A 121,896-nucleotide genomic window follows, 5' to 3' on the forward strand; every position below is an offset into this window, starting at 1 on the left:
TACCCATTGTGTGTAGGTGTTTTTTGAAATTCCCTTGGCCGGTCATCAGTCCAATCATGAGTTTGATCTCTTTCCTGTTCAATCCCAGGATTACAGAGCTTCTTTTAAAACATGGCATGGGCATCATTACCTAACCATGTTTTTGTTTATGGACCTTGGTCCAATATTTTACGTACTGTTTCCTGAGCCAGTTCCGTAGTTCTAGTTTGGTCATAGCCTTGGTGATTGTCAGGACAGGTTCCGGTCCAATAAATGGAGTCGTTGCCCCCATCCTGGCCAATCTGTCGCCTTATTCATTGCCACAGATCCCTGAGTGACCAGGGACCCACACTAGGTTTACCCTGTTGCTTCCCCCTAGCTCCACTAGATCCCTCTGGCATTCTGCAACAATCTTAGATCTTGTTGCAGGAGCTGCCAGTGATTTCAGGACCGCCTGGCTGTCTGAATAGATGTGGATGCTACGATCATTGTAGCACCTACGCATATTCTCCTCCACACATGCCCCGGTTGCAGTAATTTCAGCTTGGATTACAGAGGCTGGTTTTCCTAGAGAGATGATGCTCTCCAGTCTTGGCTGAACCCTGTACACCCCTGCCCCAACGCCTTAGTCTGATTTCGACCCATCTATGAACCAGACAGTGTCGTAACGACAAAAACGCTGTAGTTGCAGAGACAGTACAACTACGAATAACGATGTGCAGAACTTAAGCACGAAAGTAACTTTCGCATAAAAAGTAAAAGAGTAAAGTCATACGGCATTAATGGCTGGGAGGCCCGGGTTCAGCTGCCTTAGGGAAGGTTTTTCCTATCTTCTGTGCCTGTAGGCATCTTTACGTAGCAAAGTATGAGAGCTGAGTATGTATATGTATACACTAAGTATAGGTATACACTAAGTATAGGTATACACTAAGTATAGGTCCCCCCCCCCCCCCCCCATGAACCATAGACCTTGCCGTTGGTGGGGAGGCTTGCGTGCCTCAGCGATACAGATGGCCGTACCGTAGGTACAACCACAACGGAGGGGTATCTGTTGAGAGGCCAGACAAACGTGTGGTTCCTGAGGAGGGGCAGCAGCCTTTTCAGTAGTTGCAAGGGCAACAGTCTGGATGATTGACTGATCTGGCCTTGTAACAATAACCAAAACGGCATTGCTGTGCTGGTACTGCGAACGGCTGAAAGCAAGGGGAAACTACGGCCGTAATTTTTCCCGAGGGCATACAGCTTTACTGTATGATTAAATGATGATGGCGTCCTCTTGGGTAAAATATTCCGGAGGTAAAATAGTCCCACATTCGGATCTCCGGGCGGGGACTACTCAAGAGGATGTCGTTATCAGGAGAAAGAAAACTGGCGTCCTACGGATCGGAGCGTGGAATGTCAGATCGGGCAGGTAGGTTAGAAAATTTAAAAAGGGAAATGGATAGGTTTAAGTTAGATATAGTGGGAATTAGTGAAGTTCGGTGGCAGGAGGAACAAGACTTCTGGTCAGGTGACTACAGGGTTATAAACACAAAATCAAATAGGGGTAATGCAGGAGTAGGTTTAATAATGAATCGGAAAATAGGAATGCGGGTAAGCTACTACAAACAGCATAGTGAACGCATTATTGTGGCCAAGATAGACACGAAGCCCACGCCTACTACAGTAGTACAAGTTTATATGCCAACTAGCTGCAGATGACGAAGAAATTGAAGAAATGTATGATGATATAAAACAAATTATACAGATAGTGAAGGGAGACGAAAATTTAATAGTCATGGGTGACTGGAATTCGAGTGTAGGAAAAGGGAGAGAAGGAGACGTAGTAGGTGAATATGGATTGGGGCTAAGAAATGAAAGAGGAAGCCGCCTGGTAGAATTTTGCACAGAGCACAACTTAATTATAGCTAACACTTGGTTTAAGAATCATGATAGAAGGTTGTATACATGGAAGAACCCTGGAGATACTAAAAGGTATCAGATAGATTATATAATGGTAAGACAGAGATTTAGGAACCAGGTTTTAAATTGTAAGACATTTCCAGGGGCAGATGTGGACTCTGACCACAATCTATTGGTTATGACCTGTAGATTAAAACTGAAGAAACTGCAAAAAGGTGGGAATTTCAGGAGATGGGACCTGGATAAACTGAAAGAACCAGAGGTTGTACAGAGTTTTAGGGAGAGCATAAGGGAACAATTGACAGGAATGGGGGAAAGAAATACTGTAGAAGAAGAATGGGTAGCTTTGAGGGATGAGGTAGTGAAGGCGGCAGAGGTACAAGTAGGTAAAAAGACCAGGGCTACTAGAAATCCTTGGGTAACAGAAGAAATATTGAATTTAATTGATGAAAGGAGAAAATATAAAAATGCAGTTAATGAAGCAGGCAAAAAGGAATACAAACGTCTCAAAAATGATATCGACAGGAAGTGCAAAATGGCTAAGCAGGGATGGTTAGAGGACAAATGTAAGGATGTAGAGGCTTATCTCACTAGGGGTAAGATAGATACTGCCTACAGGAAAATTAAAGAGGCCTTTGAGATAAGAGAACCACTTGTATGAACATCAAGAGCTCAGATGGAAACCCAGTTCTAAGCAAAGAAGGGAAAGCAGAAAGGTGGAAGGAGTATATAGAGGGTCTATACAAGGGCGATGTACTTGAGGACAATATTATGGAAATGGAAGAGGATGTAGATGTAGATGAAATGGGAGATACGATACTGCGTGAAGAGTTTGACAGAGCACTGAAAGACCTGAGTCGAAACAAGGCCCCCGGAGTAGACAACATTCCATTTGAACTACTGACGGCCTTGGGAGAGCCTGTCCTGACAAAACTCTACCATCTGGTGAGCAAGATGTATGAAACAGGCGAAATACCCTCAGACTTCAAGAAGAATATAATAATTCCAATCCCAAAGAAAGCAGGTGTTGACTGATGTGAAAATTACCGAACAATCAGTTTAATAAGCCACAGCTGCAAAACACTAACACGAATTCTTTACAGACGAATGGAAAAACTGGTAGAAGCCGACCTCGGGGAAGATCAGTTTGGATTCCGTAGAAATATTGGAACACGTGAGGCAATACTGACCTTACGACTTATCTTAGAAGAAAGATTAAGGAAAGGCAAACCTACGTTTCTAGCATTTGTAGACTTAGAGAAAGCTTTTGACAATGTTGACTGGAATACTCTCTTTCAAATTCTAAAGGTGGCAGGGGTAAAATACAGGGAGCGAAAGGCTATTTACAATTTGTACAGAAACCAGATGGCAGTTATAAGAGTCGAGGGACATGAAAGGGAAGCAGTGGTTGGGAAGGGAGTAAGACAGGGATGTAGCCTCTCCTCGATGTTATTCAATCTGTATATTGAGCAAGCAGTAAAGGAAACAAAAGAAAAATTCGGAGTAGGTATTAAAATCCATGGAGAAGAAATAAAAACCTTGAGGTTTGCCGATGACATTGTAATTCTGTCAGAGACAGCAAAGGACTTGGAAGAGCAGTTGAACGGAATGGAAAGTGTCTTGAAAGGAGGATATAAGATGAACATCAACAAAAGCAAAACGAGGATAGTGGAATGTAGTCGAATTAAGTCGGGTGACGCTGAGGGAATTAGATTAGGAAATGAGACACTTAAAGTAGTAAAGGAGTTTTGCAATTTGGGGAGCAAAATAACTGATGATGGTCGAAGTAGAGAGGATATAAAATGTAGACTGCCAATGGCAAGGAAAGCGTTTCTGAAGAAGAGAAATTTGTTAACATCGAGTATAGATTTAAGTGTCAGGAAGTCATTTCTGAAAGTATTTGTATAGAGTGTAGCCATGTATGGAAGTGAAACATGGACGGTAAATAGTTTGGACAAGAAGAGAATAGAAGCTTTTGAAATGTGGTGCTACAGAAGAATGCTGAAGATTAGATGGGTAGATCACATAACTAATGAGGAAGTATTGAATAGGATTGGGGAGAAGAGAAGTTTGTGGCAAAACTTGACCAGAAGAAGGGATTGGTTGGTAGGACATGTTCTGAGGCATCAAGGGATCACCAATTTAGTATTGGAGGGCAGCGTGGAGGGTAAAAATCGTAGGGGGAGACCAAGAGATGAATACACTAAGCAGATTCAGAAGGATGTAGGTTGCAATAGGTACTGGGAGATGAAGAAGCTTGCACAGGATAGAGTAGCATGGAGAGCTGCATCAAACCAGTCTCAGAACTGAAGACCACAACAACAACAACAAGTATAGGTGACTTTAATGGGCGCGTGTGTGTAGCGTTGTGTAATGTTCGTACTGGGTGATGCTGAGGGAAGAGAGAGGATAAAATCCACATGGACAACTCACTCGAAGAGCACCAAACGGGCCGCTGTGATGAACGTCCCCATTCTATGGACGGACCACCATCGACAATTTGTGAGATATAAAAGCGGTTTATTTTCTTTCGGACATTTCCTAAAGAACAGACATCGCACATATATAACTAGGTTGAGAGGGTCCAATGATACCTTCAGTGCAGATGCGCAAATAGAGTCGAACTTGTACGGGAATCAGCGAATCGTTGCGAGTAGTGAGGGTTATGGTCAGGGACGTTACGTCAGTAGTGCGTGGATAAGTCAGAAATTTGAGTCAGTTATGGACCGTGTCTGGATGGCCAAGGCGGACGCAGTTTGTCTTCGGCAGGGGAATGTCTCTAACATCTTGCTTACGTCCTTGCCGCGTTAGCGCCCTCACGATGTTGTGGTTTACAGTCGTCTCCGTGCAGCTTACTTCCTTTGAGGCACCATGGCATTTTTACAACAGAAGTCAACATTGAACTCCAGTTTTACGGCAGAATATGTGCGACTAAAAGCATCACAACGAAGGTCAACACTGAAGTTCAGTTTTACAACAGGGTATGCGTGACCAAAAGCATCGGAAACTGAACAATTTTTACGTTCGCATCGATTATCATGAACTAGTAGGGATTCACCTCTCCATCGTGAGTGTCATGGTCTATGTGAAATCGGTAGACAGAGTGGCTTGTGAAAGTATTCTCAGTAAGATGAGCGACCTTCAATTCAGACATTCGGATGTACCCATTGCCCTGTGAAGTGGAACATGCAGATGTCGGCCAGAGGACGGTGCGCATGTTCGAGTTGCCATTTGAGCTGCCAGAAAAGATGGTAATCACAGCATTTAGACTCTATGGCACTGTGATAGGCCATACAGTGGAAAAATGGGTTCACTTTACCATGTACCCAGTTCTGAATGCGGTGTACCAGGTGTGCATAGACATTATTAAGCATGTTCCATCCCACTTGAACATCAGCAGATGCCGTGCCATCGTAATTGGCCAGCCAAACACGCATTTGGGATGCAGTACGTTCCCTGATGCTATAATGCCCCGATGGCTTAGGATGTATTAAGAACTGATGAACCCTGCAGTGCAGTTGCCACCTGTCTTTGTTGACAGCATCCTTATATCAGTTCCTAAGCCATCTGCCAGAGGGGGAGTTGAGCATTACCGGCCTCATACGTGTTCAACGGTGATTTCAAGATCTTTACGAGAATTCAGGTTGCCTGCATTCAGAGTGTTCTGCGCCAAGTCGTCTCTGCACAGTTGACGTGTCTTAGCAGTAACAACAACATACAGACAGCACTCAGTGATTACCACGATGTCATCACACTGGCAGTGGCGTATCGCACATGTGGTGCCTCTGTGTTACTGGACTTTGACCACGCCTTCATAAGGTACCTCACGACTATCTTGACAAGATATTGCGGCAGCTGGCCTTCCTCCAGTCCTTCATAAGTACCATAATGCCACTTCTGCGTGGCGCGACTTCACAGGTTAAGGTCAATGGATGTACAGTGGGCAAGATCTCTGTCACCTACTCATGAGACAAGGTTGCCCCCTGTCGGTGGTTATGTATGCCATTGCCATGAAGTCACTGTCATATGGACTGTGATGCCAGCTGCAGCTACTTATGCTGACAGAGCATACTTTCATCTGTCTTGCATATGTGGAGAATCTGATATTTTTCGTGCGTGCCCTAGAAGAAGTCCAAAGATCAATGGTCTAGGTTGCCCAATACAGTGCCATAGACAGCAGTCTGGTGAAGTTGGAGAAGTCTGGGGCGATGGTCGTTGTCAGCGGCCCCTGGAAGGGAGCTTCAGCCCTTACCTACTCCAGGATATGATCAAATGTTTGAGGGTCATCTTTACGAGTGACAGTCGATGGACAGCGCATCTTACCTATACTCGTCTCCTACAAGGCCTACACACATCTCCATGACAGACCTACATTCCAGACGGTGTTTATCTGCATCAGGCACTCAGGACATAACAGAGAATATGCCTTATGTATGGAATGGAGTCTCTGGCAGTTCATGTATTTATCTTTACTGGGATGGTGACAAACACTATCCCGATTTTGGGCCTTCCTACTGGAACGATCCCCTCGTCTACGACGCCACTTGCGCTGCCACCAGTAGTTTGCTAATTATTTGGGTAGTGTCTTTTTGGAACCTCACCACAATTGAGGAGTGCCAGGTATGAGAATTTAACCTTATTTGCATGTCAATTTTACGAAATACACCGCAACAGGCGACAGAACCATATGGATCCTCTCTTTGTGAAGAAATGCCCAGCCCTAATGGCAGGTTAGAAGGATCCATGGACGTGTTGATCAATGGTAACAGCGGGTGTAGTGTCTAATGTTGGTTCCGCTGGAAGGGTGGTTTTTATGTTGTTAGTTACTTTGCTTACCCCTGAAGGGCATCATTGCACTAATAAAATTTTTTGCCTAACCTGTCTTCCTGCTCCACAAAAAAAAAAAATAAATAAATAAAATAAAATAAAGGAAGTGGTTTAGGGGCACGAAGGGGAAAGCATTGTGGCCAGGCCTAGGGTTTCGAATCCTGTCCAACCTGCTTCCACCAGCCTGAATCCGACTGCTCTACTTTCTCAAAAAAAAAAAAAACTAAAATGATATAACAAAAAAATAAAAATTAAAAAAGAAAAAGCGGGCAAGGCGACCACTCGCGAGAAACACTAAAGTCTGGGATCAAGTCCCGGTCTGGCACAAATTCTCAATTTTCCCACTTGATGTATTTCAGTGGCCAATAGCAGCTGATGTATTTACTTACTTTGCATCACTTCATGAGATACTGCAGAGAGGCTTGGAACTGAATCCATGACAGTGGGGCAAAGACTGGTGATCAGAGAATTTACGCCACCATGACTCCTAATTTTCGCATGATATGTCACTGTAAGGAAACACAGCTCAATGAAACATGGATCACATGTAGAAACAACTGCTACAGTATAGTACAAAACTAACTGAAACAAACACGCAATGAGACGATCGGAAATGAAACCGTTATTCAAAGACAACAATCAGACTGAAGCCATTGCGATGTAAAAGGTGGGACGTCATTCTTAGTAAGGTTTCTGGTCACCACAGACGACAGTAAATGCTCTCCCATGTTGCCCACAAGGTTGGCAAGGCGTTCTTGTGGTACGACGTTCCATTCCTCCACCAGCGCGGTTGGGAATTCCTGTATGGTCATTGGTGCATGTGGACGTTCTGCACAACGACTCCACAACGCATCCCACAGGTGCTATATGAGATTTAAGTCGGTGGAATGGGCAGGTCAGTCCTCTGGCCGAATATACTCTCGTTCCAAGAGCGCTGTTCGATGAGGTCCAGCAGCGTCATGCATAATAATGAAGTCTCTGGTACCGAGCGCCGCAGGTTTCGAATCCGCGCCAGACGGCATGGAACTAGAGGTCGCTGCAGCAGTCGCGCCGTAAGCCGTGGCTGCGCGCGCTGCTGGCCCCGAGTCTAACGTGAGGGCGCCACTGTGAAGCACGTGGTCCCAGAGGCCAATAGTAACATACCCTGTCGTGTATTTAGGCGGCTGCCTCTCACTCAGCGAGTCCTCGAAAAGACCTACGACCGTGTCTGGCATACCGGTCTCCTGTTTAAACTCCAAACCTACGCCCTTCCTGTCAACTACATCCGTCTGATGGCCTCCTTCCTCTCCGCCGCCCCTCCTATGTTACCATCCATAATGCCAATTCCCACACCTTCTACCCCTCTGCAGGTGTGCCCCAGGGCTCTGTCCTCTCCCCTCTCCTCTACCTCCTGTATATGGCAGATATGCCCCAACCCCCCCCCCTCCAGTACACCTCTTGCATATATGCCGATGACACCGCATTCCTCGCCCTCGCTCCTACCCTCCAACGGTTCCAACGCCTTCTCCAGAATCACCTTGACCTTTTTGCCGCATGGCTCCTGAAAATCAATCCTTCCAAGACCCAGGCAATCATCGTAGGTCGTACTACTCGCTCTTTCCGGCTCCTGGATTTCTCCCTTACCGTCTGCGCCCATCCTGTGCGCCTCACCCCCACCCTCACCTACCTTGGCCTCACCATTGACCATCACCTCACCTGGATCCCTCATCTCCGCTCCATCCAATCCAAAGCCCACAACCGCCTCTGACTCCTCAAACTCCTCACTGCCTGGACATGGGGGTTGCACCCCTCTCCCATCCTCAGCACCTACAAATCCTTAAATCGTCACATCCTCTGTTATGCCAGTCCCCCCTGGATATCTGCCCCACCCCCCAAATTCTATAAGTCCCTCCAGATCCTTGAGCATCATACACTTCGCCTCGCATTCTGTATACGCCTCCCGCCCCCCATGCGGATCCTCTATGACCTCATTCCTTTCCCCCATCTGCTCCTGTTCCTCGAACATTTCCACATACTCTACACCTCCCGCCGCCTTGATCCCCCTCACCCCCAGGTTGCTCGTCTCCTCTCCCGTCCCCTCCCCCTGCCACACCATCACTGTTGTGTCCCCTCTACCCTCCATCTCTACACCCTTCATCTCCTTTCCCAAGGTGGCCTCCATCAACTCCCCCTTCCGGATGATGCCCTCTCTCCCTCCATCTATCCCTCTTATCAACTGTGATCCTCACCCCCCTCCTTTCCTCTGTCCTTTCCCTGGGCTCCCTCTCCCCCCCCCCGTTCCAACCTGTTTTCTCCCCGCCGAACCTCTCCCTACCTCCCTTCTCCCCCCCCCCAAGTCCTTTTGTATTCCCCTCCTCTGCCTTCCCCACTCCCTGTCGTGTCTGCCCAGCACCCCCCACCCCTCTTATGGGTCCTCATCCTCCATCAGCTCCTTTCCCGCCTCCCCCCTTCGCTTTTCCTCTCCTTCCCCCCTCTTTTTATTTTCCCATCATCTGTTCAGTTTCCCCCCAACTGTTCTCGGCTGTGGTATGTCACATTTGCTAACTCTTTAGTGCAGTGTTCCAGTGAATGTTCAGTGTTGTTCGTCTTTCTCGTGTTGCGAACAGAAACTATGCTGTCGCTGGGTGTGAATTTTATGTCTGTTGCGAACAGAAACCAGTTAGAACACTGTTAGAAACTGATATGGGAACAATGGATACACGGTTAGACTCACTGGGATCACAGTTAGGATCTAAATTAAAAACAGTGGCAACACGGTTAGAAACTGATATGGGAACAATGGAAACACGGTTAGACTCACTGGGATCACAGTTAGGATCTGAATTAAAAACAGTGGCAACACGGTTAGAAACTGATATGGGAACAATGGAAACACGGTTAGACTCACTGGGATCACAGTTAGGATCTGAATTAAGAACAGTGGCAACACGGTTAGAAACTGATATGGGAACAATGGATACACGGTTGGACTCACTGGGATCACAGTTAGGATCTGAATTAAAAACAGTGGCAACACGGTTAGAAACTGATATGGGAACAATGGATACACGGTTAGACTCACTGGGATCACAGTTAGGATCTGAATTAAAAACAGTGGCAACACGGTTAGAAACTGATATGGGAACATTGGATACACGGTTAGACTCACTGGGATCACAGTTAGGATCTGAATTAAAAACAGTGGCAACACTGTTAGAAACTGATATGGGAACAATAGATACATGGTTAGACTCACGAATAGGGACATGTTTTAAAAACTTGAAAGATGAATTAAAGAAAGAAATTAGAGAAGAAGTACAACCGATTTTGAATGCTCACAATAATAGATTAATTTCAATAGAAATCAGACAAAAGGAACAGGATAGAGAACAGGAAGAAAGAGATCGCGTGATAGTACAAAAATTTTCAGAGTTAAATTTACAACATGCACACGATAAGGAAGAAATACTTGAAAGAATCGAGGAATCCGAACCAAATGACAGAATAAATAACCTAACACAACAGTATGAACAGTTAACTACTAAATGTGTCAATACTGAAACCCGAGTCGCGACACTTACGGAAGATGTAAATAAACAGAAAGAAGAAATAGGTGACTTATCGGAAAGAGTTGAGGAGATTTCAGATAAACTGACAAGTCTTAGTTTAAATGGGGACAGAGATTCGGATGATACAGCTCCATTGCCATTTGCAGAAACCGAAGAGTACCAGAACATAAATAAGCATGTTGAAAATCAGGGAAAATTTAATGAACGCGTTAAAAGGGAATTTGAGGCGTTACGAAAGCAAGTCAAACAAATTGAAGGCGAAATCGTAGGAAAAGACAGTAGAAGAAATTTAGAATCACAGATATCAGAGGGGTTTGAAGAAAATAATTTGTTTCATTTACGAGATGCAACAAGAGAGCGCCAGGCGCGCGAACTTGACAATAATCCACTTTCGGACTGGGATAGACGCGGTAGGTCTTTGTCGCCACGAGGCGAAAACTTTGACTATAAACACTTTTTAACTGTTCGGAAGTTTAAGATCTTTCGCAATTCTAAGAATGACATACATCCATGTACATGGTTAGATCAATTTAAGTACGCACTTCCACCAAATTGGCCACTAAGTCACAAACTGGAATTTATGTGTGGATATTTAGAAAACGAACCGGCGACGCGCATGCGCGGACTTATTAGAGATTGTAATAATCTGAATGATTTTTATCATGCATTTCTATCGGCATATTGGTCCGAAAACACGCAAGACAGAGTCAAACATAATCTTATTATCCAGCGTAATTTTAAACAGTCTGAGTTCCACACGCCGGCAGAATACTTTGAAGACATGATTCGAAAGAATCAATTCCTTTCCAACCCTTATAGCCCGACTGAATTAATTCGCATTTGTTTAACTAAGCTGCCACAATCCATAAGACAAATTGCTTTAGCCGGAAGATGTAAAGACGAGATTGAGTCTTTTAAGACGTTGCTACAAGAACTTGAGTATGACAACGACGACGGGACTTCTTGTAATTTTTTCAGTAACAGTTATCACAATAGATTTTCAGAGAGAAGGGATAATGATCGGAACGGACGTTATATGGGTAATTTTGAGAATGACAGACGAAACAGACAGGATAATAGATACCAGCCTTATGACAATAACAGACGTTCTAACAGAAATTACACAGAACAGTTACACTTGTGCTTTGTTGTTTCGTAGCTTTTATAGTTGCTGGGGACTTAATTAATTAATTGTGTTAACGGAAGTTTTCTTTCATGGTTTGCTGTTATTTTATGCAGTCAGATTGCGTACTAATACTAGTCAGGGCCAACCGGTTACGAGACTGCGTAACCGGACAGACAGCGAAAAAAATTAAAATTATTTGCATTTTTATATAATTAAGCCCCCATGCAACAGTCACTACGTTCGTGCCAAGTCCTTCCACAATATCGGAGAAGGAACATCTAGCTTCTCACGACCCTATTGGACGACCTCTTTCAAACTCAATTAGGGGCTGATCATTGTGTCATTCTTGACTAACATCAAGTCACCACATCCAGTCTCAAAAGTAACTAACGCTCACGACTGTTACAGCGTGTATTTAAAGCGAACGTGATCGCTGAGGTCCTACCTCGCGGGCCGCACCTTCCACGTCCGGGCCGCCGGCGGCACCTCCACCGACCGGCCGATTCGTGCGGGTGTGCCGCAGGGCTCTGTTCTTGGCCCCTGGCTGTACACCTTGTACACCGCTGACGCACCGCGGGTGGCGCGCGTGGAGTTGGCTCTTTATGCCGACGACACTGCGTTGTTCACCCGCAGCATGAACGTGGTCGCGATGTGCCGCCGGTTGCAACTAGCGTGCGACGTCCTGGGGGCGTGGTCCACCAAGTGGCGTCTCAAATTTAACCCCGCCAAGAGCCAGGCGGTTGTCTTCACTCGGAGACGGCTGCCTCCTGCCCTGCCGCCTGTCTCGATCTCGGGAGGCCCCATCCCGTGGTCACCGGCCGGCCGATACCTCGGTGTGACGCTGGACAGGCGTCTCACCTGGCTTCCGCACATCCGTGACATCAGGGGGCGGGCGATTGGGCGTCTCCAGGCGCTCTACCCGCTGCTGAACCCGACATCCACCCTCCCCCCTCGGCACGGCCTGACCGTGTACTTGGCCCTCGTCCGGCCGGTACTCGAGTACGCCGCCGTCGTGTGGGGCAATGCCGCTCCGTCGCACGTTGCGATGCTCCAGCGTGTCCAGAATCGGGCGCTGCGACTCGCTCTCCACAAGCCGCCTCGTTACTCCACGAGGCTGCTTCATGAGGAAGCTGGCATCCCGCTGCTGCGGGATCGCATCAGGCAGTCCGCCAGGGCGTTCTATGCCTCTGCCGAACGCTCTGGCAGTCGTCTTATACGCGGACTGGGCCACCCAGTCCACCGCAGGCCGACCACGCGTTGGCCTGATCTGCTGCGGGAGTAGCTTCTTCCGCGGCCCCTATGACGTTCTTTGACGCAGATAGGCCAATCACATAGGCCAATCCTAACCGTGAGGCCAAACAATAGTTCTTGAGGTCCACACAGGAACAGCAGCTTCGCTGCTTAGCCTGTCTCCCTCCTGGTAGATGCAACCAGAGATTTAGAGTGCAGTGCAGTGCATCGTCGTAGTGGCGCTACTAGCGCCACTTTTGTGCGACAGTCGTGAAATTTTAATAGACATGAGCTTTCAGATGTAAAAACTCACTTACCAACTATTGTTTATATCGCGCAACTCCTTATTGGTGTTGCGACTTTTTTTGCGTCAGTGTATTAATGGTAAGCAAAATTCACGACTCAAATACTAATCTGGCAAAGCAGTTCGATGTATCTCTCAAAAATTCTCGAGGAATGTACTCCGAAGTTTTTCGAGCGACTTTAATTTCCTAAATAAAAGTTACATTTTTCTAGGGACCTCGTGTCCTGTGGTAGAGTGCTCTACTGCTATGTGCGTTCAGAAAAACCAGGTTCGAGTCCTGGCTGTGGTAAAATTTAGTCAAAGATGCATTTTCCACGAACGTTTTCGTGAAGCGTAAATACATAAAGACAAAAAAATTATTTTTTTAAAAAACTGAAACACTCCCTATTAATAATATTTTATAAGGACTGTGTGTGCTGTGCGTAACTAGAAATAAGAGTACGTGCATTTTTCATAAAAATTACAGTTATATTCTTGTTAATTCGCCAACAGCCTTGCAGCAGTAGTAACACCGCTACCCGTCATACCACCGAAGTTAGCACTTCGGGCATGGCTACCACTTGGATGACTACCGACAGGGTCTGCCGAGCGCTATTGGTAAGCGGGAGGCTAAGGTTCGTTTCACACTGGGACACTTGTGACGGTCACCGGTGACGGTCACCGGTGACTGTGGCGAACACTCCTGGGTCACTGGTGTCCCACACTGCAGCTATTGCCAACTGATTAGTTGGTGAAATGGACTCGAGCGAGGAGGAACTGTTGTTAGTACTTGTAATGAGGAGGAAGAGGAGGAGAATGAAGACAAAACGTTCATTACACATACATCCACTGCTACGTGATCGGCTGGAGAAAGGATTGTATTACACCCTTTATGACGATCTGAAACAATCTGAGAAGAAGTTTTTTCAGTATTTTCGAATGTCAAAAACTTCATTTGATGAACTACTAGCATTCTCCTTGTAGGTTATTAACCTCCTAGCCTCGTACAGGGGTAGAAAATATATTTCGCTATTCTTGTGGTCCGAAAAATACGGTATTAAAGTGAAAAAAGAACATAGAACTTACCAATTTTGTTTCTTTCATCTATGCTCTTTTCATCTAAATCAGGCACAAACTTCGTAATAATTTCTTGCCACGCTTTCATTTTCATGACTTTGCTACTGTAGTCATCGCTTTTCATATCCCAAATAACGGGACGACTTTCCACTTCACTTATAAAATCTCCTGTGTTCATGAACTCTAAACTCATGGCTGCACTGTGTGGAGAGCCACTAGGCTCAGCAACGGCTGCCTGTCTGTTGGCAACTCTGTACTGCTGTGTCTGTGATCGGTGTCCCAGTGTGAACCCTCCAATACAAGCTAATGCATGTCCGGCGGTGACCGCAGCGAACACAGTGTCGGTGTCCGTCACATGTGGCGGGGGTGAGTCACTGCTGGGTCACCGTGACTCGGTGACTCAGTGCAGTGTCCCGGTGTGAATGCTCCAATTCAAACGAAGGTATCTCTATCAGTGACCGTCACCGGTGACCGTCACAAGTGTCCCAGTGTGAAACGAGCCTAATTGAGGAGCTACTTAAATGAGAAGAACCGGCTCCGGTCACGAAAACTGAAAATGGGCGGGAGAGCGATGTTCTCACCACATGCCCCTCCATATACGAGGGGCGTTTGAAAAGTACGTGCAAAAATAAAAACTACTTACGTGTTAGTGGTAAACCTTTTTTATTTTTCGAGATAGTCTGCTTTTAGACTTATGCACTTCGTCCAACGCTGTTCTGATTTATTGATCCCTTCCGGATAATAGGAATTGTCCTAGTCTGCAAAATAGCTATTAGTTGCTGCAATCACCTCCTCGTTTAAATAAAAACCTTGTCCCGCCAGCCATTTCTTCAAATTGGGGGGGAATAAATGGTAGTCCGAGTGAGCCAAGTCTGGAGAATCTGGGGGATGTGAAACGAGTTGGAATACTGTTTCCAATAATTTTGCGACCACAACTGCTGAGGTGTGTGCTGCTGGACTGTCATGATCGAAAAGGACTATTTTGCGGTCCAATTATGAAACGTCCCCTTAGAAAAATTATACGTGACTGTGCTTAAACTAACACACAATATTTTTTTAGCGCAACGCAATCTGACTTTCAGAAATCCCTACAAAGGAATGGCCCTGACTAACATTAACCTGTACCTTTCACAAATCACTTACCTCACAAAAATCTTCGTTACTCAAGCTACTGCAATACAGCGAGCGCCACTACTGCCAGCTAAATAAAAGATTCAAACTACAGAAGGCACTAACTACTGATAGGCATAGTTAGCAATTGAAAGATGTTAATAGAGAATAAACAATGTAGTCATAATATATATAGCAGTTCATGACATCCATTCTGTACTCAAAAATCCGCCATCTCATTTCCCACATCCACCACTGCTGGCGGCTCACTTCCAACTGCGCAACGCTACGCGCTGTCCACATCCAGCTGCCCAACACTACAATGGCACACAACAATGCTAACTAGCCACAGACTGCACACAGCACAGCCAATGATTTTCATACAGAGCGCTACGTAACGTTAACAATAAGAAAATATAAACAGCCTACTTATACAATCACCGGCGTTTTTCTTGCAGCTAGGTTTTCAAACGGTCCAATAACAATGAATAACATACACCTGTAATAGTTTTTCCCTTTTCCAGATAGTCGATGAGTATTATTCCTTGCGAATCCCAAAAGATAGTCGCCATAACCTTGCCGGCTGAAGGAATGGTCTTTTCCTTTTTTGGTGCAGATTCTCCCTTGGTAACCCATTGTTTAGATTGTTGTTTGGTCTCAGGAGTTGTAATGTCTCTTGCACCGGTCTCTCCGCGATATTTTCAGAAATTTTATAAATTATATAACTCAGTATATATCTCGAAATATCTCTTCTTATCTTACCGATTCCTAAACTTAAATATACGATGGTTATCAATGCAAAGTAGTTTCAAGCCCTATTATTCCTTGGAGCGTCCATTTACTACATGGAATAGCTTCTCTGCTATATATGTTTTCTCTTATGAAAAGAATGAAGGATCTTGCCGATTAACCGTGAAAGAAGGAGGATGTATATGTATGTATTGTTGAGCTAGTCGCCATCTTGATGAGTTTCTGTATGAGAAGGAATTCAATACATGAACTAAACTAAAGTAAGTGTGTTCGCGTATTATTTAACTGATTATTATTGACAGTGTCTGCTTACTACGCTGTGTTGCACGGAATCAGTGGGGAAAGTCTGATTTACACTGGACGAACCTGCCGTTTTGTATGCTCAAGATATCGAGTTACTTCAAATAAATAGGCTAACACGGTCTTACCAGCAGATCTCCGGTCTTCCCCATGTGATCACCGAAAGTTAATAATTATTACAAATGTTTTCAGGAGATCGAGACTTCGAAATTGCTTCACTGCCTTATGGAATTTAAGTTAAGCTCAATTTAATCAGGATAGAACAGTATTGAACTGTGTGAATGTGATAAGCCTGCTTTGTGAATGAAAATTCCCTTAACATACGCATGTTTTTACTATCCTGATCAGTGAAGCTAAATCAGGCCGGTGTGAGAGAGGTTTTTAAATTTTTTGAATACCACAAAAAAATATTAAATTTTAAAGAGTATATTAATGTATCCATGTTTCATCCACAGTGACGAAACTACGCTTGAAGTCCTGCTGATTCTTCCTAAACAACTGCAAGCCATCCTTGCAACACTTCACACGATTCCGTTTTGGGTGAAGCATGAGCAATCGCGGAACCCATCTTGCGGGTAGCTTTCTCATGTCCAAATGTTTATGCAAAATATTATACACCCGTTCATTCGAGATGCCCACAGCGCTAGCAATCTCACGCACCATAACTCTTCTGCCATCCATCACCATATCATGGATTTTATCAATGATTTCTGAAGTCGTAATCTCCACAGGGCGTCCAGAACGTTCAGTATCACTTGTACCCATATGGCCACTCCGAAAATTTTGAAACCACTTATAAATTGTTCTAATCGAAGGTGCAGGGTCACCGTAATGTTTTCAAGCTTCTCTTTAGTCACCTGAGGCGTATCGCCTTTCATAAAGTAATGTTTAATCACCACACGGAATTCATTTTCGTCCACTTTTTGAGAATCACTCGACTTCCTTGATTCACACGAATGCCAAACACAAGGAAATAGACCAATGTGCTTTCTTTCCAAAGACTAACTAAAGATGACCTGGATACGAGCCGGTGGTACCATCTCTCGGACTTTGCACTGACTTTTCAAACGCCCCTCGTACGTATACAGCAAGACGCCCATCAGCTGAGGACGACACGGCGGCGGTCGGTCGATAGTGATGGGTCTACCGAGGTCTGTTCGGACAGAGTTTATTCAGTGCATTAATAAGCATGTATTAGTTGAGTTTTATATTTAAATAATGTGTGTATTCGAACTGAACCGAAAATAAAACTAAAAAAGTAATGACTGCACGAGACACGAACCAACCATCTAGCGATAACCAGTCCTGGGCAATAGTGATTTTTTTGCATCTTTGGTTATTTTACGCTTCACTGAAAGACTCACAGAACGTTGCACCTTTATTTAAAAAGTGGCGTCAGCCAGGGATCGAAAGCAGGTCCTCTAAACTGACACACAATATTTTTAGCGCAACGCAATCTGACTTTCAATAATCCCTACAAAAGAATGGCCCTGACTAACAATAACCAATACCCCTCATGAATCACTTACCTCACAAAACTCTTCGTTACTCGAACTACTGCAATACAGCGAGCGCCAGTACTGCCAGCTAAATAAAAGATTCTAACTACTGAAGGCACTAACTACTGATAGGCATAGTTAGCAAATGAAAGATTTTGATAGAGAACAAACAATGTATTTACCTTAATAGTGTTCAAAAGTGATAATATATATATCAGTCCATGATATCCATTCTTACAAATGTACTGTTTCTGATGGACACACGTCCAGATCATCCGCTCTCAAAAATCCGCCATCTCTCTCCTCACATCCACCACTGCTGGCGGCTCACCTCCAACTGCGCAACGCTACGCGCTGTTCATATCCAACTTCCCAACACTACAATAGCAAAAATTCCAACAATGCAAACCAGCCACAGACTGAACACAGCACAGTCAGTGATTTTCATACAGAGCGCTACGTGACGTTACCAGCATAAAAACATAAACAGCCTACTTACATAGCCCCCATGCTCCCCACGAAAATTTTACAAATTGTTTTTGGCAGTGCCCCAAACAGATTTGAAAAAAAAATTCATAATTGTAATAACAAAGATATCAAATGCACACACTTATTCAAACACTGTTGGTCAAAAGCAAATATTGTTCTCATAAAGACAGTCCTGACCATTCATCAAAGTAGTAATTGCAAGGCACAAAGTCTGATCAGAAAAAGTAAATGCACATGGAAGTAGTGGATTTCCATGTAGTCTTGAAGATGTAGTGTTGCCCTTCCAACGGAAAGACAGTGCTGACTCTTGACGTGCAGACAGGTAATGGGTCACAACAGAGCAAACCCACAGGAGAGTCAGTCGAAGTTTTGAAAAATATTGGTAGGTAGGTAGGTCATCATGGAGCAGACCCACTGTAGTCTTGGTAGGGATTATGATATTGGTGGGCCCCCAGAGGTGCAGACCCACTGCAGTCCTTGTAGAAATAATGGTATTGGTGGGTCATCAAAGGTGTAGACCCACTGTAGTCCTTGTAGAGATGGCCAGCAACCATCTGTTGCGACTGTGCGGGTGCACAATCACCATTAAAGAGTCTTGCAGACAATATAGCAAGTCCATAAACCACCACTTGTGCACTCACAGACTTTTTGGTATGTCCTTAGAACCAGCAATGCTGTAAGCCAACCCCTTACTGAATTATCAACACACGTGCGAGCACTAACAGTCCCTTTTTTCACATATTGTGCATATACTATGACCAACAGAAACGTGTACAGTGTAATGAAACTTTAATTTGAAGAACTGGTGTCTATACAATTACAAATTTACGACATGAGAATACAATTAGGTTGTGCGTGTGACTTCGGTGTATTTTACGTGCTCTACGATTCGCCAACTGTGTTTTTTAACTTTATGTCGACTTTTTTAACTGTCCCACAATGAACGTCTCCGTGTAAGTGTACATTTTAACCCCCACCGTCTCTCCTTATTATGTTCTTATGTCCCCCTTTTTATCGTCTTTTATATCATTTTCATCTTTTTAATAAATGTTTCACTCGGTTGAAGAGCAGCGGATTGCGCTGGTGCCAGCCCTCCCTTTCCCATATGGGGCAGGGGAATGAAATCACAATAAAGGGGAAAAAAACTGTCTCCAGTGGCGGGCACTCGCCTGAAGATGGCTGGACGGTTGCAAGCTGAAATGTTGTGGCAAGAAGTCAACATGATCCGGCTGCAATCCCGAAACCCCATAGAATACTTTGGACGAATCCCCGCTGACGGTGCGGTTGGTCGACAATGAACATATATGTGCCACTTCTGCTGTGCTTGCTCCCTCAATCAGGCGTCTCCAGAGCATTTGTAAATTGTGCCAAAAAAGCACAGCAGACTGCTCTATGTCGTTGTCAAACAATTTATTAACAAAAATCTGCCTGAATTCAACGTTTTCAAATCATTTTTAAAGCATTCATGGATTGTTAAAATCGATACTTGAAGGTCAGTTGCTCTTTTGCAAACAGATTGCACTGGATGCCGCTCAGTCGATTGGGCTATGGCCGCACACGTTTCCTCTCGTCTTTTCTTACGTCGCTACACGGCCTGTCCCTGATACTGCTGGAAACAAAAGCAAGTTTCTCCGAATCAAGCAGGGTTGCTTTACGAGGTGGAGCGCTCCCGAAACAAATTCTGTCATTTCTTATCCTGCCTCTGGACTTTCATGCATCCACATACACAATACTAATTGCTCTTCAAACGTCCAACTGTGTACACTTACATCACGTATGGCTTCTCATCTGAAACAATACTGAGAACAAAATTCAATATTGAGAACAAAATTTTTAGTCAGCTTCAAAGCAGGAAAGCCAATAAGACGTCTATTCATTTTCCCAGTTGTGCAAAGCCAAGAGTGAGACGGCAACTTCTCGCACGTAGTGTAGAAGCTGCCTCTGTCTCAAGTAGTCGACACGTTCGTAATCATTGTCGGTACCTAAGAAGCTGCTTCCTGTTTCCTGTGGAGTCACGCGCCCTTATCGCGTTATCAGGCGCACCTGTCTCTGCGCCGTTCTTATATACAATCTCCGTCGCTCGCAAGGAGCACAGTCCACGAAGATATTTGCAAAGTGAAGTCGCGCCCTTGCCGTGCCGAAAGTCAAAAACCTGTAGACCTGGGCTGATAGGTAAGTGTCTAAAAAATAACCTAATACCTATATAAAACATTGCGCATCCACTCGCATTTCTTCGTCAACGGACGCGTTCTTATTCGAGTGTAGTCTAGAATAAATGACAACTAAAGAGCATCTCACTCCTTTTACTTGGGTGTCGTACATCTTACTGAGAATCACTGTTGTGCAATGCTAAATGTTTCATTTGTTTGTGTTTTGACGACCCACTGACAGCGATGATGTCGAAGATGACGCACAAAATCTGTCAGGAAACGACTAAGTAATCGAACGTTTTAAAGTAATCTTCGGAATTAGAGACGGAGGCTAGATCCTTGACTGGAGCACCGCTTCACTCACTCAGAAAGGCCTTCTTGATTCCCAGTGCGACGCAGAGATCCACCCTATCGCTACCAGATAACAGCAATTAGTTCTTTGTATGATAGAAAACAGAGATAGTATGACTTCGCGTCTAAATACTCTCATATCAGGAAATCCAAACGAAACGTATAAAGCGAAAAATCAATAATCGCAAAATATGGGGAGCAGTAAGAAGCTGTTTTTGAAGTCTGTACGGAAAAACGTGGAAATTTTTTGTAATCATTTAAAGTTACTGTCAGAATAATCAGATATCCGAAGTGTGACCGAGCAGCAGCCTGACCAGTCGGTGTAAAGGGAACTATTCTGACAGTAATTTCAATGAGGTATAAAAATTTCCACTTTTTTTCTGTACAGTCTTTGAAAACTGCATCTCTCCACATTTTGCGATTATTCATTTTTTTTTCTCTTTTCTGTTTATTTTGTTTGAGTAATGGCTTAGTACGAACACCAAACCCGCTGCGATTACGTATGTTCCGCGAAGGCCATCAGCCTGCAGAATAGCATCCAGAAGGGGCGCGAGACATTCCACAGCAGTAAACAAGAATTCAGCACTCATTCCCGTCATGTGACAGCAATCAGCTGGCCGGCCGGGGTGGCCGAGCAGTTCTAGGCGCTACAGTCTGGAACCGCGCGACCGCTACGGTCGCAGGTTCGAATCCTGCCTCGGGCATGGATGTTTGTGATGTCTTTAGGTTAGTTAGGATTAAGTAGTTCTAAGTTCTAGGGGACCGATGACCTTATAAGTTAAGTCCCATAGTGCTCAGAGCAATCAGCTGTTTTCAACTTGCTCGGTGAAGTCCACTGTCCCCTGTATACTTGCGCTTCAAGTACGCTTATCCGGAGTTTTTCTTGTTTTTCTGTAAGAAAACATTCCCAAAATTTATAGACGTACACTATCTGATTTGAGGTATCCGGACACCCTACATAATACGCGACTGACCACTAGATGTCACAAGAGGTGTATAAAAGTAGGCGGTTAGTATCCTGTCGTCCCTCGTCTAAACTCTACAAGTCCTTTGAAATCCTGGAAAGATACGCTTTCCGCATCCGCCTACCTTCTACAATGCGCAATCCTGTACTAATTCACCCATTTCCCACGTCTTCTTCTCTTCCTGGAGCACATTCCGACCCGATGCATAATTCGCAAAACCTGGTCCCGGCACTCAGTTTCCCACCGACTGACCAACAATCCTGGTACCCTGTTGCGCCACTACATCCATATTCCACCTTCCGTGCACCTCCTTGCCTCATTCATCCTCTCTCGCCAGAATTTTAAGCACGTCATACTCCCAAACGATGAAATCCGTCTCGACATATACCCCTCTTTCCAACCCTCCACCTCACGCCATCCTCCAATTTTCTCCTTCCCCTTCATCCACCTTGCTGACCTCTAGTCGATGTCTGCGGCTCTACAGGGTCTCATATTCATCACTGCACCTTCATCATGACAATTTTTTAGCGTGTCACCTAGCATCAGCATTACACCATTGGATCATTCACGTTCAAGAGTGACTATATTAACTGTGTTATAAAATAGTTAGGTGAGTTATAAAAACCATCAGTATTTTCATCTACGTGTATTTTACAAATCCTCGTTTATTGTCACTTGTTTTTATGTAAAAATAGTCACTTTTAAGCATTTTTTACAAAATCATCTGCAATTGTCATCTTTTATATGTTTCAAGTATTTTTTAATACAGTTTTTGTAGCCTTTGGCTGAAGAGCGGCTTTTGTCCGCTGTCAGCCCTCCCCCGTTGTGCAGAATTGAAATAACAATAAAAGAAAAAAAACAAAACAAAAAAATCAGCAGAGAAGCCATAACAGCAGAATGGATTGGTCATGAGAGCTCGAGATTTCGAACGTGCATTGCTCTTTCGATGTCTTATCAGTAACAAACTGTATCAGATAGATTTCAAACTTTCTAAATCTGCCCAAGTAGAGTGTTGGTGACTGTGAAATGCAAATGCGAAGGAACATCCTCAGCTAAACCAAGACAAGGTAGACCGTAAATACGGACAAACAGGACCGGCGAACACTGCAGAGCGTTGTTGCGAAAAATCTCATTGAATCAGCGAAAGAAATCACTCTTCAGTTCCAGACTGCGACTAGCCGTTCAGCTAGCACAATGAATCTGGGTAGTTAGTTAAAAAGAATGGGGTACAATGACCCAGCAGCTTCTCATAAGCCACACGTTTCGATAGTCAGTGTTAAGTGACCGTTGAGGTGTAATAAAGAGTGACGTCAGTGAATGGTGGATGACTCGAAACAATTGACTTGGAGTGATGAATCACACTATATCCTGTGACAATCCGATGGAAGGGTTTGGTTTTTCTGTATACCTGGAGACCATTACTTGCCACCGTGTGAAGTACGGGTGAGGTGGTGTTACGGTATGGGTGTCTTTTTTGTCATTAGGGTGTGGTCCACTCATTGCGCTTAAGAAAATGCTAAATGAGAAAGGATATGAAGAACTTTACAGCATTGTGTACAGCTTACAGGAGAGGAACAGTTCGAAGACGGTGACTGTATCAGCATGGCAATGCACCCTGTCATAAAGCAGAATTACTGAGGCAGTGGTTTGCGGACAACAACATTCGTGAAATGGGCTGGCCTGCCGAGAAACCCGATCTGAATCCAATGGAACACCTTTGGGATGAGTTAGAAAGTCGACTTTACTGCAGAACGCAGCGTCCAACATAGCTACCTTCTCCGATTTCGGTTTCTGATACTCTATGATTAGCTGAGGCGCATGTCGGACAACTGGTACTGAGCGAGGTAAAGCAGTGGTAAGACTCTGGTCTTCAAATTCCCTTCCGGTCGTCCAGATTTGCGATTGGCGTCGTTTCCCTACTCTTTTCGAAAAACACAAGGCCGATTTCCTTTCAAGTCCGAGTTTCCGTTCCGTCTCTAATGACCTCACTGTCGACGGGACGTTAACGCCAATCTTTGATGACTGATTTGCAAAGCACACTTCAGAACTGGTCGGCTCCATTATGTCTGTTCTAGCGATAGGTTGCATCCCTGACGTTTAAGTTCGCACCAAAACAACTATTAAGATGATCTGGGTACACGCAAATCCTGCCGCATCCCTCAAATGGACTGTAAAATCTTATGGTTTCCTACAGCCACACTCCGTATGAGTTCACTCTGTTCTCTCCGCGGGCTCATTCTGAGAGAAAACAGGGTGTGATGTTGACAGAGTGCACTTACAGCTGAACAAGGCGAATATCGCAATACATAACAGCTCTTCTATTTCGTGAACGGTTCAAAGTAATCGCCACAAGGTTTTCGGCCAATGGTTCTACGCTCACAGGCACGTAATATGTTGTGTGTACACTCTTGAAACTTGTATCAAACAGACATACTTACGGAAGTATGATTTTTAAAGTGGAACTATCTTTTTAAAGGCATTTTTGAAAGCTTGTGAATCCTGAGTTAATAACGAGCATCAAAAATTATTCAGAGATTAGTGAACACAGGGTTGTCGTAGTGAGATTGAATATTGTAATCCCCAAATACCCGAAAAATAAGCGAAAAGTATACCTATTCACAAAAGCAGAAAAAAATTCACTTGACTCCTTCCTGAGAGACAATCTTCACTCCTTCCAAATTAATAATATGAGTGCAGATCAGATGTGGCTTAAATTCAAAGAAATAGTATCGGCAGCAGTTGAGAGATTATACCAAATAAATTAACAAACGACGGAGCTGATCCTCCTTGGTACACAAAACGGGTTAGAACACTGTGGCAGATACAACGAAACAAACATGCCAAATTTAAACAGACGCAAAATCCCCAAGATTGGCGATCTTTTAGAGAAGCTCGAAATTTAACGCGGACTTCAGTGCGAGATGTCTGTAACAGTTTCCACAACGAAACGTTGTCTCAGAACCTGGCAGAAAATCCAAAGACATTCTGGTCGTATGTGAAGTGCGTTAGCGACAAGAAACAATCAATGCCTTCTCTGCGCGATAGCAATGGAGATACAACCGAAGATAAAGCTGCCAAAGCAGAGTTACTAAACACAGCCTTCCGAAATGCCTTCACAAAAGAAGACCATGTAAATATTCCAGAATTCGAATCGAGAACAGCTGCCAACATGAGTAACGTAGAAGTAAATATCCTCGCATTAGTGAAGCAACTTAAATAACTTAATAAAAGCAAGTCTTCTGGTCCAGACTGTATACCAATTAGTTTCCTTTCGGAGTATGCTGATGCATTAGCTCAATACTTAACAATCATATACAACCGTTCGCTACACGAAGGACCCGTACCCAAAGGCTGGAAAGTTGCACAGGTCACACCAATATTCAAGAAAGGTATAATCCACTAAATATCGTTAACGTCGATATGTATCACGATTTTAGAATATACAGGGTGTTTCAAAAATGACCGGTATATTTGAAACGGCAATAAAAACTAAACGAGCAGCGATAGAAATACACCGTTTGTTGCAATATGCTTGGGACAACAGTACATTTTCAGGCAGACAAACTTTCGAAATTACAGTAGTTACAATTTTCAACAACAGATGGCACTGCGGTCTGGGAAACTCTATAGTACGATATTTTCCACATATCCACCATGCGTAGCAATAATATGGCGTAGTCTCTGAATGAAATTACCCGAAACCTTTGACAACGTGTCTGGCGGAATGGCTTCACATGCAGATGAGATGTACTGCTTCAGCTGTTCAATTGTTTCTGGATTCTGGCGGTACACCTGGTCTTTCAAGTGTCCCTACAGAAAGAAGTCACAGGGGTTCATGTCTGGCGAATAGGGAGGCCAATCCACGCCGCCTCCTGTATGTTTCGGATAGCCCAAAGCAATCACACGATCATCGAAATATTCATTCAGGAAATTAAAGACGTCGGCCGTGCGATGTGGCCGGGCACCATCTTGCATAAACCACGAGGTGTTCGCAGTGTCGTCTAAGGCAGTTTGACCGCCACAAATTCACGAAGAATGTCCAGATAGCGTGATGCAGTAATCGTTTCGGATCTGAAAAATGGGCCAATGATTCCTTTGGAAAAAATGGCGGCCCAGACCAGTACTTTTTGAGGATGCAGGGACGATGGGACTGCAACATGGGGCTTTTCGGTTCCCCATATGCGCCAGTTCTGTTTATTGACGAAGCCGTCCAGGCTTCGTCAGTAAACCAAATGTTGCCCACATGCATATCGCTGTCATCAATCCTGTACACTATATCGTTAGCGAATGTCTCTCGTGCAGCAATGGTAGCGGCGCTGAGGGGTTGCCGCGTTTGAATTTTGTATGGATAGAGGTGTAAACTCTGGTGCATGAGACGATACGTGGACGTTGGCGTCATTTGGACCGCAGCTGCAACACGGCGAACGGAAACCCGAGGCCGCTGTTGGACCACCTGCTGCACTAGCTGCGCGTTGCCCTCTGTGGTTGCCGTACGCGGTCGCCCTACCTTTCCAGCACGTTCATCCGTCACGTTCCCAGTCCATTGAAATTTTTCAAACAGATCCTTTATTGTATCGCTTTTCGGTCCTTTGGTTACATGAAACCTCCGTTGAAAACTTCGTCTTGTTGCAACAACACTGTGTTCTAGGCGGTGGAATTCCAACACCAGAAAAATCCTCTGTTCTAAGGAATAAACCATGTTGTCTACAGCACACTTGCACGTTGTGAACAGCACACGCTTACAGCAGAAAGACGACGTACAGAATGGCGCACCCACAGACTGCGTTGTCTTCTATATCTTTCACATCACTTGCAGCGCCATCTGTTGTTGAAAATTGTAACTACTGTAATTTCGAAAGTTTGTCCGCCTGAAAATGTACTGTTGTCCCAAGCATATTGCAACAAACGGTGTATTTCTATCGCTGCTCGTTTAGTTTTTATTGCCGTTTCAAATATACCGGTCATTTTTGAAACACCCTGTACATTGTGTTCGAACATTATGAATTACCTCGAAGAAAACTGTCTATTGAAACACAGTCAACAGGGGTTTAGAAAACATCGTACCTGTGAAACACAACTGGCTCTTTATTCACATGAGGTGTTGTTGAGTGCTATTGACAAGGGATTTCAGATCCGTTCCGTATTTCTGGATTTCCGGAGGGCTTTTGACACTGTACCACACAAGCGGCTCTTAGTGAAATTGCGTGCTTATGCAATATCGTCTCACTTATGTGACTGGTTTTGTGATTTCCTGTCAGAGAGGTCACAGTTTGTAGTAATTGACGGAAAGTCATCGAGTAAAACAGAAGTGATTGCTGGCGTTGCCCAAGGTAGTGCTACAGGCCCTATGGTGTTCCTTGTCTATATAAATGATTTGGGAGACAATCTAAGCAGCCGTCTATGGTTGTTTGCAGATGACGTGTCGTTTATCGACTAATAAAGTCATCAGAAGATCAAAACAAACTGCAAAACGATTTAGAAAAAATATCTGAATGGTGCGAAAAGTGGCAGTTGACCCTAAATAACGAAAAGTGTGAGGTGATCCACATGAGTGCTAAAAGGTACTCGTTAAACTTCGGTTACACGATAAATCAGTCTAATCTAAAAGCCGTAAATTCAACTAAATACCTAGGTATTACAATTGGAAGGAACACATAGAAAATGTTGTGGGGAAGGCTAACCAAAGACTGCGTTTTATTGGCAGGGCACTTATAAAATGTAACAGATCTACCAAGGAGACTGCCTACACTACGCTTGTCCGTCCTCTTTTAGAATACTGCTGCGCGGTGTGGGATACTTACCAGATAGGACTGGGAGAGTCACATAAATGATACAGGATTTGGGCTGTAAATCGTTAAAAGAAATGCGTTTTTCGTTGCGACGGAATCTTCTCACGAAATTCCAGTCACCAACTTCCTCCTCCGAATGCGAAAATATTTTGTTGACACCGACCTTCATAAGGAGGAACGGTCGCCACTATAAAAAAAAGGAAATCAGAGCTCGTACGGAAATATATAGGTGTTCATTGTTTCCGCGCGGTATACGAGATTGGAATAATAGAGAATTGTGGAGGTGGTTCGATGAACCCTCACTTAAATGTGATTTGCAGAGTATCCATGCAGATGTAGATGTAGTACAGTGATGCAAAGCTTCTTAATGCTGAAGTCGAAACTTTTAGCAAAAATACCCAATAAATGGCCGGCCGTGGTGGCCGAGCGGTTCTAGGCGCTATAGTCTGGAACCGCGCGACCGCTACGGTCGCAAGTTCGAATCCTGCCTCGGGCAAGGATGTGAGTGATGTCCTTAGGTTAGTTAGGTTTAAATAGTTCTAAGTTCTAGGGGACAGATGACCTCAGAAGTTTAAGTCCCATAGTGCTCAGAGCCATTTTGAACCCGATAAATGTTGACAAACAAGGATCCTGAATTAGACATTCCGTTGTAAACATCGTGAAGTGCAGCTCTCGTGCCATTCGGTAGCGGTGTATCAAGCCTTCAGACTGTTTACTTGTTTTCAAATGGCTCTGAGCACTATGAGACTTAACTTCTGAGGTCATCAGTCCCCTAAAACTTAGAACTACTTAAACCTAACTAACCTAAGGACATCACACACATCCATGCCCGAAGCAGGATTCTAATCTGCAACCGTAGCGGTCGCGCGGTTCCAGACTGTAGCGCCTAGAACCGCTCGGCCACCACGGCCGGCCACACTATGCATGCCACCGTGCTGTGCGTGACAGACGTTATCTTGCACCACTGCTAGACATTCCTTTACCGTTGCATGCGCAAATGCAGGGAGGGAAAGCGACTGTCTTATGACTCCGTGCGAGCTCTAATTACTCCTGTCTTGTCTTCGCGGTCATCGAAAAAAAAATGTATGTTGACGGCAGTAGAATCGTTTTGCAGTCAGCCGAAAATGCCGGTTCTCTATATTTTATCGGTAGTGTTCCGCAGAGAGGACATCGTCATCCCTCCAGGGATTCTCGTTCGAGTGATGGAAGCATCTCCGTAACACTCGCGTGTTGATCGAAATCACCGATAACAAATCTATCAGCAAGCACTGTTGAAACGTCACCTTTGAACAATTTATACAAGACTGTGCTTATAAACCTCTTACACTATTTGCTTTTCAAACAGCTGAGCATTACTGAACGTACTCAAACATTCACTAAAGTGACACACAATATTTTTAGCGCAACGCAATCTGACTATCAAAAATCCCTACAAAAGAATGGCTCTGACAAACATTAAACTATACCTTTCACAAATCACTTACCTCACAAAAATCTTCGTTACTCAAGCTACTGCAATACAGCGAGCGCCACTACTGCCAGCTAAATAAAAGATTCAAACTACGGCAGTCACTAACTACTGATAGGGATAGTTAGCAAATGAAAGATTTTAATAGAGAACAAACACTGTATTTACCTTAATATCATCAAAAGTCATAATATATACACCAGTTCATGACATTTTTCAAAACTCCGCCATCTCTCTCCCCACATCCACCACTGCTGGCGGCTCACCTCCAACTGCGCAACGCTATGCGCTGTTTACATCCAGCTGCCGCTGCCCAACACTACAATGGCAGACAACAATGCAAACTAGCCACAGGCTGCACACAGCACAGCCAGTGATTTTCGTACAGAGCGCTAGATAACGTTGCCAATAAGAAAACATAAACAGCCTAGTTACATAAAGAAAACATAAACAGCCTACTTACATAGCCCCCATGCTCCCCACAAAAAATTTTACAAATTTTTTTGGCCAGTAGCCAATAATGATTTGATAAAATTTTTCTTAAATACAATAACAAAGAAATCAAATGCACACACTTATTGATACAATGTTGGTCAAAAGCTAAAATTTTCTCACAGTCCATAAAGATAGTCCTGATCATTCATCATAATAGTAATTACAGTTTTTTTTCACAAAGTCTCATTAGTAAAAAAATTGCACACAGAAGTAGTGGATTTCCATGCAGTCTTGAAGAAGTAGTGGTGTCCTTCCAACGGAAAGACAGTGCTGACTCTTGACATGCTGACAGGTAATGGGCCACAATGGAGCAAACCCACAGCAGAGTCATTCGAAGTTCTGAAGAATATTGGTAGGTAGGTCATCACAGAGCAGACCCACTGTAGTCCTGGTAGAGATTACGGTATTGGTAGGCCACCAGAGGTGTAGACCCACTGTAGTCCTTGTAGAAATAATGGTATTGGTGGGCCATCAAAGATGCAGACCCACTGTAGTCCTTGTAGAGATGGCCAGCAGCCATCTGTTGTGACTGTGCAGGTGCACAATCACCATTGAAGAGTCTTGCGGATAATATAGCAAGTTCATAACCACCACTTGTGCACTCACAAAGTTTTTGGAATTGTCCTTAGAACCAGCAATGCTGTTATCCAGTCCCTTGCTGAATTATTTACACACGTGCAAACACTAACAGTCCCAACTTCTCACATTTTGTGCATTACTGTGACCAACAGAAATGTGTGCAGTGAAATGAATGCTTACAAGTTACTTAATTTGATTAACTGGTGTCAATTACAATATTATAACATGAGAATACAATTACAAAGGTACAAAATACATCATTAAAAACATAATAATACAGATAACATTTGCAGTAATACAGGCTTTACAGAATAATAGAAATAAACATATACATCAGTGTTACAGGAATTATGACATAAGTAAATACATAAAAGATCAGAATAATTATTGAAACATCCACTTCACACATTAGCATTAAAACAAAACAGAATAAATAATGTCTAAGCATATTTACAAGGTAAATAACATATTATTAATGCCAATTATGTTTGAGGATAACAGTATTCCTCATTATAGTGAATGTAGCTTAGCACTAGAAAAACTGTACAGCATAAGTCTTATCAGATAAACATATAAAGACAGGAAGAACATAAATACACAAGGGTACACAAACACATAGTGGGATAACACAAGGAAAGGACAGAGTTTGTTTTACTGCAGTATTTTGCAAACAAAATTTTCTTTGCTTCTTGGAGATCTCCCTTCATCCATCATTATTCCCAAAAAGTCCTATCTATACCTCCTTCCTGTATTCTATTCATATTTCTTTCAAAATAATTATTTCTCATTGTACAATACTCATTTTGGCCCAAATATTTTTCATATAACTTAGCAATGCATTCTTTACCTATTCTCCATAGTCAGTTTCATATATTAGGCCTATCTTCTTGTTGCATATAACGAAGGAGTTTGGCATCAGAACTTGGCGGTGTTTACATAACAATAGCCATTAAGTTTTAGCAGATTTCTCGAATACTTTAACGAAATGTTCCAAAGCAACATTAGCAAGCATTATATCACAGTATTAGCCTTTTCAAGAGACTCCGACTGTCATTAAAATGTACGAGGGGCTTTCAAATTGTTCCCCCTCTTTCGGCTACAAAAACCTTATTTTTTAACATAATCTCCGATCAATGCGACAACCTTACGGCACCTTACTGGGAGGGCCCTTTATACCCGTATGGTACCACCCTACTGGTCGACGTCGGAGCCAACGCTTTGCTGCGTCAATAACTTCCCGATCTTCCACGTACTGCTTCCCACAGATTGCACCTTCATTGTTTATGGTCTTGTGTTAGGCGGCGATGAACCGAGCTGGTACACACCTTTGAGGACCTGACTAGTGGACGAGTGTGTCAGCACTACCAACATAGACGATCCGTTGAGCAGCGAGGTGTTTAGTTGTGACCTATCCGCATGTTCCAACATTACAGAAGTCACAGTTGTGTGCGGCCGGACGGCACGCGGGAGATCAGACAGGTTTGCGTAACTTGTTGCGATGATGACAGACGTCTCGCCCTACGACTCGCCGTGCTTTCGTTCACTTCCAGGTCTCGCAGACTTTCAGCAAGCACCTATCGATGTCTGTGATGCCCTTTTTTTCCACCAAAAGGAACTCAATGACAGCTCTCAGCTTGGAACGCGCCTCCCTTACTGACGTCATTTTTTAGGCTACCTGTAGAACCGCCACCAGTCGGCAGTTTATGAAACGGAAATGTTCCACGATTACTCACAACAGATTCCGTATTTTTTCAGCCGAAATTGGCCGAGAAAAAAATGTGTTGTATTACTTATTGAACGCCCTTCGTGTATCATTCCATTCTCCAAGAAATATACTTGCTTCACTGTATCAGTCGATACGAGATTTATGAGTATTAACCATACAATAGAGTTACACGACACTCTGAGTGCTGCCATTTGCCGACAACCTCGTTTCGATATTTTGAGTAGCTCACGGACTAAAAGGGGTATTGTGACAGACTTGGACGAGTAACCTAGTGTTCCACAGAAAGCCCTCAGTGGAGCAACCGTAGAGTTTTGACCATATTGTGTAGAGCTGTTGAGGGAACCATCTCGGCATTCAAGTGAAGTGACTGAGGAAAACCACAGGAGGAGCTGACGTTTCCATCTTCCTAAGAAAGTGACTGCGTCGAGAACGAAGCTTTAAATGGTTCATTCGGTTCTTGGTCATATGCATCTGGTGCTCATTCTTTTCAGAATCTGCATAATCCTGACATCCGCTGACCGCAGCAGAGAGTCGCTTTGATGGAGGGTGTGGAGTGGTGCCCGAGAGAGCTGGTGCTGTCGGCGCTGGCGGTGCTGGTGCTGTTGTGGGTGTGCTACTACAGGCACTACATCTATTGGAGCACCAGGGACGTGCCGCAGCTCTGGCCCTGGACGCCGTTTGGGAACACACGCAAGAGCATTCTCGGCACCAGGAGTTTGGCCGATGACCTCGACGAGATGTACCAACGGTTCAGAGGTGAGAACACGCTCCAAATGGACGTATGAGCACTGACATCAGAAGGGGCATTTCGCGGTTTTAATGTCCTAGCTGAAGTCATTGTTCACCTATTTGGCTGTACTAATGAGACCAGTTCTACGCACCTTCTCCGCCTCCTTAGCTAAATGGTCAGTGTGTCTGACAGCTATGTGGACGACACTGACTCAATTTCCGGCACTGCCAGAGATTTTTCCCTGGTGGAAGGATTGGAGGCAGGTGCATTGAACCTTCTGATGCCAGTTAAGGTGCTATATGAGCGAAATGTAGCGGCTCTAACGAGGAGAACACGGCAAGTGCCGTATCTCGGTTTCTCAGAAGCTTCACTGAGTGGAAGAGTGGTCAAAATAAGTGAACACGTGTTTCGGCTTAGGTGTCGGTATTCGATCTTTACTGAGCAAACTTTGTGCCTCTTACCGAATAAGTTTATTACTGATCATTAAAATTGCTACACCAAGAAGAAAAGCAGATGATAAACGGGTATTAATTGACAAATATACACTCCTGAAAATGGAAAAAAGAACACATTGACACCGGTGTGTCAGACCCACCATACTTGCTCCGGACACTGCGAGAGGGCTGTACAAGCAACGATCACACCCACGGCACAGCGGACACACCAGGAACCGCGGTGTTGGCCGTCGAATGGCGCTAGCTGCGCAGCATTTGTGCACCGCCGCCGTCAGTGTCAGCCAGTTTGCCGTGGCATACGGAGCTCCATCGCAGTCTTTAACACTGGTAGCATGCCGCGACAGCGTGGACGTGAACCGTATGTGCAGTTGACGGACTTTGAGCGAGGGCGTATAGTGGGCATGCGGGAGGCCGGGTGGACGTACCGCCGAATTGCTCAACACGTGGGGCGTGAGGTCTCCACAGTACATCGATGTTGTCGCCAGTGGTCGGCGGAAGGTGCACGTGCCCGTCGACCTGGGACCGGACCGCAGCGACGCACGGATGCACGCCAAGACCGTAGGATCCTACGCAGTGCCGTAGGGGACCGCACCGCCACTTCCCAGCAAATTAGGGACACTGTTGCTCCTGGGGTATCGGCGAGGACCATTCGCAACCGTCTCCATGAAGCTGGGCTACGGTCCCGCACACCGTTAGGCCGTCTTCCGCTCACGCCCCAACATCGTGCAGCCCGCCTCCAGTGGTGTCGCGACAGGCGTGAATGGAGGGACGAATGGAGACGTGTCGTCTTCAGCGATGAGAGTCGCTTCTGCCTTGGTGCCAATGATGGTCGTATGCGTGTTTGGCGCCGTGCAGGTGAGCGCCACAATCAGGACTGCATACGACCGAGGCACACAGGGCCAACACCCGGCATCATGGTGTGGGGAGCGATCTCCTACACTGGCCGTACACCACTGGTGATCGTCGAGGGGACACTGAATAGTGCACGGTACATCCAAACCGTCATCGAACCCATCGTTCTACCATTCCTAGACCGGCAAGGGAACTTGCTGTTCCAACAGGACAATGCACGTCCGCATGTATCCCGTGCCACCCAACGTGCTCTAGAAGGTGTAAGTCAGCTACCCTGGCCAGCAAGATCTCCGGATCTGTCCCCCGTTGAGCATGTTTGGGACTGGATGAAGCGTCGTCTCACGCGGTCTGCACGTCCAGCACGAACGCTGGTCCAACTGAGGCGCCAGGTGGAAATGGCATGGCAAGCCGTTCCACAGGACTACATCCAGCATCTCTACGATCGTCTCCATGGGAGAATAGCAGCCTGCATTGCTGCGAAAGGTGGATATACACTGTACTAGTGCCGACATTGTGCATACTCTGTTGCCTGTGTCTATGTGCCTGTGGTTCTGTCAGTGTGATCATGTAATGTATCTGACCCCAGGAATGTGTCAATAAAGTTTCCCCTTCCTGGGACAATGAATTCACGGTGTTCTTATTTCAATTTCCAGGAGTGTATTATACTAGAACTGACATGTGATTGCATTTTCACGCAATTTGGGTGCATAGATCCTGAGAAATCAAAACCCAGGAAAACCACCTCTGGCCGTAATAACGGCCTTCATACGCCTGGGCATTGGGTCAAACAGAACTTGGATGGCGTGTACTGGTACAGCTGCCCATGCAGCCTCAACACGATACCACAGTTCATCAAGAGTACTGACTGGCGTATTGTGTCGAGCCAGTTGCTCGGCCACCATTGACCAGACATTTTCAATTGGTGAGAGATCTGGAGAACGTACTGGCCAGGGCAGCAGTCGAATATTTTCTGTATCCAGAAAGGCCCGTACACGACCTGCAACATACGGTCGTGCATTATCCTGCTGAAATGTAGGGTTTCGCAGGGATCGAATGAAGGGTAGAGCCACGGATCGTAACACATCTGAAATGTAACGTCCACTGTTCAAAGTGCCCATGCGAACAAGAGGTGACCGAGACGAGTAACCAATGGCACCCCATACCACCACGCAGGGTGATACGCCAGTATGGCGATGACGAATACACGCTTCCAATGTGCGTTCACCGCTATGTCGCCAAACACGGATATGACCATCATGACGCTGTAAACAGAACCTGGATTCATCCGAAAAAATGAACTTTTGCCATTTGTGCACCCAGGTTCATCATTGAGTACACCATCGGAGGCGCTCCTGTCTGTGATGCAGCGTCAAGGGTAACCGCAGCCATGGTCTCCGAGCTGATAGTCCATGCTGCTGCAAACGTCGTCGAACTGTTCGTGCAGATGGTTGTTGTCTTCCAAACGTCCCCATCTGTTGACTCAGATATCGAGATGTGGCTCCACGGTCCGTTACAGGCATGTGGATAAGATGCCTGTCATTTCGACTGCTAATGATACGAGGCCGTTGGGAACCAGCACCGCGTTCCGTATCACCCTCCTGAACCCACCGATTCCATATTCTGCTAACAGTCATTTGATCTCGACCAACGCGAGCAGCAATGTCGCGATACGATGAACCGCAATCGTGATAGGCTACAATCCGACGGTCGAAAACGTGATGGTACGCGTTTCTCCTCCTTACACGAGGCATCACAACAACGTTTCACCAGGCAACGCCGGTCAACTGCTGTTTGTGTATGAGAAATCGGTTGGAAACTTTCCTCATGTCAGCACGTTGTAGGTGTCTCCACTGGCGCCAACCTTGTGTGAATGCTCTGAAAAGCTAATCATTTGCATATCACAGCATCTTCCTCCTGTCGGTTAAATTTCGCGTCTGTAGCACGTCATCTACGTGGTGTAGCAATTTTAATGGCCAGTAGTGTAGTTCAACCAAAGCGGTGGCACAGTGGCCAGTGTCGCGGCTTAACACTTTAGCGTCCCGTGTTCGAAACTTGATTATTATTTTTAATTTTCTTGTTGGTTTTCTTTTATCTACCCGTGTGCGTAGAAGATTACTGCTCGAATGTTTTCCCACGTATATTGTAATAACGTTGATCTTATTCATCTACTAATTGTATGTATAGTGAATGAACAGAAAGTATAAGAACTGAATTAAAACAATTTGAAATTTTTTTCTGTGAAATTCCACTACTGCATCTTGATTCATTCAATCAGTTGCAGCGGCCACTTTTTGGAAAAGTTATCCTTTATAAGTGCTTTACAGCGAAATTATTGCCAACGCGTGAAGTCTTCTGCAATGTTAACGACGTTTCTTTCCCGAGTGAGATTCATATCAAGAAATTTCGCTGTTGCAAACCTGCCTTTGTGCGATGTTCCTGGTGTTCGGAATCACTATGTTTCGAATGTTTTTACAATCGGTATCCCCCAAAGAAATGCACCATATCTTCCTAAAGAAGACACAAGAATAAAATATAAGAGTTACCATAAGAATTTATATAAGAATGAAGTATAAGAACATGGTAATTTAAAAAGATTGTAAATCCAGAAAATAGCATACACTCATACATCATGAAATAAATGTATGACACATGTAGCGTAATCTAGTTGTAATATTACGGTTAATATAACGTCTTTATATCCTCCAATTTGATAAGAAACATTCGTGTAGTAACCTGCTATGGTCATGAATAGATAAATGAAAAAATTAAGTAATTAAAAACAGTAATCAGATTTCGAACACGGGACGCGAAAGTGAGAGGCTACAACGCTAGCAACCAGTTGTGCTGAGCTTATCGTACGCTAAAAAGCATCTGAGGTATTTCGAAAACTTTGATGGACGTTTCCCCAGAAACGGTCGACTACGGAAAAGACGACAAACATGGTCGCTTATTTTGTCTTTACTTCCACTAATCTAAGTCCCTGCGAAATCGAGTTATGGCACTTGCCGTGTTCTCCTCGTAAGTCCTGGGAAGCTGACAGTGGCCGGGAGAGTGGTGTGATGACCCAGTGCCCCTCCGTATCACATCCGAATGACGCCATTGGCAACGGATGACACGGCGGTCGGTCGGAACTCTATGGCCCGACACATCTCGCACAGTCAGCTGATTTCGGTCCCAATGACCACTTTCAAGTGATCAGTAACTGCACTACATCAGTTTTGACAGCAAGCTCAGTTTTTGTTTTTCACCTACCGTATTCGATTCTTGCATTAATCTCCCTACGAATGTAGCAAACATGTAGCGAACGCATACGTGCATCTGTGGCGCTTGTTCTCTACAGTTCAGAGGTTGTTGTCAGGTTAAATTCTATTGCAAACAAACCCGTATCAAGTTCTCAGAAGATAACACGACAGGAGCGCACGACTCATTTTCCACTCTCATAGTCACATTGCATTACACATGGAATTCTGTGAGCTACTGGTAAATCGTAGCGTATCGTATATTTCAGTGTCGATCACAAATTAGAGGTTGAATTGCAAGATTTTTTTCGAAGGGGAGTTAGTGCCCCTTATGATTTGTTGTGGGATGGTCTCTATTAAAAAATTTGACCATTGGTTGCCCACACTCAATCACTTGACCGTGGAGTAAACTTCACGGTGATTAGTCAGAGCAGGATTTAACATATTTAAACGTCTATCGACAGAAAGTCAAATGTACGCAACAGCTGTGAAGTCAGTCAAACATTGCAACTACTGCCAGCTCCATCAAGTGTTCACCATACACTGCACGAACAAACATTGCAACTACTGCCAGCTCCATCAAGTGTTCACCATACACTGCACGAACACTTTTAGAGTGATTGGATACCTAATAAAGAGCTACATCAGATCTGCTCGCTTTAGAAAAACTTCGGAGTCCCATTTTACACAATTCATATACACAGACCACCATCGGCTTAATTTGTATCTTGCTGGTTAGAGGAAAACCTCATACCGTATGCTGTACGACGTACTAGTATCATTCTTTGGGTGTGTACCAACGTGTGCCGCGACTTTTCAGTCCAGATGGTCTTTCCCTGGTCTCCGAGGGACAAATGCTGATGTTCCTGCACCCATGCTAATCTCTGTGTGCCAAGTGAGTTGCAGTTTCAGGTGTACGCCTACAGAGCTTTGGATAACGTGCCTGATTAGTAAGATGGTTGTATCCAGAATGAGATTTTCACTTTGCAGCGGAGTGTGCGCTGATATGAAACTTCCTGGCAGATTAAAACTGTGTACCGGACCGAGACTCGAACTCGGGACCTTTGCCTTTCGCTGGCAAGTGCTCTGCCGAGTCTCGGTCCGGCACACAGTTTTAATCTGCCAGGAAGTTTCAAGATGGTTATAGGTTGTATGCAGCTCATACGTTGTTGGCCATTCCTGAAATGTCGTACTGTGGATAGTGCATCCACTGTGGATAGTGCCAGCTAGTTGACTGTGAGCCCTGTTATCCGTACTTTGTTGACTGCAGGAAAGCAGTTGACCTCGGCAGCGTCAGTTTTACCAGAGTACACGTTTTCACAATGCCTGCTTGCTCTGATAGATGGAGAGTCCCATGCAACTAGTCACGATCTGATAAGCAGGTCTGACGTATGGTTCAAATGGCTCTGAGCACTATGGGACTCAACATCTTAGGTCATAAGTCCCCTAGAACTTAGAACTACTTAAACCTAACCAACCTAAGGACATCACACACACCCATGCTCGAGGCAGGATTCGAACCTGCGACCGTAGCAGTCCCGCGGGTCTGACGTATCTTGACCGTCTTCAGGAGAAATGAGACTAAGATTGCCAGGCCTAAAGACACCACGACCACGTGCCACGTTGATACGCAACATTTTCTTACCCATTACTTAAATTTGAAACTTCAGTTTCTGCCTTTAGCATGAATTATCGCCGCGCGGGATTAGCCGAGCGGTCTGGGGCGCTGCTGTCATGGGCTGTGCGGCTGGTCCCGGCGGAGGTTCGAGTCCTCCCTCGGGCATGGGTGTGTGTGTGTTTGTCCTTAGGATAATTTAGGTTAAGTAGTGTGTAAGCTTCGGGACTGATGACCTTAGCAGTTAAGTACCATAAGATTTCACACACATTTGAACATTAATTATCTTTATATACAAAGAAGAGTGTCTGTTCGTTTGTTTGTAATTCATACAAATCTACAGTTTTATTCTGCACGCTTTGCCTTCAGGACAAGAGAAAGATCATTGCCTACACGAGATATCGTAACCTCATTTGAAACATATATGTATGTAATATATAAAGGGGAAAGGTTGTTACCAAAAAACTCTTGACCGATCTATATATATATATATATATATATATATATATATATATATATATTAGAAAAAAATAATTTGACATGACTGTAAACTCATATTTATTGATTAGTTGCCGACCGGTGTGGCCGAGCGGTTCTAGGCGCTTCAGTCTGGAACCGCGCTATCGCTACGGTCGCTGGTTCGAATCTTCCTCGGACAGGGATGTGTATGATGTCCTTAGGTTAGTTAGGTTTAAGTAGTTCTAAGTTCTAGGGGACTGATGACCTCAGATGTTAAGTCCCACAGTGCTCAGAGCCATTTGAACCATTGATTAGTTGCCGTTATTACATATGGCATATACCATAGAAGACACTTTAGTCCGCGTTACATAGTTATTTTTATTATTAAAATCCACAGTGCCATAATGCAGGGGGTGGATACAGTTCCAATAAAATCACTAGATCGGTAGGTCGGCGGCCGACCAAAAGATCGAAGAGAACCGAAGAATTCCCAAACAGTGACGTTATCACAGACATATCTGAAAAAGTGAAAACAGAGCTTAAACAGTGGAAGACGTATTCTCCAAAAACACAATGTGATACTTATCGCAAAATGTAACAACAGGTGCCGGCCGGAGTGGACGAGCGGTTCTAGGCGCTTCAGTCTGGAACCGCGCGACCGCTACGGTCGCAGGTTCGAATCCTGCCTCGGGCATGGATGTGTGTGATGTCCTTAGGTTAGTTAGGTTTAAGTAGTTCTAAGTTCTAGGGGACTGATGACCTCAGAAGGTAAGTCCCATAGTGCTCAGAGCCATTTGAACCATTTTTTTGTAACAACAGGCCGCGCAACTAATCGTCTTTTCAAACGGGTGAAGACGAACTCATTCGTCGCATTCTGTTGACATCCAGTCATCCAAAAAATGTCCCTCGATTTAAAGCGACGGCTATTTCCAATACGGCTTGCTTTTACTATGAGTGTCAATAAAGCGCAGATCCAATTTCTTTGTGTGCCAATTATTAAGCATCACGGTGTAACATCCCCACAAAAATAATATTAAAATTGAACCAAGTGTAACCTCCCCACCAAAATAATAAAATGAATGTGATTCTATTTTAATGTAACCTCCCCACAAAAATATTCAAATTATATGAAAACGAACCAAGTGTAACCTTCCCACGGAAATATTAAATAAAAATATGAATTTTAAATATTGTAACCTCGGAACAAAATTGGCTCCCATTTATAATCTCTGTGCAGAAATGCATTCACATTTAATGTTCCCACAAAATTCTTTTCTCATTTAATGTTAAGTTCGAAACAGAAAAATTCCTAAACACCAAAATAATAAGAAAAATTCAGTAACCTGGTAAATTTTATTACGACAGCAGCGCTGCGCCTCGGCCCTGTATTCTGAATAAAAAAAGCAAAAATTCTTACCTCAATAAAAACTGCGAATATATCTGCTCTTATATAAAAAATTTTCGGCACAGCTCCGTGCAATGCTGGCCTATGCTTTGTGATTCATGAAAGGAAAGATAATCCATTGAATAAAATCTTTAAATTGAATGAATGCTTTTTTAAAAAAAATTACTTTATATTATAAAAATTATTATTGGGGGATTTTTTAAAAGAAATTGATGACAGTTAACATACATTACTAGATATGCGCAAGGCTGCTTCTTTACCTTCTACAATAATACTCATCCTGCAGAGTCCCGACCAGAGCAGACTACCGACACGCGCCGACTACCGCCGACTACTGCAGACTCACGCGGACTACTCAAGACTACTGCAGACTAGCGACAAGCAACAACTAACTACATACTGCTGTCTGGTCAGAGACTCTCCTATGCCTTGCCTATTGCAGGCAGCGCATATAGCGCGTACCTCTTACAACGGGCAATGCCGAACACTGCAGCTAGTAAAATATAAAGTCTCTGAGTACTTTGTCTATCGTTTAATCGAGCTAGATTCCACAGTGGTTGAGGTTCAGGGATCACATTTGAGAGGATCGGGGAAATACTCCCGAAACGGATCGCCATGTTCCTAATTAAAATGTAACGTGAATATTAACTGTGCGGTAGCAATACAGCACAAATATTTCCTAACAGTAACAGCCTTTGCACTTAATCTCTCATGTCACACTCAAGGGTTAAATGCATACAGTTGAGATAGGTTAAAACGAGTGATGAACAGAGAAGTACTGTACCGGGTCGGTGTGAAAGCTGTGCGCTGACTAGCTTGTCTCAGTGATATACGACCCGGCTTACGATTTACGCCACTTACGCTCTGAACAGTGGCAGACAGCGTTATTCACCAGTAAGTCACCTCACTTTTGAAGAACACCTCCTAGCGTATGCATTTCTCATAGCCAATGGCTTCAGCGCTGTTCTGCGTGGGTTCATCAATTAAACGAATGACTGTACGACATTTCTGTATAGGATGTTTCAAGGCAGTACGGACAAATTTTGAGGAATTATATTTCAGTTACAGAAGATCATTTATCATCGTTTATGAGATACGCGCGTGACGTGATGAAGTAAGCGGCTGGTCCCGGCGGAGGTTCGAGTCCTCCCTCGGGCATGGGTGTGTGTGTGTGTTTGTCCTTAGGATAATTTAGGTTAAGTAGTGTGGAAGCTTAGGGACTGATGACCTTAGCAGTTAAATCCCTTAAGATTTCGCACACATTTGAACATTTTTTTTCTTTTTTTTTTTTTGTGATGAAGTACAATGCGCCGTAGCCTGACAGAGGTAGTAAGAAAACTATTCAGACCATAACAACGCTCCTCTTTCTTCAATATATATTGAAGCGCTAAAGAAACTGGTATAGGCATGCGCATTCGAATACAGAGGTATGTAAACAGGTAGAATACGGCGTTGCGGTCGGCAACGCCTATACAGGGTTATTACAAATGATTGAAGCGATTTCAAAGCTCTACAATTACTTTATTGTTTGAGATATTTTCACAATGCTTTGCACACACATACAAAAACTCAAAAAGTTTTTTTAGGCATTCACAAATGTTCGATATGTGCCCCTTTAGTGATTCGGCAGACATCAAGCCGATAATCAAGTTCCTCCCACATTCGGCGCAGCATGTCCCCATCAACGAGTTCGAAAGCATTGTTGATGCGAGCTCGCAGTTCTGGCACGTTTCTTGGTAGAGGAGGTTTAAACACTGAATCTTTCACATAACCCCACAGAAGGAAATCGCATGGGGTTACGTCGGGAGAGCGTGGAGGCCATGGCATGAATTGCTGATCATGATCTCCACCACGACCGATCCATCGGTTTTCCAATCTCCTGTTTAAGAAATGCCGAACATCATGACGGAAGTGCGGTGGAGCACCATCCTGTTGAAAGATGAAGTCGGCGCTGTCGGTCTCCAGTTGTGGCATGAGCCAATTTTCCAGCAAGGCCAGATACACGCATGAAACTTGCCCGCACGCGTTCAACCGTTTCCTCGCTCACTGCAGGCCGACACGTTGATTTCCCCTTACAGAGGCATCCAGAAGCTTTAAACTGCGCATACCATCGCCGAATGGAGTTAGCAGTTGGTGGATCTTTGTTGAACTTTGTCCTGAAGTGTCGTTGCACTGTTATGACTGACTGATGTGAGTGCATTTAAAGCACGACATACGCTTTCTCGGCTCCTGTCGCCATTTTGTCTCACTGCGCTCTCGAGCACTCTGGCGGCAGAAACCTGAAGTGCGGCTTCAGCCGAACAAAACTTTATGAGTTTTTCTACGTATCTGTAGTGTGTCGTGACCATATGTCAATGAATGGAGCTACAGTGAATTTATGAAATCGCTTCAGTCATTTGTAAATAGCCCTGTATAAGACAACAAGTGTCCGGCGCAGTTGTTAGATCGGTTACTGCTGCTACAGTGGCAATTTATCAAGATTTAAGTGGGTTTTGAACGTTGGCGTACGAGCGATGGGACACAGCACTCCGAGGTAGCGATGAAGTGGGGATTTTCCCGTACGGCTATTTCATGAGTGTACCGTGAATATCAGGAACCCGGTAAAAATCAAATATCCGACATCACTGCTGCCGGAAAAAGATCCTGCAAGAACGGGACCAACGACGACTGAAGACGATCACTCGACGTGACAGATGTGCAACCCACCGCTGCTGCAGATTCCAGTGCTGGGCCATCAACAAGTGTCAGAGTGCGAACCATTCAACGAAACATGATCGAAACGGGCTTTCGGGGACGAAGGTCCGCTCGTGTACCCTTGATGACTGCAAAACACAAGGCTTTACGCCTCGCTTGGGCCCGTCAACAGCGACGTTGGACTGGTGATGACTGGAAGCATATTGCTTGGTCGGACGTGTCTCGTTTCAAATTGTATCCAGCGGATGGATGTGTACGTGTATGGAGACAACATCATGAATCCAGAGACCCTGCATGTCAGCAGGAGACTGTTCAAACTGGTGAAGGCACTGTAATGATGCGGAGCGTGTGCAGTTGGAGTGATATGGGACCCCTGATACGTCTAGATACGACTCTGAAAGATAACAAGTACGTAAGCATCCTGTCTGATCACCTGCATCCACTCATGTCCATTGTGCATTCCGACGGACTTGGGTAATTACAGCAGGACAATGCAACACCACAACGTCGAGAATTGTTACAGAGTGGTTCCAGTAACACTCTTCGGAGTTTAAACACTTCCGCTGCCATCAGCCTCTCCAGACGTGAACATAATTGAGCATATCTGGGATGCCTTGCAACGATGTGTTCAGAAGACATCTCCTCCCAATCGTACTCTTACGGATTTATGGACAGCCCTGCAGGATTCATGGTTTCAATTACCTCCACCACTGCTTCAGACATTACTCGAGTCCATGCCACGCCGTGATGCGGCACTTCTATGTGCTCACGGCGGCCCTACACGATATTAGCCAGGTGTACCAGTTTCTTTGGATCTTAAGTGTAGTATATCCGTAGGGTACAACGACGCTGAGTGAACTAGATCGCCCAAGCGACCATCGTTATCGTACATTAATTTCTTGTGGTGTTATGTAATCGAGTTCAAGCAACAGACAGAAATTTCCATATGGACTAACAGGGAAGAAAATTTTCACAAAATCCAGATACTTTATAGAAGTGTAGTTTTTTTTCACTGTATATGTCTTTTCAATTCGTTTAAAATTATTACAAATTTGTACGCTACTAGTAGACCCTGTATTATAACCTAACGCATTGTGCGTTAGGTTATAGTAGTACGTTGTACACTAGCTTACGAGACAGGGAGGTGAACCAGAACCGGATGGGATATACTGCAGCGGATTAACAATCGTCGGTCTGGCATACCGGCCAGCCTGAGTGTGATTTTTTGGCGATTGTCCAAGCACCAAGCACATTGAGGGAAATTCTGGGGTGTTCCTCAATCTCGGCCTCAGAAAATACGATATGTAAACAGTTAAAATAGGGTAACACACAGAACAAAGTTTACATTATTCACAGACGCTTTTAGGTTAACCGACGACTGTGGCCATAGAAGGGGCATCCCCGCCACCAACTTAACACAAACATTGCTAAATCTTGGAAAAACAGCGGACCCCACAGGGCAGCATAAACCAAAGGGGTCCAGGCCAGAGGAGGTAGAGTTTATTTATTTAGCGAGTGGCTTACAGAACTATAAGTATTTTAAAAGTACATACAATTTAGTTGATATAATGTAATATACACGCAGAAAATATGTATGCGCAGGAAGTAAACGAAGCTGGAGAACCGGCAGTAGACAGAAGAAGTTGAACGATCCATTTTTCATCTTAGCTCGATAACCAAGGACTTTAACCAGTTAATTGCTGCGGGAGTTGCTTCTGCAAAGTCTCTGCAGGTACCCGCAATTTTCTTCTTGGGCGTTCGTGCAAAATGTGTTCTTGTTCCGATGTTCTGCAGTCGCACTAGTCATCATCGGTAAGTCCCCACTTGTGTAGCTTTGCTGTGGCGAGTTCTCATACGGTTGAGGAAGATCCATATTTTTCCTGGCTGTTTCATTTCAGGCAGTTGGAAGATCGGACATATGTCGCCTAATTTCTTATGACTGTGGAAGGCCGTCCACTGATTTCGCCATTCATCTCTTAGATTATAGCTTTCTAGGACGAGTTGGCCAGCGTTTATCCAGACTGGTTCTCTAGATTTTAATCGAGTGATTGGTAAGTTGTTTAATGTTTCATGAATAGGTAGGCGTCTGGATCTTTTGAGTTTAACCCATTCATATGTTACTGCTTGTTGTCCTCGGAGATTTAGAGGGGCATTATTGGCGAGTACTGACAGCCAAGGCGTTGGTGTGAATTTCAGAGCTCCTATCACGACCCTAATCGTACAAAGCACAACAAAAATAGTTCTTGTGAGAAATTATTGACGAGGGAGAGAGCGTTGTAGTCTGGGGAATGTTTAATGTTTTGGTGGCATCTCATCATTTTGAAAGGCACAATGGATCAACACAAGTAAGCATCTATACTTGGGGACCATCTCCACCGCTACATGCAGATTGTTTTTGCTCAGCACGAGGGCATCTACTAGCGGGGCAATGTAATGTGCCACACACTTAGGCAAGTACGTGCGTGGTTCGAAGAGCACCAAGGTGAGTAAACCGTACACCCCTGATCACCAAACTCCGCGGATTGAAACCCAATCGAGAATCCGTGGGACCACGTCGTTCAGGACGTCCGCGCCACGGAAACGAGAAACCTGGCGCAGCTGGCTACGGAAATGGTGTTGGCATGAATCCACATCCCAGTCGGTACCTTCCAGAACCTCACTGTCAGTCTTCCTGCTCGTCTCGCAGCGGTCCGCGCTTCAAAAACTGGTTACACAGGTTTTTGACAGGTGGTCGCATGAACGTGATTGGAGAGTGTACTTCGTATAGGTCCTACACACTTGAACAATATTCGAGGATCAGTAGCACAGGTTTTTTTGGAAGCAGTCTCATTTATAGATTCATCACATTTTCCCTGTATCGTGCCAATGAAATTATGTCTCTCACCTGCTTCATCTACTACTGAGCGTATATGATCACTTCATTACACATGCCTACAAAGTGTTGAGTCCAGGTATTTGTAGAAGGGGAGTGATCCCAGTTGTTACTCACTGATATTTTTGCGTTTTATGAAGCGCACACTTGTACGTTTCTGAACATTTAAAACAAGTTGCCAAAATTCGCACCACTTTCAAACAGATATTGTAGTCATAGGATACTAAGTTAACGCATTTTGTGACGTGCGTAATTTTACATTTTCACCATTTAAAGCAAATTACCAAAATTTGCACCACTTTCAAATACCATCAGAGCCAGACAAAATATTTGTGGAGCCTTACTCAGATAATACTTCACTATAGATAACAGCGTAATTTGCAAAAGATCTGAAGCTACTATAAACTTGTCTGCCACGCAATTAATACGCAATATGAACGGCAGCGATCCTAACACACTTCCCTGGGGCACTCCTGAAGTTACTTCTACATCCGCCAGTGACTCTCCTACGTCTTTCCCACCAAGAAATCCTTAATCCGGTCGCAAATTTACTTGATACTCTATACGATCGTACTTTCGTTAACAAGACTTAGAGTGGTTGAAAATGTTCAAATGGCTCTGAGCACTATGGGACTCAACTTCTGAGGTCATCAGTCCCCTAGAAATTAGAACTACTTAAACCTAATTAACCTAAGGACATCACACACACCCATGCCCGAGGCAGGATCCGAACCTGCGACCGTAGCGGTCGCGCGGTTCCAGACTGTAGCGCCCAGAACCGCTCGGCCACCCCGGCCGGCAGTTAGAGTGGTGTTGAGTCAAATGCTTTTCGGAACTCATGAAATAAAGCATTTATCTCATTGCCTTAAACCATGGCTTTCAGGATGTCATGTCAGAAAAGTGCGAATTGGGTTTCGCATGATGGATGTTTTCGGAATCCATGCTGGGTGTCACAGAGAAGGCCATCCTGCTCGAGATACGGAATTGCTTTGCACCTCGGAATATGCCCAAAGATTCTACAACAGATGAATGTCACTTGACAGTTGTTTTATGAATCACGTTTACTACCCGTCTTGTAGATGAGTGTGACCTTTACTTTCTTCTAGGTGTGAGGATTTTATGGTTAAAGGAGGTGTTAAATCAGTCGCAGATTCTGTACAGAACCTTATAGAGATTCCTCTGTGCTCTGGAGCTTTGTTCAGTATTTGCGATTTCAGTTGCTTTTAATATCTGACACTAATATCTATATCACCCATCTTTGCAGTGGTGCAAGAACTGATCTGGAAGAGTCGTCTTGTATCTTCTTTTTGCGAAGAGAAATTTGAAAACAGATTTTAGCATTTCTGCTTGTGCTTTGCTAATCCCAGTTTCAGTTTCTGCGTCTTCATGAACGTCTGGACACTAACTTTGGTGCCACATTATGTTCTGAATTTCTTTGGATTTTGTGAGAGGTTTTGCCATAAGATACTGCTACAGTAGTCGCTGAAAGCCTCAGGCATTGCACTTTGACAGACAAACTCATATACTCTGTTTTACATTAAGTGTGTGGAACGCGCTGTTACTTCAAAAGTTTATTTGGAGAGATTACATACAATGGACGGACTCTCCCATGCGAATCAAAATCTAAGTGGCCTCTTTGTGCCATTAAGATTTTAACTTCACTAAGATAATGCGCCATGCTCACTAAGATATTGCAAATGTGACTGAAATATTTACCTGTGTATACTCCGGAAGGCGCTATATACTGCTTGACAGAGTATATTTCGTACCTTCTTCATTTTTCGTTTTGTCCGCGTACAGAGCGCCTTAAATTTGGTAACTGGCTAGACGGTTTCTGCCTATTATCCTACCAAAATATTTTCACGTATTCACTATTATTTATTTTTTGTTTCATTCTTCTGCCCACAACTATAAAATTCTCTTCTTAAGCTTCTCCATGAATCTATGGTTTGTAAACAGTATTCCAAAGGTTAGACAGTTTACTACGCCTTTTCTCTGCGATATTTATGGCATGAAAATCGCCCCTAACTGATTTTGCGCCTCTTTGAATTCATAACGTTGAGTCATCTTTTGAGAGTCTATTATTGACCACCCTATAAATATGGCCATAGAATTTCAAACATCACTTGCGTGAACTTCTCCGCTTCATCCGAAATCAATTCTCTCTCGCAGGGCATTATATTTTGTTACCTTTTATGGATTTACTGCTTCCAGCTAAAGAACTGTTTCCTTATACTGCAGTTTTTGTTTGGACAGAATTACTTTTTTTGTTGAAGTGGTTTCACGCTATTCTCAATGTCTTTCGAAGTTTGGTGGCTGTTTCTAAATTTGTGCTATTTTCTAATTCTGATGACTTCTCCAAGGAATCCGAAGAAGGATGCTTGTAAAACAATCCGCTATTTTATCTTCAATGGAACTTCCGTGCTGCTTTGATGTACTACAAAGTTTATTTCGGTCAATGCTCTTCTAGTAATAGCCTCAATGAAATACTGACTCACAGCATAAAATCTAAACCGGTATAACCAAAAATAATCCCGTAAGTATTGACTGAAATAAACTTTACAGTGAGATGTAATGTCTTTACCGATGTTCGCAACCAATAGCGGGGTAAATATAACCGAAGTTTTGACGCAGATTTCAAAGTAACGGGTTTTCTCAGTGTCGCTACCTTGCTGAGTTTTTCTCTGACATATTTAATTTCAGTCTTAGCCTTAATATTAGTTTCTAAGTCATCAGCGAAGGATAAGCAGTTAACACTGATTTTGCGTTCGTAATTTCCGTCCAGGATTTAGTCAAGCAACAGCAGGAAGAGGGGGAGGCGAGTGGGGAAAGACTGTCTCGTTGTCGAAAATTAGTACGTATGTCTGAAGGCTCAGAGACTTTACGAAGGAATTTTACTTTTTCCTAAGAAATTTTACTTTTGATGTTGAACTTGCAAGAGCCAGGCAGATTAGTTCTCTGGTCTTCTCTAAAGTACCATAAGTAGTCTATCTGTCAATATTAGCGACTTCGTTGTACTCAGTTGGCGTTATGAGCGGAAGAGAAATGATCGTCAACTTATCTCTGCAAGCACCCTAAGCTCTCTTACGTAGTTCCCACGATCCCTACCAGAGATATGCGACTGCGAAAGTAGGATTTTCCCACGGTCTTTCTCGAAAAATAATTCCATAAATTTAGTCAACTGGGTTTTGCGAGAATGTCAAGCTCCAAAGTGCTCCCATTTAAGCTTCCCGAGTATATCTGTTGCACTATCGTCAGGGCTAAGCTGCCCTTTTACGATCCTAGCAGCGCGCCTCTGATTTCTTTAGATGTTTTCTGTCGTGGTGACTTGATAGATCTCTAAACGCTGGGGCAATATTCTAGATCTTGTTACGCTGTTACCTTATGTGTCATTTCATTCAGAGATTAAGTGAACTTCCTAAAATCCTTTCATTACATGTAAGTTTTTCATTCTCCTTTTCTCTTCCAGTGCCATTTCATATCGCTTCTTAGTTTCACCACTACACATGTAAACACTCTGACATGCTCTATATATTGGATCTAATGTACTGTTATTCATTACGATGATTCAAGTGTCTTTTCGAAGTAGATTACAAGTGTTCTGCTTACAGAGCGCAATTCAGGTTGTGAAAAATTTTTATGTTCATTTACAGTGATTAATCATCTTTTCTCTTCCAGTTTATAATTTTCCCAGTTTTGATCAGTTTTTTGAATGTGAAGTCCACAATGAGCACACATTTGTTTATTTGACTCACAAAACAGATGTCAATATTTGTTTCAGATAAGCGTTACGTAGGGATTTATCGCAAACGGACTCCCAGCTTGCTAGTCATCGATCCAGAACTCATTCGTCAAGTATTCGTCAAAGACTTTGATTTCTTCATGGACCGAGAAAGTCTCCCCTTCAAGGAACCGGTACTGGAGAATCAACTGTTCTTCATGAAGGGCGAAAGATGGCGGCATTTGCGCAACAAACTCAGCCCCTTATTCACCAGTGGGAAGCTGAAGAATATGTTTCAGGTAAGTGTTTATTGCAAAGATGAAGCTACTTATAGTGTAGGAGAATAGTTACGGGAACTTTGCTATCGACGATGGTCATTACAGCCTTGCGTTCACCAAACTGTAAACTGGAAACAAGAGTACGTTAACCTTAGAGTAGCATTTGACATTCTCTGGAGAGAAGTAGTAGGTATTAAGCTATTGAAGTACCGAAGCCAAAAACTGTTGTCTCATAGGCAAATAGTACATTGCAAAATGGTTCTGCTGAAACCGAGGAATTAACCAGTAATCCTTCATGCGCCGATAGCTCACATTGAGAGCTTTTCCAGTTTTATTTCATGCATTTGTGATCAGGTTAATTTCACTGTGTTTTACTTTTCGTTAGCGTATACAAAAGCTGAGCTGTGAGGTGCCTAATGAGCTCTATAGCATTTTCTGCAAGTCAGTTAAGAGAAGTATCAGGCTCCACACTTCTTCCATTACAGTGGTCAAGCTGTTGTACAGTAACTTATATGAAAGCTGACACACCTCAGCAATTGAATCACGTTGCAAATGGTTTTAACATCCGTTATTCAGTGTATAATCTTCCCCCTACAAATGTTAACACTGTGTCCACTGTAGTGACCTCTTTTCCACTGAAACTTCTGTTCATGGATCTGAACGTAACAGAAAAGATTTCAAAGTTCTGTAAATTGTAGTGACCTGGCGTCATCAGTCTAAGTAACTGTCTCAGCACCGTGAAAGACGAGGAATCAGAATTTTGATCAGGTCCTGTTGACTGAAATGAGGTGCTACTATACGTGACTCGGGTATCCAAGATCAGGCAGACTATGAAGCAAAGTTTTCTGTAACTCCATCTTCTGTAGATGGAATTGGACTGCGGCTGGTCGAAGACTTGAAGAAAATAGATGCCGACAGCCGTAATTTTATTTAACAATTTTATTTAGCTACCAGTCCACCTGCTTAGCTGGGAGGTAACGTGCTTGCCTCCCATGCAAGCGGGCTCGGGTTCGAATCCCGGCCGGGTTGGAGATTTTCTCCGCTCGTGGACTGGGTGCTGTGTTGTCCTCACCATCATTTCATCCTCATCGCCGGCCCCCAAGTTGGCCAGTGTGGCGTCGAATGAGATAAGAATTGCACTTGGCGGCCGAACTTCCCCGAATGGGGCCTCCCAGCCAATGATGCCATACGCTCATTTCCATTTAGCTACCAGTTTTACTGGCACTATCCTCAGGCCCCTAGAGACGTAACTACTACTAAGTCATCTAATCGTATGTTCTATTGTAGCTTGTGAAGGGTCCACGTCTGCCAAGAAGGTCTACGGAATCCAGCTGGACATAGTAGTCCCTATAATAGTGCAAACGATTAGATGACTTATCTAGCTACGTGTGTAGGGGCCTAAGGATGGGGTGAATGAGGCACAGATACTGGTGGCTAAATAAAATTATTAAATAAAATTACAACTGTTGGTATATATTTTCTTCAAGATCAAGCGAAGTAGTTGAAATTTCACGAGTGATGTCAGTTACTTCACTAACTACGTTAACGTTGTTCGGAAAAAGATTCAAATGGTTCAAATGGCTCTGAGCACTATGGAACTCAACATCTGAGGGCATCAGTCCCCTAGAACTTAAAACTACTTAAACCTAACTAACCTAAGGACATCGCACACATCCATGCCCGAGGCAGGATTCGAACCAGCGAGCGTAGCAGCAGTTCGGTTCCGGACTGAAGCGCCTAGAACCGCTCGGCCACAGCGGCCGGGTCGGAATAAGAAAACCACAGTCGTTACAAAGTCCTGTGCTCACATCGATAGGCGATCTACAAATGCACAAGCCAAATAATTCAATCGTGTCATTAACACACTCTTCAGTCAAAAAATGAACAATAGATGAAACTATCCTAAAACACAGGGTGTTTGTTTTAACTTGAGACAACTAAGAATTCCGAAAGTGATGCATCATACGAAAAAAAATGTTCTACGTGAAAAGTTGATATTAGTAAAGGGGACATTTGTCTGTACTGCACTTAGCCGCCTACTAACCAACCTGCCCGCTTGGACAAGGTCAACTTTGTATTTCCTTGTGAGAAACACCCATTTTTATTGCATATTCGGATTCTATGTCAAAAAGTACGTACTGTTTCCTCAAACCATCGTTCTCATTCGTGGTAGACGCCGCTGTAGTCGACAAACATAACATTTGTGTTCTAACGATCGATTTTACGTTCGAAATTTACTTTAGTGTTGCGAATTTCATTTTGCAGCTTCTAAGTGTCCTTCCAATGTGTCCTTTGGTTTGCTCTACCCACAACGTTATCTATGTGATCGTTCCACTACTCACATTGTCTCCTCTGTCGTTAATATAGATCAGGAACAACAGAGGGCCTATAACACTTCATTAGGGAACGCCAGATATTAATTCTGTTTTACTCGATGACTTTCCGTCTCTTGCTATGAACTGTTACCTTTCTGACAGGAAATCACGAATCCAGTCGCACAACTGAGGCGATGTTCCACAGGCACGCAGTTTGGTTGACGCTTGTGAGGAACGGCGTCTAAAGGCTTCCGGAAATCTAAAAATATGGAATCAATTGACATCCCCTGTCGATAGCACTCATTACTTCATGAGTATAGAGAGCTACATAGTTGTGTTTCACAAGAACGATGTGTTCTGAATACGTGCAATGTGTCAATAAATCGTTTTCTTCTAGGTAATTCATAATGTTCGAACACAGTATGTGCTCAAAACTAAAACTAGACTAAAGTCCGTCCTAACAGATCACGGAAGACCCTAACGGTACTGACCGACCGCCGTGTCATCCTCAGTCTATAGGCGTCATTGGATGCGGATATCGAGGGGCATGTGGTCGGTGATGTGTTGGCAGAAGAGCCAACACCGTATAGCTAGAGGAGGCCGAAATGCACGCGTTAAAGCTCACGCAGGCTGGCGTGAGGTCTGGAAAATGACAAGGAATTATAGTAGCCAAAAATAGTACATAGCTTCTGGAATACTTAACTTTAATCCACAATTGGTGAACATCGCTCTTGTTGATACATTATATAATCTAAATATAAACTGGTCATGGCTCCTTGCTAGGTCGTAGCAAATGACGTAGCTGAAGGCTATGCTAACTATCGTCTCGGCAAATGAGAGCGTTTTTGTCGGTGTAGCTTCGCTAGCAAAGTCGGCTGTACAACTGGGACGAGTGCTCGGACGTCTCACTAGACCTGCCGTGTGGAGGCGCTCGGTCTGCAATCACTGACAGTGGCGACACGCGGGTCCGACGTATACTAACGGACCGCGGTCGATTTAAAGGCTACCACCTAGCAAGTGTAGTGTCTGGCGGTGACATCACAGTCGGCACACCGCTCTCCCAGCCGTTTTCAATGTTAGAGACCGGAGCCGCCACTGCTTAGTCAGATAGCTCCTCAGATGGCCACACAAGGGCTGAGTGCACCCCGCTTGCCAACAGCGCTCGGCATACCGGACGGTGACCCATCCAAGTGCTATCCAAGCCCGACAGCGCTTAACTTCGGCGATCTGACTGGAACAGGTGTTACCACTGCGGCAAGGCCGTTGGCATTATACGTTCCAAAACCCAACTACAAATCGACGTTAGTGATATGGGCCTGTAATTCAGCGGATTACTACTATTTCCCTTTGTGGGTATTTGTGAGAATTGAGCAATTTTCCAGGCGTTAGGTACGGAGCTTTCTGTGAACGAACGATTGTATATAATTGCTAAATATAGAGCTATTGTATCAGCGTACTCTGAAAGGAACCTGACTGTTATACAATCTGGACCGGATCCCTTGCCTTTAATAACTGATTTAAGCTGCTTTGCTACGCCGAGGGTATCTACTTGTACGTTTCTCATCTTGGCAGTTGCTCTTGATTGGTATTCAGGAATATTTACTTCGTCTTCTTTGGTGAAGGAGTTTCGAAAAACCGTGCTCAATAACTCTGCTTTAGTGGTACTGTCATCAGTGACTGCCGGCCGGAGTGGCCGAGCGGTTCTAGGCGCTTCAGTCTGGAACGCGCGACAGCTACGGTCGCATGTTCGAATCCTGCCTCGGGCATGGATGTGTGTGATGTCCTTAGGTTAGTTAGGTTTAAGTAGTTCTAACTTCTAGGGGACTGATGACCTCAGCTGTTAAGTCCCATAGTGCTCACAGCCATTAGAACCATTACATCGGTGACTTCACCGTTGTTATGGCGCAGTGAAGGTATTGATTGCGTCTTGCCACAGGTATGGTTTATGTATGACCACTATCTCTTTGGGTTTTCTGCCAGATTCTGAGACAGAGTTTCGTTGTAGAAATTATTAAAAGCATCTCGCTGGCTCTGAGCACTATGGGACATAACGTCTGTGGTCATCAGTCCCCTAGAACTTAGAACTACTTAAACCTAACTAACCTAAGGACATCACACAACACCCAGTCATCACGAGGCAGAGAAAATCCCTGACCCCGCCGGGAATCGAACCCGGGAACCCGGGCGCGGGAGGCGAGAACGCTACCGCACGACCACGAGCTGCGGACATGAAAAGCATCTCGCATTGAAGCACTCACTATATTTCGAACTTCTGTAAAACTAAGCCAATCTTGAGGATTTTGCGTTCTTTCAAATTTGGCATGCTTTTTTCGCTGCTTCTGCAGCAGCGATCTGATCCGTTTTGTGCACCACGGGGGATCAGTACCATCACTGACCAATTTATGTGGTATACAGGGCGGTCCATTGATAGTGACCGGACCAAATATCTCACGAAATAAGCATCAAACTAAAAACCTACTAAGAACGAAACTCGTCTAGCTTGAAGGGGGAAACCAGATGGCGCTATAGTTGGCCCGTTAGGTGGCGCTGCCATAGGTCAAACTGATATAAATTGCGTTTTCTAAAATAGGAACCCCCATTTTTATTACATATTCGTGTAGTACTTAAAGAAATATGAATGTTTTAGTTGGACCACTTTTTTCGCTTTTGTGACAGATGGCGCTGTAATAGTCACAAACGTATAAGTGCGTAATATCACGTAACATTCCGCCAGTCGGACGGTATTTGCTTCGTGATACATTACCCGTGTTAAAATGGACCGTTTACCAATTGCGGAAAAGGTCGATATCGTGTTGATGTACGGCTATTGTGATCAAAATGCCCAACGGGCGTGTGCTATGCATGCTGCTCGGTATCCCGGGCGACATCATCCAAGTGTCCGGACCGTTGGACGGATAGTTACGTTATTTACGGGAACAGGAAGTGTTCAGCCACATGTGAAACGTCAATCACGAGCTGCAACAAATGATGATGCCCAAGTAGGTGTTTTAGCTGCTGTCGCGGCAAATCCGCACATCAGTAGCAGACAAATTGCGCGAGAATCGGGAATCTCAAAAACTTCGGTGTTGAGAATGCTACATCAACATCGATTGCGCCCGTACAATATTTCTATGCACCAGGAATTGCATAGCGACGACTTTGAACGTCGTGTACAGTTCTGCCACGGGGCACAAGAGAAATTACGGGACGATGACAGATTTTTGCACGCGTTCTATTTAGCGACGAAGCGTCATTCACCAACAGCGGTAACGTAAACCGGCATAATATGTACTATTGGACAACGGAAAATCCACGATGGCTGCGACAAGTGGAACATCAGCGACCTTGGCAGGTTAATGTATGGTGCGGCGTTATGGGAGGAAGGATAATTGGCCCCCATTTGATCGATGGCAATCTAAATGGTGCAATGTATGCGGATTTCCTACGTAATGCTCTACCGATGTTACTACAAGATGTTTCACTGCATGACAGAATGGCGATGTACTTCCAACATGATGGATGTCTGGCACATAGCTCGTGTGCGGTTGAAACGGTACTGAATAGCATATTTCATGACAGGTGGATCGGTCGTCGAAGCACCATACCATGCCCCGCACGTTCACCGGATCTGACGTCCCCGAATTTCTTTCTGTGGGGAAAGTTGAAGGATATTTGCTATCGTGATCCACCGACAATGCCTGACAACATGCGTCAGCGAATTGTCAATGCATGTCTAACATTCTGCGTGGTGTCTGTTTGTTCTAAGTCATGTCTCCCTACCACTTTCGCGCAACGACGCTCTGAGCGTGTTTTTTAGGGAATTGACTAGTTTGAACCTGGGACCTGTTGCTAGTAAGCAGACGCCAGACCACACATGACATGTAGAGTTCAGAAGAGTTCCCTAACCTAACCAAATACTTAATGATTTCAGCGTCAGCTCCACTGCACTCCCTGTAAAAGAATCTTAATGCTAACTAAATTTAGTGGAAGGGGTTCAAGGCTTTCCTATTTTTAGTTAGCTGGTAAAATAACGTCGAAAAAGCAGTTAAGTTTACCATTGGAAATTTTATTCTACTCACAAAACATTGTTTATAAATTGCACTATTGATAAAAGGAAATATTTTAATACAGGATGATAAAAACCAACTGCGTTCAACAAGAATGTGAACGAATATTCCCTGAGTGGGTTTCCAAGTTCTACAATGGATCGAAGGATGACCTATGCCATATTACATCTATAATCTAGGTTTAAATTAAGTTTCACAAAAGAGAAAACTATCAAACTGGTCTACAGTGACCGTCAATTATCTTTAATTACTTATCTAACTTGTCGTAAATTACAGTGGTTGATGTGGCTTTTCAATAATTATATAACAGAAAAATCATCGCGTTTCAGATTTTAACTTACGTAGCAAATGTGAATACCATGAGCTTTAATTGACGATAGACACTAGTATTACGCAAAACGGGGATATAACAGATGAGACTTCTGCAGTTCTGAGTGAAGCTTTATGCGCTGTTATGCGGCATCGCGTGCGTTCATTACCTTGTCGTTGGTTAGGCAGCTTCAGGGGGGCAGCGGGCGGCGCAGCTCCACCTTCGCCGTCTCGGAAGCAACTCCCCCCTAACTTCTCGTTACTACAATTTACCGAAGTTGGTTTAAAAAAAAACTATCTGGCTGTGTTTTCATCTGACCAATCAGGGTCTCAATGTTAACCTTAAGCTCCGCCTACAAACGTTCTGTCTATCCAATGAGAAACGTTATACTTTTCGTGGTGGGGCAATGTTTTTAAAGTTTGCAACGTAACAGAGACGCGAAAAAGTCTCACGCTAAAACTTGCAGCTGGTGTGGCCCTTTTAATGTTGTCGTAAGATCTATACTGTTCTTCTGGAGGGCTCTATCTCTTAACATGGGCTGGGGGGTGGTCCTGTCGGTTACTTTTAGTGGTGGGGCAATGTTTTTAAAGTTTGCAACGTAACAGAGACGCGAAAAAGTCTCACGCTAAAACTTGCGGCTGGTGTGGCCCTTTTAGTGTTATCGTAAGATCTATATTGTTCTTCTGGAGGGCTCTAGCTTTTAACATGGGCTGGAGGGTGGTCCTCGTGGTTAGCTGGCGACGTGGGTGTCCGTCCCTTATCGTAGGGCCTTCTAGCTTAACACGGTTCTGCTCTCGGCTTCTGTTCTCGTTTCTCCCCTCGGAACTGCGTCTGTCTCACGGTGGGAAGGTATGACATGCATTTAGGAATTCTTGTGTTAGTCTGTGGTATTCCATTTGCTCACTCATTACTCGTATTACTTTGGTTAATTTAATGTCAGGATTTATTCGGAGCTATGTGACATACTACTGGGTTTGCTTATCATGTCAGGGTTTTCATGGAAGGTGTTGGATTTGCCTGACACCTTACACATGTGCGAACTTTACGGAAGGCGAACTACTCGCTGTTGAGAGGAACGTCGTTACACGTATTGCCAAAAGCATTGAGGTTAACGGACATCATTTCGAGCATTTATTGGATTAATGTGGTATTTACAGGTAATCACGCTGTGACAGCATGCGTTCTCAGAAATGGTAAGTTCACAAAGGTACATGTATCACATTGGAACAACCGAAATAAAATGTTCAAACGTACCTACGTTCTGTATTGTAATTTAAAAGAGCCTTCCTGTTACCAATTGTTCGTCTAAAATTGTGGGCCATATGTTTGTGACTATTACAGCGCCATCTATCACAAAGCGAAAAAAGTGGTCCAACTAAAACATTCATATTTCTTTACGTAATACACGAATATGTAATAAAAAATGGGGGTTTCTATTTTAAAAAACGCAGTTAATATCAGTTTGACCTATGGCAGCGCCATCTAGTGGGCCAACCATAGCGTCATCTGGTTTCCCCCTTCAAGCATTTAGCAATTATATACAACCACTCGCTCACAGAAAGATCCATACCTAAAGACTGGAAAATTGCTCAAGTCACACGAATACCCAAAAAGGGAAGTAGGCGTAATCCACTGAATTACAGGCCTATATCACTAACGTCGATTTTCAGCAGGGTTTTAGAACATATACTGTGTTCGAACATTACGAAGTACCTCGAAGAAAACGATTCATTGACACATAGTCAGCACAGTTTCAGAAAATATCGTTCTTGTGAAACACAACTAGCTCTTTATACTCATTAAGTAATAAGTGCTATCGACAAGGGATGTCAAATTGACTCCATATTTTTAGATTTCGAGAAGGCATTCGACACCGTTCCTCACACGTTTCTTCTAACCAAACTGGGTGCCTACGGAGTATCGCCTCAGTTGTGCGACTAGATTCGTGATTTCCTATCAGAAAGGTCACAGTTTATAGTAATAGACGTAAAGTCATCGACTAAAACAAAAGTAATATCCAGCGTTCCCCAATGAAGTATTATAGGCCCTCTATTGTTCCTGATCTATATTAACGACATAGGAGACAATCTCAGTAGCCGTCTTAGATTGTTTGCAGATGATGCTGTCATTGAACGTCTTGTAAAGTCATCAGATGATGATAACGACTTGCAAAATGATTTAGATATCTGTATAGTGCGAAAAGTGGCAATTGACCCAGAGTAAGGAAAAGTGTGAAGTTATTCACATGAGTACTAAAAGAAATCAGCTAAATTTCGATTACGCGATAAGTCACACAAATCCGAAGGCTATAAATTCAACTAAATATTTAGGGATTACAATTACAAATAACCTAAATTAGAACGATCACATACATAATATTGTGGGTAGAGCAAACCAAAGACTGCGATTCATTGGCAGATTACTTAGAAGGTGCAACAGGTCTACTAAAGAGACTGCTTACACCACGCTTGTCCGCCTTATTCTGGAGTATTGCTGTGCGGTGTGGGATCCGCATCAGGTGGGACTCACGGATGACATCGAAAAAGTACAAAGAAGGGCAGCTGGTTTTGTATTATCATGAAATAGGCGAGACACGTGAATTGGAGTGGCAATCATTAAAGCAAAGGCGTTTTTCATTGCGACGGGATCTTCTCATGAAATTTCAATCACCAGTTTTCTCCTCCAATTGCAGAAACATTCTGTTACCACCCACCTACGTAGGGAGAAATGATCATCACGTTAAAATAAGAGAAATCAGGGCTCGCACAGAAAAATTGAAGTGCTCGTTTTTCCTGCGTGCCGTTCGAGAGTAGAACGGTCGAGAGACAGCTTGAAGGTGGTTCATTGAACCCTCTGCCAGGGACTTTATTGCGAATAGCAGAGTAATCACGTAGATGTAGCTGTAGAGATACACCTTACGGAAAACCCAAAAGCCTATATTCATTTCTCTATAAACGGATTTTTTTTAAATAACAGCCAGGAATCTGAACAATGAATAATAGCTCCTTTCAGTAATGTGCCCCGTATTGCATCTAGAACAAATTACACGATACATCTTTACAATCTCGAACAACGTTTTGAATGCCCATCTCCATTTTACAATCGCAGTAATTGTATATCATTGTTGTACCTCTAAACTAAAGAACATTATACACTTTTAGAACGTGGCCAGTGAGACGTAATTAAACTGTAGCTAATTCTCTTCTCTCTCTCTCTGTCTCTCAAGTTTTTATTGCTCACAGCCAGATGGTATTCTCATTGTTTTCTCGGATCGTCCCTTTCTCTAGAGTGTTCAACAGCAGATTTTTTTATATATAAGAACAAAAAATCAATAATTAAACTCCACTCCCGTCATTCCTACCTACGTTATAAAATAAAACATTTAATTTAAGCTATAATGTCTCTTGTGCAGTGACAAGATATCTGTAACTCTGATGGAAAAATACATGCACATTACAACTCAAACTCAGTAATCTTTACCAGAAGAAGAACAACTCACGCCGTAAAATGTTGTCTCACAATAGTTTAGATTTTCACTTCATTGTGCTTTAAGGACCAAAGTGATTTCTGTTGGAATTCTACATATGACAGACCTGGGTACGAATTTTTGTCAACCCCAATCCAGCGTGACTGACATAACATCTTTACCTCCAGTGTAACTCTTTGGTTAATTCCCAAGGTAAAAATCAAATTCTGTGTGGCACTGAGAATGGGGTGAGCATTCACAGGGCTGACTCAACTTCTCCACCAACCAGGCAATTGGTCATTAAGCAAATACTGGACTTAGGGCCCATTTTCCTCACTCAGCCTATATTATAAGACTTTTTCCGAATTTTTTTCGCAAAACTAATGAATAAATCAACATAGATCTTTTTGTACATTGTATATTGACTCTTAGACAACATTTTCTAATTTTTTAAAAAGAAATTCAGGCATCATGAAACCCCCCCATCGGAGGAGTTAAAGTTGCTCTGTCCATCTGAAGTGTGTCCATGACGGAAGTCCTGCAGTCTGCAAATCTTATTTGAAATAAGAAAACTAACAATTTTCTTAATTTTTAGATTATTGTGCAGGAGGTAGTACCACAGTTTTCTGAAATATGATAAAATGAAAAACAGCAGACGCCTGAAACAAAGATATGGTACTGAAGTATGTTTTTGGTCTGTATTCTTCAACAACCAATGAATAAATGAAAATAAAAAAGTAGGTCTATTACTACTTGAGGACATGCCTGAGGAGTAACTCACCAAGTTTCAGAAAGGTGAGCGTCTTAGATTCATAATCAAAATGTCTTCGTCTCGGTTTCGAATCCCGCCGCTGCTTCAATTTTGATTAATAATCAGCATTTGCGGCCGAAGACTTCCCGCATAAAAAGTCACGCTCATTCTGTCAAATGTCTTGTCAAAGAGGGCTGAAGAGCGGACAGAGGTACAGGGCACTTCCTTGTACTAGGGGTGGGAAACTGCCCCTAAAGGCGGAAGAATCAGCATAGATCAACGGCGTGAGGATGCAGAAGGCAATGGAAACCACTGCATTACAGACAAGTAACGTGTATCCACAGAACATGTGACCTACAATTGAAGAAGTGTCATGATGATCTCTCCATTGGCAAAAGATTCCGGAATAGTCCCCCATTCTGATCTCTGGGAGGGGACTGCTAAGGGGGAGGTTACCATGAAAGAAAGATTGACTAATCAACGGAAGGATAACGTTCTACGAGTCGGGGCGTGGAATATCAGAATCTTGAACGTGGTAGAGAAACTAGAAAATCTGAAAAGGGAAATGCAAAGGCTCAATCTAGATATAGCAGGGATCAGTTAAAAATGGTTCAAATGGCTCTGAGCACTATGGGACTTACCTTCTGAGGTCATCAGTCCCCTAGAACTTAGAACTACTTAAACCTAACTAACCTAAGGACATCACACACATCCATGCCCGAGGCAGGATTCGAACCTGCGACCGTAGCAGTCGCGCGGTTCCAGACTGTAGCGCCTAGAACCGCCCGGCCACTCTGGCCGGCTGGGATCAGTTATGTGAGGTGGAAAGAAGACAAGGACTTCCGGTCAGATGAGTATAGGATAATATCAACAGCATCAGAAAATGTAATAACTGGAATAGGATTCGTTATGAATAGGAAGGTAGGGCAGAGAGTGTTACTGTGAACAGTTCAGTGATAGGGTTATTCTTGTCAGAATCGATAGCAAACAAACATCGACAACGATAGTTCAGGTATACACGCCGACGTCGCAAGCTGAAGATGAAGAGATAGATAAAGTGTATGAGGATATTGAAAGGGTAATACAGTATGTAAATGGAAATGTACATCTAAGAGTCATGGGGGACTGGAATGCAGTCGTAGGGGAAGGAGTAGAAGAAAAGGTTACAGGAGAGTATGGGCTTGGACGAGGAATGAGAGAGGAGAAAGATTAATAGTGTTCAATAATAAACTTCAGTTAGTAACAGCGAATACTCTGTTCAGGAATCACAAGAGGAGGAGGTGTACTTGGAAAAGGTCGGGTGATACGGGAAGATTTCAGTTAGATTTTTACATCAAGGTCAGACAGAGCTTCCGAAATCAGAACTGGATTGTAAGGCGTACCCAGGAGCAGATATAAACTCAGATCACAACGTAGTAGTGATGAAGAGTAGGCTGAAGTTTAAGACATTAGTCAGGAAGAATCAATGCGTGAAGAAGTGGGATACGGAAGTACTGAGGAATGACGAGATACACTTGAAGTTCTCTAAGGCTATAGATACAACAGTAAGGAATAGCTCAGTAGGCATTACAGGAATGGATATCCCTACAAAGGGGCCGGCATTGGTGGCCACGCGGTTCTAGGCGCTCAGTCCGGAACCGTGCGGCTGCTACGGTCGCAGGTTCGAATCCTGCCTCGGGCATGGATGTGTGTGACGTCCTTAGGTTAGTTAGGTTTAGGTAGTTCTAAGTTCTAGGGGACTGATGACCTCAGGTGTTAAGTCCAATAGTGCTCAGAACAGAACCATTTGAACCATTTTTGAACAGAAGAAATGCTTCAATTGATCGATGAAAGGAGGAAGTACATAAAAGTTCCGGGAGATTCAGGAATACAAAAATACAAGTCGCTGTGGAATGAAATAAATAGGAAGTGCAGGGAAGCTAAGACGAAATGGCTGCATGAAAAATGTGAAGAAATCGAAAAAGAAATGATTGTCGGTAGGACTGACTCAGCATACAGGAAAGTCAAAACAACCTTCGGTGATATTCAAAGTAAGGGTGATAACATTAAGAGTGAACGGGAATTCCACTGTTAAATGCAGACAAGAGAGCGAATAGGTGGAAAGAATACACTGAAAGCCTCTATGATGGAGGAAGATTTGTCTCTTGTGATAGAAGAAGAAACAGGACTCGATTTAGAAGAGATAGCGTACCCGGTACTAGAATCAGAATTTAAAAGATCTTTGAAGGATTTAAGGTCAAATAAGGCAGAAGGGATCGATAACATTCCATCAGAATTTCTAAAATCATTGGGAGAAGTGGCAAGTGGCAACAAAACGACTATTCACGTTGGTATGTAGAATGTATGAGTCTGGCGACATACCATCTGACTTTAGGAAAAACATGATCCACACAATTCCGAAGACGGCAAGAGCTAACAAGTGCGAGAATTATCGCACAATCAGCTTAACAGCTCATGCATCCAAGTTGATGACGAGAATAATACACAGAAGAATGGAAAAGAAAATTGAGGATGCGCTAGATGACGATCAGTTTTCTTTAGGGGAGGTAAAGGTACCAGAGAGGCAACTCTGACGTTGCGGTTAATAATGGAAGCAAGACTAAAGAAAAATCAAGATACGTTCATAGGATTTGTCGACCTGAAGAAAGCGTTTGACAATGTAAAATGGTGCATGATATTCGAAATTCTGGGAAAAATAGGAGTAAGCTATAGGGAGAGACGGGTCATATTCAACATGTACAACAGCCAAGAGGGAATAATACGAGAGGACGACCAAAAAAAAAGTTCTCGTATTAAAAAGGGTGTAAGACGAGGATATAGTCTTTCGCCTCTACTGTTCAATTTGTACATCGAGGAAGCAATAATGGACCGAGCGAGGTGGCGCAGTGGTTAGACACTGGACTCGCATTCGGGAGGACGACGGTTCAATCCCGCGTCCGGCCATCCTGATTTAGGTTTTCCGTGATTTCCCTAAATCACTCCAGGCAAATGCCGGGATGGTTCCTCTGAAAGGGCACGGCCGACTTCCTTCCCTAATCCGATGAGACCGATGACCACGCTGTCTGGTCTCCTTCCCCAACCCAACCAACCAACCAACCAACCAATAATGGACATAAAAGAAAGGTTCACGAATGGAATTAAAATTCAAGGTGAAGGGATATCAATGACACGATTCGCTGATGACATTGCTATCCTGGGTAAAACCTCTTTCGGTTGTTATGGTTTTCGTTTCACTCGAATGTTTGGTGGAAAGAACCAAAATGTGTTTGTTCACTGATGTGTTCAAATATTTCACGTGTGACAAAATGGCCATAAGAATTCTCGACTTTGTTACACTTTTCCACATCTTCATCACTCAATTTGTAAATATTGGCTTTCGTAAAATGCATAATGTTCGCGTAGTTGCCTCGAAGATCATTCCGCGGTACTGATCACTTATTGAACCATCAGAGGAATTCTTACTTTAGTATGATGGCAGTCGCGTTACACAGAGACTTTTACGTGGTACAATTAAAGCACTCAATGAATCACTGTATTCCCCTAGTGCTATTTTTGCTACTTTTGCCTTTTGAAAATAATCGCTGTGAAACTAATACCTCCTTACACAACTGCGACTTTCTCCAACTGGTCGTCCCATGGATGTAGTCTTCTTACCATACCATCTACATCTACATGGATACTCTGCAAATCACATTTAAATGCCTGGCGGAGGGTTCATCGAACCACCTTCATAATTCTCTATTATTCCAATCTCGTATAGCGCGAGGAAAGAATGAACATCTGTATCATTCCGTACGAGCTCTGATTTCACTTATTTTATCTTGGTGATCGTTCCTCCCTATGTAGGTCGGTGTCAACAAAATATTTTCGCATTCGGAGGAGAAAGTTGGTGACTGGAATTTCGTGAGAAGATTCCGTCGCAACGAAAAACGCCCTTCTTTTAATGATGTCCAGCCCAAATCTTGTATCATTTCTGTGACACTCTCTCCCATATTTCGCGATAATACAAAACGTGCTGCCTTTCTTTGAACTTTTTCGATATACTACGTCAGTCCTATCTGGTAAGGATACCACACCGCGCAGCAGTACTCTAAAAGAGGACGGACAAGCATAGTGTAGGCAGTCTCCTTAGTAGTTTATACTCCATCTCAACAAGCGTGAAGTGGTGCACTCACATTTTGTTCACTTACCCATCTCGGCCGCGGTTGCCGAGAAATTTCTCTCACGGTAACGCCTATGTTCTAGGTGACAAGTATTGCCCGGCCGTCCGATGAGTTGTGGGCTGCCAAGAGCATCATTACTTGCCCTTTTATACTCTAACATACAACACGTCAAGTCTTCGCCAGCACGCGGGACTGCCGTCTTAACGAAAAGCCGAGTAACATCGGTTCCGCGCTCAACGCGTTAATCCACAAAATGCCTATTATAAAGGGCAATGTAGGTACCGCAGGCTATCCCAGATATACCCAGAACCGGTAATTAAGTCGTGGTACGGGTTTCGATAAGAAAAAGCGGACAGTAATAGCTAACGAATTACGAAAACGATAAAAAAAAATCGTTAAAAATTACTTGCATACGTAGAATATACGCCACATAGTCCGCAATAGCTTAGCGAAAATCACACCTCGATATATTCACTGTATTTGTGTAATGTATCTTAGCTGCTTCTGGCTGTAACCACTGAGGAGATAGAAGTAAAAAAAATGGCTCTGAGCACTATGGGACTTAACATCTATGGTCATCAGTCCCCTAGAACTTAGAACTACTTAAACCTAACTAATCTAAGGACAGCACACAACACCCAGTCATCACCAGGCAGAGAAAATCCCTAACCCCTCCGGGAATCGAACCCGAGAACCTGGGCGTGGGAAGCGAGAACGCTACCGCACGACCACGAGCTGCGAACGATAGAAGTCATGGGATAGCAAAATGCACAGGTACAGATGGAGATACTATTGCGTACACAAGATGTGAAAGGGCAGTGCACTGTTGTCATTTGCACACAGGTGATTCATGTCAAAAGCTTTCCGTCATGATTATGACCGCACGACGGTAGTAAACGGACTTTGCATGCAGAGTGCTCGTTGGAGGCAGATGCATGGAAAATTCCATTCCGGAAATTGTTAGGGAATTCAGTAGTCCACTGTGTCAAGAGTGTGTGCCGAGAACACCAAATTTCAGGCGTCGCCTCTCACCACGGACAACTTAATGACCGAGAGCAGCGGCGTTTGTGTACAATTGCCAGACAACAAACACTACGTGGAATAACAACACAAATCACTGTTGGACGTACGACGAACGTATCCGTTAGGACAGTGTGGGAAAATTTGGCGTTAACGGGCTACGGCAGCAGACGAGCGACGCGAGTGTCTTTGTCAACAGCGCGACATCACCTGCAGTGCCTCTCTCATACTCGGCTACTTGAAGACCATTTGCATCCATTCATGTTCCAAAACATGTCACAGGGCCACAGTTGTTCTCGATTTGTTTGAAGAACATTCTGGACATTTAGAGCGAATGATTTGTCCACCCAGATCGCCCGACATGAATCACATCGAACATTTATACAGGGTGTTTCAAAAATGACCGGTATATTTGAAATGGCAATAAAAACTAAACGAGCAGCGATAGACATACACCGTTTGTTGCAATATGCTTGGGACAACAGTGCATTTTCAGGCAGACAAACTTTCGAAATTACAGTAGTTACAATTTTCAACAGATGGCGCTGCGGTCTGGGAAACTCTATAGTACGATATTTTCCACATATCCACCATGCGTAGCAATAATATGGCGTAGTCTCTGAATGAAATTACCCGAAACCTTTGACAACGTGTCTGGCGGAATGGCTTCACATGCAGATGAGATGTACTGCTTCAGCTGTTCAATTGTTTCTGGATTCTGGCGGTACACCTGGTCTTTCAAGTGTCCCCACAGAAAGAAGTCACAGGGGTTCATGTCTGGCGAATAGGGAGGCCAATCCACGCCGCCTCCTGTATGTTTCGGATAGCCCAAAGCAATCACACGATCATCGAAATATTCATTCAGGAAATTAAAGACGTCGGCCGTGCGATGTGGCCGGGCACCATCTTGCATAAACCACGAGGTGTTCGCAGTGTCGTCTAAGGCAGTTTGTACCGCCACAAATTCACGAAGAATGTCCAGATAGCGTGATGCAATAATCGTTTCGGATCTGAAAAATGGGCCAATGATTCCTTTGGAAGAAATGGCGGCCCAGACCAGTACTTTTTGAGGATGCAGGGACGATGGGACTGCAACATGGGGCTTTTCGGTTCCCCATATGCGCCAGTTCTGTTTATTGACGAAGCCGTCCAGGTAAAAATAAGCTTCGTCAGTAAACCAAATGCTGCCCACATGCATATCGCCGTCATCAATCCTATGCACTATATCGTTAGCGAATATCTCTCGTGCAGCAATGGTAGCGGCGCTGAGGGGTTGCCGCGTTTGAATTTTGTATGGATAGAGGTGTAAACTCTGGCGCATGAGACGATACGTGGACGTTGGCGTCATTTGGACCGCAGCTGCAACACGGCGGATGGAAACCCGAGGCCGCTGTCGGATCACCTGCTGCACTAGCTGCGCGTTGCCCTCTGTGGTTGCCGTACGCGGTCGCCCTACCTTTCCAGCACGTTCATCCGTCATCTTCCCAGTCCGTTGAAATTTTTCAAACAGATCCTTTATTGTATCGCTTTTCGATCCTTTGGTTACATTAAACCTCCGTTGAAAACTTCGTCTTGTTGCAACAACACTGTGTTCTAGGCGGTGGAATTCCAACACCAGAAAAATCCTCTGTTCTAAGGAATAAACCATGTTGTCTACAGCACACTTGCACGTTGTGAACAGCACACGCTTACAGCAGAAAGACGACGTACAGAATGGCGCACCCACAGACTGCGTTGTCTTCTATATCTTTCACATCACTTGCAGCGCCATCTGTTGTTGAAAATTGTAACTACTGTAATTTCGAAAGTTTGTCCGCCTGAAAATGTACTGTTGTTCCAAGCATATTGCAACAAACGGTGTATTTCTATCGCTGCTCGTTTAGTTTTTATTGCCGTTTCAAATATACCCGTCATTTTTGAAACACCCTGTAGGACACAATCGAGAGATCAGTTCGTGCACGAAATCTTGCATCGGCAACATTTTCGCAGTTAGGGACGGCTATAGAGACAGCGTGGTTTAATATATCTGCAGGGGCTTCCAATGACTTGTTGAGTGAATGCCACGACGAGCTGCTGCACTACAGCCGGGAAAAAGGAGGTCCGACACGATATTAGGAGGTATTCCGTGACTTTTGTCGCCTCAGTGTAAATGGGAAGCGTACTACGATTTGCACAAAAATTCGATTTTGCGGTTCTCACAGCTCTTGATTCTTTGATGCAAAACACGTAGCATACGCATTTACACTACTGGCCATTAAAATTGCTACACCAAGAAGAAATGCAGATGATAAAAGGGTGTTCATTGGACAAATATATTATACTAGAACTGACATGTCATTACATTTTCACGCAATTTGAGTGCATAGATCCTGAGAATAACCACCCCTGGCCGTATTAACAGTCTTGATATGCCTGGGCATTGAGTCAAACAGAGCTTGGATGGCGTGTACAGGTACAGCTTGTAACGCCGGAAATGCATATCCTCGTATTTCCATCTATTGTACTATAATTTTTTTTCCTTATTTTGTTACCTGAAGATATGACGTTTCTGTGTCTTTGTATGTTGTAATTGTTTTACTATTTGTATATATATGCACTTATGTAGATGTATAATTGGTTTGTTGTGTAACGATTATTTGTATTTCTACACTGGATCTGGCCTAGGGAAACCTATGCTATCGAACGATTACATCGATAGGTCGTGTGGAGAACCAAGTTGTTTAGGATCTTTGGTAGTGTTAACTCTGCCGCGTGGAGCGCGTGCAGAGGGGGAGTCTGGCTGGGGTAGTGCGGTTGAGCAGGTGTGTTGTGTGACGCTCCCGAGAGTTGCCGCGCTTTCGGCGTTGGTTGGTTGGTTTAAGGATTAAAGAGACCAAACTGCAGAGGTCATCGGTCCCCGCTTTCGGGGTGTGGCAGCATGTAATTGCGCTCGACTTGCTATGATAGTTTATGACACGGTGTCGCGAACGGGAAGCATTAGCTGACGCACATCAAGAGCCCGTTTCGCCTGGTGACCGTGTCGCGAAAAGGCGCGCCAACATCCAGCTTCTGCAACAGCGACGGCCGACAATGAGTGACTGTCGCCACCTCCTCGATCGACGGCTTCAAACCTTCAATCAACCAACAAGGAAGACTGGAAGCACGTAAAGTTTTAGAACTGTATGGCAGACCTCAGCTTTTCAAACTGTTCCATTTTCATAACTAAATTACAGCAACGTAGCATGAACCTTTGTTGCTCATTGTCCCAATTGCATTACCAAGCAGGGTCCCTTCCTTTTCCGGAATGAACCCGAGTGTCGTTGAAATTCAAACGCCAGCATCATTCGATTTCACTCCTTTAATTGCAAAGTTCAGTTAAGGTATTCATAGCTGGCTACAATATTTAGATTACACAAGCACAAATTAAGAGTGCGAGTTTTGTTACCGTATTTTAGCTTACCTGTGACTGGAGCTCAGCTTGGTATGTACTAAATTTTACTATTGTTAATTGTTCAGAATCATTTAATTCAAGTTCAAAGTTAAATCTCTTATTTCTAAATTGCGTAGATTCAAGTAGCTTTTGAAATGATTGTTGAGGTAGTCCAAGACTAACCGTATTTTACGGAATTTCGATGTGCTTCAGAAAGAAAGCTCACTATTAACTTCAGTCACTAAATTAACTTTCAATTTTCCGGTTTTATTCATTCTTTTGCTAAATTAATCAGAGTGTAGCGAAATTTATTACTTCTGACAAACTTTCAGTTTTCACACTACACGTGTCAACCTTCAGTTGCCACGCTTCTAGTGCTAATTATACGTGTAATAACCTTTCTTTTTCAGTTACTATAGTAACTGTCCTTAGGACTGGCAACCGTTATTTCCCCCAAATCTCAAATATCTAATTACCGCTAGTTAATTGTTAATGTAACGGCCGCACATTTACTTTCTTTATTAACTTTACCCCTTTTAAAAATTAATTTCCACCAGCTTCATTTGCATTTTTCCTTTCAACCAGATGTAACCCTTTCCTCCCTCTTTACCGACAGATTAACTTCGGTGACGATTGCTTTTCCCAAATTTCCATTAGGTACACGCGGTTTAATTTTTCACTGTCATTAAGGTCGATAAGTGAGGGGGAGGTTACAAGCTGCCCATGCAGCTTCAACACGATACCACAGTTCATCAAGACTGGTGACTGGCGTATTGTGAAGAGCCAGTTGCTTGGCCACCATTGATCAGACGTTTTCGATTGGTGAGAGATCTGGAGAATGTGCTGGCCATGGCAGCATTCGAACATTTTCTGTATCCAGAAAGGCCCGTACAGTACCTGCAACATGCGGTCGTGCATTATCCTGCTTAAATGTAGGGTTTCGCAGGAATCGAATGAAGGGTAGAGCCACGGGTCGTAACACATCTGAATGTAATGTCCACTGTCCAAAGTGCCGTCAATGCGAACAAGAGGTGACCGAGACGTGTAACCAATGGCACCCCATACCATCACACCGGGTGATGCGCCAGTATGGCGATGACGAATACACGCTTCCAATGTGCGTTCACCGCGATGTCGCCAAACACGGATGCGACCATTATGATGCTGTAAACAGAAACGGGATTCATCCGAAAAAATGACGTTTTGCCATTCGTGCACCCAGGTTCGTCGTTCAGTACACCATCGCAGGCGCTCCTGTCTGTGACGCAGTGTCAAGGGTAACCGCAGCCACGATCTCCGAGCTGATAGTCCATGCTCCTGAAAACGTCGTCGAAAAGATCGTGCAGATGGTTGTTGTCTTGCAAACGTCCCCATCTGTTGACTCAGGGATCGAGACATGGCTGCACGATCCGTTACAACCATGCGGATAAGATGCCTGTCATCTCGACTGCTAGCGATACGAGGCCGTTGGGATGCAGCACGGCGTTCCGTGTTACCCTCCTGAACCCATCGGTTCCGTATTCTGCTGACAGTCATTGGATCTCGACCAACGCAAGCAGCAATGTCGTGATACGATAAACCGCAATCGCGATACGCTACAATCCGACCTTTATCAAAGTCGGAAACGTGATGGTACGAATTTCTCCTCCTTACACGAGGCATCACAACAACGTTTCACCAGGCAACGCCGTCAACTGCTGTTTTTGTATGAGAAATCGGTTGAGAACTTTCCTCATGTTAGCAAGTTGTAGGTGTCGCCACCGTCGCCAACCTTGTGTGAATCTCTGAAAAGCTAATCATTTGCATATCACAGCGTCTTCCTCCTGTCGGTTAAATTCGCGTGGGTAGCACGTCATCTTCGTGGTGTAGCAATTTTAATGGCCAGTAGTGTAGTATCAGTGGAAGCTGCGATTTTTAGAACAATTGCCTCTAGCGTTTAAGGCGGTCTAAATAGGTTTCAAAAAAGTCTCTCCTGCACTAACTTCTTCATCACAGAGTAGCAATCCTCGATTATTTGTTGGATGTATTAAACTCTCGTGTCTTCCCCTACAGTATATTCCCTCTAGAGTTCTCTCTAATACTATTGAAACGTCCCCTTTGAACAATTTATACACGACTGTGCTTAAACTGACACACAATATCTTTAGTGCAACGCAATCTGACTTTCAAAAATCCCTACAAAAGAATGGCCCTGACTAACATTAACCTATACCTCTCACAAATCACTTACCTCACAAAAATCTTCATTACTCGAACTACTGCAATACAGCGAGCGCCACTACTGCCAGCTAAATAAAAGATTCAAACTACAGAAGGCACTAACTACTGATAGGCATAGTTAGCAAATGAAAGATTTTAATAGAGAACAAACAATGTATTTACCTTAATATTCATAATTGACATCCAGTCTTACAAATTTCAAAACTCCGCCATCTCTCTCCCCACATCCACCACTGTTGGCGGCTCACCTCCAACTGCGCAACGCTACGCGCTGTTAACATCCAGCTGCCCAACACTACAATGGCTGACAACAATGCAAACTGGCCACAGACTGCACACAGCACAGCCAGTGATTTTCATACAGAGCGCTACGTAACATTGTCAATAAGAAAACATAAACGGCCTACTTACATAGCCCCCATGCTCCCCACAAAAAATTTTACAAATTGTTTTGGGCACTGGCCAATACATATTTGTTAAAATTTTTTCACAATTACAATAACAAAGATATCAAATGCACACACTTATTAATACAATGTTGGTCAAAAGCTAAAATTTTCTCACAGTCTATAAAGACAGTCCTGATCATTCATCACAGTAAAATTTCAGTGTTTTTCTCAAAGGCTGAGCAGCAAAAGAAAATACACATGGAAGTAGGCGGATTTCCATGCAGTCTTGAAGAAGTAGTGTTGTCCTTCCAACGGAAAGACAGTGCTGACTCTCGACATGCTGACAGGTAATGGGCCACAACAGAGCAAACCCACAGCAGAGTCAGTCCAAGTTCAACAATATTGGTAGGTAGGTCATCACAGAGCAGACCACTGTAGTCCTGGTAGAGAGTATGGTATTGGTGGGCCACCTGAGGTGCAGACCCACTGCAGTCCTTGTAGAAATAATGGTATTGCTGAGTCATGAAAGGTGTAGACCCACTGTAGTCCTTGTAGAAATAATGGTATTGGTGGATCATCAAAGATGCAGACCCACTGTAGTCCTTGTAGAGACAGCAGTAACCACCTATTGCGACTGTGCAGGTGCCACAATCACCATCGAAGAGTCTTGTGGACAATATAGCAAGTCCATGAACCACCACTTGTGCACTCACAAAAATTTTTTTGAAATGTCCTTCGAACCAGCAATGCTGTTATCCAGTCCCTTGCTGAATTATTAACACACGTGCAAACACTATCAGTCCCTACTTCTCACATATTGTGCATTACTATGACCAACAGAAATGTGTGCAGTGAAATGAATGCTTACAAGTTACTTAATTTGATGAACTGGTGTCAATTACAATATTATAACATGAGAATACAATTACAAAGGTACAAAATACATCATTAAAAACATAACAATACAGATAACATTTGTAGTAATACAGGCTTTACAAAAGAATAGAAATAACATATACAGTACATCAGTGTTACAGGAATTATGACATAAGTAAATACATAAAAGATCAGAATAACTTTTGAAACATCAACTTTACACATGAGCATTAAAACAAAACAGAATAAATAATGTCTAAGCATATTTACAAGGTAAATAACATATTATTAATGCCAATTATATTTGAGGAGAACAGTATTCCTCATCATAGTGAATGTAGCTTAATATTAAAAGAAGAAAAAATTCTATGAAACTACAGAGAGACAGGAAGAAAACAAATACACAAGAGTACACAAACACATAGTGGGATAACACAAAAGGAAAGGACAGGGTTCGTTTTCAGTGTAACATTTGGTACTGCAGTCCAACCCAAAACTTCATTCCATAGATCGTTCGTCTTATTTCAACCTTTGCTTCCACCAAAAAAATCCTATCCAAACATGCTTTCTGTATTTTTCTCGTATAACCTCTCAGTGCATTTCTTCAAATTCATCGCAACTCATTCTCTTATATAGTCTACCCCTTCTTAAGCTAACTTTAATCTACTGAGCTCAGATGCTAAACTAAGGGACGAGGCAATGCAGCAGCACAAAACAATTAACATGAACAGCAATGACAAAAAATTCAAATTAGCAAAGTAAGCAACAATATTACAACTAATATGCAATGAGCAGCAAACAAGAAAAATAAATCAGTAATAAACTGGCTTAGCAGAGTAACACAAAGTCAAATTCAGTAACACTATGCCTGGCAAACAGCAGCAGCAAATTATACCTAAACATGACATAGCTCAAGCAGAAAAAATATTACAGTAAAAACAACAATGCAGAAAAGGGAAATGTCTATTCACATCTTAATGTCTATGTAATTAAAGTGGTGCACCACAACTTATTCTACGAAAAATATTACCAAGTAGTTGAAAAGAAAATTATGTATGCAAGTCCTGTGAAGGGAAATGTCTTTTTGTGCTCCTTCGTTTTTTTTTTTTTAAGTTATTGTTTACTGGATCTATAGGCATAAAATATTTATATTAGTACATTCATAAAATTTTATTTTAAACAATGCTGCAGTGCAGCTAGAAACTAGATATTAAAGAAAATGAGCAAATAAATACATAAAGCAAGCCATATGGCATTTCTCTCAACTAGAAAGACAGTAGTCATAATCAGGTGTAAAGACATAAAAATATTTCTCGTCATTTCATTAGGAATTGCAGTAAATATCATAAATTAAGAGCTCCACAGTGTTATCATGTTTTCAAGGTTGAGGGTGTCGTATTTACGATGCTTTCTACAAAGGAATGTCAACAGCGAGGATAATGGCCTCCCTTTTTTTTTTTCTACCTGTGCCTCTGGAAAGGCACACCCTAATGGCTTTTTCTCCAGGCGTCTGACACAGCTGGGTGCCCACGACACATTACGTGCAGTTGGTCACTTAACTTTCTTACGGAAATATTTACGACAGCAGTTTCCGCTACAGTGACAGTCTCATATACAAAATTTCACGGGTCGAGAATTTGCGTTGCAAATGTGTAGAAACAAAATCCTATAAATATAACAGTGTCCAAAAAATTTTCGTCAGTATTGTAATACATTCACACATTTACATACATTTCATAACTCTTAAAGTACGATTCTTGGTTTCCAACAACCTTTTTCCCAAACCAGAGTCCCTAACCACTACTCATTATTCCTTACCTTATTCGTCGACACTTCTTCAATATTTCATCATAACAGATACGTAGCATAATCAAATAACTCATATAGCATCAGCGTATTGATCATAAACATACCGCAACAGCATAATACACATAGTCATCGTAATAATAACATCATAACACCTCAGTCAACTCTCAAAATCGTCATAGCTTCCTCCAATATTTTCAAAACCTAAAAAAATTCTCTGCTCATGTCAAAAGTGTCATCTGCCTCAAACGTACTTTAAAAATCATGGTACCATACCAATTACATAATTCAAAGCTCTCATAATATCACAATGCGTCCGAAAAAAATATGAACAGTTCACAAAGTACAGACAATATACAATTTCGTAAGTGTGAAGTTATCCAACGGTGTAATTACGTAAACATCTGTCACTGCCGTAGTAAAAAAGTTTGTCTCTCTCAGTTAAATGATCAGATAGCTGTGTAATTTATGTGTTAGAGAAATATGGTACTGATGTGTAAAGTTGTGTAAGCAAATACCATATTAGCTAGGGCTCCTTGTGCTTGCCACACACATGGTACACAAAGTAAGCGTGTACCCCCCTGAGGATTAATGTAATTATACCCTCAGGTGTTACAGATTACAAGAATGGAATGAAATGTATTACGGATAACCTTTGTATCATTATACTTCAAATATCTTTAAAAATAAATGATTTAAGTACAAAATTAATCACTCAAATACGTGTCCTGTAGCGCTAAATGTGCGTCTTGCTGTAAGATAATCTCTGTGGAAGTGTCGTAATTATCGTCCTCCGAAAGCTAAGTTCTGCAGAAGCCAATGTACTTACCTCATGATAAACAAAAGTGAAATGCTTTGCGTAGAGATATCTTAGTTATTATGCTTATTGTTGTGATGATGAAAGTACTGGGCTGTAACGTATTGTTGTGCTATGGAAAAGGCTGTCTCCTTGTAGCTATACCACAAAAGTTACTACTAAAACATGTTTTACTTTCCAGAATAATTCAGAAAAACTGTGCAGATGTAAAACAGCAAAAGCAACATTGTAAATTGTCACTCATTAGTAACGTTGTGATATAATCGTGTAGCTGTCACATAAACTAACCACTGTGTCATCTGGTATCTCTCAGAAAGTACCTTAAATCCAAAATGTATTTTCAAGTAAACCAAAATGTTGCATTAGAATCTCATTAGCAGTACCAGTATATGTTCTAAGTATGTGAGCCTTATAGTCGTTACGTAATCGTGCAACTAACAAGCAAGAATGCACACACACAATAACACTGTGTCATCTGTTCACAATAACAATGCATTCGTAATTTCTGTTTAAATAATTTCTCTTGGTTCTTGACTGGATATTTAACTTCAAACATTGTTGCATGGTAACAGTTTCTAAGTCTGACAATGCACACTAGAAATGTGAAGTGAAACGTTTTATGGGAAAGACAAAGTTAAAAAGCAGATTATCTTTCAATAAACGGTTTTACGTGTGAAATGTGGTGTAAACCATTACTCTTCCTAGTACGCACAGTTTCAACTCTAACGCAATTATCATGTGGTATCCGTCTGTAAAGAATACTTGAATTTTTCTCAAGGTTAGCGTCTATGTTATTTTTCTCTGAGCCAGCCGGCGCACGCGGCAACCTGCGGTGCGAGTCATTGTCTGTTCCTTTGTTGGCGCGCGTCGTTATTGGGATTAGGAGACCTAACTTCTACAAATTCACGTTGTCGAAAGTGCCCTGCTCTGTTTGAATCCCGCCAGTTCTGATGAAATTCGGGTCTGTCGTTATGATTACCTCGTCTGTCGTCATGTCGGTAGATTTCATAATTTCTTTCTTGTCGGTCATGTGGTGGAAAATTTCTTCCTGAGTCGTAGCTACGCGCTGGACCGTTGCGTCTAAAGTTATTCTGTCTCCCTTGATAATAATTGTTTTGGTTCCCATATTGTCTGTTTCTAAGGTAATCTCTGTCATATTCATTGCTACGGAAATGCGATCTTTCTCTGTAACTATTATTACTCTGCCAGTGGTTGTCATATGGGTGGTGTCTGTTTTGGTCACGATTTGCGTTGTAAGAATAGACTTGTCGTGTCCAGTTATTGTTTCTGTTGTCACAGAATTGTGACGGATGTGATCTGTAGTGATTGTTTTCCTGTTTTCGCATCCTGCGACTGTCTGTGTCAATTTCTAATTCTTGTAAGAGTCCCTGAAAAGCTTCAATGTCGTCTTTGCAACGTCCTGCCAAAATAATATTTCTTAAATGTTCAGTCAATTTCATTAAGCAAATGCGGATGAGTTCTGAAGGGCTGTATGGGTTTGAAAGATATTGATTCTTATGCAACATGTCTTCAAAATATTTGACAAGACTGGAAAATTCAGATTGTTCGAAATGTTTCATCATTATGATGCTATGTTTTACTCGGTCTTGTGTAGTTTGGGACCAATATGCTGAGAGGAAGGCATGGTAAAAATCCACTTCACTGTGACAATCGTGAATGACCGATCGCATTCTTACAGCTGGTTCATTCTCCAAGTAGCCACACATAAATTCTAACCTGTGCTCCAATGACCAGTTGGGAGGAAAACAATGAGAGAATTGATGGAGCCACGCTTGTGGATGAATGTCGTTGGCAGAATTCTTAAACGTTTTGAATTTACGTGTAGTAATGAACAGCTTATAGTCAAAATCATCGTGTCGGCGAGTAGCATATCGGTCATTGTTACGTCGTGTCGGCGGTTCCATCTCAAAATTCGGTGCACCTTGCCAATTTGTTTCATAATTTCCGAAGTGCCCTGAGTTCTTATTTTGTGGCTGTTCCGTATTGCAAACTGGCCACAGACTGCACACAGCACAGCCAGTGATTTTCATACAGAGCGCTACGTAACATTGCCAATAAGAAAACATAAACGGCCTACTTACACTATGACGCAAGTTATTCCCTGACTCCTTACTACATCTGCTATCGTCCTGTCGCTTCTTCTTCTCAGTGTTTTCCATCTGTTCCATTCTTCGATGATTCTGCTGAGGACCTCCTCATTCCTTACCTTATCAGTCCACCTGGTTTTGAACATTCTGTAGTATCATATTACGAACGCTTCGATTGTCTTCTGTTCCATTTTTCCCACTGTCCATGATCCACTATCATACAGTGTGAAAGGTGGCCATGTATAGGTGGGCTGAAAATTTATTTACACTTAGTTTCAGAATGTGTGGAAATTTTATGTTTCGAGAGCGAAGCAGTCGCGTGTGACATCTATGGAATAGTCAAGCTAACGGCAGCGATAGATATATCTCTGAACTTGCCTATCTTCAGCTCAGTTGTAGAGCAGAAAGTAGTTGAGTGTTGGATATGGAGTAAGCTGGTAGAACTTTTAGTGTAGTGCATGTTGGAGGAGGATTTTGCTGAAGAAAATTGTTGTGAATTATTAACCCGATCTAAGGACGTACAGACGCAGCATTTATGGAACAGACAGAATAGAATTGCATTATGGATATGTTTTCAAGATAATAATTTTTGCCGGTGCATACTGATACCGTTCTTGCATTAGAACAGCCCACCTCTCCACCTCTGTTTAAGTCATTTCAGCTTAATTCGTTTCAATTTGCATAATCGTAAATGCATTGTCTTGTAAGACTTTTGTAAAGAAAGTAAAGATTTTGGTTTCCTGTGAGTTTTACGTTCTTAAGAAATAAGAGTTTACAATACAGTGTCGTCAGTGCATTGAACAGATTAGAATTTTCATTTCAAATAAGAATTTTCTTTGGTATGAGAAAATCATCCCAATCTTTCTCCCAGCATTTACGTTTTACTTTAGCATACTTTTGCTGGCCCCGTTTCTTCATGCTGGACTGTTGTTGCTGATTATGCTGTAATATTTCAGGTGAGATTCTTTCCATATTTTGTTGGTTCTTCCGCTTCTCATCTCACATTTCCAGTGCGCAAATTCTAAGAATTTTCTTTGTAATTGAAATTTTATTGGGCCAGTGAACAGTGTGTGTTTCATAGTGTTGCTACGTAATTTCAGTGTTTCAATTTTTTGGGGCAGCGCATAGTTTGGTTTTGGTAGTGGTAACAGAGGACAGTAAATTAAGTTTTGAGTAAAAAGCAGGCAAACATTTTAATGCTCATGAACGAACGAACGATCGGGTCAGAGCAAATAACTTTCAAATGCTGTGCTCCACACGTACGTCCTCAGAAATTTCTTCCTCAAATTAAGTTCAAATGGTTCAAATGGCTCTGAGTACTATGGGACTTAACTTCTAAGGTCATGAGTCCCCTAGAATTTAGAACTACTTAAACCTAACTAACCTAAGGACATCACACACATCCATGCCCGAGGCAGGATTCGAACCTGCGACCGTAGCGGTCGCGCGGTTCCAGGCTGTAGCGCCTAGAACCGCTCGGCCACCCCGGCCGGACTCAAATTATGTCCAGTGTATTAGTTCGGCGCATAAGTTCGTAGCGTTTTTGTTTTGCATGTTGGTATTCTGGTTGCTATGGGTTTATTTATCGATTCTCATTTTTATTTGAAGTTCACTGTTGCTATTTGAGTTTACATATTGTCATCTTAGGAGTGAAGCTCAGGACGCTAATGATATGCCAAGTGGAGAAACAGAAATATTTCCGACATATTCTTGTTTTAAAGTTCAATAGAGGGGTGACAGCAACGGAGGCAGCCAGAAGTAAGAGAATAATGGCGTTGGACAGGGCACGACAAGAAAATGGTTTTCTCGTTTGAAGCAGGATCATTTTGATACTAGTTACTCTCCACGTTCAGGAAAAGACCTTCGAGGTATGATGTAGGTCATTTAAACGCATTACTCTACGACGACCCACGTCAGTGTACTTAAAACTGGCGAATCGTTCGAAAATCCTGCTGCAATGGTTTTGAGGAGCATGACAGTTAACCCACGTTGCTGTTTTGGCCATCAAATTCGGCTTATCTGAATACGACGAAACCCAAGTGGGACGCTATCGGACGCCAGCCCCGTACCCACAAACCCACTGCCGTGGTTTACGGGAAGTGTGTGACTTGTGCGCATGCATCTGGTGCCACAAACCTCTGGAATCAAGTACTCCTCGAATCTGTGCCACACAGATACTCTGCCGAATTGCGTTCCAGAAGTGGACCAACACACTTTTAAGTAAGTGACCATACTACACTACTGGCCATTAAAATTGCTACACCACGAAGATGACGAGCTACAGACGCGAAATTTAACCAACAGGAAGAAGATGCTGTGATATGCAAACGATTAGCTTTTCAGTGCATTCACACAAGGTTGGCGACGGTGGCGACGCCTACAACGTGCTGACATGAGGAAAGTTTCCAACCGATTTCTCATACAGAAACAGCAGTCTACCGGCGTTGCCTGGTGAAACGTTGTTGTGATGCCTCGTGTAAGGAGGAGAAATGCGTACCATCACGTTTCCGACTTTGATAAAGGGCAGATTGTAGCGTATCGCGATTGCGGTTTATCGTATCACGACATTGCTGCTGGCGTTGGTCGAGATCCAATGACTGTTAGCAGAATATGGAATCGGTGGGTTCAGGAGCGTAATACGGAACGCCGTGCTAGATCCCAACGGCCTCGTGTGGAGATGACAGGCATCTTATCCGCATGGCTGTAACGGATCGTGCAGCCACGTCTCGATCCCTGAGTCAACAGATGGGAACCTTTACAAGACATCAACCGTCTGCACGAACAGTTCGACGAAGTTTGCAGCAGCATGGACTACCAGCTCCGAGACCATGGCTGAGGCTACCCTCGACGCTGCATCACAGACAGGAGCGCGATGGTGTACTCAACGACGAACCTGGGTGCACGAAAGGCAGAACGTCATTTTTTTCGGATGAATCCAGGTTCTGTTTACAGCATCATAATGGTCGCATCCGTGTTTGGCGACATCGCGGTGAACGTACATTGGAAGCGCGTATTCGTCATCGTCATACTGGCGTATCACCCGGCGTGATGGTATGGGTGCCATTGGTTACACGGTCGCCTCTTGTTCGCATTGACGGCACTTTGAACAGTGGACGTTACATTTCAGATGTGTTACGACCCGTGGCTCTATCCTTCATTCGATCCCTTCGAAACCCTACATTTCAGCAGGATAGTGCACGACCGCGTGTTGCAGGTCTTGTACGGTGTTTTCTGGATACAGAAAATGTTCGACTGCTGCCCTGGCCAGCATATTCTCCTGATCTCTCACCAATTGAAAACGTCTGGTCAATGGTGCCCGAGCAGCTGGCTCGACACAATACGCCAGTCAGTACTCTTGATGAACTGTGATATCGTGTTGAAGCTGCATGGGCAGCTGTACCTGTAGAGGCCATCCAAGCTCTGACTCAATGCCCAGGCGTGTCAAGGCCGTTATTACGGCCAGAGGTGGTTGTTCTGGGTACTGATTCTTCTGGATCTATGCACCTAAACTGCGTGAAAATGTAATGACATGACAGTTCTAGTATAATATATTTGTCCAATGAATACCCATTTATCATGTGCACTTCTTCTTGGTGTAACAATTTTAATGGCCAGTAGTGTATTTTGGCTCATCAGCGTAAAAGTCGTGACAGTAAATTTACACACGACTTGAGGTATCCTCATTCAAGGACAAGAAAAATTCACTTTTGTGATTGCGTTTTGCCATCTAGTCATTGCGTGGCAGCGTAAGGCGTGTCAGAGCTGCTGAGGCGTGCGTCGCAGAGACGAGCGACACATCCGTCTCGTCCAGGGAGCCTCAGCCGAAGCCCCGTTTGTTCGCAGACACTGAACGAGTGCGGCACCGAGATGGTGGAGGTGCTGTCCGAAGCGGCGCAGAAGTGCAGCGTCATCGAGTTCCGAGAGGCGTGCGCGCTCTACACGACCGAGGTGATCGGCTCGCTGGCCTTCGGCGTCAAGCTGAACTGCCAGCGCAATCCCGACTGCGACTTCCGGCGCTGGGCGCGAGCGCTCTTCCGGCCACAGCCACCCCAGATCGAGCGAGCCCTTGTGGATACGTTTGCCCCGCACATCTGGAAACTCCTCACGTAAGCCACGCACGTGCACGACGGAGGCGCTTTTTACATTTTTGCGTTGTTAGTTTTCCAACAGGTTTGATGCAATCTGCCATGACTTCCTCTCTTGCATCCAACTCTTCATCTCATTGCAGCTCTTACACGGAACGCAATTCGTTGCCCTACCGGTTTTACCCTTTGCAACTCCCTTCTAGTACCATGCAAGTAATTCCGTTGTGCCTTAACACGTGCCCTGCCATCCTATGTCTTCTTCCAGCCAGCTTCCAGTCAACGTTTGCCACAAATTCCTTTCTTTGGCGCTTCTACAGAGAACTATTTCCTATCTTATAAGTCCAATTAATTTCATTATCGCTCTATAACACCCTGCAACGAAGCAGGGTTGCCCACTGCTATCCTGTTTTGGTTTTACACTCCTTTAGCAACTTAGTTAAGCAATTAACGTTTTTTTTCTTTTTCATTTTCACTACTCAGATTCCGACTAAAGATTCTGTGGCCTTCAGCCTCATAGCACAGAAACAGTTTAAATAAAATTCCCCTAGTAAAATCTATTATTTCAGTACATTGTAATGTCTATTCTGAAAGTAATGAGCTAATTAGTTTTATTGGAAATGCATCCTATTAAAAGTTATGAACAGTGACGTATATTGTGCAATACATATTATGTAAAATTCGAGTGAGCTAATAGATCGAATTTAGCTATAAGACTGCATCCAAAAGAAAGCCTAAATTTTACTGATTCCAGCAAAGTGTTTAAATTAACCTAAAGTCTATTAGTTAAATAGATATTAAGACTCGAAATCTGTAGCCTGTATGACTTTCAGTGCCAATTGTGGCCAAACTACTGAATAATTCCGAGATCTGTTTTGATACTTTTGCTAACTGTATTTTTCTACGTAAAATGACTCCAGTCTCAACTTTGTAAGTGCATTAATTAAGAATTAACTAAATTTGAATAAGTAAAAATTATTGTTCAAGAGGGCTGCCATGGTTATAAGTCGGGAATTCCCACTGCGGATGCATAAGTTAGTTCTACGTATTTAAACAATAAAACCCAATAGTTAACTTCAAAACCAATTACAAAGGATCATTTTAACCCTGGGAATTTATAAACTATAATATATTAACAGAAATAGTCTAATATTCAAGCACTCGTCTATATAAGGTCCGAGCTGGTGCAGTTCTCATTTAGTTCTCGGTCAGATTCTCATGGAGCAAAAGTGCGGCAAGTCGGAGCCGGAATGTGATGTGATAATACTTGAAACAGAAGCTTAACTTTTCCGGTCAGTACCAAAAACGTGTAATTGTATTCGGCTTTGAGCATTTAACGCGTATTGTGAACATTGTTAAAGACTGGAAGTTTTTGACCTATCTAATGTGACGATTATTAAGTGTAAGAGGCCTGGTCACATGAATATTGTGTATGTGAGTGATAACAAATAAATCGCACTGTGGTTGTCATAAGCGTTCAACAATGGAATACGGTCTAGACTTTTGATTTTGGAAAACGTAATCTAGGATCCTGGCTTCTTAATTGCAGTGTGATTTAGGTGAGACGGACGCAGCTACCGAGAAGACAATATTGAATAAGCAAAGCAAGGTAGGTCGGGAACACTGCGCACTATCTACTGCGTGACGTGAACTTTAAGTGGCACTAAGACAAGGATTCAGGCCGGCACGTTTCAACCCCAACTGAATTTGCTTTTCTTTCCATTTTTCCCACAGTCCATGATTTATTTCCATACAATGCTGGAACTACATCATCTGACAAATCCTTAATTTTCTTTTCTCTTCTTCTCTAAACTACTTTTATCAGCAGCCTGGATACATATACTATTAAGCTGATTATGTGATACTCTTATATTCCTCTGCCGTTGTCATCTTCAGAATTGTGAGGATCATACTCTGCCACAAGTTTCGGACACTAAGCTAAATAATCGTTTGGTTCCCACTTCAGCCACAGATTTCAAAAACACCGAAGGAATGTTATTTATGCCTCCTGCCTTGCGTGTTTGCAAGTCTTCCAAAGCTCTGCCAAATTCTGACGATAACACTGGATCTCCTGTGTCTACCAAATCTACAACCACAGCACTAGCGTTAAGTAAACCCTGAAAGTTGCATCTTGCTACCCCAGCTTCATTTCACAGTATGGCAGTTAGGGATGTGAGGTAGTGGCGTTCTTACCCCCACCTGCGCACTTCGCCCTCCAGCTCGGCAGCAAAGCAGTGCCTGGTCATGGCGGACTCATGATCAACAGCAGCCGGCCGCTGTGGCCGAGCGATTCTAGGCGCTTCAGTCTGGAACCGCGCGACCGCTACGGTCGCAGGTTCAAATCCTGCCTCAGGCATGGATGTGTGTGATGTCCTTAGGTTAGTTAGGTTTAAGTAGTTCTAAGTTCTAGGGGACTGATGATCTCAGCTGTTAAGTCCCATAGTGCTCAGAGGCATTTGAACCATTTTTGATCAACAGCAGGAGGGAGGGTTGGGGATATATAACACCACGTCCAGCAGAAGACAGGAAAATTTCTTCAAATCCAGCGTCAATGTGCAGACAGTCAACTACAGCTGCTACCATACAGGCAGTAGGTGGTACTGTTATCTATGTCAAGACATCACTACGGCATCACCAAATCCATCTGCCGGAGTTAGTCACACCAACCAAAGGGGTGGCTGTCAACACCACTGCCGGAATATAGTCTTTGTCGTGGACACCGGCCACACGAGGACTGCTCCAAGAGGCAGACTTCGACCCCCTGCTCGCCGTGGTGTTGGGGGAGGGGGTGGGGACTTTTTATTGCGGTCGATTTCAAAGAGCACGGAATGGAATTCTCGCCAGTGGCCGTCGTTTTTCTCGCGCTGTACAACGAAACAGCGCTGTCACCCTGGGATCATTCGACCCCACCAGCTATCTCAGCAGAGGCCTGCCAGACATGCTCTACATTGCTTGCAAATGATAGAGCACAGCAATCAGTCGTCCTTTTCTTTCAGGTTTTATTAAGGAAATCTAGTTTTCGGCTAGTTCCTAGCCATTATCAATGCACTAATTCATTGTATCAATGCATGTCCTAGTACATCAGTCCCCTGTTGTGTGGGCTTCTGCCACATTTCGTTCAAGACTACTCATTCGTAGTATCAATGCATGTCACAGTACGTCCATCCCCTGTTGTTCGGGCTTCTGTTACAGACTACCCTTGAATGAAATGACCCCAGACAACAGGGGACTGACGTACTAGGACATGCATTGATATCATGAAATAGTGCACTGATAATGGCTAGGCACTAGCCAAAATCTAGATTTGCCTGAAAGAAAAGGATGCCTGTTTGCTGGCCTCTATCATTTGAAAGTCATATCACAGTCGTTGACTGCACCCACATTCCTAATGGAAGGTAACTTGATGCTCTACATTGTCCTCCACTGGGTTGTAGGGCAATTCAAGTCTGCCATGACGCAAAACATCCTGTCATTGAATCACGCCCCTTTCAATTTCGACGTGGACGTTATCGGTGCAAAGCTGTCAGCTAGCTGCCCAAACTACCGAAACATGGACGGCGAGCGCTCGACTTACCTCACTCCTGATAAAGTCGGGGCCGACGCATTACTAGCCTCTCTCAACTGCGGAACACTGAGCAGCACAACAGTCGCGAGACTTCTCAAGCCAACTCCCGTCCCACATGCTGGCGGCGTTCACCGAGAAGGACCGGCTGTTCCCTGACTGGCAGCCCACCAACCAATCAGACACGAAACGCTGCCTCAGCCGCGTCTAGCAGGAGGTGCAAGTGGCCGTTGAAGAGCACAGGGACTGAAACTGGTCAGATCTTGTGTGCACAGACAATCCTAATGACAGCAGCACATGGAGAGTTATCAAAAGTTTTTTGTGTCACCAGCAGCGCATCCCACCACTGCAGGTCTGCCAAGACTTCATCTGCGAGCCAGATGCCAAGGCCAGCGTGCTGGTCGACACATTTGTGGCCAATTTCAAGCCAGTTACTGACACCGTGAAGGAGAATCACCTCCGTCGAGTGGAAGGGCGCCTGCCCGCCTTCTTGGCATCCAGGGCAGAGACAGACATCATTCAACTGAACGCAGAGGAAGAAGTAGCTCTGCGACTCTGGTCACTGGAACTCCAGGAGGGCAGGAGACAGTGGTGGGGACAACAACCACCTGCTGAAGAACCGTTCACCAGGGATCCATCAGCCATTAACCTATACCTCCACATGGAAGCATGTGGAAGTAGTGGTTATCTCAAAAACCTACAAGGAACAACATCAGGCAGCCAGCTACAGTCTCATCAGCTTCCTCCTGCCCATCTAGAATGTGTTCGAGAGTCTGTACATGAAGAGGCGCATACAACACATCAAACAAGAGGATATCATACCAGACAAACAGTTTAGATTTCGGAGTGGCCACTCCACCTCTCACCAGCTGCTGCTGCTGCTGATGGAACCGGCGATAAGGGCGCTGGAAACAAGTGAGTACCTTAGTACCTTGGAGATGTGCTTCTCGACGTATCCAGGGCATTTGGCTCCATATGGCACGACGGCTTTGTGTGCAAGCTCTTTGAACTCGGAAGGGCCTTCCATGTGAGAAGTCGAGTCATCCTCCAGTCGGCTCCTCCTGGAACTGGGTCGCCAACAACATCACATACCGATAACACGTTGGCCAGACCTGCTGAGGGAATAATTTTCTCTGTAGCTGCCTGAAGACAATTCGCTTCCACATCACCAGACGCCACTCCTTGTGCGAGAGTAGTTTTGTCCGCAGAAACTGAGGACAAGCAACTCACCATCCGGCAAGTCAGGTAATCATGATATCACAACGTGAGGTGTAGCAGAAATAACATGCTAATGTTTAACCTGCGCACAAGCCGAGCAAGGTATGCTCGACGGATAAGCGACCAGAAGACAGTCAGTCATCAGGGCCGCCTGAAGACGGCAACCAGGCAGTTTTCCGAAGTACCGCACCATTTGGACGACGCCGACTGGCTGAATATCCAGATCATTTAAAAAAAAACCATATTAATGCTTGTTATATAAAACTGGCAACAACTAGAAATTAACTAATACTACTCGATATCATTCGACTTCTATCGTTTGTACAAATCCTGGCATACAATTCACTGAGTGCCTTCTTATATCACACGATACGGTGCAGTTGCGTCAGCAAACAATAGTATTACTGCACTGTTATAGCCTAATCCAAAGTCAGGGGAGTAAGACAGATTAGGAATAGTCTTTCACAGTCTGTTTCTATTGTTCAAAATCACCCCACAGAAATATCACTGTTTTCAGTTTAAACAATGTATCAGTCTAGGAAGGGATTTTCTTTTCACATTCTTCACTCTTGTCACATTCTTCACGGTACCGGTTTCAAAACTCGTTTCAGCATATTTTCATTTATTTTTCAGGTACAAAGCAGGTAGGAGGGACATTTTCAAATACTTCGATGACATGGCAAAGGAAACGCTACAGCAGCGCCTGAAGAGTGGTACAAAAAGAAACGACTTCATGGACCTGTTCACTCAACTACACACCAAGGGCTCCGTCGATGGGGAGAAGAATGGAGGCGAGGGATGGAGTGAGTACTGATTGTCTGTTTGCAAATGTGCTGTTGCTACTTAAAAGATGTTGTCCCCATTTCATAATTTACGTAAGCTTAGTAAGATTTCTTAAAGCAATGTGATACAAATCGTTACTGTTTACGTCCTGCAAAGAATATTTAGATTTCATCACAATGAAGTGGGGCACTGGTTTTTGGAAATATCTAGAAAACTACAAATCGGAACTACAAAAAGTTGAAATAAAAGTTATTCGTCTCTAAGGGGACATCCAATGACGCTAAACTCGACACTCCTGCCCGACACCCAGAGAGCCGGAGGGGCGTTAACTTTGAAATCTTAAATAGGAACCCGCATTATTTTTGCGGGTTCGGATTCTCCGGGAAAAGTACGTAACTTTTGACTTTTGAATTTAACATTTTTTTCGTTGCGTGACAGATGGTACTGTAATCGACAAAAATCAAAATGGACTAAAAACCAATAAAAAATTATAATATCTTAAGAAATATCCCGGGTGATCAAAAAGTCAGTATAAATTTGAAAACATAATAAACCACGGAATAATGTAGATAGAGAGGTAAAAATTGACACACATACTTGGAATGACATGGGGTTTTATGAGAACAAAAAAAAAAATGTCCGACAGATGGCACTGGACAGCAAAACGTCAGTGACTGCTCATGACAATCGTGTATAAAAGGAGCTGTAATGAGAGAGAGAATCAGATGCGCCAGCAGTAGCAGCATGTTGGCGTTACCTGAAAAGGCGCTTTAAGTGAAGCTGTACTATCAGAATGGGGAATGTGCTAGTTCAGCGTTACGATCCTATCGCCATAGGAACGGGATTCGAACGGGTAAAGGTCCGTTGACAAATGCAGCTGTAGCGAGAATGATTTCGCAGTTCGAAGCCACGGGTTGTTTAGACGATAGACCCGGCAGTGGCCGACCAAGCACAAGGCGTAAGGCTGCAGAGACAGTTCAGGAAGGAGACTGTAGCGGGTTCGTCTATGCACGGGGAAGTCAGCGCTCGTGCAGTCGCACGTCGCACGGGCATTCCATACACTACTGTTTGGTTGGCACTTAGGCGTACCCTCCGATGCTATCCGTACAAAATCCATCGGCATCTTGAACTGTTACCTGGCGATTTAGTGAAGCGGAGGGCATTTGCGGTGTGGGCGTTTCAAAAGATGGCGGAAGATGACGATTGGTTGAGTAACATGTTGTGGACCGACGAAGCTCATTTCACGCTCCGAGGGTCTGTCAACGCCCACAACTGCAGAATGTGGGCTACCGAAAATCCTAGAACTGTCGTGGAAACTCCATTGCACGACGAGGAAGTCACGGATTAGGTTAGATTTACCACATCTACCGTTATCGGGCCTTTTCTCTTCCAGGAAATGCGTGATTCTGGTTTTGTAACTGCTACCGTGACGGGTGAGAGGTACGCCGATGTGTTACAGAATCGCATCATCCCCAACCAAGCTGATAAACACCTGCTGGAACGTACGATGTTTATGCAGGATGGCGCTCCACCCCATATTGCTAGACGCGTGAAAGATCTCTTGCGCGCGTCATTTGGTGATGATCGTGTGCTCAGCCGCCACTTTCGTCATGCTTGGCCTCCCATGTCCCCAGACCTCAATCCGTGCGATTATTGGCTTTGGGGTTACCTGAAGTCGCAAATGTATCGTGATCGACTGACATCTCTAGGGATGCTGAAAGACAACATCCGACGCCAATGCCTCACCATAACTCCGGGCATGCTTTACAGTGCTGTTCACAACATTATTCGTCGTCTACAGCTATTGTTGAGGAATGATGGTGGACATATTGAGCATTTCCTGTAAAGAACATCATCTTTGCTTTGTCTTACTTTGTTATGCTAATTATTGCTATTCTGATCAGATGAAGCGCCATCTGTCGGACTTTTTTTAATGTTTGTATTTTTTTGTTTTTAATAAAACCCCATGTCATTACAAGCATGTGTGTCAATTTGTACCTCTCTATTTACATTATTCCGTGGTTTTGTTCAGTTTTCAAATTTATACTGACTTTTTGATCACCCGGTACATCAGATAAGGATCCCAAGATGTTATGAAAGCGGTTATTCTCAAATCTTTAATGAAAAACCTGTTTTAATAGCAACCAAATTTGATTCTCCAGAATATAATACTTTACTTAGTCTGGTGTAATTTCTGTCGCATTTGTTACTAAGATGGAAAGCAGTTGGACCAATTCGTTGGTTTATTCAATGAATTAGAAACTACTTTCAATGTTACCCAGGAACTGTGAAATAAATTACACCAGTAATATGGACAAAGTAATATATTATATTCTGGAGAACCAAGTTTTTTTGCTATAAGGACCGATTTCTCATTAAATATTTTAGAATAACTGCCTTTCTGATCCCCTAGGTTCCTAAACTGACGCGTATTTCTTGGGGTATTATCATGTTTCAGCGCTTGTAACCCATTTAGATTTTTATCTGCTACAAGCGCTGTCCATCACCCAACGAGAAAATGTTATCTACAAAAGTTTCGTATTTTTTCGCGAAGAAACCGAATCCGCTATAAAAAAAAATGGAGGCTCCTATCTAAGACTTCCCTCTAGTCTCCTTAGGGTGGGGTAGCGGGAGGGTGGGGGGAGCGAATTTGACGTCACTGGGTGTCTCCCTAAGAGAGCACTCCGTCTCATAAATCTAGTACCCGTCATCAGGCCACAAGTGGCACATCAGGACCATCCGACCGCCGTATCATCCTCAGATGAAGATGCGGATATGAGGGGCGTGTGGTCAGCACACCGCTCTCCTGGTCGTTATGATGGTTTTCTTTGACCGGAGCCGCTACTATTCAGTCGAGTAGCTCCTCAATTTGCATCAGGAGGCTGAATGCACCCCGAAAAATGCCAACAGCGCACGGCGGCCCGGATGGTCACCCATCCAACTGCCGGCCACGCCAACATCGCTTAACTTCGGTGATCTGACGGAAACCGGTGTATCCACCAAGGCAAGGCCGTTGCCCTCTCACTTCGAGACGAACAGATTTTATTACAACCTTTTTTTTAAAATCAGATTTGTAGTTTTCCAGATATTTCACTAAACAGTTTTTAATGCAGATACCGACATTTAGGAAGCTTTTTACATATGTATTACAAATGTTTAAAAAGGTGCTGCATATTTTGAGAGGTGGTACTAGTCATCGAAACAAGAATAACTATCCCATTAGAACTGGGTGTGGAAACTTTCTGATATCTGAACGCTTGTTCATAGGAGGAGCTCAAAGTGACGTCCATCCATGGCAATTCATCAGTCTGTCCTTCAGCGAATGGACTCATGCACTTCCTGAAGTTAAGGCAATTGTTGAACACGTTGGCATGTAGTGAAGTTGCGGTCCTGTATGGAAGGGGCGGTCAGGAATTAGGCTCGAGAACATTTAAATGGCAGCGTAGTCGCAGTGCATACGATTTGATTTTATATTTCACATTTATCAACAACACAGATCAAATTTTAAATATTATTTAATTATTATTGGCGCGCTGAAGACATAAAATTTTTATGTGGTACAAACTGTCGGCATACGGACAAACGCAGTCAATTTCATAGATTTTTGCACTCAGGTTGCTACGTTATTGTGACTTATTTAGCTTCATAATCGAAAAATGTTTTTGACACACATAAGCAGATCGAAATATTCTATCAAGTTTCCAACCGCGTTAGTCTTCCTGATGGAAACAATGTAGAGGTGCTGGACAGTTTTAACCTAGAAGAAATTGCCTTTTAAACGTGAATTACACTGCAGATCAATCGTTTCCATCGGCACACACACAGGTGCAATTTCAAATGAACCGACAAGCGGTCTCGTAAACACCTCGAAAACAGATGTAAGACTGGCATTCCCCTCAAAACGTTTAGAAGACTAAACTTATAATTCTTTGAAGGCGATACTGAATTCTTCAAAACTCGCATTTTCGTTAAGAACAGTGCGATTAAGGAAATGGGTGGTGCGTTTTGTCAGGCGATTTCATTTTTAAATGCGTCACCATCAAATGAGAAATAGATTGCTCCATATCTTGCAATTTCTTACTGTGAGCAGCGTGCAGTCAAGTCCATGAAAAAGACGAGGTCCGCAATCCATTCCGGACGCTCTAATTTTGTTTCCTGCTCTCTTTTTCCCTTCGTAAAATTTAACAATAGGGAGTTTTACACTGAAGCGCCAAAGAAACTAGTATAGGCATGCGTATTCAAATACAGCGATATGTAAACAGGCAGAATACGGCGCTGCGCTCGTTAACGCTTATAAAAGACAATTGTCTTAGCGCGGTTGTTAGATCGGTTACTACTGCTACAATGGCAGGTTACCAACTGTTGTTAGATCGGTTACTGCTGCTACAATGGCGGGTTACTAAAATTTAAGATTGAATATGGTGTTATATTCGGCGCACGAGCGATGGGACAGAGCACTCCGACGTAGCAATTCCCGTGCGACCATTTCACGAGTGTACCGTGAATATCAGGAATCTGGTAAAACAAAACTCCGACATCGCTGCGGCCAGAAAAAGATCTTGCAAGAATGAGACCAACGACGACTGAAGAGAATCGTTCATTGTGACATAAGTGCAACCCTTCCGCAAATTGCTGCAGATTTCAATGCTGGGCCATCAACAAGCGCTGTACTGTCCAGCCGTACCGTGGCTTTTGAGCGGTTTCCCACGCTCGTTTAGACATATGCTAGGCTGGTCCCCACTTTTCGTATCATACAAGGGTTAAAATACGATCACACAGCGAACAAAGTTTATCCACTTCACAGACACAGGACGCAAAAACTTTACTCATATTTACAGCTGTAACTGATTACTGCGGCGGCAGTCAGGGCATCCGGCCACAAAGTTACATAAAAATAAAGCCAACAAAACTTGATTACAGCTAAATCAGTATCTAAGACCGCGTAAACGCTTACGAAAAGAAAGAGAGAAAGACCAGCGGAGACACCACTTATACTAAGGTTACCGAAACGGAAGATCACGTCACCGTGCTTAGAAAACAGATTGATTATTCCTCATATTTAGTTACTTCCACGTGGATTTGGTTAAATTCGCCAAAATAAATAAATAAATAAATAAAACGTTGGAAATGCACGCTTAACTAGAGTCCACCCGCTAACCCACTCATTTCTGGGCTGTTGTTGGCTGTCAAAATATTACGGAAAGCTTGCTCGGCGCAAAAAATCACTGCAAAAGCAGTTTCTTTCTCTTCTTCTATCAGAGGGGGAGAGGGGGGGTTGTTAAGGCTCAATGCTTCTTTTGTCAAATTCACATTATTTTCATTTTCCTGTTTTTGAACACTAGCTGAAAAAACGCGGCAGTTCTTCGTTATTCATTTTGGCACTTTTTTTCAGGAACGAAAACAAAAAAATGAAATGTGTTTGTAGTGAAGTATCGAAAATACTTCATTTCTACGTATCACGTAAACATTTTTGAAATTATGAAACAGTCGTAAAAAGAAATATGCGTATTGTAGAAATTTAACAAATTTATAACTACAGTATCCAATTTAAGGAACACGACTCCGGACAGTTTCTGTTCGCTGAGCACAGATGCTTCGCGTAGCTACAACGCGATTTTGTAAACGTCTCAATGGCGGCGCCTCTTGGCTCTATAGATTGCTTCTGTTTTTGCCCCCAGCCGTTTGTGCTTCGTGGTTGAAAGCTGTCAAAAGCGCTGTCAGGTGTCAGGGATTTCGTTTATTTGACTCGACTGTAGAGTGCCTTACAAGTAAAGAATAAATTCATTAAAACTTCATGCATGATAGGGCAACTTTTCTCGCATCTCAGTTTTTATGACGTCATATCTCTCGAACCATGTACTCTTGTAGGTACATTCAGCGGTCTGTGAAACATGTTGCGAATAGTATTAGTAGCAAATGCGTAATAAATTTAAACGTCAAGCATGATGCGGCAGTTTTTCATGCATCTCAGTGTTTATGGCGTCATATCTTCTAAACTCTATTAGGTAGATGCTTATGGCGATTGTTTCCCGACAGCAAAGAATATGTGTAGGAGGCCACACACACACACACACACACACACACACAAATTTTTATAATGTGTATGCATTTAATGGTTTCTTCTAATAGTGTGGGCAGTCTTTGACAGTCAAAGAAATATGTCGTTTTCCATGACAATAAGTATTAGATACAGAGTATCTAGCTATGCCAGTTTGGCACAAGCTGTGGAGCTACCTGGGTAAAATTTGGATTGAAATTCTGTATTTACTACTAAAAGCAGTCTTGATCACGATTTATTTATCAAGATGACCGTTTTCGACCACTACTGTGGTCATCTTCAGACCATTGAGTAGGAACCTCTTTCTGTTTAAGAACCACCAACAGAAAGAGGTTCCTCCTCAATGGTCTGAAGATGACCACAGTAGTGGTCGAAAACGGTCATCTTGATAAATAAATCGTGATCAAGACTGTTTTTAATAGTAAATATTCGTAAGACATTGATCACTGCCTTTCCCGTAATGTATTCAAAAGTAATGAAATTCTGTAGCTCTTTCAACCGCTTTGATCTAGGATTCGACTTGAAATAACCGTCTGGCCATTAAGGCTGACATTTCTTATGGTTCTGTTACATCACTTCAGATGAATCTCACCAACAAGGATTCTTTCTAACTTCCTCATCCTACCTCTACTCTTGTCTCCAAGTCCTGAAATGGACACTGGTATGAATTAAAACCTAACAAAATCAAATCCATTCTAAGCTAAGAAAATTCGATTCTGTATTATATTTATTCTTTCTAGGACATTCCTAAAGCTGTTGCTAAGCAGCAACGGTAGAGCTTACTCTTTTAGATATTAACTCCGAATAACTTCGATTTACGAAATTTTGTAGAACTGACGGAGGACGAAGTGGCAGCACAGGCCTTCCTGTTCTACACCGCCGGCTTCGAGACGTCGTCGACAACGATGAGCTTCGCCACTTACGAGCTGGCAGTCAACCCGGACATCCAAGAGCAGGCGCAGAATGAAATAGACTCCGTACTCGCCGAGAGTGGGGCCGTCACGTACGACGCTCTCAGCAAGATGAAGTACCTGGACAAAGTCTTGGCAGGTACGCTCTCAGTACTTTGTAGCTGTCTCACTGTAGCACTGAAATCAGTAGGTCCATAATCTACATCTACACTCCTGGAAATTGAAATAAGAACACCGTGAATTCATTGTCCCAGGAAGGGGAAACTTTATTGACACATTCCTGGGGTCAGATACATCACATGATCACACTGACAGAACCACAGGCACATAGACACAGGCAACAGAGCATGCACAATGTCGGCACTAGTACAGTGTATATCCACCTTTCGCAGCAATGCAGGCTGCTATTCTCCCATGGAGACGATCGTAGAGATGCTGGATGTAGTCCTGTGGAACGGCTTGCCATGCCATTTCCACCTGGCGCCTCAGTTGGACCAGCGTTCGTGCTGGACGTGCAAACCGCGTGAGACGACGCTTCATCCCGTCCCAAACATGCTCAATGGGGGACAGATCCGGAGATCTTGCTGGCCAGGGTAGTTGACTTACACCTTCTAGAGCACGTTGGGTGGCACGGGATACATGCGGACGTGCATTGTCCTGTTGGAACAGCAAGTTCCCTTGCCGGTCTAGGAATGGTAGAACGATGGGTTCGATGACGGTTTGGATGTACCGTGCACTATTCAGTGTCCCCTCGACGATCACCAGTGGTGTACGGCCAGTGTAGGAGATCGCTTCCCACACCATGATGCCGGGTGTTGGCCTGTGTGCCTCGGTCGTATGCAGTCCTGATTGTGGCGCTCACCTGCACGGCGCCAAACACGCATACGACCATCATTGGCACCAAGGCAGAAGCGACTCTCATCGCTGAAGACGACACGTCTCCATTCGTCCCTCCATTCACGCCTGTCGCGACACCACTGGAGGCGGGCTGCACGATGTTGGGGCGTGAGTGGAAGACGGCCTAACGGTGTGCGGGACCGTAGCCCAGCTTCATGGAGACGGTTGCGAATGGTCCTCGCCGATACCCCAGGAGCAACAGTGTCCCTAATTTGCTGGGAAGTGGCGGTGCGGTCCCCTACGGCACTGCGTAGGATCCTACGGTCTTGGCGTGCATCCGTGCGTCGCTGCGGTCCGGTCCCAGGTCGACGGGCACGTGCACCTTCCGCCGACCACTGGCGACAACATCGATGTACTGTGGAGACCTCACGCCCCACGTGTTGAGCAATTCGGCGGTACGTCCACCCGGCCTCCCGCATGCCCACTATACGCCCTCGCTCAAAGTCCGTCAACTGCACATACGGTTCACGTCCACGCTGTCGCGGCATGCTACCAGTGTTAAAGACTGCGATGGAGCTCCGTATGCCACGGCAAACTGGCTGACACTGACGGCGGCGGTGCACAAATGCTGCGCAGCTAGCGCAATTCGGCGGCCAACACCGCGGTTCCTGGTGTGTCCGCTGTGCCGTGCATGTGATCATTGCTTGTACAGCTCTCTCGCAGTGTCCGGAGCAAGTATGGTGGGTCAATGTGTTCTTTTTTCCATTTCCAGGAGTGTACATACACACTCCGCACATCACCATATGGTGCGTGCTGGAGGATATCACGTACCACTGCCAGTCATTTCCTTTCCTGTTCCGTCGGCCGCGGTGGTCTACCGGTTCTAGGCGCTCAGTCCTGAACCGCGCGACTGCTACGGTCGCAGGTTTGAATCCTGCCTCGGGCATGGATGTGTGCGATGTCCTTAGGTTAGTTAGGTTTAAGTAGTTCTAAGTTTTAGGGGACTGATGACCTCAGAAGTTAAGTCCCATAGTGCTCAGAGCCATTTTTTTTTCCTGTTCCACTCGCAGATAGAGCGAGGGAAAAATTTAATCTTTAAGCGTAGAAATCGCAGAATATTCGCCATTACTTTGTATGACACTATTGTCAATATTTTACTTCTGTTGGGCCCACAGCATAGTATACATCAGTATAAGACATTATGGAAATGAATGCTCGAAACCAGTTGCGATAAGGTAACATGTTTCTCTAGTATTTTACACCACAGACCTGTTTCGGCCTATTTCCAAATTTTCTCAAAAGTGTTTGTGGTGTTTTTTTCTTTTAAAAAATATTTATATTTTGATTAAATTGCTATTCTCTTGTGAAGATTCAGAAATCAGTTGTGAGTTTCGCACCACTTCTTGGCGGGAAGAGCAAAGACTTTTCAAAAACTTAAGTCCTGTATGTGATAGTTTATATGGCACCTGAAATCGTTTGCAGAAGGCGTAGCGTTCTCAAGATTAAGGACAGAATTCGCATTCCCACTTAATTTATTTGTGTCGTGATCATGTTCGATTACGACCAGATATGAGACATAGCAATTACGAACAGAGAAATCTAAGGGACCAGACAGAGCTGGAAATTTTCTTTGCTATACAACACCACAGATTAAAAGAAATTTGATTTAAATCACAAACAAGGTAAATGGCAATGCGCCTTCTGCCTTATCTACGACGTTTGCCGACATGCAGTCGGTCCCTGGTAGCTGTATGGAAACTATAAAAACACCGTTACTTCTGTTGCTATTAATAGGAGATGGATAGCATGGAAATACTTTAAGTAATAAGCAGGCACTACAGCATTTGAGAGTACAATAACAAATCTATCAGCCCGCCTCTGAATTCCTTCTATGTCTTCGTTTGATCCGACCTGGGTGGTGCGGATCCCAAACACTCGAGCAGTATTCAACAATAGGTCGCTCTAGCCTCCTACATATGCGGTCTCCTTTACAGATGAACCACATTGTCCTAAAATTCTTCCAATAAACTGAAGCTGGCCGTTCGCCTACCCTACCACAATTCTCACATGCTCGTTCCGTTATAAATACCGTTTTGCAACGTTATACCAAATATTTAAACGACGTGACTGTGTCAAGCTGGCTTACATTTTTCTACATTTCATAACTTAGGCACATACAGACAGCTACAGAGGGGGAGGGGGGGGGGGGGGTCCACCGGGGGCCGGACCTCACAACAACCCTGGGTTCGGTGTGGGGCGGCGGAGGGGTGAAGTGAACTGCGATAGTCGTCGTGGGGTTGTGGACCACTGCGGCTGCGGCGGGGACGAAGCCTCTCCGTCGTTTCTAGGTCCCCAGTTAACATACAATACATACAGTACAATACAACATAGACCTGTCCACCCGCAGGCCGGTGTGGCCGTGCGGTTCTAAGCGCGTCAGTTTGGAGCCGCGTGACCGCTACGGTCGCAGGTACGAATCCTGCCTCGGGCACGGATGTGTGTGATGTCCTTAGGTTAGTTAGGTTTAAGTAGTTCTAAGTTCTATGGAACTGATGACCTCAGTAGTTAAGTCCCATAGTGCTCAGAGCAATTTGAAACATTTGAACCTGCCCACCTTTCCATTACCGACTGCAACTGGCTCGTTCCAAAGTTATTCTATAACAACCACTCTGATGACGTCCACGTCATTAAATATCACCTACATTACCAAATTTACCGAAAAACATCTATTCTGCAACATTTTTAGGAGCAAATAAATTTTGGGAAAGTACAAATTTTACGGAGTATTTACAGTGTGCACAAATAAATACAACATAAAAGCAAATCACGTCGTTGTTTCCCTTTGTACTTATATTTCAATACTCTACAAAGGGGTGGCCTGGTAGCAGGTAAAACCGATTTCCAATCAACGGTACACAACTCAGATCGCTACACAAAAAATAAAACGTGTAAGACGACTGTGACAATCCGAATTACTACATACGTTGTAAATTGTGTGCTCTTTTAGTTTGAAGGTCGATTTTACTCGCTACCGTGACTCCCCCTTATAGAGTACTGAAATCAAAGTGCAGAGAAATAAAATGATTCTCAAGAATGGTTCGGTCAACATGACGATTAAATAAGCAGCTTTTCCTGTCCTTTAACACGTCTTTCGTGGACCATACTGCTGAAACAGTGAAGAAACGTTTAATAACCCATGACTGGAACATTTTCTTTGCGAGGAACACCGTAAAGCCCCTAAACTCCGTTTAGTATTTGTACGTATCGATTCTTTGTTTTAGATGACAAAGCTATCCTTAGATCGTACAGATGGATATTCTTGTTGGGTTGGTGGATAAGATCGTAGCGTTTTCCGTAAGTTCAGTAAACAGGTAGACATAACAGAGACTTTACTCATCAACAGTGTTTTCTTCGTCACTATTTACAACAGTCTATCAACGCGTGGATAACTTTCGATTCCCGACTGTAGAAATTACGTAGTTTTTAGGCGAAGAATTCGTCGAGCCATGTTGGGAGCGCATTTTCATCCGGAAAGGAAGTTCCTTGAAGGCTGTTCGATGGAGACAGGAAAAGCTGGAAATCTGAAGACATGTGAATAAGGTGGTTGCGGATTGATTTCTTAATCCAATTCCTGTACAGTGTTTTTTGTCGGTCTCGTAGAATGTGCGCGGGCTTACTGTGCAGTAGCACCACTTCACGCAATCTTCCTGGTCGTTGTTCTTGGATTTCGTCATCAAGGCGTCTCAATTATTGACAATAAATGTTAGCAGTGATGGTTACACGTAGCGGAAACAGTTCGCAGTACACCACATCGTCACTGTTCCACCAGATGCATAATATTATCTTTTGTGGATGCGCGCAGTCCGTTCTACGCGGAGTTGCTGCTTTGTTTGGGCTCAACCATGTTTTCCTTTCCCTTATGTTAGCATAAAAACACCATTTCTCGTCGCCAGTAATGGTACAGGAAGGAATGGTCGGCGCCGTTCAAGAGCAAATTGATGATGAAGCAGAGATACACATACACTACTGGCCATTAAAACTGCTACACCATGAAGATGACGTTATACAGACGCGAAATGTAACCGACTGGAAGACGATGCTGTGATATGCAAATGATTAGCTTTTCAGAGCATTCACACTAGGCTGACGCCGGTGGCGACACCTACAACGTGCTGACATGAGGAAAGTTTCCAACCGACTTCTCATACACAAACAGCAGTTGACCGGCGTTGCCTGGTGAAACGTTGTTGTGATGCCTCGTGTAAAGAGGACAAATGCGTACCATTACGTTTCCGACTTTGATAAAGGTCGGATTGTAGCGTATCGCAATTGCGGTTTATCGTATTGCGACATTGCTGCTCGCGTCGGTCAATATCCAATGACTGTTAGCAGAATATGGAATCGGTGGGTTCAGGAGGGTAATACGGAACGCGGTGCTGGTTCCCAACGGCCTCGTATCACTAGCAGTCAAGATGACAGGCATCTTATCCGCATGGCCGTAACGGATCGTGCAGCCACGTCTCCATTCCTGAGTCAACAGATGGGGACGTTTGCAAGACAACAACCATCTGCACGAACAGTCGTCGATGTTTGCAGCAGCATGGACTAACAGCTCGGAGACCATGGCTGCGGTTACCCTCGACACTGCATCACAGACAGGAGCGCCTGCGATGGTATACTCAACGACGAACCTAGGTGCACGAATGGCAAAACGTCATTTTTTCGGATGAATCCAGGTTCTGTTTACAGCATCCGTGTTTGGCGAGATCGCGGTGAACGCACATTGGAAGCGTGTGTTCGTCATCGCCATACTGACGTATCACCCGGCGTGATGATATGGGGTGCCATTGGTTACACGTCTCGGTCACCTCTTGTTCGCATTGACGGTACTTTGAACGGTGGACGTTACATTTCAGATGTGTTACGACCCATGGCTCTACCCTTCATTCGATCCCTGCGAAACCCTACATTTCAGCAGGATAATGTACGACCGCATGTTGCAGGTCCTGTACGGGCTTTTCTGGATACAGAAAATGTTAGACTGCTGCCCTGGCCAGCACATTCTCCAGATCTCTCACCAATTAAAAACGTCTGGTCAATTATGGCCTAGCAACTGGCTCGTCACAATACACCAATCACTACTGTTGATGAACTGTGGTATCGTGTTGAATCTGCATGGGCAGCTGTATCTGTACACGCCATCCAAACTCTGTTTGACTCAATGCCCAGGCATATCAAGGCCGTTATTACGGCCAGAGGTGGTTATTCTGGGTACTGATTTATCAGGATCTACGCACCCAAATTGCGTGAAAATGTAATCACTTGTCAGTTCTAGTATAATATATTTGTCCAATGAATACACGTTTATCATCTGCATTTCTTCTTGGTGTAGCAATTTTAATGGCCAGAAGTGTATGACCACCTGCTGATTATTGTGCTCTTGCCTTAGAGCGTGCGGACTCATACACCCGATTTTTAAATCTTCCCCATTTCATGCAATTGTCGCCCGATGGTGGAGCGATCACAGTTCCTCACATGTACCAGTTCTCGAGTACATTGATGTGGGTAAGTGTGGATTCATGCATTTACACGATCTTTATCAAACCGTGAAGGAATTTCTGGGCGTGGAGAGTCACTAATGTCAAACGATGCTCCTTAAAACGAAAAACCATTTTTTTTGCAGTGCTCTGTCTATTAGTATTATCCCCACAGACGGCGCAAATGTTTCTGGCTGTCTCTGCTGCTGTCACCCCTCTACTGAACTCGAGCAGAATAATTAGTCGTGAGTGTTCCGATTTCTCCAGTCGGCACTCGATTTTCCACAGCTGCACCCACTATCTCCAGATGGCAAAATGACAATGTGTAAACTGAAATAGGAGCAGTGAATTAGAAATAAAAAAGACAACTAATAGATAATTCCATAGCAACCGGAATACCAACATGCAAAACAAATACGCTACGAACTTATGCACCAACCTAAGATTTTGCCCAGGAACTGTACATCCACTTACTTCAAAAATGGCTCTAAGCACTATGGGACTTAACATCTGAGGTTAAAAAATGGTTCAAATGGCTCTGAGCACTATGGGACTCAACTTCTGAGGTCATCAGTCCCCTAGAACGTAGAACTGCTTAAACCTAACTAACCTAAGGACATGACACACATTCATGCCCGAGGCAGGATTCGAACCTGCGACCGTTGCAACAGTGCGGTTCCGGTCTGAAACGGCTAGAACCGCTCGGCCACAGCAGCAGACCCGCTTACTTCACATCAGTTCATCTATAGCCAGTCCTGTCTGAAGTCAGTTACTCCCATGAACTAATGGATCACCGCAATGTTGCAGAGACGCTGAGGAAGTACCCACCACTGGCTACTATCAACAGGGAGACCCTGCGGCCGTACCGGCTGCCGAGCGCAGACGGCAGCGGCGACACCGCTGTGATCCTAGAACGCGGCATCATCGTCGTCATCCCCGTGCACAGTATACACCACGACCCTGTCCACTATCCCAACCCCGAGCGGTTCGATCCCGAACGCTTCTCAGACGAGGCCAAAGCTTCACGACATCCCTTCGTCTACCTGCCGTTCGGCGAAGGACCACGTTTCTGCATAGGTGAGTTCAACCCTACAACATATGTACACTAGTAAACCAAAACATTATGACCACCGCCCACAGCGACCTTCGCTGCCGCCAGGTGGCGTTACGGGCACTGAAGTGGTGACAAAGTATGCAAGCGGAGCAGACACGGACAGGAAATCACCCTATCGAAGATACACTATGTGATCCAAATGACTTACAAGTTCGTGTCACCCCCCATTGGAAATGCTGGAATTCCACTTGGTGTTGATCCACCCTTAGCCTTGATGACAGCTTCCACTCTGGCAAGCATACGTTCAGTCAGGTACTGGAAGGTTTCTTGGGGAATGGCAGCCCATTCTTCACCGATTGCTGCACTGAGGAGTGGTATCTATGTCAGTTGGTGAGGCTTGGCACAAAGTCTGCGTTCCAAAACGTCCCAAAGGTGCTTTACAGGATTCAGGTCAGGACTCTGTGCGGGCCAGTCCATTACAGGGATGTTATTGCCGTGTAACCACTCCGCCACAGGCCGTGCATTAAGAACAGGTGCTCGATCGAGTTGAAAAGTGCAATCGCGATCCCCGAATTGCTCTTCTACAATGGGAAGCAAGAAAGTGCTTAAAACATCAATGTAGGCCTGTGCTGTGATAGTGCCATGAAAAACAACAAGGTGTGCCAGACCCCTCGATGAGAAACATGGCCACACCATAACACCACCGCCTCCGAATTTTACTGTTGGCACTACACACGTTGGCAGATGACGTTCACTGGGCAATCGCCATACCCACACTCTGCCGTCGGATCGCCACATTCTGTACCGTGATTCGTCATTCCACACAACGTTTTTCCACCTTTCAATCGTCAAATGTTTACGCTCCTTCCACCAAGAGTGGCGTCGTCTGGCATTTACCGTCGTGATGTGTGGCTTATGAGCAGCCGCTCGACAATGAAATCCAAGTTTACTCACCTCCCGCCTAACTGTCATAGAACTTGCACTGGATCCTGATGCAGTTTAGAATTCCTGTATGATGGTCTGGATAGATGTCTGCCTATTACACATTACGACCGTCTTCTGCTGTCGGCGCTCTCTGTCAGTCAACAGACGAGGTCGGCCTGTACGGCTTTGAGCTGTCCCTTCACGTCTTCACTTCACTGTCACATCGGAAACAGTGGGCCTAGGGATGTTTAGGAGTGTGGAAATCTCGCCCACAAACGTGTGACACAAGTGACACCCAACCACCTGAAGAAGTTCGAAGTCCGTGAGTTCCGCGGAGCGCCTCATTCTGCTCTCTCACGATGTCTACTGACTACTGAGGTCGCTGATATGGAGTGAGTACCTGGCAGTAGGTGGTAACACAATGTACATTAAATGAAAAACGTATGTTTTTGTGGGTGTCCGGATACTTTTGATCACATAGTGTATGAGCTGCAAATGGGGAAATCCATTGGGATAAGCGGCTTTGACAAATGAAAAATTATTTTTACGCAGAACCTGTGAACGAGTATCTGGAAAATGGCGAAGCTGGTCAAATGTTCATGTGCTACTGTCGTGGTTGTTGTTGTTGTTGTTGTTGTCTTCAGTCCTGAGACTGGTTTGATGCAGCTCTCCGTGCTACTCTATCCTGTGCAAGCTTCTTCATCTCCAAGTACTTACTGCAACCTACATCCTTCTGAATCTGCTTAGTGTACTCATCTCTTGGTCTCCCTCTACGATTTTTACCCTCCACGCTGCCCTCCAATGCTAAATTTGTGATCCCTTGATGCCTCAGAACACGTCCTACCAACCGGTTCCTTCTTCTTGTCAAGTTGTGCCACAAACTCCTCTTCTCCCCAATTCTATTCAATATCTCCTCATTAGTTACGTGATCTACCCACCTAATCTTCAACATTCTTCTATAGCACCACATTTCGAAAGCTTCTATTCTTTTCTTGTCCAAACTATTTACCGTCCAGGTTTCACTTCCATACAAGGCTACACTCCATACAAATACTTTCAGAAATGACTTCCTGACACTTAAATCTATACTCGATGTTAACAAATTTCTCTTCTTCAGAAACGCTTTCCTTGCCATTGCCAGTCTACATTTTATATCCTCTCTACTTCGTCCAACATCAGTTATTTTGCTCCCCAAATAGCAAAACTCCTTTACTACTTTAAATGTCTCATTTCCTAATCTAATTCCCTCAGCATCACCCGACTTAATTCGACTACATTCCATTATCCTCGTTTTGCTTTTGTTGATGTTCATCTTATATCCTCTTTTCAAGACACTGTCCATTCCGTTCAACTGCTCTTCCAAGTCCTTTGCTGTCTCTGACAGAATTACAATGTCATCGGCGAACCTCAACGTTTTTATTTCTTCTCCATGGACTTTAATACGTACTCCGAATTTTTCTTTTGTTTCCTTTACTGCTTGCTCAATATACAGATTGCATAACATCGGGGACAGGCTACTACCCTGTCTCACTCCCTTCCCAACCGCTGCTTCCCTTTCATGCCCATCGACTCTTATAACTGCCATCTGGTCTCTGTAAAAATTGTAAATAGCCTTTCGCTCCCTGTATTTTACCCCTGCCACCTTTAGAATTTGAAAGAGAGTATTCCAGTCAACATTGTCAAAAGCTTTCTCTAAGTCTACAACTGCTAGAAATGTAGGTTTGCCTTTCCTTAATCTATTTTCTAAGATAAGTCGTAGGGTCAGTATTAACGCACGTGTTCCAACATTTCTGCGGAATCCAAACTGATCTTCGCCGAGGTCAGCTTCTAGCAGTTTTTCCATTCGCCTGTAAAGAATTCGCGTTAGTATTTTGCAGCTGTGACTTATTAAACTGATAGTTCGGTAATTTTCACATCTGTCAACACCTGCTTTCTTTTGAATTGGAATTATTATATTCTTCTTGAAGTCTGAGGGTATTTCGCCTGTCTCATACATCTTGCTCACCAGATGGTAGAGTTTTGTCAGGACTGGCTCTCCCAAGGCCGTTAGTAGTTCCAATGGAATGTTGTCTACTCCCGGGGCATTGTTTCGACTCAGGCCTTTCAGTGCTCTTTCAAACTCTTCACGCAGTATCGTATTTCCCATTTCATCTTCATCTTCATCTATATCCTCTTCCATTTCCATAATATTGTCCTCACGTACATCGCCCCTGTATAGACCCTCTATATACTCCTTCCACCTTTCTGCTTTCCCTTCTTTGCTTAGAACTGGGTTTCCATCTGAGCTCTTGATATTCATACAAGTGGCTCTCTTTTCTCCAAAGATCTCTTTAATTTTCCTGTACGCAGTATCTATCTTACCCCTAGTGAGATAAGCCTCTACATCCTTACATTTGTCCTCTAGCCATCCCTGCTTAGCCATTTTGCACTTCCTGTCGATCTCATTTTTGAGACGTTTGTATTCCTTTTTGCCTGCTTCATTTACTGCGTTTTTATATTTTCTCCTTTCATCAAGTAAATTCAATGTTTCTTCTGTTACACAAGGTTTTCTACCAGCCCTCGTCTTTTTACCTACTTGATCCTCTGCTGCCTTCACTACTTCATCCCTCAGAGCTACCCATTCTTCTTCTACAGTATTTCTTTCCCCCATTCCTGTCAATTGTTCCCTTATGCTCCCCTTAAACTCTGTACAACCTCTGGTTTAGTCAGTTTATCCAGGTCCCATCTCCTTAAATTCCCACCTTTTTGCAGTTTCTTCAGTTTTAATCTACAGTTCATAACCAATAGATTGTGGTCAGAGTCCACATCTGCCCCTGGAAATGTCTTACAATTTAAAACCTGGTTCCTAAATCTCTGTCTTACCATTATATAATCTATCTGATACCTTCTAGTATCTCCAGGATTCTTCCATGTATACAACCTTCTTTTATGATTCTTGAACCAAGTGTTAGCTATGATTAAGTTATGCTCTCTGCAAAATTCTACCAGGCGGTTTCCTCTTTCATTTCTCTCCCCCAATCCATATTCACCCACTATGTTACCTTCTCTCCCTTTTCCTACTCTCGAATTCCAGTCACCCATGACTATTAAATTTTCGTCTCCCTTCACTACCTGAATAATTTCTTTTATCTCATCATACATATCATCAATTTCTTCATCATCTGCAGAGCTAGTTGGCATATAAACTTGCACTACTGTAGTAGGCATGGGCTTCTTGTCTATCTTGGCCACAATAATCCGTTCACTGTGCTGTTTGTGGTAGCTTACCCGCACTACTATTTTATTTATTCATTATTAGACCTACTCCTGCATTACCCCTATTTGATTTTGTATTTATAACCCTGTATTCACCTGACCAAAAGTCTTGTTCCTCCTACCACCGAACTTCACTATTTCCCACTATATCTAACTTCAACCTATCTATTTCCCTTTTTAAATTTTCTAACCTACCTGCCCGATTAAGGGATCCGACATTCCACGCTCTGTCGTGGGCATCTACAGAAAGAGGTAAGAAGGACAGTGAAACTACCACTAGGCTCTGAATGGTTGGACATCCCCAGTCCTTCACAGAACGTGGGGTTCGGAGGCTCGTCTGTGTGTAAAGTGGTGTAGATGGTAGTCTGTGGCATCTCTGCCGAATGAGTGGTGCATGCCCAAGTGTTTCAGGTCACACCATTCATCGTACATTGTTGAACTTGGAGCTCTGCAGCAGAGCACTCCTAAGTGTTCACATGATGATCCAACGACATCGTCGATTATGATTGCAGTGGTCACAGGACAATCGGGATTCGACCGTCGATCAATGGAAACGTGTTGGCTCTTCGGGTGAATCACATTTTTTTTACACTAGTTGGATAGTCGTCTCCACAAAGACCTTCACTGAGGTGAACGGCGGTTCAGAAGATGGAGTGCATCACATGCGCAGGCTGGTGACAGCGGTATTATGCCGGCGGAGAGATTATCCTGCGCTTCCTACGAAACCCATCTGGGTCGCTATCGGGCAGTCACGGTGTACGCATATCAGCGACGTTATTGACGCGAATTACATGACCTGTGTGTAGACGACATCTGATACCACACATCTCCACAAACCTACCCACAAATTGTAGGATCCACGATACACAGAATCAGTGATGTATTTCATTGCAAAGACGGGCAAACAACCTGTTGAGCATGTGGTTGTAATGTTTTGGCTCATCAGTTTTCACCTACATTATCACTCTGTGTTTCACTCCTAAGTGCTTGGCAGAGGGTTCATAGACCAATATTCAGACTATTTCTCGACCATTCCAGCCTCGAATAGTTCACAGGAAAATTAAATACCTAAATCTTTAGAGTGATTTCTGGTTTTTCTTATTTTATTGCCTTGATCAGTTCACCCTTTGTAAGTGGGGGTCAACAGAATACGGGGGGCGTTCAATAAATAATGCAATACAATTTTTTCTGAAAGCAGGGTGATTTTATCTAGGAGTACAAATACCATATTATTCCCCACCCTTTTGGCTAGAAAATGTTGCATTTCAACATAATCTCCGTTCAATGCGATGGCCTTACGCCACCTTACTGGCAGGGCAAAGATTGAAATCGGAAGGTGCGAGATCTGGTCTGTAGGGTCGATGCCAGTGGGCACACATATTTGACTATACCAACTGGTGGATGAGTGTATCAGCATCCTCAACAGAGATGTACAGTTGTACAACGAGGTGTCTGGTTGTGAACTGTCGGTCACCTCGAAATAGTGTCTGCACGTTCCGACATTGCAGGAGTTATGGCTGAGTGCAACAGGTCGGCACCCGGGAGATCGGAAGAGGTTGCACGCCCTCTTAGCGATGATGACAGACGGCTCGCCCAACAACTCACCGTGCTTTTGTTCACTGCCAGGTCTCCGTGGCCATTCTCCAAGTGCCTCTGTATATCTGCGATGCTCTGGTTTTTCACAAAAAGTAGCTCAATCACAGCTCTCCGCTTGGAGTGCACCGACGTTACAGACGACATTTTGAAGGCTAAGTATACTGCTGCCACCTATCGAAACTTCATGAAACTACAGCAAATACCGCATTTTTTCAAGCGAAACTGGCCGAGAAAAAAAATGTGTTGCATTACTTGCTGAATGCCCCTCGGGTTTCCGGATTCGGAGGAGAAAGTTGGTGGTTCAAATTTACACAATAAGTGGTTTGCAGGCTAGTTTTCTACATTACTTTTTCTCGCAAGTACACCTCCGAGTTTGATAAGGAAACATGCACTAGCACATTTAGAATTACTACAAGGGGAGAAATGAATATTTTGTATCTGCTGACAGTGTGTACGTTTACATTTATGTTAGTTCTAAAAAAGCGTGTAAATGGAACAATACTCGGAATGGACTCATAGGACGTACACAGTCACTACATGATACGCAGTGACATTCTTCTCCAACTGAAATCTGAGACGTACTCAAGATACAGCCTTGACGCAATAGCCCTCCAGGCGTCGGAAATGGAATGCTCCAAGCGTCATGCCCCCCTCGGTCAGGGCGGGAAATACCACATCTGTAGATTTACTGTGTACATTGAGACATTCGTACTTTTTACTACAAGGCGGGGTTCACACTAAGGTGATACGATATGTAATTCGACACGCTGTGTCACTCACGCTACCATTCAGGAGCAACCCACATCAGCAGAGCACACAGGAACATAGTGAAAGCGGCTTAACTGGTTCACCACTCAGGCACATGAACAATGCAACACTGACATATACACTCCTGGAAATGGAAAAAAGAACACATTGACACCGGTGTGTCAGACCCACCATACTTGCTCCGGACACTGCGAGAGGGCTGTACAAGCAATGATCACACGCACGGCACAGCGGACACACCAGGAACCGCGGTGTTGGCCGTCGAATGGCGCTAGCTGCGCAGCATTTGTGCACCGCCGCCGTCAGTGTCAGCCAGTTTACCATGGCATACGGAGCTCCATCGCAGTCTTTAACACTGGTAGCATGCCGCGACAGCGTGGACGTGAACCGTATGTGCAGTTGACGGACTTTGAGCGAGGGCGTATAGTGGGCATGCGGGAGGCCGGGTGGACGTACCGCCGAATTGCTCAACACGTGGGGCGTGAGGTCTCCACAGTACATCGATGTTGTCGCCAGCGGTCGGCGGAAGGTGCTCGTGCTCGTCGACCTGGGACCGGACCGCAGCGACGCACGGATGCACGCCAAGACCGTAGGATCCTACGCAGTGCCGTAGGGGACCGCACCGCCACTTCCCAGCAAATTAGGGACACTGTTGCTCCTGGGGTATCGGCGAGGACCATTCGCAACCGTCTCCATGAAGCTGGGCTACGGTCCCGCACACCGTTAGGCCGTCTTCCGCTCACGCCCCAACATCGTGCAGCCCGCCTCCAGTGGTGTCGCGACAGGCGTGAATGGAGGGACGAATGGAGACGTGTCGTCTTCAGCGATGAGAGTCGCTTCTGCCTTGGTGCCAATGATGGTCGTATGCGTGTTTGGCGCCGTGCAGGTGAGCGCCACAATCAGGACTGCATACGACCGAGGCACACAGGGCCAACACCCGGCATCATGGTGTGGGGAGCGATCTCCTACACTGGCCGTACACCACTGGTGATCGTCGAGGGGACACTGAATAGTGCACGGTACATCCAAACCGTCATCGAACCCATCGTTCTACCATTCCTAGACTGGCAAGGGAACTTGCTGTTCCAACAGGACAATGCACGTCCGCATGTATCCCGTGCCACCCAAAGTGCTCTAGAAGGTGTAAGTCAACTACCCTGGCCAGCAAGATCTCCGGATCTGTCCCCCATTGAGCATGTCTGGGACTGGATGAAGCGTCGTCTCACGCGGTCTGCACGTCCAGCACGAACGCTGGTCCAACTGAGGCGCCAGGTGGAAATGGCATGGCAAGCCGTTCCACAGGACTACATCCAGCATCTCTACGATCGTCTCCATGGGAGAATAGCAGCCTGCATTGCTGCGAAAGGTGGATATACACTGTACTAGTGCCGACATTGTGCATGCTCTGTTGCCTGTGTCTATGTACCTGTGGTTCTGTCAGTGTGATCATGTGATGTATCTGACCCCAGGAATGTGTCAATAAAGTTTCACCTTCCTGGGACAATGAATTCACGGTGTTCTTATTTCAATTTCCAGGAGTGTATGTATGTCGTATCGCCAGACAGAACACCGGACGCTGGTTGCTACACGCAACTTGTATCGTACGAGATATGGGGGGGAGAAATTTCAAGTATCCCTCAGAAATTATATAGTTTTATGTAGCTGAAGCAAAGTTATATCCATCTCTGTAGCTACTTTCTCAGTAAAACCTTTAATTTTCGAGTAAAACTTTAAAAACCATGGTCGTGGGATTCAGGTATGTCCTGTGCTACGCAGTCTTTCTCATTTGATTTTGAGGAAACTATTCAGTAAAAGAAAAAATTTTTTTTTAATTAAAAAATGATTTTTTCGCATCTTACAATCTGACATTACAGCTTGCTAATGAACTGATTTTCCTTTCGCTGTTGCCCATAGTTACTTGTGGTACTTCGAAGTAAAGTAAAACATCGCATGTATTTTGAAAAGTTTACGGTGAAAAATGTAGTCGCTGACCAGCTTACGTTTGATGGATTTTATAGCATACATTGCTGTGTACGAAATGCAACTAACATATCGACACTGCTTTTAACGGGGGAAGGAGAGCCATACCTTTCTTCATTCTCGATAAAATATTTGAGATATGTGGAGGTTGATCACGACAATATTGGCAGGTAGGTGCCACACAAGAGGCTATTGCCACCTGCTATGTCCTGCTACGCAGAGCGTGGAGCTGCCGCATTTTGTTTGGCTTTGTTTTCATACTGCCGATGCAACCCGAAGCTGGATACGAAAAACGAATAGATGTCGGGACTCATCAGCTGATGATGAGGACCAGCTCTAGCAGAACACGTCGGTGTTTCCCTTATCATCATGGTCTTCTTGCATTTCTTCAAACACGTTGTCCATCCCCACGCAGAGTTCAACAGCCTACACCAACATTTCTTCTGAATACCCCTCAGACTGATCATATACCACTTTGCGAAAATGGACAGTTACACGAGGGGCGTTTGAAAAGTCCGTGCAAAGTCCGAGAGATGGCAACACCGGCGTGTATCGAGGTCATGTTTAGTTAGTAGCATCTTTGCAAAGAACGCACACCAAGTTTCAGCTACATTGGTCTAGTTCTTTGTGTTTGGCATTCGTGTGAAACAAGGAAGTCGAGTGATTGTCAAAAAATATACGGAAAAAAATTTCGTGTGGGGATTAAACATTACGTTATGAAAGGCAAAACGCCTCAGAAGACTAAAGAGAAGCTCGATAAACATTACGGTGACTCTGCACCTTCGATTAGAACAGTTTATAAGTGGTTTCAAAATTTTCGGATTGGAGATATGCGCACAAGTGATGCTGAACGTCCTGGACGCCCTGTGGAGGTTACTACTCCAGAAATCATTGATAAAATCCATGATATCGTGATGGATGACAGAAGAGTTAAGGGGCGTGAGATTGCTAGCACTGTGGGCATCTCGAATGAACGGGTACATAATATTTTGCGTAAAAATTTGGACATGAGAAAGCTATCTGCAATATCGGTTCCGCGTTTTCTCACGGTTTTGACCAATAACTGACTCGTGTGAAGTGTTGCAAGGATGGTTTGCAGCTGTTCAGGAAGAATCTGCAGGACTTTAAGCGTCGTTTCGTCACTGTGGATGAAACATGGATACATCACTATACTCCTGAGATCAAACAACAACCTAAACAATGAGTTGCCAAGGGAGAATCTGCACCAAAAAAGGCGAAGACCATTCCTTCGGCCGGAAAGATTGGTTCAAATGGCGCTTAGCACTATGGGACTTAACATCTGAGGTCATCAGTCCCCTAGAACTTAGAACTATTTAAACCTATCTAACCTAAGGACATCACACACATCCATGACCGAGGCAGGATTCGAACCTGCGACCGTAGCGGTCGCGCGGTTCCAGACTGAAGCGCCTAGAACCGCTCGGCCACAACGGCCGGCTGGCCGGAAAGGTTATGGCGACTGTCTTTTGGGATTCGCAGAGGATAATCCTCATCGACTATCTGGAAAAGGGTAAAATTATTGCAGGTGCATATCATTAATCGTTGTTGTACCGTTTGAAAACCGAGCTGCAAGAAAAACGCCGGCGATTGGACCGCAAAAAAGTCCTTTTCCATCAAGACAATGCACCAGCACACACCTCAGCATTTCTGGTAGCAAAACTAATGAAACTAGGATTCCAACTCGTTTCACATCCCCCGTATTCTCCAGACTTGGCTTCCTCGGACTACTATTTGTTCCCCAATTTGAAGAAATGGCTGGCGGGACAAAGATTTTATTGAAACGAGGAGGTCATTGCAGCTACTAATAGCTATTTTGCGGTCTTGGACAATTCCTATAATTCGGAAGGGATCAACAAATTAGAACAGCGTTGGACGCAGTATATAAGTCTAAAAGGAGACTAAGTCGAAAAATAAGAAAGGTTTTCCCCAAATACGTAAGTAGTTTTTATTTTTGCACAGACTTTCCAAACGCCCCTCGTAGATATACTCTCCTAGCTTTATTGATTTGTAGCCACTATTTGCGTATGTACCACGTTGAATAAAGTACCATACTAGGGTATTACTGAAAAATAAACTTTTCATAGTGGCATTTTTAACGTCACTCAAACCCTTGTACCAACTTACCGTATTGTAATGAGTAGCTTCTCAGCAGGAGAAAATTTATACCCTGCTTTGTCAGAGTAGCTGATACTAATTGGTCAGAAACTTCCTGGACTCATTCTGTAGAATTCGTGTTCGTAAATAACGAAACGAGCTAGCAAGGGGTGAGAGGTTTTTTATCAAAGATATTACTGGCGGACTACGTTTGAAACTGCAGTAGATATATACTCGTAAATCTGAGGAGGAGGAGGAAGGAAAGCTTACAGTCAAACTCCCGTCGACATGGTGCTCATTATGCATCGAATGTCAATTAGGACGTGTATGCGAAGGAAGATCGGTCACGACATCGTTCACCGAATTTCTTTTTACGAAAACCACAGAAAATCTCAATCAAGAATAATGGATGGTGATTTCACAATTGCGTCACCTTACGCAATACAACGGAATCATGGTATGAACACCCACGAAAACCTATGCCGCCTCATAGACATAGTCGACAATGTATAGTACTGCCGTGGAGGGAAACTCGGAAGTAACGGGTTCGATTTCTGGTGTCGAATATATTCAGCATTTGACTGATAACAGGAGAAGAAATGGAGAACTATAGCTTAGGATCACTGAACTGTCTATCAGTGTCATGTCTTAAACCACTAACATCTCTGCTGTGTAAGATGGAGTAAGGCTAAGTGACATTGTTTAAGTGCAATATCCTTAACATAACGCCCTTTATTTTATACATAAAGTCATACGAATCTTTCAGACTGGAGCTTTTAGCCGCTCATTAACATTTTCAAACAACCGGTAGGCCAATGTCACCGAAGCAGTGGTACAATTTGTATGGATGCAGAGCGCGAATTGGCCAGACCATCTTACTGTTGATCCCTAGGTACTCCAGGTTTTTGGTCAGTGTGGGGCTAAATGACAGGGATGCACTATTAATCAAGCCTATTCACATGTGTCCGATCCAGATGAACTCCCTAGAGGGAACATGTCCTGCGTGTAGGAAAGAACCTGAGCAACCAACCAACCTAAGAGCGCACTGGACCCTAGCCTCTATCGGCTCAAGACCAACCAGTTCCAAAACAGACAAGGAACAGTCTTTCCCCATCGTCTTGTACGGGTGGATGTAGCACAGGTGCCTCAGCGCTAAGCATCAGAGACAGCCTCCGGCGACACCTGGGCGCCATGATACAAAACCGATGATTTCGAAGTCGTAACCCTGATTTATGGTTATTTTGCGTTAATACAGGGACTCTGCACCAGCTAGCTGGGGACACCAGGCTGTACGAGGTGCATTCAAGTTCTAAGGCCTCCGATTTTTTTTCTAATTAACTACTCACCCGAAATCGATGAAACTGGCCTTACTTCTCGACATAATCGCCCTGCAGACGCACACATTTTTCACAACGCTGACGCCATGATTCCATGGCAGCGGCGAAGGCTTCTTTAGGAGTCTGTTTTGACCACTGGAAAATCGCTGAGGCAATAGCAGTACGGCTGGTGAATGTGCGGCCACGGAACGTGTCTTTCATTGTTGGAAAAAGCCAAAAGTCACTAGGAGCCAGGTCAGGTGAGTAGGGAGCATGAGGAATCACTTCAAAGTTGTTATCACGAAGAAACTGTTGTGTAACGTTAGCTCGATGTGCGGGTGCGTTGTCTCGGTGAAACAGCACATGCGCAGCCCTTCCAGGACGTTTTTGTTGCAGTGCAGGAAGGAATTTGTTCTTCGAAACATTTTCGTAGGATGCACCTGTTACCGTAGTGTCCTTTGCAACGCAATGGGTAAGGATTACGCCCTCGCTGTCCCAGAACATGGACACCATCATTTTTTCAGCACTGGCAGTTACCCGAAATTTTTTTGGTGGCGGTGAATCTGTGTGCTTCCATTGAGCTGACTGGCGCTTTGTTTCTGGATTGAAAAATGGCATCCACGTCTCATCCATTGTCACAACCGACGAAAAGAAAGTCCCATTCATGCTGTCGTTGCGCGTCAACATTGCTCGGCAACATGCCACACAGGCAGCCATGTGATCGTCCGTCAGCATTCGTGGCACCCACCTGGATGACACTTTTCGCATTTTCAGGTCATCATGCAGGATTGTGTGCCCAGAACCCACAGAAATGCCAACTCTGGAGGCGATCTGTTCAACAGTCATTCGGCGATCCCCCAAAACAATTCTCTCCACTTTCTCGATCGTGTTGTCAGACCGGCTTGTGCGAGCCCGAGGTTGTTTCGGTTTGTCATCACACGATGTTCTGCCTTCATTAAACTGTCGCACCCATGAACGCACTTTCGACACATCCATAACTCCGTCACCACATGTCTCCTTCAACTGTCGATGAATTTCAATTGGTTTCACACCACGCAAATTCAGAAAACGAATGATTGTACGCTGTTCAAGTAAGGAAAACGTCGCCATTTTAAGTATTTAAAACAGTTCTCATTCTCGCAGCTGGCGGTAAAATTCCATCTGCCGTACGGTGCTGCCATCTCTGGGACGTATTGACAATGAACGCGGCCTCATTTTAAAACAATGCGCATGTTTCTATCTCTTTCCAGTCCGGATAAAAAAAATCGAAGGCCTTAGAACTTGAACGCACCTCGTAGTGCAACGCTAATGCCTCCTCTGCGCCCCCTACTGCATACCAGCACACACCTTCATGTGATGTACGTTTTGGTTCCTGGCAGCAAAGAGCAACTGCTTACACCAGGGGATATGTGCTGGCACCAGACTTAATCTCGTCTCTTCCTAGGAACTTGCTGAGACAACACTGTGCACTTCTGATCATAAAGATTGCTACATCCTGAGAGTGACAGGAAACAAATGTCAAACTGGCATAAAGTAAGCTACATACTTGGATACGCAAATGATTATTATGTCTGCAAAACCATACGAAGTACAAAACATCATATTATTTCCCACTCGTCTACAAAACGCTATTTTTCAACATACTATCTGTTCAATGCTACGGCCATACGCCACCTTACTGAGAGGGTCAGTATGCCCTCGTGATGCCACTCTACTGGTTGATGTCGGAGTTAAAGTCGTGTTGCTGCATCATTGATATCCTCGCACGTACAAACGGATGGAAGTCGGAAGGTTCGAGATCCGGGTTGTAGTATGGATGGATAAGAACAGTCCAGTGAAGTTTTGCGAGCTTCTCCCGAGTTTGCATGTTTGTGGCGACGAACACATTCTGATCGTTTCTTCAATTTCCTGGAGGTAGCACAATACACTCCACACATGATTGTTGGGCCATGAAGGGGGACATCAACAAAATACCCAACCCACGTCTCATTGTCTGTGACGATGTTCGACAAAATATTTCCACCAGCAGAGTCTAAACGCGTAAGAAGTTCCGCACAGATGGTCCTTCGTTGCTCTTTGTGGTCTTGTGTTCGGCAGCAAGCAACGCAGCGGGCACACTTCTTTGAGTACCCCAAACGGTGGATGAGAGTATCAGCACTACCAACAGAGGCGTCCAGTTGTACATAGAAGGTGTTTGATTGATCCGACCTCCAATGAGTGTCTGCACGGTCCAACACTGCAGGAGTCAAAGTTGTGTGCGGCCGGCCGGCACGTGGGAGATCGTACAGGTTTGTAAGACCTTGTTGTGATGGTGACAGACGCCTCGTCCAACGACTCAGGGTGCTTCCGTTCACTGCCATCTGCGAAGACATTCTGCAGGCGCCTGTGACTGTCTGTGATGCTCTCATTTTGCGCCAAAAGAAACTCAATGACAGCACTCTGCTTGGAACGCACCTCCGTTACAGACGCCGTTTTCAAGGCTACATACAGCGTCGCCACCTACGGAACATCATGAAAATATAGGGGCTGAACGGGAATATTCCATGATGTCCCACAAAGAATCCGAATTTTTTGAACCGAAATTGGTCGAGAAAAAATGTTGTTTTACTTACTGAACACCTGTCGTTAGTAGGTGTAAGACTATCTTCATTCTACACATAAGTAATGTATAGAGTTTCTCATGCAGATGAGGACAATATTATGGAAATGGAAGAGGATGTAGATGAAGATGAAATGGGAGATACTATACTGCGTGAAGAGTTTGACAGAGCACTGAAAGACCTGAGTCGAAACAAGGCCCCGGGAGTAGACAACATTCCATTGGAACTACTGACGGCCTTGGGAGAGCCAGTCCTGACAAAACTCTACCATCTGGTGAGCAAGATGTATGAAACAGGCGAAATACCCTCAGACTTCAAGAAGAATTTAATAATTCCAATCCCAAAGAAAGCAGGTGTTGACAGATGTGAAAATTACCGAACCATCAGTTTAATAAGCCACAGCTGCAAAATACTAACACGAATTCTTTACAGACGAATGGAAAAACTAGTTGAAGCCGACCTCGGGAAAGATCAGTTTGGATTCCGTAGAAATTTTGGAACACGTGAGGCAATACTGACCTTACGACTTATCTTAGAAGAAAGATTAAGGAAAGGCAAACCTACGTTTCTAGCATTTGTAGACTTAGAGAAAGCTTTTGACAATGTTGACTGGAATACTCTCTTTCAAATTCTAAATGTGGCAGGGGTAAAATACAGGGAGAGAAAGGCTATTTACAATTTGTACAGAAACCAGATGGCAGTTATAAGAGTCGAGGGACCTGAAAGGGAAGCAGTGGTTGGGAAGGGAGTAAGACAGGGTTGTAGCCTCTCCCCGATGTTATTCAATCTGTATATTGAGCAAGCAGTAAAGGAAACAAAAGAAAAATTCGGAGTAGGTATTAAAAGCCATGGAGAAGAAATAAAAACTTTGAGGTTCGCCGATGACATTGTAATTCTGTCGGAGACAGCAAAGGACTTGGAGGAGCAGTTGAACGGAATGGATGGTGTCTTGAAGGGAGGATATAAGATGAACATCAACAAAAACAAAACGAGGATAATGGAATGTAGTCGAATTAAGTCGGGTGATGTTGAGGGTATTAGATTAGGAAATGAGACACTTAAAGTAGTAAAGGAGTTTTGCTATTTGGGGAGCAAAATAACTGATGATGGTCGAAGTAGAGAGGATATAAAATGTAGACTGGCAATGGCAAGGAAAGCGTTTCTGAAGAAGAGAAATTTGTTAACATCGAGTATAGATTTAAGTGTCAGGAAGTCATTTCTGAAAGTATTTGTATGGAGTGTAGCCATGTATGGAAGTGAAACATGGACGGTAAATAGTTTGGACAAGAAGAGAATAGAAGCTTTCGAAATGTGGTGCTACAGAAGAATGCTGAAGATTAGATGGGTAGATCACATAACTAATGAGGAAGTATTGAATAGGATTGGGGAGAAGAGAAGTTTGTGGCACAACTTGACAAGAAGAAGGGATCGGTTGGTAGGACATGTTCTGAGGCATCAAGGGATCACCAATTTAGTATTGGAGGGCAGCGTGGAGGGTAAAAATCGTAGGGGGAGACCAAGAGATGAATACACTAAGCAGATTCAGAAGGATGTAGGTTGCAGTAGGTACTGGGAGATGAAGAAGCTTGCACATGATAGAGTAGCATGGAGAGCTGCATCAAACTAGTCTCGGGACTGAAGACCACAACAACAACATGCAGATATCCCATCTTAATGTTGTCTGTCTGTGGGAAGATCGTGTTGTGCCTTATTTAGGTTGGAGATGTGTCATAATTCGACAGAGGCAAGATCCTGACTATCGACACAGCGGTTTACCGTTCTGCAATCATTCTGTTTGAGTAGGTAGGGATCTCACAACAGTCATACGAGTATGGACTCGAAGGGTTCAGAACGGCCATACTGAACGCCATGCACTATCTCTGTGGCCCGGTGCAGGTAGTTCCCAAAAGACAGGTATCCACAGGGATACTGCGGCGTCTGGAGCGTTATGAACCGTCATGACGGCGATAGTTGTCGCGGTTTCAATTGCGGCATAGAGAGTGCCGCACCGACAATGTCGCCCCCTACGACGGCACTGGCCTCAAGAATGGGAACCCGTCGTCTTTTCGGGCGAGTCCCGTAACTGCACGCTGCATTACAGTGGTCATATCCATGCGTGTAGGCATGTACGTTGCCACATTGCATTCGTCGTCATCTTACGGGTCCAGTTCTAGCATGATGTCGTGGGGTGCCACTAGGTACACAACACGATCACGTACCCTATAAGCTGGACAGCAACCGTTACAACTCTAACACGTTAAGGCCAACAACTTTTCCCTACCTTCGACGTCCCTGCGACAAATATCAACAAGATGACAGAAGATCGCCAGTTATCGTGACCAGCCTCGAAACAGAGGGTGTTAGACTGTTTTCCTGGCAAGTGCGTTCTCCAGATATCTCACCAATTTAAAACACCTGTCTTGGATTACATCTACATCTACATATATACTCTGCTAGCCACCAAGTGATGTGTGGCGGAGGGCACAATTCACGCCAAAGTCGTATTCCCCCCCCCCCCCCTTTCTGTTCCACTCGCGGATTGCGCGAGGGAAAACGACTGTCTGAACGCCTCAGTACGAGCTCTTATTTCCCTTATCTTTGGATGGTGATCATTGAGCGATTTTAAGGTTGGTGGTAATAATATATGCTCTACATCCTCGGTGAAGACCGGATTTCGGAATGTAGTGAGCAGCCCCTTCTGTTTAGTGCGCCGTCTACCTACAAGTCTGCCCCACTTCAAAGTATGAGTTTTGTTACGCTCTCGCGATGGCTAAATGTACCAGTCACGAATCTTGCCGCTCAACTTTGAACCTTCTCAATCTTTTGAATCAGACCCAACTAGTAAGGGCCCCATACAGACGAACAATACTCCAAGACTGGGCGAACTAACGTATTGTAAGCTATTTCCTTTGTTGAAGGACTGCATCGCTTCAGGATTCTACCAATAAACCGCAATCTAGAGTTCGCCTTACTCGTTACTTGTGTAATATGATCATTCCATTTGAGATCATTTCGAATGGTCACACCCAGATACTTAACGGATGTTACCGCTTCCAAAAACTGGGCACTTAATGGGTCAAATGGCTCTGAGCACTACGGGACTTAACTTCTAAGGTCATCAGTCCCCTAGAACTTAGAACTACTTAAACCTAACTAACCTAAGGACATCACACATCTCCAAGCCCGAGGCAGGTTTCTAACCTGCTACCGCAGCGATCGCGCGGCTCCAGACTGTAGCGCCTAGAACCGCTCGGCCACTCTGGCCGGCCTGGGCATTTATTTTGTACTCGTACATTAATGGGGATTTTCACCTTGTTATACGCAGTAGGTTACAGTTACTAATATTGAGAGATAACGGCCAGTCATTACACCACGCATTTATTTTCTGCAAATCCTCATTGACTTGTTCACAACTTTCCTGTGATACTACTTTCCTGTAGACTACAGCACCATCGGCAAACAGTCTAAGGCCGCTGTCAATACCATCAACCAGATCGTTTATGTAAATCGTAAAAAAACAGCGGACCTATTACGCTGCCCTGTGGCACACCTTAAGTTTCGCTTGTTTCTGTTGAAGTCACCCCGTTCAGGACGACATACTGCCCCCTGACTGTTAAAAAACTTTCTATCCAATCGCATATGTCATCGGATAGACCGTAAGCGCGCACTTTATGTAGCATGCGACAGTGCGGAAATGAGTCGAACGCCTTTCGAAAGTCGAGAAATATGGCACCAACCTGGGAGCCGGTATCTAGAGCCTGTTGTATATCTTGCACAAAGAGGGCCAGCTGTGTCTCGCATGACCGCTATTTCCTGAAACCGTGCTGGTTTCTGCAGATGAGCTTCTCAGTGTCTAGAAAGGTCATTATGTCTGAACACAAAATATGTTCCATGATTCTACAACAAATCGATGTCAGTGAAATTGGCCGGTAATTGTGTGCATCCGATTTTCTACCCTTTTTATAGATTGCTAGCTATGACCTGGGCCTTCTTCCAGTCCCGTGGAACTTCCCGCTGTTCCAACGATTTCTGATAGATGATGGATAAGAATGGTGCTATATTTGTAGCATAGACAACATAAAATCTAAAGGGGATACCGTCTGGGCCAGATGCCTTCCTGGTGTCTAAGGATCTTAACTGATTTACAATCCCAGTTACACTAAACACTATTACCGTCAGAATGTCGCCCCACCACTGGCCAGCCACTGCCTCTGATCAACTCTTAACATAGAAGTGAAGCAGTACAGAACGAGATTTCTGTATCAGTCATTCAAGCTCAATTCCAATCGATGCTTCGTGCACCACGCATACCACCAAATCATAAATTTCATCGTGTATTTCTTCCATTATACTGTAAATGCACAATAAGTAAAAGTTCATACTTCCCATCTTTTCTGGAGTTGGAGTTGTCGTGTGACGAGGGCCTCCCGTCGGGTAGACCGTTCGCCGGGTGCAAGTCTTCCGATGTGACGCCATTTCGGCGACTTGCGCGTCGATGTGGATGAAATGATGATGATTAAAACAACACAACACCCACTCCCAGAGCTGAAAAAAATCTCCGACCCAGCCGGGAATCGAACCCGGGCCCTTAGGATTGACACTCTGTCGCGCTAACCACGCAGCTACAGGGGGCGGACAGTTGTACGTGTAACGTCTAGAGACTTGAAGTGGTATAGATTTACCCATTTAACAGTCGCCAACGGAGAATTCTTGTCATTTGCAACCGTTTCTTTGCGTTTACCACTTGCCAACAACAAGACGAAATATGTTTCAGGCATGCGACTGGGGCTGCTCCAGGCGAAGCTGGGACTGGTGCACCTGTTGTCTAACTACACGGTGGACGTGAGCAGCGAAACGGACATCCCGCTGGTCTTGGACCCACACACACCCGTCCTGTCCGCGCAGAACGGGATCCGCCTGTGCATCTCCAAGCGCAAACCTCCACGAACAGTGCAGTGAGGCCGCGAATCCGTCAGCGGATTTACAAACTTTAGATCTACATTTCCAACTGAAACCTGTATATTTATTTATATATAACGTAATCTTTTTATGTGAATTATATTTTTATATATTAATTTTGTGTTTAATACAGTAGCGTAATATTTACACTAGCCTTACGCGACATAACAAATAAAAATTTTCATTTCAAAGTACACTAAGTGTTTGATTTTAAACGAGATCAAAACCTAAAGAAAGGCTGTACTCGGAAATCTGATCTTCAAAGGCATTTTTCCTGCTTTTTTGAGAATTGCGTCGTGCTGCCGAAGGAAACTAACGTCCGACTAATCCCCAAATCTTACAAATACACTCTTTAAGGTCCCCTTCTTAATGATTTGTGTATTACAACGTACAGGGTGATTCTAAAGTCACTATACATTTTGTACTTAAACAATTTTATTAACCCATATGTAATGGCATTGCAAACCCGCCAGGATAGCTGGGTAGGACTCAGGTAGGAGCGCCGGCCCCGGATCGAATCCGCCTAGTGGATTAACGACGACGGCCGGTGTGCCGGCCACCCTGGATGTGGTTTTTAGGCGGTTTTCCACATCCTCGTAGGTGAATTCCGGGCTGGTCCCCACGTCCAGCCTCAGTTACACGACTCACAGACATTTGAAAC

General features: G+C 44.1%; 1 protein-coding gene and 1 pseudogene across 2 annotated transcripts; one reads left to right on the plus strand and one right to left on the minus strand.

The window, feature by feature from the left end:
• Nucleotides 1–20,219: 20,219 nt before the first annotated feature.
• On the plus strand, nucleotides 20,220–121,305 carry LOC126190798 (probable cytochrome P450 6a14). Of its 2 annotated transcripts, XM_049931346.1 has the most exons (8): nucleotides 20,220–20,292; nucleotides 32,135–32,399; nucleotides 49,746–49,984; nucleotides 81,524–81,786; nucleotides 87,176–87,345; nucleotides 94,215–94,433; nucleotides 101,476–101,745; nucleotides 121,051–121,305. In XM_049931346.1, exons 2-8 carry the CDS (start codon nucleotides 32,183–32,185, stop codon nucleotides 121,233–121,235), a joined length of 1,563 nt encoding a protein of 520 aa, XP_049787303.1. In that variant the 5' UTR covers nucleotides 20,220–20,292; nucleotides 32,135–32,182; the 3' UTR covers nucleotides 121,236–121,305. The 2 variants fall into 2 exon arrangements, with proteins under 2 accessions (XP_049787303.1, XP_049787304.1); XM_049931347.1 differs by lacking the exon at nucleotides 101,476–101,745.
• Nucleotides 53,429–53,546, minus strand: LOC126089822 (5S ribosomal RNA; annotated as a pseudogene).
• Nucleotides 121,306–121,896: the final 591 nt, after the last annotated feature.

This window comes from Schistocerca cancellata, chromosome 6, assembly GCF_023864275.1.
Source record: "Schistocerca cancellata isolate TAMUIC-IGC-003103 chromosome 6, iqSchCanc2.1, whole genome shotgun sequence".
Classification (NCBI taxonomy): domain Eukaryota; kingdom Metazoa; phylum Arthropoda; class Insecta; order Orthoptera; family Acrididae; genus Schistocerca; species Schistocerca cancellata.

Excerpts from the sequence above, each read along its gene's own strand:
- LOC126190798 (XM_049931346.1), top strand. The coding sequence starts at position 32,183 with ATGGAGGGTGTGGAGTGGTGCCCGAGAGAGCTGGTGCTGTCGGCGCTG. Across the intron at positions 87,346-94,214 it reads GAATGGAGGCGAGGGATGGA|AACTGACGGAGGACGAAGTG; the intron begins GTGAGTACTGAT and ends GAAATTTTGTAG. Across the intron at positions 94,434-101,475 it reads CCTGGACAAAGTCTTGGCAG|AGACGCTGAGGAAGTACCCA; the intron begins GTACGCTCTCAG and ends GCAATGTTGCAG.